Source organism: Gopherus evgoodei, chromosome 4 (assembly GCF_007399415.2).
Source record: "Gopherus evgoodei ecotype Sinaloan lineage chromosome 4, rGopEvg1_v1.p, whole genome shotgun sequence".
Taxonomy (NCBI): Eukaryota; Metazoa; Chordata; order Testudines; family Testudinidae; genus Gopherus; species Gopherus evgoodei.
This window is the reverse complement of record NC_044325.1, coordinates 103,284,340-103,395,810: the sequence shown is the minus strand read 5'-3', so window position 1 is coordinate 103,395,810 and position 111,471 is coordinate 103,284,340. Positions and strand designations below refer to the sequence as shown.

Below are 111,471 nucleotides of genomic sequence, written 5' to 3'. Positions count from 1 at the left end.
TTGGCATTACTTTGAATAGTCTTATTCATGGGGAGGGCCACCTTGGAAGGTCCTTCATGGCCTAAAATGTCCACCATAGGGTTCTCCTCCTCAACTTGGAGGTTCACATTAAGTGCCATACGCTGAAGCAGTTCTTGGAGGACCCTAAAGTCCATTGGTGATGGACAGACATAGATGTGCCAGCCACCGCCTCATTAGGGGAGGACGAAGACGACTCCACCAGGAGAGCCCGGGTGGCGATACCTGCGGCTGACCAAGAGGCTATCTCTTCTTGGGCCCCTGGGATAGTCCCTAACACGGGTGCTGACTCTGCGGGTTGGTCCTGGTCTGGAGGAGGGCGGCTGAGGGTCACCTAGGTAGGATGGGTGTCCGAGCGTGACAATGGTCGGGCCCCTGAGGGAGCGCCTTGGGCCTGATGATATGCCCAGGGGCTCTAGAATTGCCACTGAGGCTGTCAATTGGGCACTGGAGCGTCTTGTTCAACGATTCCCGGGCCTGACCGAGGAATGTCCGAAGCCCCTGAAGCTCTCCCCGACCTGCCAGAGAGGGATTAGGTCCGCGATGGCCAAGGAGGGGCGGTGCATGAGTGGAGTAAAGGGGGCACCGAGCCCCTTGGTAGCTGAGGGTCATGTGGTGATCAGCGCCGTGAGGCTAATCACAATTGAGAGCGGTGCAGCGATGAAGAGCGGTGCCGAGTTGTATAGTGGTGTCATGTTGGGGAATGGTGCTGCTCAGTTTACTGGTGCCACAATGGGGAGTGGTAGCGGGCTGCGGACTGGTGCCACAGTGGGGAGTGGTAGCAGGCTGCGGACTGGTGCCACAGTGGGGAGTGGTAGCAGGCTGCGGACTGGTGCCACGGCGACAGTCGACTCTGGGATCGGTGTTCCGTGCCGCGGCGGTCCTAACGATGCTGCGAGGTCGCTGAGCAAGACCTGGACCTCGAGTGGGACCATGTTCCAGCAGACGACCGCAACCTCAAGCAGGAACGGCTCCAAGGGTCAGGGCTGCAAGACCAGGGCTGCGAGTCTAACTGGTGCTGTGAGTCAGACCGGTACCTGGGACAGTGCCAGGACTCGGAACAACGCCGGGACTACAAGCGGCATGGAGATGCTGGTCTAGGGGCTGACAGTCTGAACATCGCCAGCTTGCCCTTGGATGGTACCAGAACTCAGGCCGGGGCCAGTGCTGGGGCTGGGGGTACCAGGGCTGTTATTTCAATAAGATCTCTAGTGGCCTGGAAGGTAGCCGGAGTGGAAGGCAATGTAATCTCCTCCACTTGAACGGTACCCTGTGCTGGGCTGGCGTGTTGCTCGGTCGGGGCCAGAACAACTGCTTCGACTTAATGAGGGGCCCTCCCAAGGCTTGCTTCTAGGAAATGGGAACAGTGCCAAGGCGAGCATTTTGGGGGCCCAGGAGATTGTTGGTGCTGGCGTGCGTGTGTGATCTTCTGTAGTGCCAGAATCGGCACCACTGGGGGAGCACTGCGCACTGAGGTGCTCAGCCCATGTCTTGAGAGGGCTGCAATGCAGACTCTGAGGAGTTGCTTGAGTCGAATTTCCCTCTTTTCTTGTCTGTGGCTTAAAAAGCCTTACAGATTTTACACTTGTCAGCCTGATGGCCCTCCCCAAGACACCTAAGGCAGGAGTCGTGGGGATCACCCATAGGCATGGGCTTGTTGCAAGACTTGCAAGTCTTGAAGCCCCACAGGGCAGCTGATGCATGAAAAACTGCCCTTAACTATTAAACTAGCTTAACACTACAGTGAAAAACACTTAACACTAACTATTAACTAACAACGATTAAGATAAGCTAGGGATTAGTGGAGCACTAGAACCACTGTTCCAACAACCGTCACGGGCGGTAAGAAGAAACTGAAGGGGGGGTCGGGTCAGCAGTGTCTTATATAGATTGTCATATCTGCACCACTCTGGGGGGCTCTAGAGGCGACCCAACAAGTAGCTGCTAGGGAAAAGTTTCCAACTTCCATGCACGCAGCGTGCTCACACACCTACCTTGAATTGATATGAGCAATCACTCGAAGAACTTCCTTTCTGCTAGCAGATTCTACCCATCCCAGATGGCTCATAAATCAAGGGTCAGATATTAAGTGCAATTGTTATCATGTGACCATCTTCTAAATGTAATGAATGTAATTATTTTATCTCTGGAATATTTGTTAATGCTATTATACAAGTGTGACTAGGGAATGACTACACTGAGAATGCAACACTCAGGGCAGACTGCAAGAAATAGGGCAAACGCTTCCCAGAACTGGTGGTTTATTCTATAATTAGATTCACCAAGGCAGTAACAAAAGAGCTTCTGTAGTACTACACTGATTAACAAGAAGCCAAACACAGTTCCCTTTAGGTATTCCAGCTCTTGGCTTCCATCTGGACAACCAAGTCTAATATAGTTAGGGGTTATTGAAAACCCTATACACCATACATAAAGTTCTACCACTCCCAGAGGATCAGACACTTATCCTTAAGGTAATATGAATCTCAGATCTTATCTAAATACATGTTTACAGCCAATGCTTAATAACTAAATTTAGGGTTTATTAATAAAAGGAAAAAGATTTTATAAATGGTTTAAAGATCAATATACATACAACTGAGTGTAAAGGTCAGTTTCATAAAAGAGATGGCAAGGCTACTGATTTGTAAAAGTCTCTGGAATCAAAAAAAAGTCTGAATCCAAATGCAGCTTAGATATACAGTCATTCCATGCATTTTCCAGGGTATTCCAAATAACAATTTGGAAGATCTTAGTGGTACGGCTTACACTTTCCCTGTTCAAAGTTTAAGCATCATAAAGATGACAGGATCAGGCCTAAGGCTTCTTATTTACAGCTCTCTAGCAGGCTGACAAGCCTCCTCATAGCAATTGTCAGAGCAGGGCTTTCCTCCAAGGAAGAATAGGCAATGGACCAGTGCTTTGAATTAATCTTCTATTTCCTATGCATACACAGGTAATCTAGTTACACTATAAGACAACAGCCAGTCATTCATTACAACAGATTGTCTTTGTCTTAACTATGTAGATAATACTATTAGTTTTCTGCAGTATCTCACATCTTTGATCTTAAGGTTAACTGGACACCGTCACATATATATTGTAAAGCAATTAAGATATGAAAGGGAATTAACATCTACAAGCTAATTTACATAAGGTTGCATTGTTAAACTTCTAACAGGATATAGGTAAACAGACAAAACCATTTAGCATCTGCCCTTGATTTCTATTACTATACATGAATTAGTTGCTAATTACGCTAGCAATCCCCATTTCTTTGATTCATAAATAAGTGAATTGTTTTGATTACAGTTGTAATGCCTCTTGTCAAGTTCTTATGGGTCATACACAGGTTGGCTGGTCTGCCAGTATAACAGCAAGTTTTACAAAACTTGGGGGAAAATGCGCCTGGTAGCCAGCAGGAACAGAAGTGATATGGCCAAACCATGTGGCTCCAAAATACTGATCTACCTCTGGGAGCTAGAGGGAGAAGAGCAGCCCAGATGTCCTAAATGATGGGAAACGCTATCAGAAAGGAAATTAGCAGTAACAAATTTTCTGATCCTCACTAGTCAAGGCCTTTTCAGGGGCTAACGCAGTGGTTCTCAGACTTTTGTACTGGTGACCCCTTTCAGACAGCAAGCCTCTGAGTGCAACCACCCCCTTATAGATAAAAAGGTGTTTTTAATATATTTAACACCATTATAAATGTTGGAGATGAAGTGGGGTTTGGGGTGGAGGCTAACAGCTCGTGACCCCCCAGGTAATAACCTCGAGACCCCCTGAAGGTCCCAACCCCCAGTTTGAGAATCCCTGGGCTAAGGGCTAGATGCACAAAGTGACACAGTGGCAGGGCTGGCTTTATGAAGGGTAGGGCCCAATCTGAATACCCAGCAGTGGTCCGGGGTTTTGGCAGCACTGTGGCGGCAGGGGGTCCGCTCTGGGTCTTCCATGTCACCAAAGGACCTTCCCACCGCAGAAATGCCGCCGAAGACCCCCGGAGTGTACCCCACACCGCTGAAATGCGGCTGGACCCCCTGCTGCCGAAATACTGCCAAAGCCTTGGACCGCCACCGGGTAAGTTTAAAAAATATATATATATATATATATATTAAAAAGGTGCCTAAGGCACAGGGCCCGATTCCAGGGAATTGGGAGAATTGGCCTAAAGCTGGTCCTGCATAGGGGCCTGCCACTCTAGATGCCAATATTTAGGTGCCACTTAACTCCTTCAAACCTCCAGTTAGCTGACACCTAACCTGTACATGCTTACGTTTCTGCTAGTGGGCATACATAAAACCACTTAAATCCCAATGCTGATGAACTGCCTGGTGCCTTAGCTCACATCTAAGCCCTGGCAGGAGTCTCATACTAGGTGCTCCCTGACCTGTCTTTCTTGTGGTGTCTCATCTGGTAGCTATGCTCAGGGCATACCGAACCTGCCCAAAACCTATCTGGGGGCAGCCAGATCAGGAATCTGGATGGATGGCTGTGTCCCAGAATACCCCGAAGCTTAGGCTACCCACCCTCTCCTTGGTATTTCCTACTGGCTAGTTTAAGTGGTTTTCCTCTCAGTTTGGTGGTTTCTGTGAATCTGTTTCTTAGATGCCTACTCCCCCCTATGCATGTATAGAGGGACCTAGAGCACTGAGGATTTCGTTAGGCAGCAGGACACTTAAAAGCTCAACATTGTCACCCTAAGTGCAAAACTCCCCAGTACTCTAAAGGGAAAACTGCAGCATCCCACATGCCAGATTCTTGGTTAGGTAAATGATGACAGGAAAATCTGCATCTTTTCTGATGCATCTTCCCCATAAAATGCTTTGGACTCTCAATGTTCCCTTACACTTCTTCTCTAATTGTATGTTAGACCATAAAAGCTGGGGCTCAAGACCCCCAAAGGGAACAACTGATAAGATCCAATTTCTAAATCAAGATAAGACAGTTACAAATTGATTTGAGTACCGCATGCAGGATTTACACCAACTAAAACCAATTTTAGACTGGTGCAACTATTGTGTGTAGTTGAAGCCTTCCTATAAAATGCCACCATGCATGTCTTCCATTACAAATTAGATCTTGACATTCACAAATTATTCATGTTTTTATTTATCACCACACTGTCTTGATGGAATTACTTATGGACAACTATTTAGGGAGGATGTATTCATTTTCTATTGCTTTATCAAAATGCAAATAGCATGCTATTTGTGTGGTATTAAATTTCATACTCTTGTTCTTCCCATCTCATAGAATCTCAGATATGCAGGACCTCAATAGCTTGTCTTGTCCAGTCCCCTGCATTCAAGCAGGGTTAAGTTGCTGATAGGTGTGTCTAACCTGTTCTTAAAAATTTCCATGATAGAGATTCCACAACCTAGGTAATTTGTTCCAGTGTTTAACTACTCTTAGAGTTAGGAAGGTTTTACTAATATCTAACCTAAATCTCCCTTGCTGCAATTTAAGCCCATTAATATTATATGGAGATATACCCATCTTATAGAACTGGAAGGGACCCTGAAAGGTCATTGAGTCCAGCCCCCTGCCTTCACTAGTGCAGGACCAAGTACTGATTTTGCCCCAGATCCCTAAGTAGACCCCTTGAGGAATGAACTCTCAACCCTGGTTTTAGCAGGCCAATACTCAAACCACTGAGCTCTCCCTCCCCCCCTTTCTTGTCCTGTCCTCAGTGGGTAAGAACAATTTATCACCCTCTTTGTAACAACCTTTTACATACTTGAAGACTGCTACCATGTCCTCTCATCCTTCTCTTCTCCATACTAAGTGAATCCAATTTATCAATCTTTCCTCATAGGTCATGTTGTCTAGACCTTTAATAATTTTTGTTGCTCTCCTCTGGACTTTCTGCAATTTGTCCACATCTTTCCCAAAGTGTGGTGCTCAGATCTGGACACAATACTCCAGTTGAGGCCTTACCAGTGCTGAATCGTAGATAATTACTTCATGTGTCTTGCTTTAAATGCTCCTGCTAATATGTCCCAGAATTATGTTCACTTTTTTGCAACAGTATTACATTGTTGACTCATATTTAGTCCCCAAGTTCTTGTCTCCAGTACTCCTTCCTATGCAATCATGTCCCGTTTTGTATTTTTGCAACTGATCATTTTCCTTCCTAAGTGTAGTACTTTGCATTTGTCCTTACTGAATTTCATCCAATTTACTTAAGACCATTTCTCCAGTTTGTCAAGATAATTTTGAATTCTCATCCTGTCCTTAAAAGTGCTTACAACCTCTCAGAAATTGGTATCATCCACAAAGCTTATATGTGTATTCTCTATGCCTTTATCTAAATCATTTATTAAAATAGAGAAGAGGACCCAGGATAGATCTCTGCAGGATCCCACTCAATATGCTCTTCCCACTTGACTGTGAACTATTGATAACTACTCTGTGAGTACAGCTTTCCAATCAGTTGTGCACTCACTTTATAGTAGATTTAATCTAGACTGTATTTCTCTAGTTTGCTTATGAGGGGGTCACAAAAGACAGTTTAAAAAACCGTAAGTTACTAAAGTCAACATATATCACATCTACTACTTCTCCCTTATCCACAAGGCATGTTACCCCGTCAAGGGTAGAAGGTTGATTTGAAATTTGTTCTTAACAAATTATGTTGACTATGTTATCACCTTATTATCTACTAGGTGCTTACAAATTGTTTATTTGCTCCATTATCTTTCCGGGTACTAAAGGTAAGGTGACTTGTCTACAGTTCCCTGGGTTCTTTATTGGCCTTTTTATATATAGGTCCAGTATTTGCCCTTTTCCAGTCCTCTGGGATCTCTCCTGTCTCTACGAGTTCTCAAAAACAATTGCTAATGGCTCAGAGGTCTCTTCAGCCAGTTCCTTAAGTATTCTAGGATGTATTTCATCAGGCCCTACTGACCAAAGACATCTAACTTGTCTAAGTAATTCTCAACCCAGTTAATTATGTTTGTTTGACACAGTCTGGAAGTACTTTAAAAAAGGATTTGATACTGCAATTTGGATAAAATTTGTTTTGGATGAGGTCTTAATCAGGGTCTGCCAGTTCTGTGTGGATGTTAAGGGTCACAAAGTACAGAGATGAGGCTTTTGGTTTGGCCTTAGGCATTTGGTTGATCTAAGGCAAAATTTCCCCCCTTCCTCTTGTTGTGATACGTGTCAGCTAGATATCAATTTTCACTTCCCCCCTTCCTCTTGTTGTGATACGTGTCAGCTAGATATCAATTTTCACTCCAAAGTGGATGATCTTCTCTACTTCTGTGCACATATATCAATTGTTGATACTCTGGGATTTTTCAAGATGAATGCTTTATGTAACTTAACATTATATAAAAGCATTAAACCAAACTATAAAAAGGGTGGTGTAGAATGGGAAAATTAAAAAAAACAAAACAAAACAAAACCACCCGGAACCAAAAAACCTTGGTCTGGATTTTGACTTGCAGAGTGCAGCAACTAGCAGGTTTAGCTTAACTCAGGTTGAAAATGAAGGTGGGTTTTTGGTCTTTTTTTTAACACAACTACATGTGGTGGGGAAGGAGAGGAAAATTAATGTTTGCAGTGTTTTTACCTATGTTGGTCCCAGGATCTGAGATCAAGTGGGTAAGGCAATATCAAGACCCAATGAAGAGCTGTGTACCCCAAAAGCTTATCTCTTTCACAAACAGAAGTTGGTCCTATAAAAGGCATTACCTCACCCACCTTGGCTCTAGAAAAATTAATGAAAGAAGAGTGAGGAGAGACTGGAACAACTATCCCAAACAAATGCAAAGATGACCAGGCTATAGGCTTTGATAGAGCTCTAGGTGAACGACCCCTATCTGACTTATTTTTTGGCCACATGAATTTGTGAGAGACACAAAGTTGCCCAGGAATAAGACTCTACATTTACTACTAATTAATGTCTGTGTATAACAAAACACAGAAGTTTATTAATCTAGAATCAAGTGTCATTTTTCCAACTAAGAAACGAAAAAGGACAAATCTCTTCCTAATGGAAAAGTAAACATGTAGATCCATTTTATTCAATTGTCATATACACAGTCAGGACTTTTCTGAGAGTGCAGTTATTCAGGAACAACTGTGCCAGAATATCACTATGTGTAGAAAACCCCTGAGGATTTTTAAGCAGCTTATTTTAGCTATAGCTTTTCAGCATGGGGTTATGGAAAGCAGTCCAAATGTTTAATATTCATGATGTATTACAGATTTTATAATCTCTTTGATAGCAAAGGTTTATTAGTAGGGGAAAATTTTCTATCTCACAATCTTAGTGGTGTGTTAACATGGCTATTTTCCCTAATCAAGTAACTTATAAATGGCTTTGAAACTATAACTATTTAAAAATTAGTTCCTTTCTCTCATTTGTTTGAAAAATCTCATTTTTGGATCCTTCAATCTTTTCAAATTTGAAAAGCTTATTTAAAATAGCTGTACATACATAACTGAAGACAACACAGTGCGTGCCTAAAAGAGTTGGTAAAAACCTAATAAACTAATAATTGCTAGCATATTTATTACCACCTCAAGTTAAAGTTAAGAGCTATAGGTTGACAGTGAAAATGGGATCCTATTCTCTGAATTTCTAAAACCTGTGACAAGAAAAGGTAAAGAAAATACAGTTAAGGTAGGAGACATTGTGAAGAAACAGAGTAGGTGGGAAGGACTTTCCTTTTCTTCTTTCCCTTTCATTAAGTTAGTCAGTTTTCACCTGAAAACCTGTCCTAGTCGAACACTACAACTGAACCCACAAGTGCCAGCACCCAAAATGGGGACAGAACAGACAAGGTCCCTTTGCAGAGCAGCTCTTGCTATAGAGCTCATCTCCCCTATCTGGACCTGGCTTCTATCAGCGGGTACAGGAGGACCAGCCAAGCTGGAGTCCCTGAGCAGCTAGGGGCTATATCACAATAACGGGGTGGTCAGGACCCCTTACTGGGCTGGTATGAAAAGGCCGTGGCCCAAAGAATTGCAGCTGAGAGAAGCCAGGCTGGGGGTTCCCCCATGTGGAAGTCGGGGGCTGAGCCCAGTGGATGGGGAGCTAGCCTGGGGACTCTCCCCTGTGGGTGAGGCTGCTGCGACCATGCGTAGGAGGGGCCAAGCTAGGGTTCTCCAAAATCTCCAGGTGCGTGGGGGAGGGGAAGCTAAAGTGGGGCTCTCCCCGGAGGTGCGCGGCCCGGGGGCCAGGGTGCTGTGGCTGTGAGTGGAGCTAGGCTGAGGCGGTGTGTGCGTGTGGTCGCCTAGGGCTCTCCCCGGTGTGTCTGGAGCAACAGGCTGATACTCTACGGTGCACGCGGCAGGGATCGGCTCCTGGACAGAGAGCAGCCTTGTGCCCCCCCGTAGTACCGGGTTGCCCATGGGGATGGCAGGAAAACTACTAGCCTCCTCTCTGCGAGCGCGTCGGCCCCGGCTGGATGACTAAGAGAAGCCGCAGGCTTCCGGCTGCCATAGCGCCCCGGAGGGAGCCAAGCGCTGGAAGCCCCTGAAGCGGTGCTAACTACCATCTGCCTCTCCGGACTGTGCGGGGAAATGGCGCCCAACTCCCTCTCTGACGCACAGGCGCCTAGCTGGCCGTGATACAAAATGGCGTCGGTGGCGGCCCCGAACCCAGCATAGCTGAGAGTCCGTGGCACGGAGAACAGGGCCCGCGGAGCGTAGCCAATCGGGGTTGGCGCTGGGCCTCCGGCGACCAATGGAGTGTGTGGGCGGCGATTTGTGGTGCCGGCTGTCCAATGGCGGCTCGGCGAATGCTGGTTGCGGGGCCCGCCCGCAAGGCTCTGGGCGGTGCTGGAGCGGGCGGGCGCTGAGGCGGCCGTTTCCTGTCCTGGTGCATGGTGGTCGGACGGAGGAATTGTTGGAAAATTTCTCGGCGAGGTTAGTATATAAATGTGTTTTTACCCAGTGTGCCTTATTCTACCCACCGCCATCTCCGGCTGGGGCCGCCTCGCAGATCTGCCGGGCCCGGCCTCTCTGCGCCGCGCGCGGGGAAGCGGAGCGGGGTAGCCAGCGAGCGGGGGCAGCGAGGCAGCGCCGAGTGACATTAATAAAGCCGCGGTTCTGCCGCCCGCCCGCCTTGTACGTTTTCCTCCCCTCCCCCATCCTGTTTTCCACAGCCGCCGCCTCAGCTGCGCCAGCTTCCTCCCCGCTGGCGCCGCCGCCGCCGCCGAGTTCCATGACAAACACGCGGCGGGGGCACGCCAGTGGCTGGGACGGGCTGAGCGCCGCCACTCCCCGGGGGTTGCCCTGGCCCCCGCCTCGGGGGGAAGGCGCCTCTGGCGTGCTGCGTCCCTCAGGGATCGGGGTCGCTCCCCAGTCCGGCGCTGGGTCCTGGCTGGTGTCGGCTCCCCCGCGCACGCTGCAGCAGCTGCCTTGCCTTGCCCCCTGCTCTGCCTCGCGGGCAGGCGTCCTGCCAGCGCCGTCTCTAGCCGCAGATGTGGGGGCAGAGGAGGCGCCCATCGCACACGCCGCAGAGTTTGTTTGTATTGCGTCGCAGGCCTGGTAGTGATGGTCATGCAAAAAGGGCTTGTTGCAAACACCTTGTTTGCTTGTTTCTGTTTTAGTGTTGCCGTGTCTAAGGGACGGAGTCTCCCTAGTCCCCGGGACTTTTAATTGCCTTTTGCAAAAGTTATCCTCTGGAAATAAAATTTTGCAGGTATTTGGTGTGTGTGTGTGTGGGGGGGGGGTGTATGTTAATTGCTACCACAGGTAAAGGAGAGTTATCTAGCTTGCTTCAGTTGCCCTTTCTTAAAAATGACTTGCATCTGGAGCCAATTTAGAAGCTTTAAGTCGCTTTTAGGAAGTTTGCTGCAGTGACAGTGAAGAAGGGAGTTATTAAATCTGTCAATGACACAAACAGTACTACATGCTTAAGAGGGAAAGATTTACAAAAGAGCATTAAACGGAATCTCCCCCATGAAGGGGTCTCACGCATTGGAGAGAGTTGGGAAGCAGCTCCTTGGTGGGGAAAATTGCTTTTCTAGCAGTAGTATTTATAGTGTCATAAGCACACGTTCTGCTTCACTAACACAAAATGAGGTCCCTGCATTGTGTCAGATAAAGCAAAATAGACTTTCTCTGCTCATAAAAATACCATAAAGCTATGTTTTTAAAATAGCATTACTTCTCTCTTCTTAGCACTTTCTTCTGTCTAGAATTTGTAGTATCATATACAGTTAGAAGATCCAACTATAGAAAAAACATTACTTATACAATAGATTACAATATATTTTCACAATTAAGCTATTTTAGGATTTTGTTAAAATGAGTCATCTTGTAAAAATTAAGGCTTTTTTAGAAAACCTGGCAGTTACCGATGTTATACAAAATCTATTGTGGCTTAAATTTTAAGATATTGCAAATTTTAAATCTTTAGTAACTTGTGAAGTGTGACATAATTCTCAAATGATTCCTTTTATAGAAATTTGGTTTCGTTTTAAAAATTGTAAATAAAATTCTTTTTCTAGGATATTTCTCAAAATTTTGGTTCCAGTGTTATAAATCTCCCATTGAATCAGAGGAGTTTTTTCTGTACTAGAAATAACATGTCATGTTGTTTCAGGTACATAATAGAAAGTTAAATTTATTTATCTTAAATAGTTTGTCTTCCTGGAGTACAGGAATATGCATTTGGTGTATCTGCATAAAATGAGCCTCTGGTTATCAAGATATATTTTTAGCATTTCTAAGGTACAATAAAACAAGCATGCTTTAAAGGCTTAGCTTTTTAGATTTCATTTTAATCATTTAATTCTGTGAGGGCTTAATCCTCCAAGACTTTCACATTTTCTAGAGCAATAAGAATGAGTATTATTTTCACAGCAGAGTTTTTCAACTTAATTAGTAAAGAAAATAAAACTATTTGCTTAAGATGATACAGTGAAATACTATAAATTCATGTTAATTAAAGGATACCATGTAGATAATTTGAATGTTTTACTTAGTTTATTTTATTGATGAGCACTATCCCCAGAGTTTTATTGCAGTCCACATAAGTTGCCTTTCTGATAGTTGTGGAATAACATTTTACTCTTAATGTACTAGCTAAAGAATTATTATTCTGGTTTAGTTTATAAACTAATACACATGCTTAAGTGTTCACTGAATTGAGGCTTTATCACATGAATAATCATGTATGTTTCATTGGGTCTACTCACGTTCGATTTAGTGTGCATGTGTATATCTGTAGAATCTGAATACTTCATAAACATTAATTTGTTTTCATAATACCCTGGTGAGGTAAAGCGGTAATATATCTGTTTTATAGATGAACTGAGGCTCAGAGAGATTAAGGTCAAAAGCATTCACTAATTTTGGGTGTCCAAATTGAGATGTCTCAGACCTGATTTTTGAAAGTACTCAGCATTACATAGCTCTTTCTTTGGACAAAGTACTGCTCTCTGGGTATGTCTATGCTCCTGCCCAAGTCCAAACATCGACATTGCACTTAAGCAGACCCTTAGTGTGAGCCCCGTAAGTCTAAGTCAGCTGCTATGTGCCAACCACACATGTTTAATTGCACTCTAGACATTCCCTTATTGACTTATAGTTGTGGGTGTTCATCACTTCTGCACATCAGACTCAAAGGTTTCAGACTGGACACCCAAACAAAGAGGAACATATAATTAGTGACCACTTGTGAAAAGTTTGGTTTTGGGTGGCTTGCTCAGTGTTATCATTGGCTCCCAGTTTCTCTTGTCCAGCCAGTCCCAGCCTCTCTCTTCAGCTGCTCATAGTCCCTTCCCCTCCCTGCTGGCATGTGGTCTCAGTCTACCTCTTGCTCCCAGTCTCTCCCCTTCCAGTCTAATCTCTCTGTCTAGCTACTTTCAGTCTTTTCTCCCTAGCTGCCAGTTCCATTCTTTCTACCAAGCTAGTACCAGTCTTCTTATTCAGTTTCTCTCATTTCTTCCTTCAGCTCAGCTTCTCCGTATTCCCAGACCTAGGGAAAACCGTTTCATTCTGGCATGCTTCAGCATGAGCAGGTAGGGGCTGACAAAGAACCCTCAAATTCACAACTTTCGTGCCCAGCAAATAATGCCATAGCCAATTACTACCGGAGCTGCAACCCATTCACCCTTATTTCTGGTCTTCATAAAAGATTTACAACGGCCTTTCTCCCAATATTTTCTCTACTGACTTATTAATTATGTTTAAAAAAAATCTGTGAATTTATTGGCCAGCTGACAGCTCCGGAAACAATCCTCGTCCCAGGACAGGTGCACCATGCTATGGCAATGTAAGTTTCCCATCCCATCCCATCCCACTAATCTCTCTCTGCCTTTTAACTCTAGAGGTGGTCCCTCTGAGTCAAGGAATGATTCACTGTGCTTGTTGGCCTTGTCAATGCTGGAGAAATTCATCGTACTATTCTCCGCTAATATGCCTGTAACATATCTTGTATTTGCAAATGCATTCCCAGTAGTGCACAGATGCTTGCTCCACCTTTTGAATTAGACTAGCTTTGAGGTGGGTTGACCAAGAAGTGGTTCTCATGCCAAATCCACCAGTGTAATGCAGTTTGTATAGGATCTCTGGCATAATTATCTTAACCATGAAAATGGTCTTCCTATTATCCCACAGTCCAGTACTTAAGTGCCTACTATACCTTCTTAACTCTACAGCACAGGGGTCAAGGATGCTTGAAGCCACACCCTCCAGGGACCTCAACATGTTTCCCCAGGAAGTTTTTGAAATCTGACTTTAGAAAGCCTTTCAAAATCTTCCAGAAGCCACTGCTTCAGGAAGCTATTTTGGGATCAGTTATCCAGAAACCGTGCATCTGTAATGGTGGAGTATCAGCACAAATATGGTTGTTGTGCTAACTGACTGAACGGCACTGCTCCTGTGAACGTGCTGCATTTTTGATTCTTCAGTGCTGTCCTACTCATTCAGTTACCAACAGTATAATTTTCTGCTAACAAGGTTGCCAGTTGATGCCAGTTAAGATGTTTTTTTTGTGATGTACAGCTTAATCATTTTGAACTGTGTCAAGACCACCAAAATAATTTCACTTAGGTCGTTAACCATCCTTTGCTAAGTTAAGTGCACATATTCAGGAATAGTGCTGAGTAGGCTAACTTAACCTGGATCATCCTGAATCTTATGCACTTTATCAGCATTATTTTCTAACCTTCCCGCAATCTATTTTAAATGTCACACACTCTAAAGTGCACCATCACAGTGCAAAATTTTACTAGGATGTATTATTATTTGTACTGCTGTAGCACCCTGGATCAGAACCACACGGTGCTAGATGTACAAACCCAGGACAGAAAGATAGTTTGTGCTTATACAGTTTACAATCTATAACAATAATATCAGGGAAAATAAAACTTTTAAAATGTCAATTGTTGTGTAACCAAACTGGTTAATAAGATTCTTTTGTGTAGAATGCAAGGATTGACTGCTCATATGTTCATTATTAAAGATGATTTAAACATTAAACTGAACATGTAAAATGGCCATGTTTTTCTCCACTTGTGTTTGAGAGAAAAAGTACGACTGCTAGCATGGTAAGAAAGCACAAAGGGTTATGAGTCATTATCACTGCTCTCATAAGCAGGTCTAACTACACTGAAGTTAAAGGTGCAACCGCCTATGGCAATGATAACTTTGGTCTTGTACTTATATCTTATTTGCAGGGGAATCTCAAAACTAGCAGCATTGTATTACCCCAGAGAAGAACTTTGTTATAACTAACAAGCCTCAGCTTCTTGTGCAAAAAAGCTGAAGTACAGTACAAAGACCAAAATGTGATCTAGAATTTGGCCAGAGTCTCTGACATGGGAGAGCCAACTCTCATCCACTTAGCTACATTGACTTTCTGAATGAATGTACCATACCTGTATGCATGGCAGTATTGTCTGAAATCATAGTGACCTCCAGAGCCAGAAGTAGATACCCATGATTCTTGATTCCCAACATTCCTTTGCTGTCTAGCAAATAGTTGTGTAAGATACTTTTCAAAATGCATGTCTCCCCTCCCTCTGACTGCTGGTCTACATAGAGGTTAACAGCCAGGTACTGCTACCAGTTTCTCCTTTAGCTCAACTGGTGGAGGTTTGTGCTGTGGATTTGAAAATTATGCATTACAATCCTATTAATGATCCATGCAAAGGATCAGTCTGATTCCATGTGATAACTTCTGTTTGCAAATTCAAGGACTCAGAAATGTGGAACTACCAGAATTAAGGATGTGTGTGCAAACTTATTTTGTCTTCACTGTGCATATGCACTATATAGTCTTTACATAATCATATTCTGTCTGTTTCACAGGACCCATGCCACATTTAGTGCACAGGTTAGACATCTAATGAAGCAAAGAGTTGCAAGAAGAGAAGGAATATTTCCTTGTGTTCAGAGCACTAGATTGGGACCTGTGAGAGCTGGATTCTGTTTCTTGCTCCTCCAGACTTTCTATGCAGTGTTAGCCAAGGCTATCATAATATATACATAGACCAGGGAACTGAAATAAAATCGCACAGACAACCTTAATACTAGCATTTCTTAATTTTTCAATGGCTAACTATAATACTGTTTTGACATATTATATATAATTTATAACTTGTGTTCAGGCAGCTTCTATTCTAGACTCTTAGCTGTCATTGAATTCTCCAAGCAATTGTCAGTCCTGACCTTCTGCATTAAGGTCTGGAGTTTTATGATCTGTATGACCCCATCTGGAATATTTTGTGCAGTTCTGGTGTCCCATGTTCAAGAAGGATGAATTCAAACTGGAACAGGTCCAGAGACGGGCTACTAGGATGATCCGAGGAATGGAAAACCTGCCTTATGAAAGGAGACTCAAAGAGCTTGGCTTGTTTAGCCTGGCCAAAAGAAGGCTGTGGGGGGATATGCTTGCTCTATATAAATATATCAGGGGGGTTAACGTTAGGGAGGGAGAGGAATTATTTAAGTTTAGTACTAATCTAGGGACGAGGACGAATGGGTACAAACTGGATATTAGGAAGTTTAGACTTGAAATTAGACGAAGGTTTTTAACCATTAGGGGAGTGAAGTTCTGGAACAGCCTTCCGAGGGAAGTAGTGGGGGCAAAAGACTTATCTGGCTTTAAGACTAAGCTTGATAAGTATATGGAGGGGATGTTATGATAGGATAGTTTAATTTGGGCAAATGATCTTGGATTATCACCAGATAAGTCTGCTCAGTGGTCTGCGGGGAGATGTTGGATGGGATGGGAACTGAGTTACTGCAGAGAATTCCTTCTTGGGTGCTGGCTGGTGAGTCTTGCCCACATGCTCAGGGTTTAGCTGATCGCCATATTTGGGGTCGGGAAGGAATTTTCCTCCAGGGCAGATTGGCAGGGGCCCTGGAGGTTTTTCGCCTTCCCCCTTGCTGGTGGGTTCTCTGCAGCTTGAGGTCTTCAAACCAATTTTGAGGATTTCAATAACTCAGTCCTGGGTTAGGGGTTGTTATAAAAGTGGATGGGTAGGGTTCTGTGGCCTGCCTTGTGCAGGAGGTCAGACTAGATGATCATATTGGTCCCTTCTGACCTATGAGTATAGTACGATTTCAGGATTAGCACTTTTGTGTGTCACTCTAAAGCCTATTTTATGTCTGTAGAGTCAGTGTGAAGCAATGGAAACTGCTGCAAGCCTGTTTGAGGGCTCCTTTTATTCAGAATATCACCAAATTAAAACATAACTGGGTTTTGCTGTCTGTGTGACATTACTAAGGGTACAGTCTAGACTGTTGAACAGCTATATCCCCTCAATTCTTCAGCCTGGGGTGCCTTTTACATTGGTTCATTGTGAGAGCAACTGCTCCTGGTCTGCTCATGCACAGCCTCCACCATGTAAATTACTTCCAGTTATACTGTATAAGTGCTATGGCCAGCCATTCTTGAATTACACTACAGAGAAACACCAGCAAATTCCCAGTCCCAAACTTTTCCCCCGGAAATGTGAATCTTGTACTGCCTAGCCCTCTCCTGGATAACACAAGCTCATATAAAGTCTGTTATTTTATTAATAGAAAATGTGTACAAATACTGTTATCTCAAATAGAGTTTCCTAAACACTTCAGTCCAATCACATTGTTTAGATAAAATGATAAAACAAGTTTTATTAACAATCAGAATTTGGTTACAAAGAAATAAAAGGTAAAACACAACTAATACCTAATTTAACAAGCTTAAGTGAATTCAAAGCAAAAGGTCTCTCTCACTACATGCTTCAGCAGCCTCACTGGCTGACTTCCTTTCAGACAGGATCCGTTCCTCAGGTGTTGTGACTGCCACGGGTAGAGAGAAAGGGTGGAATAACTTGAGGTCTTGGTAAGGGTATGGCTACATTTGGAATTTCAAAGCGCTGCCCCGGCAGCGCTGCGGGAGCGCTGCCGCGGCAACGCTTTGAAGTGTGAGTGTAGTCAGAGCGGCAGCGCTGGGAGAGAGCTTTCCCAGCGCTGCATGTAAACCACATCCCTTCCGGGTGTAGCGTGCGGCGCTGGGAGCCACGCTCCCTGCGCTGCTGCCCTGATTACACGGACGCTTTACAGCGCTGTATCTTGCAGCGCTCAGGGGGGTGTTTTTTCACACCCCAGTTGCAGCGCTGTAAAGTGTGAGTGTAGCCAAGGCCTTATACTTACCTCCTCTTTGAAAATCATCTCCAGCTGGAGTTCAGGAGACAGAAAGTCTGGGGGGATGAGAACCTCCTGCTGTTTCCTTGCCAAGATATAAAGTTCTCATTCACCCCTTTCCCTGCCAAAGAATGGCCACTTAACAAGATGATGGATTTTGTTGACACCTGGCTGAGGATTTTTTTGTCTTTGAGGAACTGGTTTGTGGTTGCTTCCACAGATTTGAAATATGTCTTAGGGCACATCTTCACGAGCCATGGTGGCAGTGCTTTAACGTGGCTGTGAGGTAATGTCACTGAAAAAACCACCTGTGTGAGGGGAGTAGCTACCAGTGCTGGGAGTGTGGCTGCCAGCGCTATAGTACTGTCTACAGCGCCACGTAGGGTGACTAGACAGCAAATGTGAAAAATCGTGACGGGGTGGCGGGTAATAGGAGCCTATATAAGAAAAAGACCCCAAAATCAGGACTGTCCCTATAAAATTGGGCCATCTGGTCACCCTACTGCCACAGTACAGTGCTGAAACTTGTAGCGCTCAGGTGGGTGTTTTTTCACACCCCTGAGTGAGAAAGTTACAGCACAGTAAAGTGCTAGTGTAGACAAATCCTTAGTAACATCATACAGTAGAATCTTGTAACTTTACATACTGTGTTGCCACACATTTTGCCTGGACAATCATGATTAGCAAATTCAGAGTTTTCAAGTGATACCTTACAAGGCAGAGATTGTATAAAATTTATCATAGTCTTGAAAAAGAGGTGAACATAGAGTTAAAGACTGACAGTCTGTCACCATCCAATTTTTAAATTCTTAGTCATTTTAATTTTACGCGTTACACCTGTGTGGTTTGCAGCTACATATGTCATGCCAAGAGTTCTAGACCATTGTAATAATAGCAGAAGTAATTCAGCCCATCACTATCCTTACTCTGCAGCTAATTTGCACCCACCAGGTTGCATGAGGGAGACTGCGCCTGTGGTGGATTCCTTGGTCAAACTGCCATTCCACATGCTGCCAGCACAAACCTCAAAGCACAACACAAACAGCTTACACAATAATCCCCAAAACACCCAGCCCCTCACTGCAGCATGTATCACTCATTCTCCACCCACACAAATCAACACACAATCCCCCAGCACTACTACCCAGACACAAATCAGTGCAACCACCACACGCAGCCCCTCGCTGCAGCCTACACATATTACTTGCTATCTGCACAAATCAACAACATGCAAACTTGCCACCCTCGCTCATACTTATCATAAAACCATAAATGAGTGGCAAAAGGCCATCACTAATGCATGTTAATTGCCAATTAACTTGTAACCAACATGTTAACCATATGTGTCTATTTTAGCATTTACTTCACAAAATGAGTTGTGCCCTGGAATAAACATTTGTTAAGTGTCTGCTTTACTGTTTGCAATTGAGTGAGAAGCTGTATAGAAGTGTTACAACATGACTGAACATGCTAGTCTAGACAAAGCCAAAATATTTTTGACAGGGACAGCTCCTCAAAGGTATTTAGGCAAGTTAGGAAACTGAATACTTTAGAGGATCTATGTCTCAGTGTTCTAAAATACATGAAGTGACCCTTTACAGTGATCTGCAATTTTGTCAATCATAGGCTCTCAGTTTCACAAGCCTCATCAATGAAAGCCGGTATTGTTTCTTTAGTTCTGTTCTGTGTTATAGGGCTATGTGTCTTTTATCATTCTGGTTGTAGTTTTATAGTCCTGTTTTCATAAGATTTTTTAAAATATATTAAATTATTGTACGGCACCACAGGTGTGTTATAAATAAAATTAATAATTATTATTCTAGACCCTTCACAATACTGTTTACAAGGACAGAGAATATAGCAGCTCACCTACCTTTCCAAGTTGATTTTATCAGGCTTTTTACCCCTTCTGCCCTCAGTTTTTCTTTAGTCTTTTAGTTTCCTCTTGCTCTCATCAGCTCACTTTTCCTTCCCCGACATTGCTGTTATTACAAATTTTACTTGTTAGCTTCTCTTCAGAGACTGCCTTGTTTCCCCTCTCTCTGTGGGGCTCCTGCTATTGTCATTACCCTTTTTTTCAATTATCTTTGTCTAACCTCCCTATGGCAACTGTAGATGCCAAATTCCAGTTTCCCATTTCTCAACTGACCTTCCCATTCCCAACTGCCTCTTTGCCAGCTGTCATTCCCATTTGTCCAGTTCTCAACTGCCTACCTCCCTCCAGCCACGTTTCTAGCTGCTGATTTCCTAGGTGCTTATAACCCAATTGCCACTCCCATTCCCTAATGTCCATTTCCTAACTAACACGGTTGCCCCCAACCAGCAGCTGCTCCAGGCACCAGCGCTCCAAGCGCGTGTCTGGGGCGGCAAGCCATGAGGGGCGCCCTGCTGGTCCCTGCGAGGGCAGCAGTCAGGCAGCCTTCGGCGGCTTGCCTGCGGGAGGTCTGCCAGTCCCGTGGATTTGGTGGCAATTTAACGGTGGGTACGCCAAAGCCGTGGGACCAGCGGACCTCCCTCAGGCAAACCGCCGAAGGCAGCCTGCCTGCCGTGCTTGAGGTGGCAAAAAAGCTAGATCCGCCCCTGCTCCCAACTGCCTAAATTCCAGCTGCTACTCTTGATCTCTGCTGCCCAGTGCCACTCCTAATGCCAGCTGCTGCTTCCAGCTCCCATAGAACCATCTGATTTAAACATTTCATCCCTTCTCCAACTAAAGGAAAAGAACCCAAAATATTCTGCTGCTTATTTGAGTATATAAGCATGTTACATAGGCATCTTATTTGACTGCTGCTGCACTCTGCATTATTCATGATAAATCCAATAATTCTTTCCTCCAACTTAATGCAAGTTCAAAGTTCATTTTGTTTTTTTTTTAATTGCTCTACATTTATGGAAGGTAAATTTTGTCTGCCATCAGTTGCCACTTGGATTTTAAAGTCCACTTGGATTTTACATTTCTCTGTAGGTTTGCTACAGTGAACCCCCCACAGTGCCAGCAGCGGACTTTACTCATTCATTGGCCAGTTCTGCCTCCAAATCATTATAGGCTGGTTTTACTGCCTGTTGTTAAGGTTTCCAGACACATTGTATTATAAGATCGTGTTTTCAGTTGCTTAGCCAAACTTTAACCAGCATTTTCCATGTAAGGTGTCTCGCGCTGAATTTTTTGGGAAAATTTCAGACAAAATGAGTCAGCTGTTTCCAAGAATAAAAGAAGGGAAAAATACATTGTTTTGCCCCTATTAAAAATTTTGTAAGGACTTTTCTTTAAAATGATCAAGTAGCATGCAGTATAGCAGGGGCTTGAAATTTGGAAGGGGCTGCCTTTCTGTGAGGAACATGTCTTTTGCTGTAAAAACAAGCTCAAATTTGGCTAAGTTATAAGCCTTTGGAAAATTTAGCTCAAACACTCAGTAGAGACTCGCTAGAGTTTAACAGAAAAAATCTCTGAAGGTTTTGTTCTCATTGCGCATGTTCAAGCTGCTTAGCTTCTAGAACTGACCAGACTGCCTATGCATCACCCTCATAGTGCATCTGAGCATGCTCCATTCCCTCACGGCTACGTGTGACTGGACTGCACATTCATAGCAACGACAGCAACTAAGTGTGCTTTAGCCCAAAGCTATAGAGTCGGAGAGAGACTTTCTCTGTAATGGCTTCTCTCACAGGGTCTGGGCTGGAGTTGAGCAGGGAAGACTAGGACTGGGTGCCAGTAAGACTAAATGGATGGGGGGAAATGGATATCTGATGGCATGATGGGGATAGCACTGAGATTGGATGAGGAGCTGGGGTGAGGGGAGGAGATTGGGACTGGCTGGAGGAGGAACCAGTGAGGGGGAGCAGGAGTAGGGGGAGAAAAGAGACAGATCTGACAAGGACCTGGGGGGTGTGGTGTGGTGGGGAGAACTGGCATTGGCCAGGCAAAGAGACTGATACAAGGAGGGGATGAGGTGAATGAGGTTGGATGAGGAACCCAGTGAGGGAGACTAGTTAGGAGCCATTGGGGTGGGGAAGAGGTGGTTCAGGCAAAGAGCTGGTAGCTGGTGATTGGGACTGAGAGTTGTGAGGGAAGACGAGGACTCAGACAGAGAACCCAGAGGAGGAGACTAGGATTGGCTTGGGGAGGAGACTGGGATGAGAAGCCTGAAGAGTGGAAGTGGGTAGTGTCAAAGTTAGAATCAGGACTCACAATTTGTCAGACCACTCTGTTTTATTAGCGCAGCACTCCGCCAATAACACCCAGATAATGTGAGTGGCCATGCAAGACCCAAACAGTCTTATTTATACAGATAAAAGAGCGGGAATTAGACAAAGGGACAAAGAAAGCAAAACAGTAAAATTCACCAGGGGCATAGCATGCATTTCCTATTTCCTTACTAACTCTTATCGATTTAAGGCTAATACTTCACCAATTGCCCTTAAATGGTGCAATTGTTCTATGTGAATGTCTGTATTCCTGACACCTGGATTGCAGCATTCCAACAGTTTTGCTTAAAGGTACAGACAGCATTTCTTTAATCCTTTCTATTTTCACAATATAATTCATTCTACTTTCATAGGGTATGGCTACACTTGACATTTCAAAGCACTGCCGCGGCAGTGCTGCGGGAGCACTGCCACAGCAGCGCTTTGAAGTGTGAGTGTGGTCGGAGCGCCAGCGCTGGGAGAGAGCTCTCCCAGCGCTGCACGTAAACCACATCCCTTACGGGTGTAGCTTGCAGTGCTGGGAACCGCGCTCCCAGCGCTGCGACACTGATTACACTGAGGCTTTACAGCGCTGTATCTTGCAGCGCTCGGGGTGTTTTTTCACACCCCTGAGCGCGAAATTTGCAGCGCTGTAAAGCGCCAGTGTAGCCATGGCCACAATCCCTCCTTTTGGTCAAGCGCATGCCAATACCAACAATTACTGGGTTCCACAAATTAACCGTTCCTTATCTCTTTGTTCATCAGTGATATTCAAAATCATCACATTAGCACTCTGTTTTGGGGCAGTCATCTAGGTGACACAATTCTGGATACAACAGGAGATTAACTGAAAGCATACAAAAATCACTAAGATTCCAAACAGGATAGTTAGGGCTCCCTGAAACAACCAATTTCCTATGCCAGAGAAATTGAACAGGTTACTTAGCCACTTCCATAAAGAACTCAACTCTTCATGGGGAAGATATGTGATTTGTTCTAAGTGGCTAGCGCGATCTATTACCTCATTGGTATTGTCAGGTATAAACACACAGCATTCTTTTCCAATGAGAGTACAGGTCCCTCCTTTGGCCGTCAGCACTGTGTCTAACGCCTGACGGTTTTGGAAGGCCACCTGTCGGATCGCCCCTGTTTCTTTGGCCAGGGTTTTTAAACTTTCTCTGGTTTCATTTGCCATTATTTCAACTACTGCTTGTAACCTCAGGAGCCTTTTTGCCTGGTGTATTACTTCTCCAAGTGGGATAAAGGAACTGCCAATAACCTCTGCCTAGGTGTCATTACTGTTCCATATTGTGTTAAACGGACAAGGTCCTCCAGTGAGCCAGGACAGGAACACCAGTTTGAAAGTGGGCTGGGATGTGGCTACAGACCTAGCATTTAGAAATAATACGGGTCTGAGCTATCCACACTTGCTGCTGGATAAAAGAATTGTCATTGTGGACTCCCCAGACCTTAAGACACCAACAGCCAAGGAACAGGCACCACCAGAGGTGCATGTTGGAGGCAGGGTCCTTCTGGTTCTGACAACCTCAACTGAGGGAACTGCAGTCACAGTTTTATGTCCAGCAGGCGCTAGGCTCACTACTGCTTCTTGGGCCTTGCTTTATGTAGTCATCTGCTTCCGGCAACCCTTACGAGAGCGTAGATTGTGAGGTATTGCAGGCTGTTCCTCTACGTCTTCTTCTGGAGTCAAAATTGACTCTGCGTGGTCCTGAGGTGATGATTGGTTCACTGGGGGTGGTGCATTCTTACACTGCGAAGCATGTATCCACTCTGAGATGCCAGACAGTTTAACAGCCATTGGGGTAGTAAGCAGTGCCTGGTGATTCTTTGTTGTTCTTTAAGTCTCTTTACTACTTCTTCCTTGACTCTGGCTATAACAATGGCCTTCACACCTTATCTTTTCCTGATGCATACATTCCTCATTCACACAAATAGATTGAGAATACAAACAGTAGTATTTTATATCGAGCAAAAAAAAAGGCATTGCAAACTAAACCTTGCTAAGCTTTACAATTGATAACCAAGACAATTTACATTGAGACCCAGGCCTTTAATGTTTCTCTAATTTACTTAACATAGACACAATAGAGAATCCTGTCTCTTACTAACTAAATCTTAAAGAGTTAAGAGAGGGCCCAATTTGTAATGCATATGGGAAAACAGAATCTTATAGTCCCAGGGGGTCATTTCTTTCTGCTATTTAAAAAAGTGGCTAGCAGGATGAAATCAAATCATACTTTAATTCTTATGGGACATTATAAAATCCTGCTCCTACATATCCCCCTTTTGACACTAAGATTATTAATCGCCAATGTCACTTTTTATTTAGTTCACGTAATAGAAAATACTGGGAGGTGATTTGGGCCTGTGACTTTAGCTTTGCACACATTTGTTTTATCCATGAGCACATTTTAAACATTTTCATTAAACACATACAATTTAAAACCAAAAACACAATTAGGAGTAGTAACATTAGTATGCCAGTAGTTGTGGGAGACCATCCAGAAAATATGTTATACCAATGGTAAGCTGTTATGTTTTTCTGTAGTGGCAATTCTTAACATGTCCCCATTTGTGTGTATAATATGAATGGTCCAGTTTTCCACATTACCTTTTTACCTTTTAACAGATGATTGGTAACTGTCTGCCATTCAATGCCAAGCTTGATAGAGAACTGAGTGAAATCAGTGCTTACAGTAAGCTGAGACTCTTTTGTTGTTGTTGTTGTGGCAAATAGTAAATGTGATTATTGGTAAACACAGTACTTATATTACATTTACATTTGTCTTCTGGTGGGTTGCTAACACTTTTTAAACACTTTTCTCCAAGAATTAACACATACACGTAGCCCATTATACAGTACTTCGGATTATCTGAAAGACAAAAATAACATTTTTCTACCCTTTTTGAGGTTGCATTGATTATTACTTAAAAGATTCCTTTCTTTTACAAATACCCCGGGCTGATTGCAGGCAAAACAGAGGAATTACCCCCATATTTTTGTTTGTTTGTTTGTTTTATAGGCAGGCCAGGTTTTAATGGCTTCTACTTTTTAAGGGTTATGCGGAAATTATTCCACTGTTTAGTTATTAAATTAATGAGGTGGTGTACCTCAAGTTTTTCCTCTTATATAGCAGACCAAGTTTGTAATGTTTGTCCTGCTGTGTTAAGCTTTAAGTTTATTCACAGGTAATTGCTGAGAAGCATCATTACCATATTACTTTAAAGGATTTTTCCAAAAATCATACACACTATAAGTTGTTACAGGGGTACTTACTAACATCACATTTATTTTAATGTTTAATATTAACAATAACATTAGCATCAAATCTATTAAAGGTATCGTGTTATACCATGCCTTTTATGTAGGCAATTTGTTTGCTGACCAGGTATGTTCTTTATTTGCAGCTTCTTTTGTGCTGGCAGTTCTCACCTTTCTTTATCAGTTAGGTAATTTGCATCAACACAGGCTTGGCTTTTGGATTCAAAGCCATCAGCAGAGCTCAGAGACTCTGGCCATGGCTACACTTACAGTTCTGCAGCGCTGTTAGTTACAGCTGTGTTCGTACAGCTGTGTAGGACCAGCGCTGCAGTGTGGCCACACTGACAGCTGCCAGCGCTGCAGTGTGGCCACATTTGCAGCATTTGCAGCGCTGTTGGGAGTGGTGTATTGTGAGCAGCTATCCCAGCATTCAAGTGGCTGCAATGTTCTTTTCAAAAGAGGGGGGTGGGGTGGAATGTGACAGGGAGCATGGAGGAGACAGAGAGAATGAATTTTTGGAGTTGACACTGTTCTCAGCTCCCTGCCTTGCAAATTCTAAGGACTGGAAGACACACAGTGCCTACCTTCAATCATTTTAAAAGTTCTGACCCCCTTCCCCCACCCCCTCTCATTCAGTAAATGCAAATTATGTACTCCTAAATAGCCGTCAGACCAGATAAGCATCTGCTCAACACGGACTTCCCCCTCCCCCTCTGCCCTGTGAGCGCGCTGTTTCTCTCTTCAAGCAAACAGCTGTGAACATTCCAAAGTAATTCCCCTGCCTGCCTCCGCTCGCTCAGCAAACAGGAGCTGTGTTTGTTTTTTAAATAAGCAGTTTGGCTGAACTCCGAGCTCTCCCTTTCTTCCGGTTTGTTGTGGACAGGAATTCTGGGATACCTCCTTATACCCCGGAGGTCAATAAAAGCGCTGGTGGGGTCCACTCTTGCTGACAGCGCTGGAATCGCTACACCCGAGGCTCGACCGGGTGTACAGCCAGCGCTGCAACCAGGGAGTTGCAGCGCTGGCCGTGCTTTGCAAGTGTGGCCACATTCTAAGTTGCAGCGATGTAACCCCCTCACCAGCGCTGCAACTCTCTAGTTTAGCCATGGCTCTGTCTTAACACACAGGGATCTGAAAAAGAAAACACAGCCTATTGCAGCTCTTTTTGGAGCCCTAATAGGATTTTAATTCAGCAGCACATTTCATTTCCTTTTTTTTTTTACCCCTTTCTACAATATACACTGCACATGTCCTAGGGAAAATGCACATTATTTCTATACTATAACTTTTTAAAACATTAGCCATATTAATTTTTACATAAGGTGTAACTGTTTGTTTTGTTCTTATAGAGTTTTCATGTACCCTTATCAAAGTGACAGTCTGATTACACAGAGCTATTTTAAGGCTCAGTGTTTTTAACATTGCTTCTTTTTGTTTTGTGCACCTGGCCTCTGCTGTTGCTTCAGAGGGTCACTGTTAATTTCTTATTCTTTCATTAACAGCTTTTATCTGCTATTCTTACCAAAAAAAACACCACCCAAACAAAAAGACTTCAGAATCTTTCCCTATTCTCCTGATTTTGACTGCCCTATTGCAGCCATGACTTGGTCTTTATTTAAAAACATTTAAATTTTTGTAAAGAATCAAGATACCCCTTAAGGGTTAAATGCTAAATCCCAAAGCCAAACAGCACTAATTACCTGGGTCTTGCAAAAAGGTCTGTCAGTTTTGCAACTTCGAATTAGAGTCAAATGAATTTTTAGTGGCATTAAAAACAAAAACAAAACCAATTTATCTCACACCTAGAAAACAGGAGTTTTACAAACCAGATGTGTTGGTTTAGATTCTTAGAATATTACATATTTTCACAGACAAATAGATACATACACATTTTCTTTTCCTTAACATTTCTTTACACTGCTTTGTTTTTACATAGCTGTATATATATGGATTATTTACAGGCATTCTTCTGGAAAAAGGGCCCATTTTCCCTTCAGAATGGCTGCAAAGAAACCAAGAATTCTTTCTCTTTAACATGGTCCTTTTTAACATTTTCCACAAAGTTTAACTGCTTAATTCTCTTCAGCCTCTGTAGAGTTAACTTATCACTCTCTTTTCTTAAATCACTTGTTTATGTCCCAAAATGACACCTTTATCACCTCAGATTTCACCATTTTAAGTATTGTTCCAGGGGTTCATGCCTGCACTTACTGTTTTTCTTACTCCTGACAATATTCCCTTAGGGCGTTCAGCCTGTTTTTCAGTTTATCTGTTGCTTGCCTGCTTGTCTGGGCCCGATCCTGCTTTTTTTTTCTTCAATGAACTGTTTGTGAGTGATATTGTGGTCATTTCACAATTTTGAAAGAAATGTTCAAGGAAAGGGACCAGGAAGGGTGGGGGCTAGTTGAGGAGCCCACCCTCCTTGCTGAATTGGTAGTGGAACACTAAAGAATCAGTTTTTGAGGCAGACAACAAAGGGGAACAGAATAAGGGGCTTTTTGTCCTTTTTACAGTGAGATGGGAGTATGAAGGGGGTTGGATCGATCCGGGGTTTGGAGAACGGGGTAAAGGGGAGTGCTCAGTCTGGTGGTGGGACAGGAGGCTTTTAATAAAGCTTTTAACTTATTATTTGAATATTTGAGAGAGGCGAGTTTTGATTTTGTCCACCTATGATTTGCCTCTTGCCACCACTGCATGAAACAATTAACCTCTCCTTTAGCCAGTTTAGTTTTAGGTTGGCTGAGTTTGTCCTTTAAGACGTCCACTCAGTCTTTGTTTCAAGATTTTAACAGTGGCCACTGAGTTTTGGGATCCCCCTGAGTTAGCCTAGACCATTTTTCCAGAAATTTACAGGAGTCCGGACCCATCCTAAATACATAAAATGAGCCGGCGTTCATTTAGGGCACGGTCTCGACGTAGACGTCTGGTTACTAATACAGGAGGACTTCACACACCAATCACACAAGAAGGAAATTCGGGTTCGTCAGAGCAATGCCCAGTGCAACACACAAAACGAGCCCACAGGCTACTGCCTCAATCGCCCTTGCTTTCACACCAGGGGTTTTACCCAAAGTGCGGTGCGGTTGCGATTGTGCAGATTCCACTCACTCAGACCGCGGGGACAGGAACCCCTTGGTCGGCCTATCCCCGGACGGAGACGGCACCCAGACTCAAACACTCCACAAGAGGACGGATAGACACAGAGACAGGACAGTCCTCAGTCTGAACAAAACACAGAAATAATTACCCGACCAGGTTCCTGATGTCAGATCCCGGGATCCCAACCAGAACAGAGTGGGAACCAACAGGTTCGATGGCGTAGACCTCACTGTGGCTGTGCGCCTTTCCGCTGTAGTGGAGGACCGCTCGGGCCAAATGCCCAGGTGCCAGCTACCACGGTCATCCTACAAAAACGGTCAGGAATCACACAGCCCTAGTGAAGACGGTTGCCATCTCGGTGGAACCTCCAAATTGTCAAAGTTAGAATCAGGACTCACAATTTGTCAGACCACTCTGTTTTATGAGCGCAGCTCTCCGCCAGTAACACCCAGATAATGTGAGTGGCCATGCAAGACAGTTTTATTTATACAGACAAAAGAGAGGGAATTAGACAAAGGGACAAAGAAAGCAAAACAGTAAAATTCACCAGGGGCATAACATGCATTTCCTATTTCCTTACTAACTCTTATCGATTTAAGGCTAATACTTCACCAATTGCCCTTAAATGGTGCAATTGTTCTATGTGAATGTCTGTATTCCTGACACCTGGATTGCAGCATTCCAACAGTTTTGGCTAAAGGTACAGACAGCATTTCTTTAATCCTTTGTATTTTCACAATATAATTCATTCTACTTTCACAGTAGACAGGGAGTTTGTGACCGTGACAGAGAGCCAGGAGTGGGGAAAAAACAGGACTAGAGGGAACTGGGCAGAAAGTCTGAAGATTGGGGGAAATGAGCCTGAGTCCACTAGAACCCACTTTCCTCCTGAGTGTAGAATGGTACCTAAGATTCCTCAGTCTCCCCATTTCTCTGCTGTCAGCAAATATCTGTGAAACCCACTGGGAAAGTGTACATTTCATCTGTCTCTAGTGTTGGTCCACACAGAGAATGATAATCTACTATTGTTATCAGCTGGCTCGAGTAGCAGAAGTCTGTGTGGAGAATCTAAAGATTCCAGCCCTGCTCATGAATCGTGGGTGTCAGTATGATGCCACATGATGAAATTTCTGGGGTTTTTGTCGTTTTTTCCAACTTGCTTTTTAGAAACCTAGCACATTACACACACAGAGCTATGGTAAAAGAACGTTATTAAGATTACAAAGTCCAGCAAACAAACGAAATGCCAGATTTAAGGTTGCCTTTGCTATCTTAATTTGGCCTATTTGTGCATATGTATTATGATACAGTCTTTAATTACATGATCACATACAGTAGAACATTAGAATTTATGAACTGACTGGTCAACCGCATGCCTCATTTGAACCAGAAGTATGCAATCAGACAGCAGCAGAGACAAAACAAGGCTAATACACTACTGTGTTACACATAAACTAGTAAAAAAAGATTTGACAAGGTAAGGAAACTTCTTCGAGTGCTTGCTCATATCGATTCCAATTAGGTGTGCGCGCGCTGCATGCACGTTCGTCAGCAGATTTTTACCCTAGTAACACTCGGTGGGTCGGCAGGGTCGCCCCCTGGAGTGGTGCCATTATAGCACCGGATATATACCCCTGCCGACCCAGTGGCCCTTCAGTTCCTTCTTGCTGCCCGTGTCGGTCGCTGGAACAGTGAAGCGTGGCTTAGCTGATCTCCGCTTCCCTAGCCTACTTGGAGTTTCTTACTAATAGTTGTGTATATAGTTATAATTTCTACAGTTGTAGTTAAGTTTAGTCATTTTCTAATATAGTTAGTGTATATAGTTGTGAGGGGTTCGGATATTAGCCCCTTCACCGCTCCCGGTACCGGGGCTCATGCCCGGATCACCGGGCTTCAAACCGTGCTCGGCCTGCCACAAGCTGTTGCCAACGGGAGGTCCCCATGAATCCTGTCTTAAGTGCCTCGGGGAATCTCATCTCTCGGATAAGTGCTGGATCTGTAAGGCCTTCCAGCCCAGGACGAAGAATGAGCAGGACTTTCGTCTCAAACAGCTCCTGATGGAGGCAATTCTTACTCCTCCGTCCTTGGCACCGAGCGCCGGACAGTCCGCATTAGGCAGAAGCATCTCTTCGGCACCGGATCACGCCGGTACCACTAAGGCCTCTCAGCACCAACCGTCGCCGGCACATATGTCTGCTCGGCACTGTTCCCTCTTCCCGCGTGTTAAGAAATATAAGACTCCTGCTGCTTCCATGCTGCCTGCACCACAGTCGGAGCACCCGCCTAAGTCGGACCACCTGGCATCGACACCTGCCATGGCACCGCCAGCCTCGGCATCATCGATTCCGGTGCCTGAAAGCTCCCTGGCGCATGCCATGGTTGAGCTCACTGTTCCCTCCACGCCGGAGACTTTTTCTATGGCGAGGGAGCTGATCGTGCTGACGGAGTCTGCGCTGCCTCAACCCCTGATACCCCCGGTGCGGGTTATACAATCGATCGGCAAGCCTGCCCTGCTGAGACCATCATCTGTTGGCACCGATCATGGTCGCGGTCCCACTGGCGCTCTCGGTCCTGACACCACCGCGGTCCCGGCACCACTCTCCATCTTGGTACCGGTCGCACTCGCGGCACTGTTCAGCGTCCCATTCGCCGGCCCAGTATTCTCGGCACCGATCTAGCTCCTGGCACCGTTCCCGGCACCGCACCTCTCGCAGCCGCTCTAGATGTCGATCTTCAAGATCCCAGTCGACCTCCTGGCACCGCTCTGATCGCAGGTCCCAGTCTCGTTCCCGGTACCGGTATGGTGCCCAGTATCGCTCTCCAGTACCGCACAGAGAGAGATCCTCTAGAGATGGAGACCCTTCCCAGGGCTTTTCAGCTCCTTCGTGCCGTCTCAACACAAATCTGTGTTATCTCATGCGGACAGTGCTTCCTATGCACAGGACCATGACTCAGATGTGCCCAGCCGAGTCTTCCAAGAGACCCAGGCCCAAGGACAAGGACCTCATCAGTGGTCATTCTGGACACCTTGGGCATATCACCAAACCCAAGGTGTGCCTCCAGTGCCATCATGCTCCTTATCATCGGAACACCGGGTGCCGGAGGCGACTGTCAGCCGCCCGCTGCCTGCAGGTACGGAGGAAGCTCCCATGCACTGAACAGACCCTCAGGTTCCACCTGAGCCTGACATCACCCAAGAACAAGAGCCCACGCAGGACCATCTTGTCCCTGGCCTTTCCTCTTCCTCCTCTTCAGATGAAGCAGTGGCGGGGACATCCTCCTTGGGGCCCTCCAATTGACCTGAGGGCACATCAGGACCTCCTGAGACGTGTAGCCCTGAATATGAATGTTCAGGTGGAGGAGGTCCCGGAGATAGAGGACCCTGTGCTGGATATTTTGTCAGCTGACACCCCCACAAGAGTGGCCTTGCCATTCCTTCGCACGATACAGACAAATGCCGATACCATCTGGCAGTCTCCAGCCTCTATTCCGCCCACGGCCAGGGGAGTTGAGCGGAAGTACATGGTACCCTCTAAGGAGTATGAGTACCTGTACGTGCACCCTCCTCCCTGCTCCCTTGTCGTGCAATCAGTCAATGAAAGGGAGCGCCCTGGCCAGCAAGCTCCTGCTCCAAAGTCAAAGGAGGCTAGGCGCATGGACTTATTGGGCCGTAAAGTATATTCTGCGGGGGCCTCCAACTCAGGGTGGCAAACCAGCAAGCCCTGCTTAGTCGTTCCGACTATAACACCTGGGTGGCGTTTGGAAAATTAATGGAGATAGTTCCCCAAGACTCCCGCCAGGAGTTTGCTGCCCTTTTGGAGGAAGGAAAGAAGGTGGCAAGAACCTATCGCCAAGCCTCACTGGATGCAGCTGACTCCACAGCCAGGACTCTGGCTTCAGGAGTTGCCATGCGGAGAATATCATGGCTTCAGGTGTCAGGCCTTCCACCAGAATTACAACAAACTATACAGGACTTGCCCTTCGAAGCCAAGTCCTATTTTCTTAAAAGACTGATCCTAGGCTGCAAAGTCTAAAGGACAACAGGGTGATCATGCGCTCGCTCGGAATGCACACACCGATGACTCAGTGCAGGTCCTTCCGTTCCCAGCCTCACCGCCCTTACCCCCTGCCTAGACCGCGACAGGACTTCAGCAGAAGGCACGGCTGAGGCAATCGCAGAAGGCAGTCTGGACCCCAAGGGGGTGAAAATCAGGGTCCCCCCACGGGACCCAAACCAAACTTTTGAAGGGACGCCTGAGGACGGCGTACCAGTTGTTTCCCAGGATCCTCTTCCTCCTTTTTGCAACCACCTCTCCTATTTCCTCCCTGTGTGGACCCAACTAACTTTGGATTGTTGGGTACTTCGCATGGTCGAATTGAGATACCACCTCCAGTTTATTCCCACCCCCATCCCCATCTCTCTTCAGGGATCCCTCTCACGAGCAATTCCTCTTGCAAGAGGTACGGACGCTCCTTGCCATGGACACTATAGAGGAGGTACCGAAAGACTCGAGGGGCAGGGGATTTTATTCCCGCTATTTCCTAATCCCCAAGGCAAAGGGAGGTCTAAGACCTATCCTAGACCTGCGAGGACTCAACAAATTCATGATAAAGTTGAAATTCCACATGGTATCCCTGGGGACCATCATCCTGTCCTTAGATCCCGGAGACTGATATGCTGCCCTCGATATGAAGGACTCGTATTTTCACATCGCTATTTACCCCTCTCACAGGTGGTATCTCCGTTTTGTGGTCAACCATCAACATTTTCAATTTATGGTCCTTCCGTCTGGCCTTTCTACAGCCCCACGAGTATTCACAAAATTCATGGCTGTAGTCGCTGCCTCCCTCCGTTGTCATCGGATACACATCTTCCCATATCTCGATGACTGGCTCATTCGAGGGACCTCCAAGGCCCAAGTCACGTGTCATGTGAGCATCATCAAGAACCTATTCAGGTGATTAGGCCTGATGATCAATATACAGAAGTCCACTGTGGTTCCCACACAGAGAATAGACTTCATTGGTGCCATCCTGGACTCCAATCTCATCAGAGCCTGCTTACCACAGCCTCGGTTTCAGGCAATGGGTTCAATTATCCAAAGCCTACTAACCTTCCCAATGACTTTGGTTTGCACTTGTCTCAGACTGCTGGGTCACATGGCTGCATGCACATTCGTGACCAAATACGCCAGACTACGTCTCCGTCCCCTTCAGACTTGGCTCACCTTGGTATACCAGCCGGGCAGACACAGCATAGACATGATCCTCACAATCCCGCCGAGCATCCTAGGCTCCCTGGCCTGGTGGCTGACGCCCAACCTGGTCTGTGCAAGGATGCCTTTCCACCCCCCTCAACCTTCAATGGCCCTGGCAACGGATGCATCATCCCTGGGTTGGGGAGCCCACCTAGGGAATCTCCGCACTCAAGGCCTTTGGTCAGCTCAGGAACTGACCTTGCACATCAATGTTTGGGAGCTGAGAGCAGTCCGCCTTGCGTGCCAGGCATTTCGACAGCATATACCAGGCCGTTGTGTCTCAGTGCTCACAGACAATACAACGGTCATGTTTTAGATAAACAAGCAGAGAGGAGCATGTTCACCCCTCCTTTGTCAGAAAGCTATTCAACTCTGGGACTTTTGCATAGCGCACTCGATCGACCTGGTAGTGTCTTTTCTCCCAGGGGTTCAGAACACTCTGGCGGATCACCTCAGCAGATCCTTCCTGTCTCACGAGTGGTTGATTCGTCCGGATGTTATCCATTCTGTTTTCCAGAAGTGGGGTTCTTCCCGCATAGACCTCTTCGCCTCCCGCGAGAACAGGAAATGCCAGGAGTTCTGCTCCTTCCAAGGTCTCTCCCTGGGCTCTATCTCAGATGCATTTCTGATGCAGTGGATGAGCCATCTACTTTATGCCTTTCCACTGTTCCCGCTGGTTCACTGGGTCCTGCTCAAGCTCCGCAGAGACGGAGCCCACCTGATCATGATCGCTCCAGCGTGGCCGAGGCCACACTGGTACACCATGTTGCTCGACCTGTCGGTGACCAACCCAATCCCCCTACCTCTTTGTCCGGATCTCATAACTCAGGACCACGGCAGACTTCACCACCCAGACCTGCAGTCTCTTCACCTCACAGCATGGTTGCTGCGTGGTTAAGCCAGTCCGAGTTACGTTCCTCTGCCTCGGTACAACAAGTACTCTTGGGTAGTGGGAAGCCTTCCACTAGGTTAACATATCTGGCCAAGTGGAAGTGTTTCTCCTGCTGGTGCGGCCAATGTAATGCTGTTCCCACTGAGGTACTAGTTCATACCATCCTGGACTACCTCTGGTCCCTAAAACAACACAAACTAGCGGTTTCATCACTAAAGGTGCACTTGGCGTCTGTCTCTGCCTTCCACCCAGGAGAGAACGGCCGCTCGGTCTTCTCTCATCCCGTGGTTTCGAGGTTCCTCAAGGGCTTGGAATGTTTATACCTACAGGTGCAGCGCCCCACCCCAACCTGGGACCTCAACCTAGTTCTAGCCAAACTTATGGCTGCTCCCTTTGAGCCGCTGGCAACCTGCTCGCTGCTGTACCTGTCCTGGAAGACAGCGTTCCTCATAGCCATTACATTGGCAAGACGAGTCTCCAAGCTTTGGGCTCTTATGGTGGACCCTCCGTATACAGTGTTTCACAAGGACAAGGTACAGATGCGACCACATCCGGCCTTCCTCCCTAAAGTGGTATCGGCCTTCCATATCAATCAAGATATCTTCCTTCTGGTCTTCTTCCCGAAGCCACACTTATCACACCAAGAGCAGCAACTGCATTCCCTAGACGTCCGTAGGGCTCTCGCGTTTTATATCGAGCGAACAAAGCCCTTTCGTAAAACACCCCAACTCTTCATCGCAGTGGCAGATTGTATGAAAGGCATACCTGTTTCCTCCCAGACGATTTCATCTTGGGTGACGGCGTACATCCGCACCTGCTAGGACTTGGCTCATGTTCTGATGAGCCACCTCACCGCACATTCTACTAGGGCTCACGTTTCATCTGCCGCCTTCCTGGCCCATGTTCCCATCCAGGAAATATGTCGGGCAGCTACCTGGTCATCGATTCACACCTTTGCCTCACATTACGCATTGGTTCAACAGTCCAGAGATGATGCAGCCTTTGGCTCAGCAGTTTTGCATTCTGCAACATCTCACTCCGACTCCACCGCCTAGATAGGGCTTGGGCGTTACCTAATTGGAATTGATATGAGCAAGCACTCGAAGAAGAAAAGACGGTAACTCACCTTTGTAACTGTTGTTCTTCGAGATGTGTTGCTCATATCCATTCCAAACCCGGCCTCCTTTCCCAGTGTCAGAGTAGCCAGCAAGAAGGAACTGAAAGGCCGTTGGGTTGGCAGGGGTATATGTCCAGCGCCATAATGACGGCACACCAGGGGCCGACCCTGTCGACCCACCAAGTGTTGCTAGGGTAAAAATCTTCTGACGAACGTGCATGCGGCACGCGCACACCTAATTGGAATGGATATGAGCAACACATTTCAAAGAACAACAGTTACAAAGGTGAGTAACCATCTTTTTCTGTGCTTATTTCATTTAAATTAAGATGGTTAAAAGCCACATTTTTCTTCTGCATAGTAAAGTTTCAAACTGTATTAAGTCAATGTTCAGTTGTAAACTTTTGAAAGAACAACCATAATGTTTTGTTCAGACTTACAGACATGTCAGGAATGGAGATTGTTCGTAACGCTGAGGTTCTAGTGTACTATTTTTTGACTCATTCAATGCCGAGGACAGATCGTGCTCTAGGGATGAGTCCTAGAGTACCATAGAATATCAGGGTTGGAAGGGACCTTAGGAGGTCATCTAGTCCAACCCCCTGCACAAAGCTGGACTAATCTCCAGACAGATTTTTACCCCAGTTCCCTAAAAGACCCCTTCAAGGATTGAACTCTCAACCCTGGGTTTAGCAGGCTAATGCTCGAACCACTGAGCTATCCCTCAGTGAAGGAGAGTGTTGATTTTAGGCCTTCTGCCTTATTTGTTTCAGAAATTCGAAGGTATGTAGTGAACGAGGCAAGGAGTTGCAGGAAGAGAAAAGATGGTCTCATGGTTAAGGCCCTGGCAAGTCAATGCTGCCCCTAATAATTGGATTTTATCCCTGCCTCTGCCTCAGAGTTCTTGGTGCAATGCTAGTCAGATGACTTAAACTAAACTTTTCACATGTGGTCACTAACTGTGTCATCCTCATTTTCTGGGTTCCCAGCTTGAGACCTGGGGTCTGATTTTCAGAAATGCTGAGCACTCACAGCTGTAGCTGAAAGCATAGCTCCCACTGATTTGGCCAAATAAGGTACTATCTAATGCTAAGTACTCTGAAAAATCAGGTCCTAGAAGTCTGTTTGGACGCCAACAATTACTGGATGCTTTCGGCCTGAGACAGTTCCCCATCTATAATACACTCCTGACGGGCGTGTTGTGAATACATCTACACAGCAAAATAAAAAACCCAAATAAATCCACAGTAGTGAGTCTCAGAGCCTGGTTCTACTGTCTCAGGCCTCACACCTTGGAGCTAAAAAAAAAAAAAAAGCAGTGTAGTTTTTTTGGGCCCAGGCTGGAGGCGGGGCTCTGAAACTCAGTGGGGAAGGAGCATCTTGGAGCTTAGACTCCAAATTGAGCCCAAATATGTATATTGCTATTTTAAGCCCCGCAGCATGAGCCCAGGGAGCTTGAGTCAGCTGACCAGGGCTCTGAGACTGACTGCTGTCGCAGGGTTTTATTAAAACAACAAGGACTTAAAGATTAACAGATTTAATTGGGCATAAGCTTTTGTGGGTAAAAAACCTCACTTCTTCAGATGCATGGAATCAGGGTTTTATTGTTTTCTCTATAGAGGTACCCTGTTACTAAGTGAAGAATGCCATAAAAAAGCTCATGAGGAAGTTAATTCTGTCTTCTGAGCGTAGTATGTAGTAAATAAGATTTAAAGGCCACACATGAAAAATTAGGATAAACCAAAATATTGAATAGCTACTCTTCAATTGAATACTGCCCATCCTGTGCAATGCATGAGGCAGGGGATCTATGGAAAAATAATACATGATTATTAATTAGAACATTATAATAATACATAGGCACAAGGAACCTGAATTAAGGATGAAGAGATGACCCTAACTCTGGCATTTTCTAACTTTTGAGTGCTTGACTTCACAACCCTAATAGTGTTCTTTTCACTTAGGGTTGTTTGTGTCTAATTGAGTATATTAAACAGTGGTGGCTTCTGTAACAACCATTAGGTTACCCTTGCTCTTAACCTCAGTCTGCACTGAGTAGTCAGAAGTTCATTGAGTCTTTGTTTTTAATTTTTTTTAATCCACTGTAGTTTTTCCCTTTGTCTTCTTATGGAGGGACTTTATAAAATATTTTGAATATTTTGAAAATTCAAGTAAATAGTTGTGACTAGATCACTGAAATTTTTTTTTTCCCACAGATAAAAGCAGGCGTTTTATCATACAACAGGGATGATGATTTGACCCTGTCAGGCTATACTACTTATTTAAGTGTTCCATTCTTCTGTCTGTAATCCAACGGTATTCTCATGATCTCCCTTGCCTTTTTTTAAAAGACAGATACCATATTAGCAACTTTCCAGTTTTCAGCTACAGCAGGCCTTTTAAAGGATGTATTGTATGAATATAAGAGAGGCAACACAATCCAGTGGACTGAGCACTGGGCTGATGGCCAGGACCTCCTTCATTCTAATCCTTGCCAGATTCAGAATGTAGTCATGAGCAAGATAAGTAACTTCCTTGCTTCTGTTCTCCCATCTGTAGAATGGTGATAGTTACTTAGCAACCTATTTGAGAGAGGTGCCTTGAAAATTAATTAGTTACTCAGAGTGTTCTCCAGTCATTATGTAAAGCACTATGCAAGTGCTAAGAATTTAGATCATCATCATTAATAATAATTAATTTAATTAACTTTTAGATGGCGCTTTTCATCTTTAAATCTCAAAGCTCTTTACAAAGGAGGTCAGTATCACTATCTCTATTTTACGAAAGGGGAAATTGAAGTGAGGGGGAGGGGAAAGTGACTTCTCCATGGTCACTCAGCAGGCCAGTCGATTGTGTGTGTCCCTACTAAACACATTAAGTCGGTGGTGTGCGTCCACAGTACCGAGGCTAGCGTCGACTTCCGAAGTGTTGCATGGTGGGTACCTATCCCACAGTTCCCGTAGTCTCCGCTGCACATTGGAATTCTGGGTTGAGCTTGCAATGCCGATGGGGCAAAAATATTGTCGCAGGTGGTTTTGGGTGCATGTTGTCAGCCTGCCCTCTTCCCCCCCCATTAAAGCAATGGCAGACAATCATTTTGCACCTTTTTTCTGTGCGTGCGCTATATTACTTTCAGCAGATGGTGTAGTAGGATGCTAACCGTCATCATCGAACAACCACTTCTGCTGCCGCTCTGCTCTCCTGCTCTGGCCGCAGATGGTGCAGTAGGTCAGAAAAACTGGCATTCCAGCCACTGCTGCTGCTGCCACTCTGCTCTCCAGCTCTGGCTACAAACGGTGCAATAGTTCAGAAAAACTGGCATTCGAACCACCACTGCCACTCTGCTCTCCTGCTCTGGCCGCAGATGGTGCAATAGGTCGAAAAAACTGGCATTCCAACCACTGCTTCTGCTGCTACTCTGCTTTCCTGTATCGATCGATAGCGAATTTGTCCATGTTGGCTGTCATGTGCTCCCGCTTCTGCTGCAACTCTGCTCTCCTGCTCTCATGAATCCATCTCGCAGGTACGCTCGTTGTTCTCTATAAATACCTATTCTTGTGGCATCTCTCTATAAATATTTATTCTTCTTCGAGTGCTTGCTCATATCAATTCCAATAGGTGTGCGCGCGCTGCGTGCACGTTCGTTGGAAGATTTTTACCCTAGCAACACTCGGTGGGTTGGCTGGGTCGCCCCCTGGAGTGGTGCCATTATGGCACTGGATATATACCCCTGCCGACCCAACGGCCCTTCAGTTCCTTCTTACCGCCCATGTCGGTCGTTGGAACAGTGGAGCACGACTTAGCTGATTTCCACCTCCCTAGCTACTCATAGTTATCTCGTTATTATTGTGTATATAGTTCAAATTTCTATACTTGTAGTTAGTTTATTATTTTCTTTAACATAGTTAGCGTATATAGTAAAGAGGGGTTCGGGGATTAGCCCCTTCCCCTCACCCGGTGCCGAGGCCCATGCCGGGTTCACTGGGTTTCAAACCGTGCTCGGCCTGTCACAAGCCGATCCCAGTCCCGACGCCGCTCGCAGTCCTGGTACTGTTCTCCATCTCGGTACCAGTCGCACTCGCGGCACCGTTCAAGACTCCGTTCGCCGGCCCTGTACTCTCTGTACCAATCAAGCTCCCGGCACTGCACCTCTTGCAGCCGCTCCCGGTGTCGAGCTTCAAGGTCCCGGTCTACCTCCCAGCACCGGTTCCGGTCGCAGGTCCTGGTCTCGCGCCCGGTACCGCTCTCTGGTGCAGTGTACAGACAGACTACCCAGGAATGGAGACCATTCTCAGGGATTTTCAGCTCCTCCTTGGCTGTCTTGACATGCATCTATGTCATCCCATGCAGACAGTGCTTCCTATGCACAGGACCGTGACTTAGATGTACCCAGCTGTGTCTTCCAAAAGACCCAGGCTCAAGACCAAGGACCTCATCAGTGGTCCTTCTGGATGCCTTGGGCATATCACCAAGCCCAAGGTGGACCTCCAGTGCCATCACACTCCATACCGTCGAAGCACCGGGTGCCGGAGGCTACTGTTAGCCGCCCCCTTCCTGCGGGTACAGAGGACGCTCCCATTCAGGCACCAGACCCTCAGGACCCATCGGGGCCGGACGTCACCCAAGTCCACGAGACAATGGAGGACCCGATGATCCCTGGCCTTTCCTCTTGCTCTTCCTCTTCTCCAGATGAAGCGGTGGCAGAGACATCCTCCTCAGGCCCTCCACCAATTGACCTAAGGTCACATCAAGACTTCCTGAGACGTGTGGCTCTGAATATGAAAGGTGGAGGAGGTTCCAGAGATAGAGGACCCAGTGGTAGATATTTTGTCGGCTGACACTCCCACAAGGGTGGCCTTACCGTTCATTCGGATGATCCAAGCGAAAGCTGATACCATCTGGCAGTCTCCAGCATCTATTCCGCCCACTGCTAGGGAAGTTGAGAGGAAGTACATGGTGCCATCTAAGGGGTACGAGTACCTGTACGTACACCCTCTTCCCTGCTCCCTCGTCGTCCAATCGGTTAACGAAAGGAAGCGCCATGGCCAGCAAGCCCATGCCCCAAAAGCAAAGGAGGCTAGGCGCATGTATTTATTGGGCCGTAAAATCTACTCTGCGGGGGGCCTCCAACTCAGGGTGGCAAACCGACAAGCCCTGCTTAGCCGCTATAACTATAACACCTGGGCAGCGGTTGAGAAATTCACAGAGCTAGTCCTCCAAGACTCACGTCAAGAATTTGTGGCCCTTTTGGAGGAAGGAAAGAAGGTGGCGAGAACTTCTCTCCAAGTCTCGTTAGACGCAGCTGACTCTGCAGCCAGAACTCTGGCTTCAGGAATTGCCGTGAGGTGAATATCATGGCTTCAGGTGTCAGGGCTTCCACCTGAATTGCAGCATACGATACAGGACTTGCCCTTTGAAGGTCAGGGCCTATTTTCGGAAAAGACTGACGCCAGGCTGCAGAGTCTGAAGGACAATAGGGTGATCATGCGCTCGCTTGGGATATACACACACACACACACCAGAGACTCAGCGCAGACCCTTCCAGCTCCAGCCTCAGCGCCCTTACCCCCCGCCTAGACAGCGGTAGGACTTCGGCAGGAGGCGTGGCTGAGGCAATCATAGATGGCAGTCCGGACCCCAACGGGGTCAGAATCACGGCCCCGCCAAACCTCCTGTGGGACCTAAATCAAACTTTTGAAGGTGTGCCCGAGGACGACATACCAGTTGTTCAACAGGATCATTTCCCTCCCTTTTGCAACCGCCTCTCCTCTTTCCTCCCTGCGTGGACCCAACTAACTTCAGATCGTTGGGTCCTACGCACGGTAGAATTTGGATACCGCCTTCAGTTTATTTCGCTCCCATCCCCCATCCTCATCCCTCTTCAGGGACCCCTCTCACGAGCAAATCCTCTTGCAGGAGGTACGGTCCCTCCTTCCCATGGGATCTATAGAGGAGGTACCGGAGGAATTGAGGGGTAAGGGGTTCTACTCCCATTATTTCCTAATCCCCAAGGCGAAGGGAGGTCTCAGACCAATTCGAAACCTGCAGGGACTCAACAAGTTCTTGATAAAGTTGAAGTTCCGCATGATATCCCTGGGGACCATCATCCCATCCTTGGATCTTGGAGGCTGATATGCCGCCCTCGATATGAAGGACTCGTATTTTCACATTGCCATTTATCCTCCGCACAGACGGTACCTCAGGTTTGTGATCAACCGTCAACATTTCCAATTTATGGTCCTTCCGTTTGGCCTCTCCACAGCCCCAAGAGTGTTCACAAAGTGTATGGCCGTAGTCGCTGCCTCCCTCTGTTGTCGACGCATACACGTCTTCCTGTATCTCGATGATTGGCTCATACGCGGGGCTTCCGAGACCCAAGTAACGCGGCACGTGGGCATCGTCAAGGACCTATTCATCCAGCTAGGCCTGATGATCAACCTAGAGAACTCTTGTGTGGTTCCCACGCAAAGAATAGAGTTCATTGGGGCCATTCTGGACTCCAATCTCACCAGGAGATGCTTACCACAGCCGCGGTTTCACGCAATAATATCTATTATACAAGACCTACAAAAATTCCCAACCACTTTGGCTCGAACTTGTCTCGGCCTCTGGGTCACATGGCTGCCTGCACGTTCGTGACCAAGCATGCCAGGCTATGCCTACGTCCCCTTCAAACTTGGCTCTCCTCAGTATACCACCTGGGGAGACACAATATAGACAGGATCCTCACGGTTCCCCCGAGACTCCTAGGCTCCTTCGACTGGTGGTTGACGCCCTCCCTGGTGTGTGCAGGGATGCCGTTCCATCCGCCCCAGCCTTCTATGGCCCTGATGACGGATGCGTCATCTCTCGGCTGGGGTGTTCACCTTGGACATCTTCACACTCAAGGCCTTTGGTCATCTCAGAAGCTGACCTTGCACATCGATGTCCGAGAGTTGAGAGCAGTCCGTCTTGCGTGCCAGGCATTTCAACAGCATCTGCAAGGCCGTTGTGTCTCAGTGTTCACAGACAACACAATGGCCATGTATTACATAAACAAACAGGGAGGGGCACGGTCCTCCCCCCTTTGTCAGGAAGCCATTCAACTCTGGGACTTTTGTATAGCCCACTCAATCGACCTGGTAGCGTCCATTCTCCCAGGGGTTCGGAACACTCTGGCGGATCAACTCAGCAGATCCTTCTGCTCTAACGAGTGGTCGATCCGTCTGGACATTATTCATTCTGTTTTCCGGAAGTGGGGATTTTCCCGCATAGACCTCTTTGCTTCCCGCGAGAACAGGAAATGCCAGATGTTCTTCTCCTTCCAAGGTCTCTCCCTGGGCTCCATCTCGGATGCTTTTCTGATACCGTGGGCGAGCCAACTGCTTTACGCCTTTCCACCGTTCCCGCTGGTTCACAGCGTCCTGCTAAAGCTCCACAGGGACGGAGCTCGCTTGATCATGATCACCCCAGCGTGGCCCAGGCAGCACTGGTACACCATGTTGCTCGACCTGTCGATAGCCAGCCCAATTACCCTGCCTCTTCACCCAGACCTCATAACTCAGGACCACGACAGACTTACGACCCAAACCTGCAGTCCCTTCACCTCATGGCATGGCTGCTGCGTGGTTGAGCCAGTCAGAGTTACGCTGCTCTGCCTCAGTACAACAAATACTCCTGGATAGCAGGAAACCTTCCACTCGGTCTACGTATCTGGCCAAGTGGAAGCGTTTCTCCTGCTGGTGCGAAACGCAAAATGTTACTCCCCACTGAGATCTCGATCCCCACCATCCTGGACTACCTTTGGTCTCTCAAACAGCAGGGTCTAGCGGTATCATCGAGGGTGCACTTTGCGGCCATTTCTACCTTTCACCTAGGGGAGAGTGGCCGCTCCATGTTTTCACATCCTATTGTTTCCAGGTTCCTCAAGGGGTTGGAGCGCCTATACCCCCAAGTACGCCGCCTTGCCCCTACCTGGGACCTCAACCTGGTCTTAACCAGACTTATATCTCCACCATTCGAGCCGTTAGCAACTTACTCGCTGCTATACTTGTCCTGGAAGACAGTTTTCCTCATAGCCATTACATTGGCCAGACGAGTCTCCAAGCTTCGGGCGCCCCCGATGGACCCTCCATATACTGTGTTTCACAAGGACAAGGTGCAGTTGCGACCACACCCAGCGTTCCTCCCTAAAGTGGTATCCGCCTTCCATATCAATGAGGACATCTTCCTTCCGGTCTTCTTCCCGAAGCCACACACATTGCGACAGGAGCAACAATTGCACTCCCTAGATGTCTGTAGGACGCTCGCATTTTATATCGAATGGACAAAGCCCTTTCGTAAATCGCCCCAACTCTTCGTCGCAGTGGCAGACCAAATGAAGGGCCTACCTGTCTCCTCCCAGAGGATCTCCTCTTGGGTGATGGCGTGCATCCGCACTAGTTATGACTTGGCTCATATTCTACCAGTGCTCAAGCCATCTCACCGCACATTCTACCAGTGCTCAGGCTTATCTGCTGCCTTCCTGGCTCATGTACCAATCCAGGAAATATGTCGCGCAGCTACCTGGTCCTCGGTCCACACCTTTGCCTCCCATTATGCTCTGGTTCAACAGTCAAGAGATGATGCAGGCTTTGGCTCAGCAGTTTTGCATTCTGCAGCATCTCACTCCGACCCCACCACCTAGGTAAGGCTTGGGAATCACCTATTGGAATCGATATGAGAAGTGCTTGAAGAAGAAAAGACGGTTACTCACCTTTGTAACTGTTGTTCTTTGAGATGTGTTGCTTATATCCATTCGAAACCCACCCTCCTTTCCCTCTGTCAGAGTAGCCGGCAAGAAGGAACTGAAGGGCCGTTGGGTCGGCAGGGGTATATATCTGGCGCCATAATGGCGCCACTCCCGGCGGCGACCCAGCCCACCGAGTGTTTCTGGGGTAAAAATCTTTCGACAAATGTGCACGCGGCGCACACACACCTATTGGAATGGGTATGAGCAACACATTTCGAAGAACAACAGTTACAAAGGTGAGTAACCATCTTTTCCGTCATCCTCTGCTTCCGCTGCTATTCTGCTCTCCTGTCTCGATCGATAGCAAATTTCTCCATGTTGGCTGCCATGGGCTCCCGTTTCCACTGCAATTCTTTACAAATATCTATTCTTGTGGCATCTCTCTATAAATATCTATTCCGTCATCCGCCGCTTCCGCTGGAACTCTGCTCTGCTGCAGACACCATACCACGGCAAGCATGGAGCCTGCTCAGATCACCACGGCGGTTATCACTGTTGTAAACATCTCGTGCATTATCCTGCAGCATATGCAGAACCAGAACCTGCAGAAGCAGGCGAGGAGGCGACAGCAGCGCAGTGATGAGAGTGATGAGGACATGGACACAGACTTCTCTCAAAGCACAGGTCCTGGCAATGTGGACATCATGATGCTAATGGGGCAGGTTCATGCTGTGGAACGCCAATTCTGGGCCCAGGAAACAAGCACAGACTGGTGGGACCACGCTCAGTGGCAGCGAAACTTTTGCATGCGTAAGGGCACTCTCATGGAACTTTGTGACTTGCTTTCCCCTGCCCTGAAGAGCAAGAATACCAAGATGAAAGTAGCCCTCACAGTTGAGAAGCGAGCGGTGATAGCTCTGTGGAAGCTTTTCCGACTGACCGGTAGCTGTCTGGAGTTGCATCAGTTTGGAGCGGGCATATCTACTGTGGGGGCTGCTGTGATCCAAGTAGCCAACACAATCACTGAGCTGCTGCTATCAAGGGTAGTGACTCTGGGAAATGTGCAGGTTATAGTGGATAGCTTTGCTGCAATGGGATTCCCTAACTGTGGAGGGGCGATAGACGGAACACATATCCCTATCTTGGGACCGGAGCACCAAGACAGCCAGTACATAAACCGCAAGGGATACTTTTCAATGCTGCTGCAAGCACTCGTGGATCAGAAGGGACAACATCAATGTGGGATGGCCAGGAAAGGTACATGACGCTCACATCTTCAGGAACTCTGGTCTGTCTGAATGGCTGCAGGAAGGGACTTACTTTCCAGACCAGAAAATAACCATTGGAGATGTTGAAATGCAATAGTTATCCTTGGGGACCCAGCCTGCCCCTTAATGTCATGGCTCATGAAGCAATACACAGGCAGCCTGGACAGTAGTCAGGAGCTGTTCAACTATAGGCTGAGCAAGCGCAGAATGGTGGTAGAATGTGCATTTGGACATTTAAAAGTGCACTGGCGCAGTTTACTGACTTGGTTAGACCTCAGCAAAACCAATATTCCCATTGTTATTACTGCTTGCTGTGTGCTCCACAATTTCTGTGAGACTGAGGGAGAGAAGTTTATAGCAGGGTGGGAGGTTGAGGCAAATTGCCTGGCCGCTAATTACGAGCAGCCAGACACCAGGGTGGTTAGAAGAGCGCAGCAGGGCGTGCTGCGCATCAGAGAAGCTTTGAAAACCAGTTTCATGACTGGCCAGGCTACGGTGTGACAGTTCTGTTTGTTTCTCCTTGATGAAAACCCACCCCCATGGTTCGCTCTACTTCCCTGTAAAACAACTGCCCCCCCCTTTGATCACCGCTTGCAGAGGCAATAAAGTCATTGTTGTTTCAAATTCATGCATTCTTTATTAATTAGATACACAAATAAAGAGAGAACTGCCAAGGTAGCCCAGGTGGGGTGGGGGAGGAGGGAAGGCCAAACTGCACTTCACAACTTATTGAATGCCAGCCTTCTGTTGCTTGGGCAATCTTCTGGGGTGGAGTGGTTGAGTGCCCAGAGCCCCTCCTCCCCACGTTCTTGGGCGTATGGGTGAGGAGGCTCTGGTACTTGGGGAGGAGGGTGGTCGGTTACACAGGGGCTGAAGCAGCGGTCTATGTTCCTGCTGCCTTTCCTGCAGCTCAACCATATGCCAGAGTATATCAGTTTGATCCTCCAGTAGCCTCAGCATTGCCACCTGCCTCCTCTCATCATGCTGCCGCCACCTCTCCTCTTGCCCCAGCCATCTCTCCTCTCATGCGTCCCTCCTGTCCTCATGTTCATTTTGTGCTTTCCTGGAGTCTGACATTGTCTGCCTCCACGCATTTTGCTGGGCTCTTTCAGTGTGGGAGGACTGCATGAGCTTGAGAACATTTCATCGCGAGTGTGGTTTTTTTTCACCTTTTTATCTGTGCTAGCCTTTGGGACAGAGATGATAGGGGGAGTGTTGAAACATTTGTGCTGTGGTAGGGGAAAAAAAGGGAGAGTAGTGTTTAAAAAGACACATTTTAGAGTACAAGGTTGCATTTTGCCTCTTATATTGAGGGCCTGCCGGTTTGGTGTGTGAGATTACACATGCAGGGCCGGGCAACAGAATTCGGCTTGCAGGTAGCCATCGTAAGCCACAGTCTTTTGATTTCTTTAAGTCTTCAGGGCAAATTTATCATTAAACACGCTTGCTTTTAAATCATGTATTATATTTACAAAAGTACACTCACAGAAGTCCCTTCTCCACATTCAAGGTCCAGGAGCCCGCCTTGGGAGGGTTGGGAGTGTATTGGCTCCAGGGTGATAAACAGTTCCTGGCCGTCAGGGAGAACGATTTCTCCGCTTGCTTGCTGTGTGCTATCTTCAACCTTCTCCTCCTTATATCATCCTCGTCCCCAAAATCCTCATCCCAGAGACTCCCCCGTTGCAGGAGTCCAGGAACAGGAGTGGGGTAGTGGTGGGGACACCCCTTAGAATTGCATGGAGGTCATCATAGAAGCGGCAGGCTGGGGGTCTGACCCAGAGCAGCCATTTGCCTCTCTAGTTTTTTGGTTGGCTTGCCTCAGCTCCTTAAGTTTCATGCAGCACTGCTGCACGTCCCTGTTATAGCCTCTGTCCTTCATGCCCTAGGAGATTTTTTCAAATATTTTGGCATTTTGTCTTTTGGAATGGAGTTCGGATAGCACAGATTCATCTCCCCATACAGCGATCAGATCCAGTACCTCGCATTCGGTCCAGGGTGGAGCTCTTTTGCGATTCTGGGACTCCATGGTCACCTCTGCTGATGAGATCTGCATGGTCACCTGTGCTGCTGAGTTTGCCACGCTGACCAAACAGGAAATTAAATTCAAAAGTTCCTGGGGCTTTTCCTGTGTACCTGGCCAGTGCATCTGAATTGAAAGTGCTGTCCAGAGCAGTCACAATGGAGCACTCTGGGATAGCTCCCGAAGGCCAATACCGTCGAATTGTGTCTACACTATCCAAAATTTGACCCAGCAATGCCGATTTCAGCGCTAATCTCATTGTCGGGGAGGAGTACAGAAATAGATTTTAAGCGCCCTTTAAGTGGACAAAAATGGCTTCGTCATGTGGATGGATGCAGGGTTAAGGCTGCTAAATTTGACCTAAGCTCGTAGTGTAGACCAGGGCTTAGTCTTACTGTTGAGCAGTTACTTGCATAGGTAGTCCGACTGACTTTTTAATAGGACTTACAAGGGGTTCTCCATGTGGCCATGTGTGATTTGTTAAAGTTGTTGTTTTTAAGTCTGAAAAGAAATTATAGTACAGTGTAAACTGGCCCAAATACTTTTTATAGCTTAGTAAGCCTTAATTTGTGGTGTAATTCCTAAAGTTTAATTGAAGTATAAATAGAGTCAGACCCACCTAAAATCTAGCAATTACTCTGTGATAAAGTTCATGAAAATAATAGTTGGCCATTTCATGTAGCACTTTTTTCATCTTTTAAGCACTTTCCTGAAACTAATAAATATTTGTACCATCTCTGTGAGGTAGGTAAAACAAAATATCTGTACACGCTAAGTGAAATTCTGGTTAAAGTAGGATTGTTTTTAACCTCTAGGATTTGTGCGTCATCCAAAAAATGGAATAAAATTTTACATAATTTCTTGATGTTACTCCTTATGGTTCTGAGTCTTTGTTTTGTAAACTTGCTGTTTGTTTCCAGATAAGCCATGTTATTAGCCCAGATAAATCGAGACTCTCAGGGAATGACTGAGTTTTCTGGAGGAGGGATGGAGGCTCAGCATGTAACTCTCTGTTTGACAGAAGCAGTAGCTGTGCAAGGTGAGCATTCAGGTTAAATTATCTCCACATCATCATGCGGTTTGCAATTTTACATTCAGAAAAAGCAGATTATGTACCCTGTTGAACTTTTAAACTTTGGAGTGATGTTATGTATTGCAAATGGAGAAAATAAGAAAAAAAAACACAAATTGGTTTTCGATAGTGTATTTGATTAATCTGAAATTTAATTTAATTCTGAAATGAAATTATTGCTTAATTAAAATAATAACTGCATTTGTGATATAAAATTTGATTCCAATCAAATTAAAATATAGCATTACAATTTTAGATTATTTTGTACATCATTTACATACAATTTGGAATTACCATTCTTTCTGTAAAACTGAGTCTATGTGTTTTAGGACTGATATTAACATGTTGATGCTTTTGGGCCATGCTTAATATTTATGAAAGTATAAAACTTTTTGCTTAATTACTATATTTTATTCAAAATGATGCACAGAACAATGATTAACATTACGTACATGTAATACTGCCTTTTCTCATTATTTTATTGTGTCTTCGATGTTAGATGTTCTTCTTAAAGCCCCAGTTTTCAAGCCATTTTATTTCATGAGAATTTCAGCTTTTATTTAAAATAAAACATTTTGGTTCTCATGCTTATGGATAAAAACTTAATGTGACTTCAGTGTATCCCAAAGGTTCAAAATCAAAAGGCTAATAAAAAGCTTTTAAGTAAATCTTATGATTTTTTGGGCCTTGACTCACAATTTTAGAGCATATGAAGTTGGCAATACTGTAAATAAACTTCTTTCCCCAATAGATGGTGACAATTTAGAAAACATGGAAGGTGTAAGTTTGCAGGCAGTTACGCTTGCTGATGGCTCCACTGCTTATATACAGCACAATTCTAAAGGTATGTGTCTGACTAAAAATCAATAATTCTTCACTGTACATAAGAATGGCCATACTGGGTCAGCCCAGTATCCTGTCTTCCGACAGTGGCTAATGCCAGGTGCTTCAGAGTATTCATTTGCTTGTTTGTATAGCACCCAGTACAATGGGGATCTGATCCCAACTGGGGTCTTTGAGCCCTACTATAAGTTAAATATTTACTACTTATGCTAGTACCAGTACAAAAACCAGTACTAACTATAGAACAGGGAAGTCAACTGAAAAAGAGATGGCCTTTCTTTAAAGTTTCATACTAAATAGTAACGTCCTACATATTGAAAAGCCTGAAAAGTTTAGTTTTCTAAACTTGGTCTGTTTGTAATAACAACATTTTGCCCTTTATTTAGTGTTTTTATCCTGGGATCTCAAAGCACTTTACATGTCCTAATACTGTGGTTAATACTTGTTAAACTGTATTTTTGTTCTGTGAAATACTTTATTCCAGAGTGTTTCAGTGGTATGGTTTAAAATGTGACGTGTCATATAGGATCCTTTACATAAATATAATGTGTTTCAGATGGTAAATTAATGGATGGCCAGGTGATTCAACTAGAAGATGGCTCTGCTGCCTATGTTCAACATGTATCCATGCCAAAAAGTAGTAAGTGTATTACATCCATGAATATGTTTTAAAATATTGACTGCATTGATATAACATGGTATTGTTAGAATCAATAAAACATTGTTACAATCATTTCAGATGTCTAATATTTCTTTGAAGGTTAATATTTTTAGTGCATGCTGTTACTAATCTGTTTAGAACATTAAATCAAATACATTTATGATTGGTGATGCCTAAAGTTATGCTTCTCCTCCTTTTCCCTCCCCCCAACAGGGGACAGTCTGCGCTTGGAAGATGGACAGGCAGTTCAGCTGGAAGATGGAACTACTGCATTTATTCATCACGCCTCAAAAGGTAAACTGCATTTTGAAGTGTGATTCATTATATTATGAAACATTTTAATTGTAATTTATCTTCTAGAGTACCACTTCTGACAGTATGTTTAGATTATGACCATATTTACAAGTATTCTTATTGTAAATGACTTGGTGCATTTAAATAGGAACATCTAGATTTCCCCATTCAGAATGTAGTAGTAAATGACTGGATCAGAAGATTGCTGGACATCTCTGTGTGCTATCCTGGAATCTTAACAAAGAAACAGGCATGCTACTTCTAGAGAATTTAAACCTTTGTATTAATTTCAGGAAAGACTGGATCTGGAAATGAAAAAAGGAAACCAGAAAAAAGCAGGCATCACTTGAATTAGATTCTTGAGCTCTAGGGATATTTTAAATACCCTGTGGGTGAGATTTGGTACTTTTTGGAAGACCTATCAATGTAACACACAAAGAACTCCATAGTTGACAGTCAAGTATGCACATATATTTTATTTTAAATTCAACTTTAGATTGGCCTTCACAAGAAGGGAAAAATAATGTCGTACCAGTACTGGTGTACTTCACCAAAGGACTTGGACAATGTAAAATTTTCCCTCTCCTTCATTATCACATTAGAAGTCGTTCCTTCCTGTATCAGAATACTTTCCAAATCTGACACAGGAGAGTGACTATTTCTAGATCTTATGGTTCTGAAGAAAAAAATATGGACTAAGCATAAACTGATGTTTTGCTGGCTTCTTGAGTGTGCACATAAAAAGATAGCTGTGCCTCTGCTATTGCTTATGGCTTTCCCAAGATACACCAGAGTGAAAATTTACCAGTCTTGCTAGTTTCACTTTGCTACTAAAAATCCTGAATCTGTGAAAGTTAGTTATCTGTGTGATTTACATATCGTACATAGTATACCGTTCTTTTATACCTTTACATTGCAGTGTGGGTGTGACATTTTAACTCAGACCAATGAGGGGTTGTGACACAACCTGCCCTGCAACTCTATGCTTTCAGTGCTATGCTCCTGTGGCTCACAGCCCTGATGCCAATCGACAGCCTTACAAGCATCCAGGTCACACCCTGGCTTCCACCATCCAGTTATTTTTGCAGTGACCCAAACACCCTCCCAGTCCTTAATTTACCCAAAACAGTCTCCCTGTGTGATAATCTGCAGGGGCTCCCAGACTTGCGAGTCACTGAGTTACCTTCTAAGCCTCAGCAAGTGAGAGTTTTGCTACTGCTAAGCTGTGTGACAATTCCCCTGCCACACCAGCTTGTCTGTTTTGCCAGCAAACTCCTCAGGACTCTACCAATCCAAACTTTGCCTTACGAGTAACCGTGAACCCCAACTCCTGAATTTCCCTGAGACATCTCCCTGCAGTGTCCAGCTGTCTTCTGGAACACTCACAGAAGTTAAGTTTGTTGCTGCTGCAAAGAGAGAATAAACTGCAGTTCATTAATTTCACTGCAGTTTGACAAATTCTCTTATTTCAGTCACAGCATAGAATGGATTTAAAGTAAAAGTCAAACAAGCTTATTAATCAAAAAAGTCATAGGTTTAAGTGATATCAAGTATAAGGAATAAAGACCGAAATGGTTACAAACAAACAAAAGTAAAAATACACTTCAGAGACCGGTACTTGCTGAAGTTAACTTTTAATCCTTGCCTAAGCAAGTCCTGCTTGGCGGACTCTGGAACCACTATGGGGTTCTTTTCCCCCTTTCCTTTTACAGTCCAGTAAACCTTTGAAATGTATTATTTGGAAAGTAAGTCCTGCTGGGATTTAGACACCATGCTATCTTCCCAAATTTCATTGGCCCTGCTTCACAAAGCAGGGAGGCTTTCCAGGGGTGCAGTCTCCCTCCCCCTGCTGATTTATATGGAAATTGGGCTTCCATTGTTTTTATTCCACACTGCTTAATTTACATTGGAGACAAGTAGGTAGTTGCCTTCCTTCCTGTCTGGGAGAAAACCTGTTTCTCCCTGTGTGTGGTCACAGACTTTAAATCATAAGAACAGAGATTATCTTGTGACAGGTTGGGTCACAGAAACCCCTTTGGGACTGCCACGTGATGTGCTGTGGCTACATCTGAGCCCTTTTTCCCTGGGAGCCTAATACAGTAAAAAACTAAATGCAGGTAAATCTCACCCTCAGAGATGTTCCAATAAGCCTCTTTTACAGACTAGCTTCCTTCTAGTCTTGGTCCAGCAAACACTCACATCCCTGTAGTTACTGTCCTTTGTTCCAGTTTCTTTCAGGTATCCTTTGGGGTGGAGAGGCTATCTCTTGAGTCAGTTAAAGACAAAATGGAGGGGTTTTCAGGGGCTTAAATAGACTTTTTCTTGTGGGTGGAAACCCCTTCTCCTCTCCTATGCAGAATCCAGCTGCAAGATGGAGTTTAGGAGTCACATGGGCAAGTCACATGTCCGTGCATTACTCAGAATTTTACAGGCCAATGTCACATTCCCAGGAAAGCTCAGATGTGGATTGACATCTCTCAAAGTTCATTGTTAGCTTAAGTGTTTCTTGATTGGGCACTTACTGAGAAAAGTCTTTTCTCAAGAAGCTGACCAACTGCTTCACTGAGGGCTTGTCTACATCACAAAGTTGCAGCGCTGGTGAGGGGGTTACAGCGCTGCAACTTAGGAGGTGTACACATCTGCAGGGCATCACCAGCGCTGCAACTCCCTGTTTGCAGCGCTGGCCGTACTCCCGTTTTGTCTCGGGTGTAGAGGATCCAGCGCTGGTGATCCAGCGCTGGTAATCAAGTGTAGACACTTACCAGCGCTTTTCTTGACCTCCGTGGAATAAGCAGGTATCCCAGCATACCTGAGGAAGCCTCTGGTAATCAAGCAGGTCTCCTTCCCCGGTTTGCTCTCGCGTTCCCCGAACCCCCGAGCAAGCAGGTCTCCTTCCCTGCGGTTTGCTCTCGCGTTCCCCGAATCCCCGAGCAAGCAGGTCTCCTTCCCTGCGGTTTGCAGGGGGGTTCGGGGAACGCGAGAGCAAACCGCGGCGAAACTGGTCTCCTTCCCCGGTTTGCTCTCGTGTTCCCCGAACCCCCGTGCAAGCAGGTCTCCTTCCCTGCGGTTTGCAGGGGGGTTCGGGGAACGCAAGAGCAAATCGTGGCGAAGCTGGTCTTCTTCCCCGGTTTGCTCTCACGTTCCCCGAACCCCCCTTGAAGCCGCCCAACAGCGCTGCAGTGTGGCCACATCTAACACCACTTGCAGCGCTGGTTGCTGTAAGTGTGGCCACTCTGCAGCGCTGGCCCTATACAGCTGTACTAATACAGCTATAACAACCAGCGCTGCAAAATTGTAGATGTAGACATACCCTGAGGCTACTTAAAATCAAACATGAATATTGGCTATATACTTGACTTTGAATAAAAAAATGATACGTGCATATAAATAGGATGAATATATCCAGTAGATCATAACCTTTGCAGAGATATGTTACATAGCATATCCAACATAAAACATATTCCAGTTATGTCATATTTACACTCATATACGTATTTCTATTAAGTATTATGGGGTGCAATGTCACATATCTGTAGTTCATTATATAGTGTTAGTGCATACATTTTACATTGATATTAATCACTAGTGTATCATAGGCTTTCATAAAACCTCTTACTCAATACATTTTTATAATACAGTAATATTGTAGACAATCAGCTGATTCAACTGCTTATATTTGAGGTTCAGACCCTGCTATCTTTATAGTTAAGAGGCTTTCTCCCACGCTCGTTAGTTTAATGGCTTTTTTTTTTTATCTTTTATATAAATGTGCCTTCATTGTCTCTGCCTGGTGACCAGGCTGGTCAGACAAGCAAATACACATTCCTTTGTCTAAGGTAGATAGTGATTATTCATTGGTTGCCGAATGCCTTTTAAGAACATAATTCTAGCACATATTTATAACTCTTTACATCACACAAGAATATTAATAATCAGTGAGTTATTAGTTTTCCAATGATGTATTACATGATGTTGTTCGGGTATATATCATCACAGCAATGTTAGGTGTAGTGAGTATATCAGGCCTAACAAGAGTTGCTGACTAAACAGTGTAGTGAATCCCCAGTGGGACTGTGTGTTACAATGGCTTTGAGGGGAGTGACAGCACAGGTATTTGCACCTGATTGGAAGACTTACTTCTCAGGCTAGTAGATGTTGGGTAAATATTTCAAGCCCTACATCTTTATATGAGCTTAATATTGAAATTATTGTTGTGGTTGCTTATTAGTTTCCCACAGAGTACTCGTTTCTGTAAACAATGCCATATGCAAAGTGTTTAAACCTTTATGTAATTTTAAAGTAATGGCAAAACATTGCTTTAGCCGTTGAAAGGATGCTTGCATTCTTAGTCTACAGGAAGCTGGTATACAAATCCTAAAACAGACAGTGTCAGCAATTGATTGATCACTAGAGGGTAGAAATTTCAAAGTATATGGTGTAACACTTCGTAAGTAAGAGCTAGGCTAATTGTAATGCTGTAATTTCTGTAATGCAGAAATAGAAGTGTTTTGGGGTAAGTAATCATTTACAACAAATTCAACCTGTGGTATTGATAGCAATTTTCTAAACTACTGTATTCATCAGTAGCATTTTAGTATGTATTGATAATTTCACATACGTGATGCCTTTATATTGGAGAAATGCAGACTCTTATAGTCATTCCCTGTCTTAACAGTGTTTTTAATATTATTTCTTAGACAGTTATGACCAGAGTGCATTACAGGCAGTCCAGCTGGAAGATGGAACCACTGCTTACATTCACCATACTGTTCAAATGCCACAGTCAGATACCATCTTAGCTATTCAAGCTGATGGCACAGTAGCAGGCCTGCATACGGGAGATGCTACAATTGATCCAGATACCATCAGTGCTTTGGAGCAATATGCAGCCAAGGTACATTATAGTACATTTTATCTGTACATAATTTCTTTAATATATAGCATCACAATACATTTTTACACAGAGATCTTGTAAACTAAGATATATGATGAGAATTAATTAGAGGAATTATTCAGAAGCTTGGAAGATGGAAAAGGATGAATTTCTAATAGACAAGGCCTCACAAATAAAAGATGTAACTTCAAACTGTGTCGAGTTGCAGTAGGGATCATAAAGTTAAATACTGAAGGTGCAGAGTGAGATAGCAAATGTGTAAGTGGATAGAAAATCACAGGGGTATAGTAGAAGCAAATATATGGAAAACCATAAGGGTGATTTTGAATAATTTAAAAGGTGGTTAGGAAACCAGTGAAGGTAATGGAGAGTAGGAACTCCCTGAAGTTTACAAAGCATTGGATGTAAGAGGACTATAGAAAAAGGAATTGCAGTGGTTGAGACAAAAGATAAAGTCATGAGCTTGCTGTTGGAAGGGTTAGGGTAAGGATGAAGTCTGCTAAAGTTCCAGAGATGATGTTGAGGCATCTTTACAGACAAGTGATTTATGGAATGGAAGAGACAGCATGAGATGAAGGACGATTCAGTTTTTCTGTCATTGAGGGTAAGTTAAGCAGAGTGATAACAGAGATATGGAAGAGAGCAAAGAAGTATATTTGGTACAAGAAATCAAGATGTAATCTGTATTGGTCAGAATCCAGGCTGGCGGTTTGATGGGAAATAGGACAATTGGAGAGTGAGCTGAAGGAGATGCAGAGCTGGCTGTTGTCATCATGAGAGTTTTGTCCAAAGTTGAAGGTTCCAGTGAAATGTCCCTGACTATGTCATTATATGGGGAAATGGACCATCAATTTAACTATCTGTTAAGGATGAGGGCAAGGCGAACAGCCTCCACCAGAAAGGAAGGACAAGTAGATAGAAAGGAGGATTCAAAGCAAAAAGAGGAGTATTGAGACACCACCTTTTTACTCAAAGCACTCAAGAAGGATAGAGTATTGATGATATTAAAAATGGTACTGATCTCAAACAGGATAAGAAGAATGAGGGATCCATTGTCAGTATCAGAAGTAGACATTGACTCCATGAAGTAGGGCACATTGTAGAATGAACTGGTTGAAAGCCAGGCTGACTTGAGAGGTGATCGAAAAGGTAAGAGAAGATTACTCTCCCTTCCCCCGCACCCCCAACCCCCCCCAAAAATTGACAGGACAATCATTTGAAAGTGGAGAGGAGTAAAATGGCTCTCTTCAGAAAAAATGATGATGAGGTTTGTAGTGTTGGTGATCCTTTTTTGAGGCAAAATGGAAAGATCCAGTGTATAGATTGGTGATGGTGGCATGATATGAGGCACTAAAGAAAGAGAGGTAACTAGACAGCTACTGAGTTTGGCAGGAGGTCCTTTGAAGAGATGCTTTTTAATCAGAAAAATGAAAAGCTGACGTTTTATGCACAGAAGCTGCAATGGAGCATAGCAGTTCAGAGATTCTGCTTAGATAAAACATCACATTATGCAGAAGACTAAAACATGAGGGACAAACTAATTGTAGGAGCAGCAGTTTTCTTAAGTTTTCAGTCTTCCAGTGTCCCAGCTCCTGGATGATAACCATTGGTACTTGTACTGCACTGGCAAAGAGACAGTAGAGCAAGCAAACCTTAATCCTGGCATTTCCTAACTTTGAGTACAACCTTAATGTTCTTTTAACATATTTTTGTGTGTGGGTGTGTAATATTAATTTATACTGGTAGTTTAACTGTTCTTAAAGTTTCTTTCTTAGAATGAAATCTATCTCAGACTGAGTTGTGTTTAGCACAGCTAAGCAAGGGCAAAGATCTGCACTGGTCCCCAAGGGTTGTAGCATTCTGGTCATGTACTGGTATGCTTCTGTGCCAGAAGCTTTGGGGATAGTGTAGAAATGGTTATGGTGAATTCTCCCACATTGGAGGAATCCTTTGCTGTCTGGTTTGTGCCATTGGAACAGATCAAAGGGGCCATTGTAAAGGCATGATCTGGTCTGTAGTTTTAAATTTGCCATCATGTCCCCTTTACTAATAGTTTCAGGAACTTCATGCACATAACAATGATGGAAATTGTTTGCTTATAAGAAAGATTTAGAACCAAATTCATCCCTGATTTAACTTCATTGAAGTCATTGGTGACAGAACTAGCTCTTGAAGTCACTGTAGTTAAATCAGGGACAAATATGGTCCTTGCTCTCCCTCCTTATTTTAATACAACCTTAAGAAGTTCAGCACTTTGGTAGTTATACAAGGCTTTTGTTATAACATGGATGACTTTAGTGGGATTTTACATTTTTTAAGAGCTAATATACCGTATGGTAGCCATGTTTCAAGATGATGGAGTAACAGAGCTATGAATGAGTGTGCACCCTCAGAAGCTGAGTCCTTTCCGTTTTGCATTATTCACTGAAGAAAAGTAATGGGTAAATAATTTTAATTTTTTTCTTTCATATTATTTTCAGGTGTCTATTGATGGAAATGACAGTGTTAGTAGCTCAGGAATGATAGGTGAAAATGAACAAGAGAAAAAAATGCAGGTATGTAACACTGTACAATATAATTGGATCTGCTGGATTTTTATTTTCTCTGTCTCTTCTGTGCCCAACAGTCTTTACAGTGCAAGTGTTCACCTTCCTCATAACAGCTGGAAGCATGCCAAATCATAGGGGTGGAACTAGGGGTGCAGGGGATACTGCAGCATTCCCTGGCTTGAAGTGGTTTCCACTATATACAGGGTCTATACTTTTTTTCAGTGGCTCTCAGCACCCACACTATACAAATTGTTCCAGCACTCATGTGCCAAATATTTAGCTCTGAGCCAGGTCCTTGGACTGCCTATCAGGAGTTCTCGGACTCCAGACCTGTGCAGATGGCAGGCTCCGTTTCTCCCTTTATAGAAGAATAGTTCACAGGATTCAAAAAACATTTACATTCAGTCACCATCACCAGCTGCTACTCCGCCAATGTATACAGTTTGGGGAGACAATGCCCCCCAACTCTGCCCATGGCAGGCCACCTAGGACTGTGTCACAGCTCAGCTTTGGGCTGTGGCCCACAGTTTGGGAACTCCTGGTCTATACTGAACTCCTGCACATTGCAGGCCATAGAACCTCTCCCATCCACTCCTGTAACAGACCCATAACCTTTGGCTGAGTTACTGAAGTCCTCAAATCATGATTTAAAGACTTTGTTACAGAGAATCCACTGTTTACACTAGTTCAAACCTGCAAGTGATCTGTGCCCCATGCTGCAGAGGAAGGCAGCCCTCCCCACCCCCACCTGATCTCTGCCAATCTGACCTGGGGGAAAATTCCTTCCTGACCCCAAACATGATGATCTGTTAGACTCTGAGCATGTGGGCAAGACCCACCAGCCAGACACCTGGGAAAGAATTCTCTATAGCTGGAGATATTTGCTACTAGCAGTTGCAGATCAGCTACATGCTATTGTAGGCAATCTCATCATACTATAACCTCCATACATTTATCAAGCTCAGTCTTGAAGCCAGTTAGATTTTTTTACCCCTTCTACTCACCTTGGAAGGCTTTTACTTCACTCCTCTGGTTAAAAACCTTCATCTAAATTCAAGCCTAAACTGACTGATGGCCAGTTTATATCTCTTGTTTTTTGCATCAGCATTGACACTGAACTTAAATAACTCCGATATTTATCCCTCTGCTTCAGTCTATCTACTCACCAGAAAAAATCAGTATCAGTCTCAATTAACAGTTCCATCCAAGGTTCTAGCCTGTCTTGTCCGGTGGACAAAGCAGAGAAAGTTCAAGTGGGGACTCCTTTCCTCACACCTACACCTGAGGTGAGTATCGTTACCGATACTTGCCTCTTAAATGAGGGAGGTCATATGAACAATCATACTGTACAAGGCAACTGGACCCCTCGGGAGTCCAGGTTGCATATCAGTTTATTGGAATTAACAGTAGTCTGTCAGGTCTGCAACACTTTCCTGCCACTCATTCAGTCATGACATATCCAGATAATGTCAGACAGTATGTTAACTGTCTTCTACATAAACAAGCAGAGAGGAACAATATCCCTTCCTCCATGTGTAGAGACAGTAAACCTCTGGAATTGATATACCAGATGTCAAGTAACCCTTTCTGTGGCATAGTTACCAGTTGTGCAGAATTCCTTAGCACTGCGATCCTTGCTATTCTAGACTATCTACTTATCCTATTAGCTCCTTATGGGGTCATTTAGCAGCAATCAGTGCTTTTCATTTTCCTGTCAACAACTGTATCATCTTCACTCATCCCACGACAAATAGATTCCTTAAGGGACTTCTTAGATTCTTCCCCTGATTGGTGAAGCCAAGACCTCAATGGGACCTCAGCCTCATTCTTTCATCTCTCACCAAATCTTCTCCTGAACCTTTAGCCACATGGACCATGACCCATCTTTCAATTAAAGTTGCCTTTATAGTCGCCATCACATCAGCCAGAAGAGCAGTGAGCTGGAAGGACTCATGGCAGACCTACCATATACTATCTTTCATAAAGAAAAGGCCTTTTTTTTTCCCCACCCCCACCTGAAATTCATCACTAAAGTAATTTCAGAATTTCACATGAGTCAAACCATCCCCTTACCAATTTTTTTTCCAAAACTGCATGTGTTTGATGAGGAGAGATGGCTTCATTCTCTAGCTGTCCAACGAGCACTGACCTTTTGTCTACAGAAGCACATAGAAAGACTTTTTGTTATCATAGCAGAGAGGTCAAGATATACATTCCCAGAGTCTTTCTAAATGGATCGCTGGCTGCATTATCCTTTGCTATGAAACTAGCTCACATACCTCCCCCAGAGAGGTGAGGGTCATTCCACCAGAGTGCAAGCAATCTCTTCTTTATCTGTAAGAGATGTATCTCTACTAGAGATATGTAGGGCAATTATCTGAAGCTCTTTCCACACCTTCACAAGACATTACACTTTGGCCAGTCTTCAACTACAGATTTAGCTGCGGAGACTGCAATATTACACTCAGCCATCACTTCTGTGACCTCGCACACACTTCCAGTTTGACTGCTGCTAGTCATCTCTCATGTGGAATACATACAGGGACCATCACTCAAAGAAGAAAAGAAGGTTACTTGAGGGTTTTTGAGTTGTATATAGTCCCTATTTGTATACCATTACCTCCCTTTCTTTCCCTCTGCTGCAGATGTTCCTGGAATTGTAGTAGGAGAGGGAACTGGAGAGGTGCCAGCCTTATGCCCTCAGTTCAGATCACAAAGAGAACAGCACGTGTGGAGACCAATGGACACTGCTTACTAAAAACCTCCAGAGTCAGGAGCATGGTGCCCCACCTTCCAAGGCTAAAGCTGAAGCCTGAGGACTTCAGCCCTGGGCTGTGGGGCTCAGGTTACAGGCCCCCTGCGTCGGGCTATAGCCCTTGGGCTTCAGCTTTGGTCCCCCCACCTGGGGTGGTGGGGCTTGGAGTTTGTCCCCCCCCCACCTGGGGCAGGCTAAGGCTTCGGTCCCCCCTCCTAGGGTTGTGTAATAAATTTTGTTGTCAGAAGGGGGTTGTGGTGCAATGAAGTTTGAGAACCTCTGGGTTAAGCAATTCTACATCTAGCTTTTCAGCTTCCAGTTATCTCACAAAAGGTGATGAAGTGGCTGTTCTTTTCCTTAGGGAGACATACTGGGTATATGCCTCCAGACACTCTTCCATCTTCTTGGTAACATTTCATTCTTCTACCAAGTGCCCCCCACTTGTCTCACAGATTTGGGCAAAGGAGGCCTTGATCCAAATCTGCCCTGTAAGGAGCAACATAATATTTCTATTCCTTTTGAAAATTAGACTGTTTCATTGAGTTCTTAGTGCCACTTAAAGTTTAAAAATCTTTCCAAAAGGGAAGTCTTCCCTCAGAGGTTCTAAAGGTAGTGGGAAAACTTGGGTGCAATTTCTGAAGCTAGGCCCAGAGAAAGATTCAGACTTCTGACCTCTTAAACATAAGTGGGGCTGATGGTCTTTCTTTTCACAGGGTCTTTTTGTAAAGAAACAGAATAAGACAAGAAAAGAACAGAGTTGCTTCTTTACTTTCAAAGGTCACAAACAAAAAAGTAATTAAAAAAAAAACCAATGAAGTATTTCTTCCTACATCAAAGAACATCCCTGTAATTTCTGCTCACCTGTCTAATAAAGACATGATTTAGATGGGAGAATTTCCTAACAAAGTGAAATTTGTGACTCCACCCATGAAAATTAATATTTGATGATGTCCTCCAAATATTCTGGTTATAAACTCCTTTAAAAGCCAAGTCAGACAAGATAAAGATTTAGAATTGGATGTTGTCTGCCTACCAAAGGAAGTGGAAGCCAACATCTCCTATGCAAAAATGGTGTCGGAGAGCTGGGACCAAAACTTGAATAATTTTATCCTCAAGGTATGAAAATTCCTTCACAGAAAGAAATTTGACTTCATAACTTAGTGGAGATAGCCTAGATTAAATCATGTTATCCATCACTCTAAACTCTACTGTTCAGGACTTCATGGGTGCTGGTATGGGGCCTCTGTTTCAACTGTCAAGGACAAATTAGTATGCTACAGTTCTAGTTGATCATTAGTAGCAGTGTACCTTCAGCTGAATGATACTCTCCCATTTCATCACCAGAATTTCTTCAGAGAGGAGGCCATACAGGGTGGCAGAGTAACTGGTTTCCAATAGCAAACTTGCTTGAGAGGCAAAATGTTGAAAACAATTTATTTTTCACTTTCTAAAGTCCCCTTATTAATTTTAGTTATACTTAGTAGTAGTAAACTTTTGTGAGTGCTAAGCCAGGTAATTTCTTGGCACCAAAATTTTCAGATAGTCTATGGGTGTAGTGTCTAACCTGTGGCCCCCAATGGCAACTATGTTAAGAAGAAAATTGATTCTGTGCCCCAGCCTCAACACAGAGCAACTTGGGGGCTGCTGTAACTTTGCACAGGTTGGCTTTGGTTCCCAAAAAAACATGTGGCAGCTGAGGAGAGCCAGGGCGCAGCATACTCCAACCCAGAATGAGACCTGATTTTCAGAAAGTGCTGAGTACCCATTCTAAAAATCAGGCCTCTTTGAGGTGTCTCTGGTTAAGGCACCCAAAAAATTTCTAGTCACTTGACCGTGATTTCATCTAAATTCAGATTGGTGTCTGCATGTTTATTAGAGAAATGATACATTGAAATCCTCAGCTAAACAATAAAAACATGACACATGAGAGAGAATCATGGGCATTAGTTGTCCAATGAGGCACCTTTTTGAGCCATTAGATTGGTTATTATATAGCTATTTTTCTGATGGCAGCAAGTTTAGTACGTAAAATTAGTGAGTTATTGGCTCAAAAGATTGGATTAATTTTGATGTCAGGTGTGTTCTGTTACTTATAACTGTGTTGCATATACAGAACCTTATTTTATATGGGTAAAGATAAAATAGCTCATTATCAGCAGCATTTTGAAAACAGAAACTTAAACCCAGCTGTGTATTTCAGTGATACTTTTCCCAAGGACACACTGATTTTAGACTTTAAAGGGACACTGTCAGAATAAAAATAATATTTAACAAAAATATTCCCTCGCATTTGTTAATATTAATACCATACATGATTAAAATGAAATAATTTTAACAATATAATTTACTTTTTCCAGTTAACCTGATTTGCTTACTTTTTGCATTTTCAGATTGGACAAGGAAAACAGATTAGTTAGTTTTGCTTTTGTTTATAATGGATTTCAAATCTATTTTATGTTCTAGTTCTTATTCACCAGTGCATTGTTCTTTTGGGTTGCAAATACTGCCGGGGAATATTTAGATCCAGTGTTTTCACTGAAATACTAATAATTTAACATCTGAACCCTAGCAGTTAATATTTGGTCATGTAAACCTTTTTTTTTTTTTTTAAATGTAAATCCTAATTGGACTGACTTGAACTGATATTTTAATATAGTATTTTAAAAATGTAAATTGGGAATTGCTTCTGTTACTGATTAATATTTAAAATAAAAGTTACTACTGTCTGCAATTGCATATACATTGTATTGTAATTTAGAAATAGAAGGCACTTTCAAGTAGAAAGTATGAAGCACAGCATCTGAATGTGTTCAGAGAAGCACTTCCTTTAGCAGCCTTCCCATGAGTTTGGACAAGTGTTATAGCCTAACCCATTCACTTCCACTAGATTATTCACATTATTTCTGGACTCGCTTTTCACGTTAACTTTCTTTTCACTGTTTTTTTTTTTATTATTATTCACTTATGTCATTATCATTTATTAGCTGAAAAGAAATTAATTTCACAGGCTTCTGTGTTATGTTTCCTCCTGTCACCACAAAATTATGTTGGCCAAAATTTTGCAGACTGAAGTGCAATGTTACTTTTAACTTTTGAATAATTGTTTATTTGTTGAGCCCTGGTTGTATTCTCAGCCCATATAAACCTAGAAAAAGACAGTTCTTGCCCTTAGGAATTGATAATCTAACTAGAACATAGATTGCACAGTCCAGATATGCAGGTGTAGAGGTTCAAGGTCTAAACTTCAAGCCAGAAATGCTTTTTTAAAAATTGTGTTTTTAATTATTTGAAGGGTTATTATTTAAAAGCTTCACAGAAGAAGTGTGTTTTAAGGAATGATTTGAATAAAGAGAAATAAAGTTGCTTGGTAGACCAGTCTGAGAGGAAATTCCAATTGCAGGAGCTGCATTGAAGAAGGCATGAAGACAAGAATGGGAGAAGGAAATGAATCTTACGGGACATTAGGGAGAGTAGATTGGAAGGAAGGCAAGCTTCAGGAGAAGAATCACCAAACACAATAAATGGCAGGGTGGACTGAGTCAAAAGACATCAACTAGAATTAACTCTTGTTATTTCTTATTTTGAAAATCTGATTTTTGTCTAATTGGTTATAAACGTATTAAATGACTTCCATGTTTTTGTCATATTTGTTTTATCCTAGATTGTCTTACAAGGACATGGAACAAGAGTGACAGCTAAATCTCAGCCAAGTGGAGAGAAGGCTTTTCGCTGTGAATATGATGGCTGTGGAAAATTGTACACAACAGCTCACCATCTTAAGGTAATAGCAGAATGAGGGTCAGTGGATTGCAGGAATTCTTTGGTTATACAATTACATGGACAAAAATAATGGAAACGTACAAGAAGTCAGAGATGAGCATTCTTTTATCCTACGTTGAGTATACTGAAATCTCCATCAGTAGGATGTTCTAGATGTCCCAGTTCCTCCAACTGTCATGCTTAGTGTTCTGAGATGAGACCCTTTTTAGAAAGTTGAACAGGTAATGGACTTCAGAGTGGTAGCTGTGTTAGTCTGTATCAGAAAAACAATGAAGAGTCCTTGTGGCACCTTAGAGACTAACAAATCTATTTGGGCATAAGCTTTTGTGGGCTAGAACCCACTTCATCAGATGCATGGAGTGGAAAATACAGGAACAGGTATAAATACATGAAAAGTTGGGAGTTGCCTTACCAAGTATGAGGTCAGTCTAATCAGACAGTTCAATTAACAGTAGGATACCAAGCCCACGAAAGCTTATGCCCAAATAAATTTGTTAGTCTCTAAGGTGCCACAGGTAATGGACTGTTATCAGTGGGCCAGCAAAATACATCCCACACTTTGGGAAATGCTGCCAGAAAACATGAATTAAACAAATGCATCACAGCTGAGAAATGGGAAGACCAGCAGGAAAAAAGGTTGAATGTAAAGGTTGTCCATCTTCTGATTGTCAAAGCAGGATGAATGCAGATGTGTAAGGTTCCTATATTGCAAGTATCAAAAAGTATGTCACTTTTTTCATCAAGATAGCAACCATCAGCAGTAGCCTAGAGATGCTACAATTAGAATTTAATTTCCATGTTTATATATGATGGGAAGCTCTTCTCTATCACTTGAATTCCCATATTGCTGTATTGTGATGTTTAATTCTTTAGAGTGATTAAATATTCAAAGTTGAAAAGTTGGAACAGCTCTTGTTTCTCTACTCACTCCCTGGTTCCCTTTCTCAATCCCGTGCTTAGCTCTGGTACATGGAACAGGTAGAGAAGTACAGATGACAACTGGGTTAGTCACTTGGAGATGGGGGAGGGTGCAACCTTGCCAATGATAGTGCAGTCTAGAATCAGTCTCTCACTCCATGTGAATCTAATCCTGTGATGGTGTCCTGGCTAGATGTCTCATGCAGCAGGGGGAGGATCACTGGGAGGCCTCATAGGGACTGAGGGAAGATTGGAGTGTAGGGTTGCCAACTTTTTTATCGCACAAAACCAAACACCATTGCCCCACCCCCTGCCCTGAAGCTCTGCCCCTACCTCTTCACTTAAGCCCTGCCCCCTGCTCACTCCATCCTCCCTTCCTCCGTCACTCGCTCTCCTGCATCCTCACTTACTTTCACTGGGCTGGGGCCTAAGATTGGAGTATGGGAGGGGGTGAGGGCTCCAGCTGGGGTGCGGGCTCTGGGGTGGGGCCAGAAATGAGGGTTTCAGGGTGCAGGAGGGGGCTCAGGGCTGGGGTAGGGTATTGGGGTGCAGGAGAGGGTGCGGGCTCTGCCTGGGGCTGTGGGCTCTGGGGTGGGGCTGGGGATGAGAGGTTTGGGGTACAGAAGAGGGTGTGGAGTGGGGGCTCTGGCAGGGGAGGAGGTTCTGACCTGGGGCAGAGGGTTGGGGTGTAGCCAGGTAGTGTGGCCAGTGGGAGCTGCAGAGCCGGTATTCAGGGCGAGGGCAGCGCACAGAGCCCCTGTGGCTGACCCTGCGCCTAGGAGCCAGACATGCCAGCTGCTTTCAGGAGACACGCAGAGTCTAGGCATGCAGGGAGCCTGCCTTAGTCCCACTGTGCCGTTGAACGGACTTTTAATGGCCTGGTCAGCGGTGCTGACCGGAGCCACCAGGATCCCTTTTCAACCAGGCATTCCAGTCAAAAAGCGACGCCTGACAACCCTATTGGGGTGGAGTGTAGCCCTTGAGACAGACATGGACACAGCCAGACTATTGTCAATATTGCCAGTTCAGCTGTTCAGTGACCCTTTCAGTTGGCTATTCTGCATGTTTACAAAAATAGGACAAATCACCTGTTTCAGTAAAACTGATCAGGGCGTCAAGTCAGATCATGAAAACAGAGACATTACTACTTTTCCAGAACACATCATTATCCTATTTTTAAAAAATCTTAATTACTGTTTAATAAAAGAACACTTATTAAGCATCAGAGGGGTAGCCGTGTTAGTCTGGATCTGTAAAAGCAGCAAAGAATCCTGTGGCACCTTATAGACTAACAGACGTTTTGGAGCATGAGCTTTCGTGGGTGAATACCTACTTCCTCAGATGCATGCATCTGAGGAAGTGGGTATTCACCCACGAAAGCTCATGCTCCAAAACGTCTGTTAGTCTAGTCTATAAGGTGCCACAGGATTCTTTGCTGCTTTTACTTATTAAGCAGTGACTTCTAAGAGGAGAGACTAAACATGTAATTTTTGCCAATGAAATAGTTTTTATATTCAAGAAAGCAAAATACTGTATTATATCAGTGTGGTGGATGTCTTTTAACAGGTGCATGAAAGGTCACACACAGGAGATCGACCATATCAGTGTGAACATCCTGGTTGTGGCAAAGCATTTGCAACAGGTAATGTTTTGTGGTAGTGTTTTCTCCTGTTTGCTAGTGCCTGTCTGTCTCCTTGTAAGACGTGTTTTTGTTAATGCAATTTTTAAACTGCTCTGCAAAAAGGCTAGATTTCAGTTCATTTATGAGAAGTGGGCATGTTTTCAGTTAATGTAGTTAGTAAAAATGGAATGAGGCTTATGGAAAAGAGTGTTTTGAATGTTATTGAAGCAAAAATGTAATGAAACAAAGAGAAAAAAGAAAAAAATGTGTAATCTTGCATCCTATTATCAGTTTCTACACTATAGACAGAAAAACTATTAATGTGGAATAAGTTTCATGAGTTAAATGAGGTGAAAATAAAAAGTCTCAACTTGCTGGCTGCAGACAAGAATATCTGAGCCTCTGATCCCCAGTTGAAAAGAATTTTGATAGGAGATACTCTGTTTCAAGTGGTGTGATTGATTTGGTTCTTTTTCACAGTCATATCAAGCAGTGACATTTCTCATAAAATAAGTGAACTTTACAGCTCATACAGACTAGTCTATTTATGCATGACATTTCATTTAGTCCTGTAAAATGAAGTGATAAGATGAGTAAGTAAAATATGGAGGATAGTAAAACGAGCAGTGGCTGTTTCAAAACAATCTTGTCTTGGTTTTTGAACATGATTGTAATACACAGAAACAAAGAGATGGGGTTTAAAAAACCTTGAAACTTGAAAGATTAAGAAGATTGCACAAAGAACTCCTTCCATTGTAATATAGAAAGCCTGGTTTCTTTGTAGGCATACTAATATAAGCAATACTGGGCTGAAAGGCCAACACAGAAACAAGAGCACTTCAGTAACTTCACATAAATTTAGTTGCACTGTGTTTGTAAAACAATTTTAAGATTATAGTACAATTTTAAGGGTGGCCAAATTTTCTGACCCTCTGACCCACAAATGACAGTCTTCAGAAGTTTGAGAGCTGGGGCATACCTGCCAGAACTCGGGGCTTCAGCCCCGTGAGAAGCACCTGTTGGCTCAGGGCTTTAGCCTTGTGGGGAAGGGGGTTTCAGGCCTTCAGCCCCATGGGAGATGCCTCCCATTGCTTGGGGCTGAAGTCCTGCTCCTGCTGAAGCCCTGGCAGGTGTGCCCCATGGAGCTGAAGCCCTGAGATCCCCCTCCCCGCTGGGCAGAAGCCAGAGGTGATGTGTGGGGAGGGCACATGGGGTCACGTGCCCCCCCATTTCCTTGCCCAATTTTTGCTAGGGTTTGCTGACCTCACTCAGTCTCATAGTGTTTCCGGGCCTCCTCCCTGCATGGCTGCTGCTGGAGCTGGCAAAATTGGGAGCTGTGACCATGGGGAGAGGCAGCAGCAAACAGCTAGGAACTGCAGGGAGTGCCACTGCTTTTGCTGCTGCCTGTCCCTGCAGCTGCCAGCTGTTTGCAGCTGCCTCTCCATGCGGAGCTAACACCTGGCAGCTGCAAGGAGGGGCCACTGAGGGTTAGAGGGTGGGATGTACCTGGGGGTTGTGACTCAAGCTGTTGGGGAGGCTGAACCTTTACATTTTGTCCCCCCACTTTCAGCAGCCACCTATCATCTGGCAGAAGCCCCTCACCCCACTGCAGGGCAGAAGCCCTGAACTCTCTCTGCCAGTCTGGTAGGTGAAGAATATTGGGGCTCCGCAAGCCACACTTTAACTATGCAAGAGCTGCATGTGGCTTGCGAGCCGCAGTTTGGCCACCCCTGCTGTATACCATTGCAACAGACAGAAGGACAAATATATTGCCTTTTTTCCTATTGATGTCTAAGCGTATTTTTGGTCAGTTATTGTAACAGTTGAGCCTGGCAAACCCTGCAAATGTTTAAATGCATCTTCAAGAATTAAATGACCTGGATTAAATAGTAGTAGCTTTTCTGAGTTGGATTCTGAGGCTGTGTTTGTGTTGTAGAAGTAATAAGGAAACAAGTTAGGGGATTGGCTAACTTGGTAGACTCACTTCCTGTTTTCAAATAGTGTTTTTTAATAAAAGCTTCAACTGTTATGGAGATATAGCAGCAGCACATTGTAAAGTTAAGTCAGGAAGCACATTCTGAGAATCCATGGCCTCTGCTTAGTAGAAATGTGTATATCACTATGGGACCGGGGAAGATGCATGTTAGTCTGTCTTCAGCAACTCTTTCTGAGTTCTTTGGTTCCACATTTTTCTAGGAGACTAGAGAGAGGATGCTCTCAGTGGAGTGTCCTCTGCTCAGAAACTAGCCCCCACCTTGTCACTTCACCAAACCCCCCATTTTGTTGTCCCTTCAAGGCACAGTGCAAGGCAGTCTATTTAGGGCCTAATCCAAAGCCCATTGAGTTCTGTGGCCTCTGGATCAGGCCCTTAAATTTCTCAGTGTTATTATTTATCACAGGATTATTGCTCTTGATATTTGCCTTTGAAGGGGAGATTGTCTGTGGTTATTGCATAATGTGTTTCTAAAAATGAAATAGCACCCGGAGGCTTGACTGGTGGGTGCAATTTTATAACTCAGAATAGTCGTTTGTAAAATAAGAAGCCAATAAATAAATGTGTGTGTCTGAATTCAGTAGGAGCAGGATTGGATTCTGTCTGAAACTATTATGATGGGAGTAGCTGCTAAGAGAGAGAAAACACAGATTGTTCTGGACTCTTTTTTTTTTTAAATACAAGTTTGAGCAAAGGTTTGACCACTTTGGTATAATCACCAGGATTTGTCCCATTGTAAGGAAAAGAAAATTTTGGAAAAAGTACTTTTTTTCTTAAATAAAGTGAAAGAGGATTTCTAAAATGCAAGCAGTGCTCTGTTGCTCTGGTTATGTGACTAATGATGTGTTTGGAGAGTGAGATGAATAGAAGAACTGATTTTTGTTACTGATTTATCAGAGGACTTCATAACTGGACTGGTTAGCACAGTTTTTGTGACCAGATGCATTCTGAGTATTAGATATTTTTCTACTGCAGTATTGTAACATGTAAGATTTTGTTTGCCACTCCCCCCTCCCCTTTCGACTTTTAAAATTGTCTTCAAGGTTATGGATTAAAAAGCCACGTCCGAACCCATACTGGAGAGAAGCCCTATCGGTGTACAGAGGAGAACTGCACCAAGTCATTCAAGACTTCTGGGGACCTGCAGAAACATATCAGAACCCACACAGGTACAAGGAGTCTTTACAACGGTCACACACTCTCTCTCTCTCTCTCTCTCTGCTTTCCTGGTTCTTTGTTTTAAATTAAAATCTATTTAGATAGACCCACTATAGAAGGAATTTAACCCTTCGCTTATTGAGTGACTTGTACTTGTGAAATCAGAGTAAGTATAGTGTTCCTTAGTGCACAATTGCTCTCAAAAAGTCCCCTTTGAAACCTACTTGACAAAACAGTGTTTTAGCATTGCAAACACCATTGCAAGTTTTTAGCACAATAATATGCCCCTCATCTCAACATACAATTGTTTTTGGAACAGTGCTTAGTGCAACTGCAATAGCAGTGCGAAGGCCTATCTTTGAACCAGGCGCATCACCATTGCATCTTACGCTGACTGAGTCAGTCTGCACCTTTGCAGTGCCACTGTGGATAAAAAGTACTAGAATTGCAGCTGTAGCAGAGCAATTACTCCTCCCAGTGCCAACTGTCAGTGCTGCTACTCATCTTCCAGCGACAGTTTTATCATTTCGGAGCTAGCTGTCAAATATCTTGCCTACCAGCTGTGTGCAGGACCAAGAACTGTGGTACTCAGCTTGTCTTGGCTCTTCCTGTTTTTCTAACAACATCAGAGCAGCAGGGAAGAACATGCAAAAAACCAGCAAAAATACTTTTTTATTAAAACTTTTCAGTTGTGTAAAAAATAAAATCTTTTGGTGTGTCCCATGCAGAGGCGGATCACTTGAAAAATAAAAAGAACAAAAATCCGTTATTAGCAGCAGCTATATCCATGGAAGTGCTATATGCACACAGCATCCACTTACTATAATAGTTGTTGTATTGACAGTCGTACATCTGTGGAATGTCACCTTCACTCCTGAGATCTGAAAAAGGGACATAAATTTAAAAATACACAACCAGGATTACAACCTAACCCCTACTCAGTCTCTAATGCCACTAAATACCTCAGGATAGTGCTCCAGCACCTCCTTGCTCCCCCCCCCCAACCAAATACCCTTGAAGAGAGATAGAAGAGTTAGCCCCCAGTTTAGTAGATGGGGTGGAATAGTGGGGAGCTTGTTGGACCACATGGAGGACGTCCTTCCTCCAGACCCTGGCCTTGGCCTCTCACATCTCTGGATTTTAGAGGTTAAAAAAGGGAGCAGGAAGGAAATCCTTAGTTGTATTTCAGATCCAGAAAAGAGAATCAAAACCACAGGCAAACAACAATTATAAAAACTACCAAAAGAATAAAATCATTCCGTCTTCCTGGACTGCCAGATCCAAAGTCAATCTGCCAGTGGGCCAAGGGACACTTGTGATTCTTCACAGTGGTATTTGTATGAGGGCATACCAATGTTCATCACCACCTCCTCCCAGCTCATATGCAAATCTTTGTTGAGAACTGAACCATATTAATGTAGTCATTACACAGTGCAGACAAATACACATTTAGATACCATAGATTAGGGCTCTCTAACTTTTTAATAGGATGGACCTCATCTTAATAGAAAAATTGTCCGGTGGACTGCCCCCCTCTCATTTTTGCAATCATATATATTTGACAATTACAGCATTTGCATACATAGAAAAGTCATATTAGTAAAGAATGTTATGTATTTTAATGCAATTTAACATCTGCAACTAAGGGGTTGAGCTAGCCCCATGTAACCAGCCAGCTCTTCACAGACCACCAGCAAGTCTTTCACAGTCTATCGATGGTCCATGGACCATAGTTTGGGAACCTCTGCCACAGACATTGGATGCTGCACCAGGAATTATGAATAGATGCAACAGTCCACAGGCTCAGCAGTAGCTGCAGTGAGTTCTGTTTGTGGATAAACAGAGTGATGCACACAAAACAGAATGACTGATGTGGATGCACTGAACCAGTGCAAGTTGCACAGTGTAGTTCTCTTCTGTAGACAATGCCAGAGTCCCTCAACCCTGATTGGCATAATGAACGAAAGCTGATATTGATCAGTGCAAGATCTGCTGCTAACAACAAAAAACACAGGCCCTCATCAGTGATGAGGCACCTGACATAGTCTACGTCACCAAAACTGAGAAGGATGACCCACACGCCCTGGGTCGGTGCACTTTATTCCTCAGGTTTCTCCATGTATCACAGACCTAGATAGCACAAGAAGGCAGATAGTACTGCATTCATCTTTTCTGCAAACCTGAAATGCAAGAGATGTGCCTCAGGTAAGGCCACTTCATTTGAAATCATTCATCTCACAGTAGAAACCAGAGCCAAAGCTAACATAGATTTTATGCCTACTTACAGACCACCGCAGACTAAAGGGTTCACAAGAGAGTTCACTGATACTTTGCCGGAGATGACAGAGAGATACTCCAGACTTGTCATCCTGGGAGATTTCAACAAGGCCACTGATAGAAAAGCCCAGAAACTCATCTCCTCACTTCCCTCCCGAAGATGTTCACAGGTCATTTCTGGTTCCATCGACAAATCCAGTCACATCCTGGACCTGACCTTCAGGCTGTGTCAGGTTAGAGAACATCACAACCTACCCACTATTTTGGACTGATTGTTGTATCATTAGGGCAGTGGTCTCAGACTTTCGATTGCCCACCCAACAAGAAAGACTAGTGATCTTGATTTAACCACGAAGACTCTTGGACTCCAACAAATTCCATAGCCTTCTAATGGACAACAGTACCCCACCTGCAGAATGAGGTGTTGAGGACCTGGTGAGGCATTGCTATTCCACAGTGGTCTCAGCCACTGCTGTGCTGGCCCCCAGTTGATCCCCTTCTCCCCATCACCCATACAGATCTTGGTTTTCTGACACTCTGTTCTGGATGAAGGGAGAAGGGGTGGAAACTTGAGTGCCGATAGTGGAAAACAGAGGCTGATTCAGATAGCATGAAAAAAAAAATTCCTCAAAGCCTATGCTGTGGCTTTTACAGGCCAAGACCTCTGTTGAAGCTGCTAAATCTCACGCCAAAGAGCTATCCATTGTGGTAAACCTCTTCATCAGTCCTGAATGCCAACCTGCAACAGAGCCACGCACCAAACACTGCAAAGATTGCCACTTTACTGAAAAGATTATGGATGAATCTGCTCCGCCTCCACTCACCAACCAACATCCCACCTGCATTTCCGGAGTTCAGTACATTCACTGAAGACGTTTTGTATACCCTAAAGGAGACTTGACGCAAGACTTGTGACTCTCAATCATGCCCTTTTTGCTTGTGAAAGAGAGTTGTGAACAATGGGTGCCACTCCTGACTGAAATAGCGAATGCCTCATTTGAAGAAGGAATCTTGCTCCTTCAAACACCCAATAGTTTGAGAAACACCTGAAGAAACCCACTCTGGGTACTTAAGTCTTAGTCAGTTACCCATCCTGCATCAAACCTCCCATTCTTAAGTTCAAACAAGAGCTAGCAAAAGGCTGACCATGGTCATTTAACTGTCTCTAACATTCTGACCCAGCACAGTCTATATTCAGGGCAGGACACAGAACCAAAACTGCTTTATTGGCACTGATGGATGATCTCCTCCTTTCAATGGATGGGCATCCATTCTGATCCTGCTGGACCTTTCTGCAGTATTTGATGCTGTTGACCATGAGATTCTGCTGTCTCACCTGAGAGGGGTAACATGGGTCCAGGATAAGGCACTAAAATGGCTTGAGTCCTTCCTGGAAGGATGTTCCCAGTGAGAAGTGTTGGGAAACTGCAGCTCAGTGACTAGACCCTCACTTGCTGAGTTCCTTCCACAAGGATCAATTTACTCTCTGGTACTTTTCAACATCTACGTGCAACTAATAGGTGAACTGGTTAGATGACATAGACTCAAGTGCCAACAATATGCAGATGATACACATTTCTACCTATCCTTTACCACATACAATCACACTACTTCTACCAAGATGGCCCAGTGGTTGGATGAGATCAGTTCTTGGATGAAGAACAGTTGGCTGAAGCTGAATCTGTGAAGACAGAGGTGATGCCAGCGGGCAGAGGGGAGTATTTTGAAGAGCTAATAGCCATGGTGTAGTCTCCATGGGTTGAAGATGCACATCCACAATTGGTCAGTTTAGTCTGTAGTGTAGGAGTACTCTTCGCTCCCTCACTGATGCTGAATTCTGACATAGCAGCATCCAAGAGTAATGCTTTCTACCATCTCTGTCTGGCTAGGAAACTTCATCCCATCCTGGCCGACTAAGACCTAGCCTCAGTTGTTCATGCTTTCCTCTTTTGTGTGGAGTACAGCAATCCAATATATCTAGGCAGGAACCCTTCAGCACTTAGAAAACTCCAGTTAGTACCGAATGCTATAACGCATCTCCTCAAAATCACAGGCTACCTGGAACATTTCAGACCTGTCCTTGACTCTCTATATTGGCTTCACATAGAATCTTGAATCAAGTTCAAGGTCTTCAAAGCATTCCATGGCTTGGGTCCAGGTTACCCAAAAGATCTCCTAAAGCTCTGGGATGAAGACTGTAATGGACAACTCTGCTCCTTTGGCCCAGTGGAGCTCTCAATAGTAAGAGTAAAGCTCGTCTGTGTGTGAGACAGAATTTTCTCCCGGGGTGATCCAGGACTGTGGAATGAACTCCCCCAAGAACTAAAGATGATCACAAATCTCACCAATCCACTCCCAAGTCCAAGGCACATTTTTTTGACTTTGCCTTCTCTAATATAAACACATAGCACCAGGTATATTTTTATTAAAAATAGATAAAGACACACATTATCTAAACAGGACACTTCACTGCAGGTGCTTCTCCCCTGAGGGGAGAAGAGAACAAACAACACGTGACAGATTTGTAGCCATGTGGCTTAATGCACTACTGAAAGGTGTTCTGATACTACGGTGATGAGCGCTGAATAAAAACCTATATAGAAAGGAACCCTCCCTATAAATATTTAACCTTTTCTTTTCCTTCTCCCTGATGAGACTCATAGACTTTACAGTCAAGAGGGACCATTATGATAATCTATTCTGACCTCTGCACATCACAGACCACAGAACCTTACCCCACCAACTGCTGTAATATACCCATAATCTCCGTCTGAGTTACTGAAGTCTTACTGCAACTCACTCCCCAAACTACCTCAACCTGATTCTCCCTCTTCCTCATTGTCAGTTCTCCCCTAGGCCCACTGATTGCTGCCAGACTGGTTTCTCCACTTACACAGGGGTCTTCCCTGACCTCCCTGGTCTGGTTGAAAACTAGTAGTTGTGAGATGGTCAGCTGGAAGGACATATCTCCAGGAATTAATAATGGTTTCTGATTGTGGGGAGGAGAGCAGGTCTTGCTCTAGAAAACAGTTCTGACCTGCTTTATGTTTCTGTTACTGTAGCCCTCTTTAAACTAGACTAACAGAGACTAGCTAACCTAGCAGACCCTGCGCTCTGCCTTTGAAATAGCCATTTCCAGCCACCTGGAAACGGGTCTGTTTTCTAACAGTTAAATTAGAAACACAAAGGGCTGGGTTCACAAACAGGTTGTCTGACATTCCTGTAGGCATTCTTTACATTTACACTGAAAAAACTGACTTTAAGAAAACACTGTTGCTGGGCTGGTCTGGCTCCAACTTCGCTCTTTTCTACCTGTAATGTGATGTGCAGTGTTCAAGGAAGAATTGTAGAAACCATAGCAACACTACATTGCGAAATGCACATTTAAAACACACACATACATCCTTTTGGCAGGGAACTGACAAACTTTTCTAGAACTGCTCCTTTAAAGAATTACTTACAGTTTCCTCTGCCAAAGAACTAACTGCTCTGAAGGTTCCTGGGGGTTAACGTCTGTGTCAGGGCTCTTTTTTTATTTCTGTCTTACAATAATGATCCCTTCCCCTCCCTCCCCCATCCCACCCTTCCTCAGCCTGTGGGGAGGCTACCAATATAAATAATTTATTACATGATTTAAAAAAAAAATCAACGTGGCCAATTCAATCAAGGTGGAAGTTGCCTATTCTGAACAGTTGACAAGAAAAGGTGAATTAGCACTGACCTCCCCACTTGGTCAGGCAACTCCCATCTTTTCATGTGCTGTAATATATATACTGCCTACTGTATTTTTCACTCCATGCCTCTGATGAAGTGGGTTTTAGCCCACGAAAACTTATGCCCAAATATATTTGTTAGTCTCTGAGGTGCCACAAGGACTCTTCGTTGTTTTTGCTGATACAGGCTAACACGGCTACCCCTCTGAAACCTATTCTAAGGTGCCATGTTTAAAGTTCTATTACACGAAATAGATTTGTTTAAAAAAAAAAAAATAAAGGCAGCCATGTCTGTAATGAATTTGCTTTGGTATTTTGAAGAAATAAACTAAAATGTCAGAGGTATTTATCTTTAGAAAGTTGTTTCTGCCCATGCAGAGAAATCATTTTTATTAAAGAGTTTTGACTATGAAAAAGCTTTAAATTAAAAAAAAATCCAATTATATGCTAAATCACTAAAACATTTTTTACACTTCATCAATTTCAGCTTATAAATGTACAAATTGTATAATATGCTTACATTTGATAATTTTTTTAATAGTTTAAATGCATATTTACATATTAAAGAGCATTGAATGGGTAGGAGTCCTTAAAAGCTATTGAATAAATGATACACATTTGTAACACCTTATAAATAGTTACAGTTTGAGAATTTTGCTGAAAGACTCTATAATTTCCCCAGTTTCAGCTAAGTATTTAGTAACAATGATTCAGCTAGTCTCAGCAAAAGATTTGCTAATTCAATATGTTCCTGATGTTTGTGTTCAAGCCACAGAATGTATTTGCATAAAATACTTTTTCCCAATATGATCATGAGCTGTGGAAGAGACTCCTTGTGTTGTAAGGGCCAAAGATTCTAAATATTTTTGTATTCTAAATCTATCACTTTGATGCTGGTTGCAAAATGGAGAAGGATTATAGGCAAAGCAATTTTAAGAAAATACTAATATTTTTTTTAAAATACCAGTAAGCAGTTGGCAGTATGTGTCTACTAAAAATATGTATATTCCAAATGAAAGACTGAACCCCATTCTCTATTGTGCAGGTACCTGCTAGAGTAATTGAATTCTGCATATCTAAACTGCCCCTGTTGTTCAGTAGAATATTGTTGACTTCCTGTTTTAAACTGATGTATAGTAGTGCTACGTGCTGTTATATAGCTACCATATTTACCCATAGAGGTGGCTACATATTAGTGATGGACTATCCATGCTTATGGTTTGTATACTTATTTTAAGGACCCAGATCTGCAATCCTTATCCGAGAAGTCCCTTTTTACACAAGTAGTCCCAGTGGTTGTCAGGATTTGGTGCTAAATTTATAAAGCATTTTTGGTTGTTTCAAGATGAAGATTTCCATAAAAATGTAGGATCATTTTCTTGGAACACCCACAATACTTAGTAGGATCAAGCCCTAAAATGTTAAAACATTTTGTTAAGGATTTATGTGGTTCAATTGGGCACACTTAGTTGAGCTCCATAATAACAAAAATAAATTAAAACAGTTAATTTCATGGTACCATATTGGTTAAAAAAATAATATAAAGCAGTTCTAAATCAATCTTGTAAAATGGACACAAAACATATCAATATTTAACTGTTGAGGGCATAGCTGCAGTTCTCTGCAAATCCTTCATACAGCAGGATATTGTGTTGTCAATATACTGTTTATCAAAAGAATGTTTTGAAAAATGTGTACAACCAAACCCTAACCCCTTCGCGTGATGTTTACTTTATTAGCAAAGGCCCTAATCCTGCAATTTTCATCCACGTGGGTAAAACCCCTGGGCCCATGTGACTCCTAGTGGTAATTTGGATCCACCCAGGCAGATGTGATTACAAGATCAGGACCAAAGATGGTAAAAACCAAAATAAAACTCTGTTCAAACCTTCTCCCAGACATGGCATCTTCTAGGGGTCAGCCCACGTTCTAAATCCTCTCTCTTTTTTTTTTTTTAATATAGGTGAGGTTACAAATCACCTCCCTCAGTAATTCAGCAGAACCAGCTTAACTATTTTCCCAGCAGGACCAATACCTGCTGACAGAGTGGAGTATTTCAGGCAAAGACTGCCAGCCTCTTACATATTTCAGTATAAATTTATTTCTTTCCTTCCTATAGTATTTAGGACACAGTTTTGGTTCTTAAATAGCAAATCATTATAAAAAAGAACACAATTTTTAAATGCTTTCATTATGATTGACTAAAGGAATGAATTGCTTTGTGCTACAACTCTTCAAAATCAACTTATGCTGCATGTAAAAGTTCACATATTAGAAGTTTAAATTAATGTTGTGAAATAAACTAATCAACATTGCTCACTTTATTTCTATAAAATGCTGGTCTTCTCTGTGTCTTCCACAATATTTGCACGTCATTGTGTCGTCATGCATTTATACAGTCCTTAATAGTAGAAAAATTATATTCTTCAAGTATATATCAGTGTGAATCCCACTGTACATATTCATGCACCAGGTGTGTGAGAAACCAGAATTTCTTTGAATAATAGTGTCTGTCGGGGGCCACCCATGCCCTCTGTGCTTCCTCATGCCCCCATATGAGGGCATAAAGGGCAGTGTGGCTGCAATCCTCCCTCAGTTCCTTCTTACCACCCATAGCAAAAAGATAGAACCTGGCAGTGTCTGACCTGCTAATTTTAGCTTTGGCTAAACCTTCTTGAAGATCCTCTAAATATAATATCTAATATTTCAGAAGTCTTCTGATTACTTTGATTTTTCAACTGCATTGATAATTTAGGTCTATCTTGACTTAACAGCTAAAATCCTCCCTCACCTCCCAGCACTCCCTGTATTATATTTCTTAACATGGCAGTCTCAAAAATAGCAGGCTTTAAGCCGTGTCCATCCTGCAGTTGACTAATTTCCTTAAAAGGAAGTGCCTCATCTGTCTAGGAGAGTCACACATAATGAATGATGCTCAGTGGGCCTGTCATTCTCTGCTGGGATGCATAAGTCACCGGATGGGAGGCTGAAACTTCTGGAATGATCCATGAAGGTCTCCTTGAACCTGGAGGAGATAAGCTCCAAGGTATCCTGCTAATGGACAAGCCATTGTTTATCCAGCACCCTATCTACCAGACAAGTTACACTGAATACCAGTGCAGAGAAAATGGAGCCGAGAATGGGCCAGGCACTAGCACTAAAGCTGATCCTAACATCCCTTGTGTTGAATTGGGCACTAACACCTCCATTGTCGATGTCTGATGCCAAAAGGGACTGCTCCAGGTAGAGCTTGGACGTAAGGACAGACGTTGCAAATCCTTTGGAGGGAAATCCACCAGGCCCTGCTCAGTTTCAAGGGCTAGAGAGGAGGAGTATCCTAAAGTGCAGAAGACTTTGTCAGCACTGATCTTGGCTCCAGTGGTGCTCCCTTTGGTGATGATGTCAAACACAGAATAAGCCTGGGGAGAACTAGAACAGTCATTGGTGCCAAAGCACCTGCTAGTGCCGGTACAGACTCTGGAACTGAGAGCACCACACACTTCAGCAGCATCCTGGAGGAAATCTAATCCTCACCATCGGCAGAGCAAACGTTCTCCCTATCTTCAAGTAGAAAATCTTATCCAGGGAGGTCACTGGCCAAAACCATGGAAAGGTCTGTCAGCTTTCCCTTCAGGCCTGCACCACCACTGATTCATAAGAAAGGGCACTGGACTAGCCAGCACCTGGTGAACAAACTGTACTTGTTATGCTGCCATGGCCTAAACAGGCCCACCAGCCAGTCTTTGAAACATGGGCTTTGAATTGTGAGGGAACTGATAGAGGCTGATGGCTCTCCTGCCCTTTATGCCCTTGTATGGGAACATGAGGCAGCACAGGATATATGCATTGTCCCGAAGGACACTGTTCAAAGAAATTCCAGCTCTGCGTGCATAGGCACATGTGAAACCAACAGTGGGATCCACACTGATTATAGTATCTTGAAAAACCGTAGTTACTGGAGGGGAAATAATCATTCTTTCCTTGCACCAGATGATCTGTCTTGAAATGTTTTCTGTGTGAGGTTTTCTTTCACAGTAAGACTGGGCTAAAATATGACCTATAAGAAATACATGAGAAATCATTAATCGGGCACTTTAGAATCCTAAATTTAATTTAAATCCAGTTACTTACTTTTGTAGTGGTTTATTACTTTACTTATATACATTTCTATATTTGTTCCAGGTGAAAGACCATTCAAATGTCCCTTTGAAGGCTGTGGAAGGTCATTCACAACATCCAATATTAGAAAAGTTCACATCAGGACACATACTGGTGAGAGACCCTATTACTGTACAGAACCAGGATGTGGGAGAGCATTTGCCAGTGCAACCAATTACAAGAACCATGTGAGAATACATACAGGTACGTGAGTGACATTTTGTTTGAAGAGCAATTTGCTTTTTAGCTGCTGTGATTTTCTCCTTGGTGGACCGATTATTGCTGCACATCAGAACTGGGATAGAAAGTTTCTTATAGTGATGTGTCATGGTTTTTGTTATTTTATTTAACTCTTTTCTCCCCTTTGACCAGCCACAAATGGTCACTGTAGGGTCTATCATGGAGCCATTATTCCATCAATGGGGGACCCCTGTGATTGACTGGTTTGCCCCAGAAGACAACACCAAATGACTAGACTTCTGCTTAAGTGGAGGTGTGATTTTTCTCATCCTGCTCTTAACACAGTTGTACCTAGGGCCTAATCCAAAGATTTCCATTGATTTCCATAGAATCCTAGAATATCAAGGTTGGAAGGGACCTCAGGAGGTCATCTAGTCCAACCCCCTGCTCAAAGCAGGACCAATCCCCAACTAAATCATCCCAGCCAGGGCTTCCAAAGGACTTTGGCTCAAACCCTTAGTCCCTGAGATTCGTCTTTATTGTTAAGTAATGTAAAGCACAAACCTCAGCCTGTTGTTGGCTGTTCCTGGAGTTTTTCTCTCTTGGACCACTCTCTCCCTGCCCTTATTTCCCACTCCCTGTGGAAAGAATCAACATCTTCTGCTGCTCTTAGAGAGATGTCTCTGGGGATGCTCCACTCTAGGTGTTGGTGCACCCCTGCACCTTCACTCGGAGGTTTTTACAGCAGTACTCGCACGCGACGTGCTTGCCTCACCCACCAACTGTGCCTCAATAGCGTGCACGCGGCCTGGGCTCCTCAGTTCCTTCTCTACCATCCTCAGCCTGAGACGGAGCTCCGCAGTCTCACTCAATTATTTTTCACTTGAGGTAGTTAGTTGTTTATGCAGTTTACCTAGTTTTTTTTCAGTCAGACAAGTTTCATTTCTCCCTTCATCTCCCCAAAAAAAAAAATTCCTTCCCAGTTTTTGCTGTCAGGTAGTTAGATAGTTTATACCGGGGTTGGCAAACTATGACCTGCGGGCTGGATCCAGCCCCTCAGGGCTTTGGATCCGACCCGCAGGATTTCCCCCTGTGGCGCCTTGGGCCCCACGCAGCTCTAAGAGGCGGCTGGGGTGGGGGGGCAAAGGGCTCCATGGGTTCCCTTTGCCTCCAGGGACCGCCCCCTGCAGCTGCCATTGGCCGGGAACGGGGAACAGCGGCTAATGGAGCTTTGGGGGAGGTTTCTGGAGGCGCGACAAGGGCAGCATACGTGGAGCCCTCTACCCCCTCTCCCCCAGGGGCCGCACGCTTCCTGGAGCAGCGCGGGGCTGGGGACAGGGCAGGCATGCAGGGAGCCTGCCCTGACCCTGGTGCGTGCCACTGCCACCCTGGCGCTGCTTTAGATAAGTGGCACTGGGGTGGAGCCAGAACCCCTCCTGCACCCCGTCCCCCAACTCCCTGCCCTAAGCCCCCTGCCTGCATCTCGCACCCCTCCTGCACCCCAACCCCCTGCCTGGGCCTCCTGCATTCTGCACCCCTCCTGTACCCCTGCCCTGAGCCCCCTCCTGCACTCTGCACCCCTCCTGTACCCCTACCCTGAGCCCCCTCCTGCACTCCGCACCCCTCCTTCACCCCAACCCCCTTCTCTGAGCCCCTTCATACACCCCACACCCTCCTCTGCCCAATCCCTTGCCCTGAACCCCTTCCTGCACACCGCACTCCCTCCCGCATCCCAACACCCTGTTCCGGCCCTGCATACAATTTCCCTACCCAGATGTGGCCCTCGGCTCAAAAAGTTTGCCCATCCCTGGTTTATACTATACCTGGCTCACCATGTTTTAAGAGAGGCACTACATGCAGAGAGGCTATCTCTGATAGCCATTCTCAATGTGTTCTCTGTTTTGGGGGAGACCCACATCCCCCCAAAATGTGCCCACTTAAGTAAACTGACTAGGGCACGAAAAGAAGAGCCCTGAGGCTCAAGTTAATTCTAATGAAGTCCCTCAGACCTGCCTCTGACCCAGATCAGGAGTCCTACTCGAGATAATGATCCAGAGGCAAATCCATCTCTACCCAGAGAATATCCAATTAGATAGCAGACTGCATCCGCCTGTGCTACCAGCTAAAGAATAATCCTCCATCTTCTGTTAGAGCACACTCCACCAGATCTGCGTCAACGTTTGTGGCATTCTTACGCAACAGTCCCCTCACAGATATTTGCAAAGCCGCCACCTGGGCTTCAGAGCATACCTTTGCTTAACATTATGCTCTTACTCAGGGTCCCCTGATCGACATTCGAATAGGCCAAGCTGTGCTGTCTACAGCTTTCTTACCAGATCCGAAGTCCCTTCCTCCTTAAGAGATACTGCTTTTCAGTCACCTGGAGTGGAGCACCCACAGGGAGATCTCTTGAAGAAGAGGAGGTTACTCACCTGTGCAGTAACTGATGTTGTTCAAAATGGGTGTCCCTGGGTGCTCCACTACCCACCCTCCTCCGCTCTACTTTGGAGTTTGGAGCGGTCTCCGTTGTAGAGAAGGAACTGAGGAGCCCAGGCCACACACGCTATTGAGAGACAGTCGGCGCATAAGGTAGGAACCGCGCATGTGCGGCCCGTGCGAGTACTGCTGTAAAAATCTCTGGGCACAGGGGCGCACCAACACCTGGAGTGTAGCACTCATCTCGAAGAACATCAGTTACTGCACGGGTGAGTAACCTCCTCTTCTGGACCTAACAGGATCCACCTGGTCTAGATGCTAGGATGAATCAGCAGCAGTAACACTGCATCCATGTGCAGAGTCCTACAGCTCTGTAGCCATGATTTTTTGTATCCTCCTGGTTTTCATTGTTAGTAGGGATGAAAAAATCTCCTGGAGTTGAAGATTTTGTATACCTCTTGAATTGGTTATTGGGTTTGAGTTTGTGTTATATTGATTTTAAGTGAAGAATGTTATTTCTATTTAGCCTTAATCATTTTTATATATATATAAATCCCATAAAATTCCTGTAGAGCTAAAGAGACTGAGATTTGGGACTCTAACTTACCCGACCAAATAACACATTTCATTTTTGAGGAAGGATAAATGCAGAACTTCCTATGAAGTCAGAGGGGCAGCTAATATAAAGTTAGGGCAGAATTGTGAGTACTGGGCCAAACTGAGGGCTATACTGGCATCTTGCCAGGAGCTTGGGGCGCCCAGGTGTTATTTTCAGATAGCGGAGCAGATTGCAGCTACCCTCATCTTTAGTATGAATATCTGGCACATAAAAATTAGGAGCCAGCATGCATGGTCCTTCTTGATCTGAGTGGCCTCCTCAGATAGCATGGTAGGGCCAGCCTATTCTGGCAGCACATCGGTATTAAAGAGGACAGCCATGCATTGCATTGTGGCCATTGCTGCGTTAGGAAAGGTAGCTGGCGAATGCATGACTGACCTGGGTGGTAGTAAAACTGTGTCATTAAATGTCTGTGTAAGTGGTAGGATATTTATTGTACGGGTTTTCCTGAATATGCTGGTTATAATTTCCTTCATCCCTTTTGTCTTTCCCTGTAGGCGAGAAGCCCTATGTCTGCACAGTTCCTGGCTGTGACAAACGTTTCACAGAATATTCCAGTTTATACAAACACCATGTTGTACATACTCATTCCAAACCATACAACTGCAATCACTGTGGGAAAACATACAAGCAGATTTCCACACTTGCTATGCACAAGCGGACAGCGCACAATGACACAGAGCCAATTGAAGAAGAACAGGAAGCTTTCTTTGAGCCGCCTCCAGGTTTGTGTTTGGTGTTCCCAGTCTCTGATCTTCCTCCCATAGTAGCAAATAAGATTGCGTCCAGCACACGCCTATGACTATCAGTATTCCACAGAGCCACGGGAATTAAAAGACAGGTGTGATATTTTCTTCAGTAATACTTTGCACTAACGAGCACCTTTTATCTGAGAGTACTAAAGTGCTATACAAACACTAAGTAAACATCAAAATACCCGTGTGAGGCACAGTAGGTAGATATTACTACATCCATCTTATAGATGAGCATTCAGGTACTAAGAAATAATTTACTTGGTCATAAAACAAGTCAGTGGCACAGCTGTGAATAAAACAGAGAAACACCCTTTCTGTGCTCTAACCACTAGATCACACCCGTCTATGAATATCATTTTGAAGCAGGCCCGAAAATGGATAAAATGTTTATTACATCCTAAAGGATTCTTCTAAGTATATAAAACACCATGTGTGACAGTCTGTGCTCTTATCTTAAAGGCGCAACCCTGGAGAAGGGAGGGAAAAAAGTGGCTTCACACTATCTTTGCACCCTCCTGATTTTGAGCTACTCCTGAGACCAAAGTGGGCGGCCCTAAAGTTACAACAGCCTTTCTGGGCTGCCCTATGGGTAGTGGGGCTGTTGAGAACACCCACAGTGCTATGCTCTATGGATCTGCCCCCAACACAGCCCATACAAGATGTCCATTTACTGTTGGCAAGCAGTTTTTGTGTATGGAGGAGCACTATGTAGAAAACGGTCTTTATGGTATTTTAGAGACTAAGGCCTGGTCTACACTACACGTTAAACTGATTTTAGCAGCGTTAAACCGATTTATCACCGCACCCGTCCACACGAGGCCCTTTATATTGATATAAAGGGCTCTTTAAATCGGTTTTTGTACTCCTCCCCAACGAGAGGAGTAGCGCTAAAATCAGTATTACCATATCAGATTAGGGTTAGTGTGGCCGCAAATCGACGGTATTGGCTTCTGGGTGGTATCCCACAGTGCACCACTGTGACCACTCTGGACAACAATCCGAAATCGGATGCACTGGCCACGTAAACAGGAAAAGCCCTGTGAACTTTTGAATTGCATTTTCTGTTTGCCCAACGTGGAGCGCTGATCAGCATGGGTGGCGATGCAGTCCCAAATCCAAAAAGAGCTCCAGCATGGACTGTACAGTAGATGCTGGATCTGATCACTGTATGGGGAGACGAATCCGTTTTATCAGAGCTCCATTACAGAAGACGAAATGCCAAAGCGTTTGAAAAAAATCTCTAGGCTACACAGTGCTGCGTGACAAGCATAACGGAAAGCCAAAGAATCAAATGGACGCTCATGGAGGGGGGGGGGTACTGAGGACTCCAGCTATCTGACAGTCTACAGCAGTCTCCGAAAAGTATTTGCATTCCTGGCTGAGCTCCCAATGCCTGTAGGTTCAAACACATTGTCCGGCGTGGTTCAGGGTATAGCTCGTCAATTTACTCCCTCCCCCCCCACGTGAAAGAAAAGGGAAAAAAATCGTTTCTTGACTTTTTTTAATGTTACCCTATGTGTACTGAATGCTGCTGGTAGACGCGATGCTGCGGCAGTAAACAGCAGTATCTGCTCCTCTTCCCTCCCCGGTGGCAGACGGTACAATATGCTTGATTGCTGCAATACTATCATCTGCCCATGAGTGCTCCTGGCTGGCCTCAGGTGAGGCCGGCCGGAGGGCAGGGGGAGCGCCTGGGTAAAAATAGGAATGACTCCCGGTCATTCCCAGTAGATGGTACAGAACGGCTGGTAACAGTCCTCATCATAGCAAGTGGGGGTTGAGCTTCAATCAGCCCCCTCCCTTTCATGTGTAAAGAAAAGATTCTGTACTGCCTGGACTATCATAGCAGCAGGAGGCTGGGCTCCTCTCCCCTGCCACCATTTAATGTCCTGCCTGGACTATCATAGCAACTGGAGGCTGCCTCCCTCATTTTATCTCACTAACAAGTCACTGTTTCTTATTCCTGCATTCTTTATGACACAAATCGGGGGGACACTGCCACAGTAGCTCAGGGAGGTTGGGGAGGAGGGAAGCAACGGGTGGGATTATTGCAGGGGGACCCCCCCATGAATGGCATGCAGCTCATCATTTCTGCGGGATCTGACACGGAGCGGCTGTGCTCTCTGGTACACTGGTTCTCTAGTACACTTGCCCCATATTCTAGGCAGGACTGACTCTATTTTTAGAAACCATAAAGGAGGGATTGACTCGGGGAGTCATTTCCATTTTTGCCTTTGTGCTCCCGGGCGACCTCAGCCAGGGGCACCCATGATAGCAGCAGACGGTACAGAACGACAGATAACCGTCATCTCATTGCCAATTTACAATGGCAGCAGATGGTACAGAACAACCGATAACCGTCTCTGGTATCATGCAAAAGCAAATGAATGCTGCTGTGTAGCGCTGCAGTATCACCTCTGTCAGCGGCATCCAGTACACATACGGTGACAGTAAAAAAAAGCTGAATGGGCTCCATGGTTGCCGTGGTATGACGTCTGCCAGACCAATCCAGGGAAAAAGGGCGCGAAATGATTGTCTGCCGTTGCTTTCCCGGAGGAAGGAATGAGTGATGACACTTACCCAGAACCATCCGCGACAATGATTTTTGCCCCATCAGGCCCTGGGCTCTCAACCCAGAATTCCAAAGGGCGGGGGAGACTGCAGGAACTATGGGATAGCTACGGAATAGCTACCCACAGTGCAACGCTCCGGAAATCGACGCTAGCCTCGGACTATGGACGCACACCACCGAATTAATGTGCTTAGTGTGGCCGCGTGCACTCGACTTTATACAATCTGTTTTACAAAACCAGTTTATGTAAAATCGGAATAATCCCGTAGTGTAGACGTACCCTAAATGCAGTCAGAGTAAAAAGTCAGACTGATTGGAGTATGAGAAAATGCATTTTCTTATTGCAAGAAAACAAACAATTTTTTACATTCTTATTTTAGCTGGTGTTGGGGTTGGATATAGAGTAGATGTAAATAAGTGATCTATCCAGACTGGAAAAGCAGTTTTACTATTTGAATATGGGAGACTGCAGTGAAACCCTTCTTAAGTAAATTGCCGCATTCTGATTGCTACTTACAAAGGATAGATTAGAATGGAAGGTTTCTATTTGCCAAGGTTAAACATTTATTAAGATAATATACTGTTATATCAGTCCTCACACAATGATGCCACTCTACTCCTCTGTGGTTCAGTGTGTTCGTTAATGAATAATTCTTTTAATGAGCTGCCGATTGTGTGTACATCAAACCTTAGTATGTAAAGGTTAATGTTTAATTAAATGAATCGCAGTATTGTTTGCCACCCTTTTTAATATTATCTTTGCTTATAAACTAAATAAATATGCCTTAAATACCAAAATGTCTGTTTTCTTTTCAATGCACAGGATTTATATGCATTATTCTCCATTTAAAAAGTATGCCCCACACCTAGTAAAATAGTCACTTGAAGCATTTATATTTGATTTCAATAGCAGTTTCCATTTCCTTCTCTCTTTCTCTCTCTCTCTCTTCCCCTCCCCTCTTTACAATCCAGAATTTAAAAATTTTTATCCAGAAAGTTGTTTTTTTTCTTTTTAGCTTTACTCTTATTACTATTAGCATTTGCAGTATGTAACATATCCTCCTGCCTTCCTTTTATGAAATAGGTCAAGGTGAAGATGTTCTAAAAGGCTCCCAGATAACCTATGTGACAGGTGTAGATGGGGAGGATGTCGTTTCCGCACAAGTTGCTACAGTTACTCAGTCAGGGCTTGGTCAACAAGTAGCATTAATTTCCCAGGATGGGACCCAGCATGTAAGTATTTACCATGGTAAAGAATTTGCTAACAAGAAGATAGTCAGAATTAAAGCTGCTTTTTGTCTTCAGATATTCCATTATGCCTGCTTACATTAGAGTTAAAATCCCTGAATAATGGATGTTTGTATGTATTAGGGCCAGGTTTCACAGCTGGGTCAGAATAAAAATAAGATTAAGAATGGACTTCCTCTGGAATACACAGGTTAAGCCTTTGTTTGTTTGTTCTGAGCAGAGTATGAATACAAAGCCTTTTTGGCCTTCACAACATCCCATAGCAACAAATTCCACAGGTTGAATGTGCATTGTGTGAAGAAGTGCTTCCTTACATCTGTTTTAAACCTGCTGTCTATTATTTGCACCAGGTGACCGCTAGTTTCTGTGTTATGTGAAGAGATAAAAAAATCATTTCCCTGTTCACTTTCTCCGTACCATCTAAGATTTTATAGACCTCTATCATATCCACTCTTAGTCATCTCTTTTCCTAAAATGAATAGTCCCAGTCTTTTTTATCTCTCCTCATATGGAAGCTGTTCCATACCCCAATCATTTTTGTTGTTCCTTTTCCAATTCTAATATATCCTTTTTGAGATGGGGTGACCAGAGTTGTACACAGTATTCAAGGTTTGGGTGTCTCATGGACTTATATAGTAGCCAGGGGAGAAAGTAAAATACAGCTCTTACTGGTACGGGACCCACTCTGGATTTAAGCCATGCAGCCAAATGCCTATTCTATTGTGCCCTGCCTTGGTCTCCTCTCGCCCCCCCACCCCCCCTACAACTGTGAGTGAAATTAACAAGGATGCCAGAAATGGCCCCTAATCCACGGTCTGAACTGTGGAGTGAACAGCTAAATTTAAACTGTTCTTACGCAGGCAGCAGGCGTCCTGGGCAGGCTTTTCCCTCAGCCAGTCCCCCTGCTCCCTGCTGCAAGCTAGAGGGGAGCTGCTGCAGCCCCTGCTGAGTGCGAGGGGTCGGGGGAATGCATTGGCAGCCTGGCTGGAGGAGGAGGCAGGAGAGAAACCAGTGTGACAGTGAGTTTTCCCTTTCCAAACTTTTATTAACTTTGAGTTTAAACTGTTTTTTATGCAGCCAAAAGAGGTGAAAGTAAGCCAGTACTGAATGCTCCACTTATTTGCCAGTACGCTGCTGCACCTTTTTTTACCGGTACTCTGTATTGGCTTACTTTCACCTCTAATAGTAGCATTATGATATTTTCTCTCTTCTTATCTATCTCCTTCCTAATGGTTCCTAACACTCTGTTCGCTTTTTTGACTGCCACTGCATGTTGAGCAGATGTCTTCGGAGAACTATCCACAGTGACCCCATGATCTCTTTCTTGCATGGTAACAGCTAATTTAGAACCCTCATTTTGTATGTATAGTTGGGATTATGTTTTCTAGTGTGCAGTACTTTGCATTTACCAACATTCTGTTTCATCTGCCATTTTGTTGCCCAGTCACCCTGTTTATTGAGATCCCTTTGCAATTCTTCTCAGTCAGCTTTGGACTTAACTACCTTAAGTAACTTTGTATCATCTGGAAATTTTGCCACCTCACTGTTCGTCCCTTTTTCCAGATCATTTATGAATCTGTTGAACAGCTCAGGTCCCGGTACAGATCTTTGGGGATCCCACTATTTACCTCTTTCTCTCCCTTTGTTTTTTGTCTTTTAACCAGTTACTGGGGATCTTCCCTCTTATACCATGACTGCTTCCTTTGTTTAAGAGCCTTTGGGGAGAGACCTTATCAAAGGCTTTCTGAAAGTCCAAGTATACTATATCGACTAGATCACTCTTATCCACATGCTTGTTGACTCCCTCAAACAATTCTAATAGATTTGTGAGGCACAGTTTCCCTTTACAAAAGCTGTATTGACTCTTCCCCAACATGTTATGTTTATCTGTATGTCTGATAATTCTGTTCTTTACTATAGTTTGAACCAATTTGCTTGGTACTGAAGTTAGGGTCACTGGCTTGTAATTGCCAGGATCGCCTCTGGAGCCTTTCTTAAAAATAAATGTTATGTTAGCTACTCTCCAGTTATCTGATACAGAGGCTGATTTAAGAGAGAGATTACATACCACAGTTAGCGGTTCTGCAATTTGATATTTGAGTTCTTTCAGGACTCTTGGGTTAATGCCATCTGGTCCTGGTGGCTTATTACTATTTGTTTGATCAGATCCCTCTCTCAGGGTTGGAAGGCCTTAGAAGCTTTGCAGGCTTATTTTGCTCACACTCACTACCACACCCCATAGCATGAATTTGTTTGCATAGGGCCTGGTTTCTGAGGCGTCTTTAAATTCCTTAATAAGCTGTTATGATCTCACAGGTCCAGACTTTACTCTTGTCCAGACTCCTGACCTTCTGAATGCAGGGGCTTGCCAGCTCTAGTGCTGCTGGACAGTTCCCATCACTACTAACTAGGACAGGCTTCAGTCACTGCCAAGAGAGGACCAAGAAGTGCACTGACACTACCACTACCTCAGCACAAAGATCTCTACAGAAAGTTTGTTTTCATTTAAGTGGTAAATAAGGAATTTAGTTGAGATAGGACATTGCCATAAGAGGTTCCTCTGTTTTATTTCTTGTTTGGCTCCTGCAACAGCAACAAGACGTATCTGGGAAAATCCTTGCTTTTTATATTTCAGCAAGGCAAGCAGTTGATATATGTATTTAGATCTGAAAAATACCTCCCAAATCTGAATCAAAGATGAAATATACAGTTCTGCTGTAAAACTACAGTAACACTGTTGTAGTGTTTTAGACCATTACTGTAGTGTATTTTTTATGCCCAAAGGTGAAGGAGTGTGGCAGCCTTAACACAGAAATTCTTTGCACTTGTTCTTACACCTCAGCTTGACTTTCATTTTTGGATTTCTTTTTTGTTTGGTAATGCATGTGAGACTGGAAATGTAAAATAAATACTTACGTCTTTGAATTCTTAAGAAAAATTACAATGATGTTTTATCAGGATCTTCTAAGCCAAATGAAAATACAGGTGTGTTTGACGCTTCTGTTAAGACAAAACAAATGTAAAATGGTATTATGTTGAGTTCACATCTCCAACACTTTTAGTGAAACTTTTAGTTATACTGTTCCTTATGCAAGACACTTCTATAATGTCTGAGGTTAATTTGGATGTGATCTAATTAAAACAGAACTACTAAGCAGTTCTCTGACTGCAAGAGGATACATGCTGCTGTTACCTATCCATTGCAGTTTAGTTTTATTTCTGTAAACATGCATTATGAATTAGGAGACATCTGAAAGATTGTGGGATAATAGATTCCAACTGGTAAAAGAGCTGGGATGGTGACACTTTTTGTCCAAGAAGGCTTGGGGAAGTAAAGTGCTTTGGAGGAAATGCAGGAACAAGCACAGCAGGAAGAGTGGTGATGGCTTTTAGAGTCTATAGCCAGTTTAGCTTAAATGTGATGGCTGGATAAAGTAAATTCTTCAGTGCTACTGAGAATTGACTGCCTTCTCAAGGATAGTTCTGGCTTGTTGTTCATTAACACAGAAATTGTGCTACCAAATGGCAGAAGTGTATTTTATAAACACTATTACATTTTAAGTTTGTATTTTATTTAAACTTCTATTTGGAAACATTTACAAATCTTGGATTGTAGTCTGAAAACACATTGCCATATGACCCAAAGTTAAAACTCATTTAAGACTCAATCAGCAATTAAAATAAACTTGTTTTAATTAAAAAATTACATTGTGTTTCAGGTCAACATATCTCAGGCTGACATGCAGGCCATTGGAAATACTATCACTATGGTAACACAAGATGGTACCACCATCACAGTCCCTGCCCATGATGCAGTCATTTCTTCTGCAGGAACACATTCTGTTGCAATGGTAACTGCAGAGGGCACTGAAGGACAGCAGGTAAAATGTTTTTCTGCATACCTGTGTCTTTTTTCCTAAGATATTTTTAAATATATACATAAAGAAACTTGAAGTATTATCTGCGTCACACAAACATATCTGATTAGAGCAAAGCTTTCCATACATGACTATATCATTCCTCTCATAATAACATGGTAATGCATTGTTCTGCACTGCCTTACATGGGAGGATCTCAGAGTTTTATATACATTAATTAGTTGAACCTCAAAACAACCTGTGAATAGTGATGAGAGAACCAATTTACAGATGGGTAAAATAAGGCACAGAAAGGTTGTGACATGCTTAAGTCATACTGCAAACCCATGACAAAGCTGGGAATAGAATCCAGAACTAGTCCTGGCTCTTAGTCTCCTGCAAATCCCATTAAGGGACAACATTACCTTAAGCAGAGTAAAAAAATACTTGTTTTTTGGCACATTTTGCTGCACTTTTTTGCCTTTATTCTGCAAAACATTAGATTTTTTTTCAGAAAGATGTATAGAAATTTAGTTATGAAATTCCCTAATTCCTGTTTTTCAGAATATATTCAAATGTTGTAAAACAATCCCCTATTACATGTTTTAAAGGTGTGCTTGCAAATGAGAATATTTATTAATTATTATAGAATTATGGATCTAATAATCACAAATTAAACAAATATATGAAACTATGTGCAAATAATGCAGTCTTTTCTATTTAAATTTTGAAAATATAAAAGCATTTGAGCTTTTTTGTGGTACCTTATTAGGCTGCCTAAGGAGAGATTTAAATTTAAATGTGAATTCAGTCTTCTACTTCTCAGGACTGAAAGAGGTAACTTCTGATGACTAGCATAGCATCTCCCTTAATTCTGAGTTTTGCTCCTTGTGGATATTCATTTTTTCAGAGGTCATGACAGATAAGATTGAAGAAGAGCATGAACATGATGATGATGGTGTTGGTTTATAAAAAAGGTTAATCATATTTGTCTGTCTCTTAGATTGCTTTGTTGAATCAAGTCACAATAGTAAATAGGTAGGCCCTGAAGTTAACATTCAACTGAGATTATTGAAACAGATTTTAAATTTCAGCTAGTTTTGATGTTTTCTTTTGCCTTAAAGGTTGCTATAGTGGCTCAAGACTTAGCATTCCATAGTGCCTCATCAGAAATGGGACATCAGCAACATGGGCATCACTTAGTGACTACAGAAACCAGGCCTGTTACATTGTTGGCTACATCCAATGGAACGCAAATTGCAGTGCAGGTAAGATGCTCGTTTTTATTTAGTGTGTGCCCTGTGTCTGGTGGTCTCTGGGCACCTAATGAAATAACTAACAAACTTCTCTTCCCCTTCCCTCTCCCCCCTGCACCCCCCCCAATAAAGGGCAGTCTGGCCCAATACTTAAATAAATAAATAAATACTAGCATGGATGCAGTAATAACAAACATTCTTATTTCCTTCTTTCAGACATAAAAGTAGCACCCATCAAATTGTAAAATTAATTAAAAATACTGAGGCATATGGAGCCATACCTGGAAAAGTGCCATATTTGTACATTTTCTTTTATATTGATGGAAAGAATATTCCAGAGGCACAGGCCTTCAGTGAGAAGCCCTGCCATCCATCCTTCAAGATTATATTTTGGGATGGTCAGAAATTCCAAACTCCTTAATTTACATTGCCAGGACTAGATAAAGGGATTGAAATGATTCTCCTGGCAGACTGATTCGATGTTATTTATGGCTTGAAATACCAGTAGTGACACCGCTAATTGAAATCGGTATCTAGATTTGTGCAGGATTGACATCCCCAGAAATTGCATCTTCTGTTTTATCCATGTAACAAGAAGTATAGTTTGGGTAGCAGCAGAGTCACAAGGAAATAAGGGTGTTTGTTATTTCAGCAATAGATATCACAAATAGATGAGGTAAATGGAAAAGAAAATATCTGGAAATCTCTAGATTAAGATTAATATTAGTAAAAAAATATTTTATAATTAGTAATGAATGGAAAGGAAATACTGAATAAGCCTGTCTTGATTGTTAAGTGGTCATCTTCCACCAGTTGCTCTCCGGATGACTTCGTTTACCTTACATGTAAATACCATTTTCATTGTCAGTTTCATGTTGATTGTGCAGAATATATTTTGTTATATTTACCTGAGTGTATCAGTGGGATGCTTTGGGGGATCACCCAGACCAGTAATGGGTTGTATCACCACCTGCCCTTAATACTGGCTGCTTCTGTGCTGCTCAGCTTTGGCTCAGAGCCCTGACATCAGTAGCCTGCTCACAGCACAATGGCCTCACCCTGGCTTCCACCAGCCTGGTTATTCCAACAGCCTTTCCAGTCCCGAGTCTCTCCAAAACCATCCTCCTTGTAGTGTCCAGGGCTTCACTGGTCCCTCACAGAAGTTATGGTCATTGCTTCCAAAGAGACTGAACACACACACCAGTCTGGTAGTTTGGCTGATGATTTTACCCTTCAGTTTAATATACAGCACTGAGATGGTTTCATAATAAACAAGAACAAGTTTATTAACAAAAAACAGATATTTAAGTGATAGTAAGTAAGAATAGAAGGCACAGAGATGGTTACAAGTAAAACAAAACAAAACACGCTTTGTAGTGACTAAAACGTCTTAATCTCTGTTTAAGCAGGGTCCTCATCTAGAGTCAGTTTCCAGACACTTCATCCCCCTTGGTTGAAGGATCCAACTTTCCCAGATTACAAGAGCTCTGGCCCTTTGTCTCCGTCCTGTGATGGATCACAAAATGGCTTTTTGCTTCTGCTTATATCTTCCCAAAGTTCACTGACCTTGTTTCAAGAGACAGGAAGGCATCCTGGTGGTGCAGCCACAATCCCCTGTCATGATTGTTAAGTGGTCATCTTTTGCCAGTTGCTCACCTGATGACTTCGTTTACCTTACACGTAAATGCCTTTTTCATTGTCTTTGATCTCACCTTGGTTAATTTACATTGGAGACATTGTCAAGCTGGGTGAAAAAACATTCCTTTGTCTAAGATGGTCTGGTCTCAGGCACTACCTACCTACCAAACACATTTTAGGAACAAATTTCTAGCACACATCTATAATTCTTTATACACTGCCAGTATGTACATCACACAATAATATTGAGGACCAGCATGAGACCAGTTTACATATGACATCATCTTACATGGTAACTTTTAGATACAGATTATGACAACAGTGAGTTGGGGGCAATGAGTGTGTCAGGCCTGATAAGAGCTATGGTCTGGTGTGCCCTCTGCCAGTTGGTTTTTAAGAGGCTCCTTGGGTCACAATCGGTAACTCTTCAGAAGTGTTTTGACCATTCAAAACTATACATATTTGATAAAGTTAACAGAGAGATTAAAAGCTTCCAAACTCAGAAGGTGACACACCTATGAGAACTATATTCTGTGTTCTCAGATGCATACATCTTAGAGCTCTTATTACAGGTTATTTCCGTTGGAGGTCTGAGTATGAGAGGATGTCATTGTCACTTTTGTTTATGAGGAAAGGAATACAGTTTGAATGGTAATGAATTACAGAGCCTTTCAGTTCTAAGACATTGGTTCTAATTTTGCCAAAATTGGGTTCTGTGTGAGGGCATTTCAGTAGTCCCTCTGAAATTAGTTATGCAAATAACAAAAAGTTATAGTGTAATTAGCCCATCTTGGCACGCTCAGCAGAGCATCCAGTGATTGAATGGGCAAGGAAAACAAATGGCCCTTTCACTCACAGAAGTTATCACTCTGGGTCAGAATTGAAGTACACTGGCAAATCAGTCTAGGAAAGCCTGTTTAATTAACACTAGACTGACATTTCCAGTAATACTAGTTAGACCGAACTAGTTTAAATTCAAGGTGTAATAACCCCCCCAAAAAGGAATATAAAATAGGATTTGTATGTTTAAATTCCCACATACTGGGCTGAAAATGTATCCCCATAAAATATGTCTCATATACTGTAAATTAGTTTTGAAAAATTACTCTTAAATATTTAATGGAGAATAATAATACTAATGATCTTCTAAATTTTGTTAATTTTCTTATTTCTAGAACTGGCAAGGCATATGGAAAGCAGGATTAACTGAATACTTTCGTACTTGAAAATGTATTACTTCTTTCTACACAGAAACTTGAAACAATGCCCAGGCTTACTGATTTCCTTAACTGCTTATCAAGAACATTAAAGTGCATAAGCAGCCTGCCAGTGTCTCTTAGCAACATAGTCTATCAGATATTCCAAACTGCCAGTATTTGGGATACAGTGAAAATCACTCTCAGTGCCATGTTTACTGGATGGAATAAATATTCTGAATCTGCAATATTCAAAAGTTAATTCGGATTCAGGAGTGTGTTCATTTTTCAGCTCACGCCAGATAACAAACTGACCATGTGCTGACAGAGAAAAAGAAAATGTATCACATTGTGAGGCAAAAGTGTCAGGTTTGCAGGCTTCTAATAGTATTTATTTACTGGCCTTTTTATAGGCAAATCCATTTATTTATTCTGTTGTATCATGTTCTTTCTGAACGTATTACTTTCACTAATTTCATAGCCTTTATCAGTACTACATAATTTCTGATAGTCTTTAGATGCAGAGGAAAATCTATATTAATAAAAGTTTCAAATATATATAAAAATACCAAAGAGAGAAAATTCTATAGTTACCACTTAAGAACAATTCCTCCACCATCCCCCTATACTAATAAATGTGTTCCATTGATTTCTAAATATTAATAAGGCCAGTAAAATGATACATGCCCAGAGTGAAATCCTGGTCCTGTTGGAGTCAACGGCAAAGCTCTCACTGACTGCAGTATGGCCAGAATTTCTCATCTGGTTATGATAAAAGCCACATTTACTTGGACTAGGGAACTATCCTCCGAGATCTAGTCATCTGTCATGTAGTCTGTTTTGACTCTTTACTTTGTCTTCACCCTCTCTGCTACTTGGTAATGGCTAATAGGCAGGTTAGTACAAGATTACTTTTACTTTTTCAGCCCTGAGTTCACTGATTTAGAACACTTGGAGAACCATTTCCAACAACAAAAAATCAGAGTTTGATGGAATGGTTTCTGACAGTGATATTGAAGGTCGTGTAGCTGCTGCCACAAGAGTCTTCTTTTTTTTAAACTGCTGCAGTGTTGAACGCTGTCATCACTATTTTCCAACTTTTCAATTTCATCAACTTGAATTTTGCCCCTTGTATAAAAAAAAAGATGCCATTTTTCTCAAAGTCTTGTTTATATGCTGAAAACTGAAAGAAAACTAGTATTATGCATTTTGGCTTGTGAGTATTAATAGGTCATTATTTAGCACCTGCCTTGCTTGCTGAAAACCTTATCTTAGCAGTTTCTTTTAATATCTGCCAAGTTGAAAGATTATCTCTAAAGCATGTGGTGAAATTTGTTTGCAGTGCACCAAGACTCTGAAGGCCATTCGGCAAACTGAGCTTAATTCCTCGGTTGTATTTTCAGTTTGATAACTGATTAGATAACTGTTAGTACATATTATTCAGAAAAATCTGACAATACTGGCTATCACAATTACTGCAGAAAGGAGGATTGACTGGTGTAGTTTTTGCTTTTCCCCTTTTCTCTCATAAGAAAACAGTGATCTATCTTATGCAACGATTTTGATCAGTTTATGTTTTTCACATACCATTGTTTCAGCTTGGAGAGCAGCAGTCTTTGGAAGAAGCCATCAGAATAGCCTCCAGAATACAACAGGGTGAAACACCAGGGATTGATGATTAACTTCTAATACTGCTACAAGAACAATAGAGCAAATTATATTTTATTTTCAGTCAACAAAGGTCCATGCCAGCTGCAATCCATAAAAACTTTGATGTTTTCCTGCTCATTCATTCAATGTACACATTTTATGCAAGAGCGAAGAACATTTTAAAACGCGCATAACGTTTGTGTACATGACCCATGGAATAGACCAGCACAATCTTCTCAACCCATTGTATATCAAGGAATATGAAATTAGGATTACATAGTAAATTTCCTCATTATCCTTTCATCGGATTTCAACCAGTCTACAAAAAAGCAAAAGCTGATGTAGAAATATTGGAATGATTTTTTAATATAATGTGCAGAATAATGAAGGCATTATTGAAGATTTCAAATGTTTAAAACATTATACCAAATCATTTCAGGAACTCTTACAGGTAATAAAGAAAGTAAAGCATTTTTAATTGTCTCCCATAAATAGAAGAATCTTGGAGTTGAGCCTACTATAAATCTTTGCATTTTGATTTGCATTTCATACAGATTTGAAGATTCTTCTTATTTAGATTCCCTGCCCAGCTCATTCATTGTAAATACAGACTGTTAATGCTGGAAGTGCTAATTATATTATCTTAAAAATGGATTATGTACAAAAGAGAAACTTTGGTTGTTCAATATTAAAGGAAGTAAATCTAATTATTCTGTTTCTTTACATATTTTACTTAATGTTATCTTCAAATTATGATGCAATAAAGGATAACAAGTTTATAATATCTAGATAGTATGATACTGTGGTGTGAAGTACTGTCTTACTTTTTAATGAGACTGAAGTGCAAATTATTTATTTACTGCTTTGTATAAATTATTCCAAAGTGAGTTTTTATCATGAATTTTATTCTGTGGTATACTAATTTTGATCAGCAGCTACCATAGTGTATTAAACATTTAGTATACATTTTTAATTTTAAAAAATTCTGAAACACTGCAAGAGAGATTATGATGGCAGGTTAGCTAACACATTCTACCAAAAATGTAAATTCTGACCATAACAAAACATATTTTTTTAATTTTAAAATGTTTGTTATAATATAGAGACAAGCATTTACAGACTGATTGTTCAAAGGTGCTGAGCACCTGCAGCTCCTCATGATTTACATGGGATTTATGGATGCTCAGAACTTCAGAAAATCAGGCCAAAAGTCACTAGAAATATAGGGTTAATTCCTGGTATTGTAAGTACACCGCTATTCATCATACATCATTCTATAAAGAGGATTCATTGTAGTTCCATATGGAAAGAGATAGTAAAAGGAACCTTTTATATACCAAAAAGTGCCTTTAATTTAGTCTGGTTACTAGACTTGCTGAAAAAGAACATTTGTCTTAAGATAAGAATTTATGCTTGTTTTAGATTAATATTCTCTTCAAAGAGCCAGTCATATGAGGTTCTAAGTGCCCTCAACTCTCATCTCATAGAAGGCAGTCCGCACTTGCAGGATAAAGCTGTAAAGGAATAGTCAGTCCCTAGTAAGTATTGTGACAAAAAAATTACATAAAAATCTTGTGCCTCATTATTCACTCTGGCATTTGACTTCAGAGAACCCAGGTGCAAATAGTCAAATCAGTGATTAATTAATGTTGTTCTGGGTTACTGCTTCAAAACTGGTTGTATCTCCATTAATTTATTTTATTTATTTATTATTTTTTTCAGGTTGCTCATACATATGACCAAAACCACTTGTAATGAACAAGTACTGTAATATGGAGTAGGTTTGGGAATACATGAATATTCTCATTGATCTAGCATATCCTTGAGATTAGGGCGAAATTCTTGAAAGTGCCTATTGACTTTTAATGGGATTTAGGCACTTAAATCACTGAGCTGCTTTTGAAAATTTTATTCCCAGTCTTCCCTCTGTGTAGCTCCTGTTATCACACAGAAGTAAATATTATCTGGCATGGAGGGATAAACTGCCTGCCAGCTAGGCTAGTTTCTCACAAGCATTTAAAAATTGTCCCTTTATACAAAAATTAAAGATATGGCATCTGGCATAAAATCCCAGAGTTGTTTGTTTTTTTTTCTTTTTTTTGGCAAAAAGAACAGGAGTACTTGTGGCACCATCTTTCTGAAGAAGTAAGAGGACTGGGATAGGAATAGCTTCATTTCTATTTTCTGTACATTATCTACAACCCAAATTTGATTACTATTTTCTTATTTCTACTATTCAGTCTGTTGCACAGCCTCTTAAACTATCGCTATTCAGAAGACTGTTTAAAGTATTATTCTTTAAGAAATCCCTCTTATACGTCATAGGAAGTATCTTCATAGCTTTTATGAACCTTGAAAGTTCCTAGGTGTGCTTTGTTTGTTACCAGTTATTTAAAAAAAAATCTCAGTTCAGTGTACAGAATAAACTGGAGATGGAAAGAGGTAGGCTACCTATACAAGTTAGAGAGGGAAGGAGAAATGGTGTTTACATACATTTTACATATGAGGCCTGCATGGGAATCAAATCTGCATGTGTAATGGAATGATGATCAGTTCATAGTCAAGAGATTAATGTTCTTTTAATCTCTGCTTTTACTCTAAAGGTACGTCTACACTACCCGCTGGGTAGCGATCGATCTATCGAGGATTGATTTATCACGTGTAGTGTAGACACAATAAATCGATCCCCGATCGCTCTCCTGTCGACTGCTGAACTCCAGCTCGGCGACAGGTGGAAGCAAAGTCGACGGGGGAGCCTCGGCCATCAATCCCGCCCCGTGAGGACGCGAAGTAAGTAATTCTAAGTCGATCTAAGATGCATCGACTTCAGCTACACTATTCTCGTAGCTGAAGTTGCGTATCTTAGATCGATTGCCCCCTAGTGTAGACCAGGCCTAAGAGCCAGAAGAATGTTTTTGGTGAACTGGAGAAGATATCAGATGTTGTTGGAATTGGAAGATTCTTTGGTATGAGACAGATCAGATATGGAATTGGGTTGCTGGAGGGAGGGATTGGCAAGAAGAAATTCAGTAAGAGAGTCTGAATTGCAGCTGGAGCAGTGAGAAGGAATGGGGCATGTGGGAATGAGGAAATCAGATGGGAGGTAGGAGTGGCATTTTAAAATTGGGCAGTTAGGAGTAGGAATATCTTGCCTGTCCCTTATGTCGTATACCCTTTCCTTGGAGGTCCCTTCCTCCTCATAGTGAAGTGAACTCTTTAGTACAAGCCAAGGACAGGGAGACAGTTTATGAATGGCTCCCCCACAAACAAAATAACTTACTGTACAATTCACTCCCCAACAGTCACTCCTATTATCTAAGTATTCCCTATACATTATTTCCTCTCACTTTCAGATTTGAATCCCCATCCCATACAATCAGTTCTGCCCCTACAAAACCAACTCCTGCCATAAAATATATTACCTTCCCTGTTCTTCAAAATCAATTTCCCCACCACCCAATACACAATCACATTTTCTCCTCTGAGATCCCAAGATCCTTTCCATCACATGAGCTAAGCTTCCCTTCACAGCAGTCTAGCATCTCTTTCCCTTAAGAGCCCTGCTTCCCCAAGATGGGGAAGGTGGTTACTATAGATCCTCCAGTCCTGCTGGCCCAATGGGGCTGGCACTGTACACATAACAAAGAGTCCCCCTGCCTTGAAGAGGGAACTCAGAAACATACGTGCATTGGCTGGGGCTGGGCTACCTTCTTTTTGCTCTTATGAGGCCAAGCTTCAGGCCTGGTTACACTCTTGTAAAAGGAGCAATAGTCCCTTCTTGCTGCATAGTTATTCTTGGCACCACTGATACTAGAGCTGTTCAGGCACAGTGTGAAGGAGAAGGGGCAGAGGCAAGGGGAAGAGCTGTTTGGGCATTTGGGAGCTGAGCAACCCTATGTGGCTCCTGGATCCTCTGAATCCCACTGGGGCCGCAGTGGCTGCTGCAGCTGTCTGTTGCTTCTCCTGTAAGGGTGTGGGGAAAGAAAGGGCTGGGGATATAGTCTATATATTACAAAAGGTTAAAATGGAAATGGTTCACCCTGGAAAGAAGTTTTCCCCATGCCTCACCCCCCAACTGTATTGGAGGGAGCGTTTCTTTGGCTTAATGGCCCTGTGTTCCTTACTAGCAGACACTCTGATTTGGAGACCTGTAAGGGATGTGAAACACCCTTTAAAGTTCTTTGGAGGCTGCTTGTCAGTCAACATGGAAGAATCCATATCTTCCCCTTTGAGTGCTTGTCCACAGGCACGTTCCACTAATGGTGCCCACGTGCCAGAGACGGATGTCTTTTGGCCAGTGAGTGTGGAGGCACTGAGCATGCTCAGTGCTTCCCCAACCACATCCTCAAGGACACAGGTGGGATGGATCACTATGTAGCCACTTATAAGGAAAGGATGAGATTCTTTCCTTCGCACCTGGCAGCTTCAACAGCCATGGAGCTCACTCACGCTGGCCTTGGGATTTGGCCTGTGGGTTACATAGGCTATCATAGCTCAGCCACATAGAACTAGCTCTGAAGCAACAGAGTTCTCTGATAGAATTGTACTCCAGTTCTATTGTTAGACATTGCCCCAAATGAGTGACAGGACTGAAATATTTTATAAAACTCTACAGCTATTTAAAGAAACTGCAACTCTGAAATATTTCATTGGTTGCTGGGGGAGAGGAGACTTGTTATTTACCTGGTATGGGGATGGGAATCATTACCAGAGAGAAGGTGAGTGGTGGGTTGTACATGACTAGTTTGTTTGGTTCAGATACTACTTTTCAATTGTTAGCATTTTAAAAATGTACTCAGTTTGCCCTTTCACTGTCTTGGAAAAATTTATAAAATAAGTGTATAAACAAAGTGCAGTTAGATAATTATTTGCATTGGGTCTGCGTAAAACCTGAGGTCCAAGTTAGTACAAATAATAATGAGGTATGGTAATTTTTTGTAACATGGTGATATAATCTCTAGAGGCAGATCTGCAGATGGTGTAAATTGCATAGCTCCATTGACTTCAAAGGAGATATGACAGTTTACACCAGCTGAGGATCTGACTTTAGATTTTAAGGGGAAACTCCCAATAGTACATATGTTTGTTTAGCAGAAGCTGTTCCCAGGTGGATTTATATAGTTGTTTAAAATTTAAAATAGAGTTGTCCTCAGGTTTAAAATCTGGTTGCCAGAAAATGATTTACAAAATGTTGACGAATTTTACATTTCCGGCAGTTCCACATAATGTTTAAAGATGGTAGTAAATGTAACAGTGGTCAATGGGTAATAACCCCTGCTATGTGATAAGGATATCATCTTTTTGTAACTCTGGCCCATGGCATATATCAGTAGCCAGTAAATAAAGAGCAGTCTCTTACTAGAACTCTGATGTGTCACACCTTTATTACAGTAAATTATACTGCACTTAAGCAATACAAACAATTATTTCCTCCTGTTGTGTCTGGATTTAAGAATTTATCTTAGATTTTGCCCCCAGTTGTGACATTGCTCCTTGTTCTTGATTTTGCAAGTAGAGTTCACTTTTTCAAGGGAAAGGAGCATCTGACATTAATGCAATTAGACCTTAAAAATGATAACTGCCTGACACATAAACCTTCAGGAATATGATATAAGACTTCTTCAACTGAAATGTATATTCAGGGAATACTTTTATTAACCCAATAAGGGTACAAGGATATATCAGCAACATACATTTCCATAAGCATGTAGTCCTAAATTCTCTGTGTATGTTCCTCTCTAATGAAAATTTGACTCTCTTAAATCCCATTTCAGGTTTTGAAGTGAAAACAGTTTTGTGTATTGATTTGTTTCTGTTCTGTTGAGATTATTTAGCTATTTTGCTCAAAGGAATGATAAAATATTTACAGCTCCACTGGCATAATTGAATACTTTTTACCCTGAGCAAAGGAGTCTTTTTCATCTCTGTCAAAACTATGAGGATTTCACTAATTCCTTTCTTTAAATTCCTCACTGACCTTTTGGCTGATAAGGAATGATTGAGATTTAAGAGTCCTTCTTTTCTTATTGGCTACCTAATCTTATTGGTCTGTCTAGGTAATTTTATGATCCTCACATCACCATAGTATTTCAGGCCTTGTCTACACTGGCAAGTTCCTGCGCAGTAAAGCAGCTTTCTGCTCTCTAACTCCCGAGATGTACGCACTGCCAAGCCACTTAGTGTGCAGAAACTGCTCAGTTGCAGCACTGTAAAAAAAAATCACCCCAAGAGGTATACAGCTTTCTGCACCAGGGGTATAGCGCCACAGTGCCAGTGTAGACACCCTGGTCGATTACAGTCCCTACAGTGATTGGCCTCTGGGAGGTGTCCCACAATGCCTGTTCTCGACACTCTGGTCATCAGTTTGAACTCTACTGCTCTGCCTTCAGGTGACCAACCATCATCCCCATCCTATAAATTCCTTTGGAATTTCAATTGTCCCCTTCCTGTTTGCTCAGTGATGCATGCAGTGGTCTCATGCCTGCTCAACGCACCAGGCAGTCCCCCACTTGGAGCAATGCTGTGCTGCTGGACCTCATCAGCATTTGGGGAGAGGAGGCTGTCCAGTCCCAGCTGCGCTCCAGCTGTAGGAATTATGATACCTGCAGACAGATTTCACAATACATGACAGAAAGGGGCCATGACCAGGACACACTGCAGTGCAGGGTCACAGTGAAGGAGCTGCGGAACACCTATCACAAGGCACAGGAAGCAAACCGCCACTCCAGTGCTGTGCCCACGAGCTGACGGTTCTACAAAGAGCTGGATGCAATACTTGGTGGCGACCCCACTGCCACTGTGAAGGCCACTGTGGATACTTTGGTGGCTCAAATGCGAGTTGAGAGTGGACCGAGCCAAGAGGAGGAAATCTTGGATGAAGATGTGCTGGGGGAGAGGAGCCCAGAGGCAGAGGATGACTTGAATGTCAGAAATGCATGCAGCCAAGAGCTCTTCTCTACCCTGGAGGAGGCTAGCTAGTAACAGCTGTCAGATCTTGGTGAAGCGCAAACAGGAGAGGAGGCCCCTGGTAAGTGGAATTGATTTGGGAATTGCTGAAGCGAGTTGTTGGGGGCAGAAAGCAGGCTTGTGTCTGTATGATGTGCATACCACCACATACCTACTCTGAGCGGTGGAACAGGGTGTTGATTGTCTTCCTTAGTTCACAGGAATCTGCCTCAGAGATCTCTAGGAAACTCTTATGGAGATACTGGGCAATCCACTCCTGTAGGTTCTTTGGCAGAGCTGCTTTGTTTCTTGCCCCATTAAGGGTAACTTTCCCGCACCACTCTGCCGTCACTGGGGAGATCATTGCTGCCCGCAGGCGAGCCTTGCTTGATTCCCTGCTCACCCTCAGCAGCGAGATATCTTCCATAATGAACACAGCCTGTGGAAAATGTGGGGACAGGAATGATTTTAAGCCCCTTCCCCCCTACAGTGCTGGCTGTCCCCAAAAGCCACATGCACAGTGTACAGTATGGTCCTGGAACACTGATTTCCCCTACTCCTGTGGTGGCTCACCATTTTGGGGGTCTTGTGGCTCATGTGTGCTTGCTTGGGGTCAGCCTGTTAGTGACAAGTGTGTGAATAGTGGCTGTGTTTTAAATCAGTGATCTGTGTATACTTAAATAGTGCTTCTGTAAAATGTTGCATTTTGGCTTCACAGAGATGATCTTGGGATCCCAGCCTCCCTTTTTGTTATCACTGGCTGAATGGCTGCGCAGAATAAGAAAGCGGTCACGAAGAACTAAGGAGGACTTTCTGCGTGATGTCAAGATGCACTCCGTGTCCAAAAAACAAGAATTGAAGGAGTGACAGGACAGCGAGAAGAGGGACTGAAAGGAGAATGCAGCTTGCTGGAACAAAGCCATGGAGCAGCTCTTAAACATTATGGAGAGCCAAGCGGACATGCTCCAGGCTATACTAACACTGCAAACCGAGCAGCTCTGTGCTCGCCCGCCCTCCCATGCAGCCACTGTTGCAAAACTCTTTCCCATGTTCCTCCCAGACACCGCCAACACAATCTTATCAATCTGCTGGCTCCAGTGTGTACCCGTTGCATTCCACTCCTGCCTCATCACAGTCCAGCCCTGTGGACCCCCATTACTCACTGTACTCAACACCTGTCCGTCTGCAGTTTAGTGCTGCTGAAGTACAGTATCTGCTGCACTGTACTCCAGAGGAGAAGATTGGACATAAACAAATATTTAACCATCCCGGGACCACACCTCCTTCTGGGACCATCCCTTCCCCCATGTCCCTCAATGCTGTTGTGTTTTTTTGTCTGTCTGTCTGTCTCTCTCCTCTGATTGATTGTTTTTTAATAAAAGAATTGTTTTCGTTTGAAAGCAATCTTTATTCCATTAATTGAAAGCAAACAGAGCCCTGCAAAGCAACAGGCGATTTTCTTATGCCTTCATAGTGCATCGTCTGCACCAATCACAATCACCTCCTAGCATTACAAGCACTGCACTCCCAAGCATAGCAACAAATGTTAGTGGCTTTCAGCCTCAAATTGCTGCCTCAAGGCATCCCTGATCCTTATGGCCCCACACTGCACCCCTCTAATAGCTCTGGTTTCTTGCTGTTCAAATTCAGCCTCCAGGTGCTGAGCCTCAGCAGTCGAGTCCTGTGTGAAGCTTTCACCCTTCACTTCACAAATATTACGGAGCGTACAGGACACGGCTATAAGCGTAGGAATATTGTCATTGGCCAGGTCCAGCCTCTCATATAAGCAGCGCCAGCAGGCCTTTAAATGCACACTCAACAGTCATTCTACACTTGCTCAGCCTGTTGTTGAACCGCTCCTTACTGCTGTGAAGGTGCCCCAGTTATGGCTTCATAAGCCACTGCATTAAGGGGTATGCGGGGTCTCCCAGGATCACAGTGGGCATTTTGACTTTCCCTACAGTGATCTTCTGGTCTGGGAAGGAAGTCCGTGCTTGCAGCTTCTTGAACAGGCCAGTGTTCCCAAAGATGCGTGCATCATGCACCTTTCCGGACCAGCCTGTGTTAATGTCCATGAAATGCCCACGGTGATCCACGAATGACTGGAGAACCATTGAGAAATACCCCTTCTGATTAATGTACTCGGTGGCTAGGTGGTCTGGTGCCAGAATTGGAATATGTGTGCCATCTATCTCCCCTCCGCAATTAGGGGAGCCCATTTGTGCAAAGCCATCCACAATGTCACACACATTGCCCAGAGTCACAGTCTTTTGGAGCAGGATGCAATTAATAGTCTTGCAAACTTCCATCAACACCAGTCCAACAGTCAACTTTCCCACTCCGAACTGGTTAGTTGGGGGAGGGATAGCTCAGTGGTTTGAGCATTGGCCTGCTAAACTCAGGGTTGTGAGTTCAATCCTTGAGGGGGCCATTTAGGGAACTGGGGTAAAAATCTGTCTGGGGATTGGTCCTGCTTTGAGCGGGGGGTTGGACTAGATGATCTCATAAGGTCCCTTCCAACCCTGATATTCTATGAATCAGTAGCAGTCTGGAGTAACCAGCTTCCACGGTGCAATCACCACCAACAAAGCAGCTCTCATTCTTGTGTCCTTGCGCCAGAAGGCTGGGGTGAGTTCATCACACAGTCCCATAAATGTGGCTTTCCTCATCCAAAAGTTCTGCAGCCACTGCTCGTCATCCTAGAAGTGCATGATGATCTGATCCCACCACTCAGTGTTTGTTTCCTGAGCCCAAAAGCTGCGTTCCACTGTGGTCAACTCCTTTGTGAATGTCACAAGCAATCTCGTGTCATAGCTACTATGCGTGGCGAGATCAATGTTGCACTCCTCTTGCCTTTGTAGTTTAAGGAATAACTCCACTGCCACTCGTGACATGTTGGTGATAGCAAGAAGCATATTGGTCAACAGTGTGGGATCCATTTCTGCAGCCTGAAGAGGCAGAGTGTGCAGTACACAAACTGTTAAAAGATGGCACCAAATGCAGACGGAAGAACAGGGATTGCTGGGATGTGACGCAATGCATGACTGGGCATTGGGACAGGACCCAGGATACCCTGCGACCCCCTCCACCTTCCCACAGTTCTTAGTGGGAGAAGAGGAATAGATGTTCTGTAGGATAGCTGCCCAGAGTGCACCGTTCAAGCGCCGCAAGTGTGAACACGCTAATGCATAGGCAGCTGACAGTGTGAACACACAACAGCGGTTTCCCTTCAGTGTTCTCTGAGCAGCACTGTAACTGCTGGCTCTGTAACTCTGCCAGTGTAGACATACCCTAAGTCCTAATGGTCTGTGATACTTGGCTGAGTGGGCTCTTAATATATAGCTGAGTAATTCAAGGCAAGGTCATTTGTCCTAGCCCCTGATGGCCAGAGGCCTATCTGTTCTCCTGTCGTGGCAGAATGCTAATATTAAGCTATTGGAAACTGCACCAGAAATAACGACATTATAAAATTATTTCTGTTAGATTTTTCTCCCTTTGCTGTAAAGGTAATTCAGCCAGACAGTTAGCTTAGTGGTCAGTATCATATGATTTGAATATATGCTGTGATGCCTCTGAGAAATCGGCCAGTTAAATATGGATTGAGGGGCAGATGGGATTAATTGGCATTTACTTCATGGATAATTATTTTTAAAATGTCAAAATGTATATATTTCATTGTATACCTCTTCCACTCCATTCTTCGTGTATTGCTTGCCTTCTTAGACCCCAATCATGCAAACTCTTATACACTTGAGCAATATGCATCCCAATGCTTATAAATTGTCCCACTAAATTCATTGGGACTACTCACACGTGTAAAGGTACTCACGTGCATAAGTGTTTGCAGGATTAGAAGGGCTAGCTAAGGCCTAGTCTACACACAGTTTTTGTACTAGTATAACTGTTGGTTCAGTGTGTGTAAGTCCTTCTAAGGAGCATCCTCATAAATAGAAATAAGCTATGCCAGTATAAGCACTTTAATACTGATGTAACTGCATCCACAACAGGGGAGTTGTACTGTGTTAACTATACTGGTATAGTTAAAGTAGTACAACTTTTGTGTGTAGACACTAAACCTAAGATTTTGAGTTCTTTGGAGCAGGGACCATGATCAGATTCTCAGTTTGTGTAAGTTGAAGTCAATGGAGCTATGGCAGTTTATACCAGCTGAGGATCTGGGCCCCATGTTTTCCTATGTGTTTTTACTACAATGGAACCATGAGCTCTGTTGCAGCCTCTGGGTACTACTATGAGATAAATAGAAAATATTCAATAATAAATTATATGATATGACCTTCTGTTGTATGTATTTTGGATTTCATCCCACTACAATTTAGAATTTAAAAACATAATTTGTACTTTCTTTACTATATAGGACATTGATTTTTGTTCCTTGTTTTGAATACTAATGCCCAGAACACAGGACTGGTGCTACCATTTAGCCAGCCTAGGCAATCGCCTAGGGCGCCAGAATAATTGGTGGGCGCCATTTTGCCGGAAGGGGCGGCAGGCGGCTCCGGTGGAGCTGCCGCAGTGGTGCCTGTGGAGGGTCCGGTGCTCCGCGGCTCCGGTGGAGCTGCCACAGTCGTGCCTGTGGATGGTCGGCTGCTCGCGTGGCTCCAGTGGACCGCCCGCAGGCACCACTGCGGCAGCTCCACCGGAGCCGCGGGACCAGCGCACGGGGTGGCGAAATTGCTGTCCGCCTAGGGCGTTCAAACCCCTAGCGCCAGTCCTGCCAGAACAGCATGACCCAGAATTCAAGATCTAGAACAGATGGTAAACAGCGTGCTAACAAAATTCACAAGATATTAAATGGAAAGAATTGCAAATGCCATTCAGGACAGGGACATAATAGAAAGGTACTTATGTTAGAAGCATACCCAGAAAATAAAATGAGATTCAGATTAGTACATCTAAGGAAAAATAATCTGAAGCACAGATATTCAATGGGAAGGAGAAACTTGGAACAGTAATTTTAAAAAGAAAATCTAGAAGTGATTACTAGGAAATGGGATGAGTTTGCATATGATATGGCAGCCTAAAAGGCTAATGCAGTTCTGAGCTGCATATGCAGAAGTGTTCTGTCATGAAGGAGGGAGGAAATAGGCCCCTTTTTGGTGTGACTAGACCTATCTGGACTATTGCATTCCTTTCTGGTCCCCTCCTTAACCAAAAGGTATTGACAAATTGGATGGAGTTCGGAGAATTACAACAAAGTTACTGGGAAAGGGACTGGCTTGTGAGCAAAGATTAGACCATCTAAGCGCCAAATTTGTAAAGGATTTAGGCATCTAAAGATGCAGATATGTGCTTGAGGGATTTTCAGCAGTACCCAGGTGTCTAATTCCTATTGATTTCAATGGGAGTTAGGTGCCTAGGCACTTTTGGAAATTCTACTAGACACCTATCTGTACCTATACCTTTAAAAATCTGGCCTTCAATCTGTATAGTTTGTATAAGAGATGGCTAAAGGGACAATAATAATATTGAAAACCCCAAGACGATAGTGGAATTATTTAGGGTTTTACATACACTAAGAAAAATTACTAACAGCTAGTGAAATAATTACTGTGATTGCTTAGATTTGTTTAGGTTGTGTTGGGAAATTGTTTAATAATTTTTAATGACCGATACAAAATGATTTCCATTTTATGTTAAACCATTATAACCACAATCACTTTAAAAAGGAATAGAACATCTTAACTCTATATTATAGTCACAGTATCTGTTGATGTTAGAGCAATAATTCTTTTCAATTATTCTGACTCATTAACTTTTATCTTGACTTCATCTTGACTCCTCGTATGTGTAAGAGTTACAGGATCAGATCTTAAGATGCATAAAAGTAAAAAAATAAAGGCTTTGTAAAACTACTAGAAAATCTCAACCATTATATAATTATTTTGTACTACAGTACTGAGTAATATTAAGGATTTCTGTGAAAGTTAGAAGCCTTCTCTATACTCAGCACATTCCAAATGGGTGGAATTCTGTCTGAAGCTCTTTAAGTTTCAATACCAAGAACTTGTGAGTCAGAAAGCCAGTTCCTCTGGTCCAAGTGAGCCGTGTTTGGTGCAAGACAGAGGGAGAGGTGAGGATTTCTTTAAGCTATCTTAATGGTCGTTTGATTGGGCCAGTACTTGGAATAAATTAGAGCAGTCTGTGATCAAGATCTGGAAAAATAAGAATTTTGCTGCTATTACACAGTGTGTGCTTTTCTGCACAGCTTGTAGGGTTCAGATTTTATCTGAAACATCAGTAATTCTAGCAGTAACAGTCTTAGTCAAGGCTGTGTGGTTATGACAGAATAGTCTATTGCTCAATGAAAACAGGGTCATCGCTTATAGCAATGTGCAAAATGTCAGGCAGCTGTTTAGATTATGCATCTTAACTTGCTTTTCAAGCATAACCACGAGAAAGCATAGCATTTTGTTTTATTTTCTTTCATTACATTAGTCATCAGGGCTGAGAGTTGTCCTGCTTTACTCTATTTGCTTCTGATTCTCACTTGTGCAATTTGGCTCTCCAGCTGTTCTTTTTTGGAAGCTGTTTATTTTTCTCACCAGTTTAACCAGTTTTAAGTCCATGTTAGCTGCTGTGGACTGGACACCATCCAAACCTTGGTTGAGCTCCTCTAATTTAGCCATAAGTGGTTTTAGGGACAGTGGCTGATCTTGTAAGTGCAGAAAACCTTGACAAGATGGCACCACATCCACTTCTGTGTCAGTTTCCCCCTACAGCACAAACCGTTTTTTCACATATTTCCCCTCCCTTTTGGCATTATTAGGGTTCCTCTTCTACACACAGAAGGAAGTAACAAAGTTTTCCCTTTGAGCTTCAAACCTATAATTAAAAGCACGCATTTGTCAGCAAGTCTGTGGAGGCTCAGAGATGCATGTCTGGTTATTAAGGCTTCCATGCTCCATATTGTGTACATTTATGTTTTATTTTTTTAAATTTATTTAAACTTTATATGCAAAAATATAGG

General features: G+C 43.6%; 1 protein-coding gene across 5 annotated transcripts; it reads left to right on the top strand.

The window, feature by feature from the left end:
• The first annotated feature begins 9,777 nt into the window (after positions 1-9,777).
• On the top strand, positions 9,778-98,322 carry ZNF143 (zinc finger protein 143). 5 transcript variants are annotated; one of them, XM_030560398.1, is made up of 18 exons: positions 9,778-9,897; positions 10,584-10,675; positions 38,161-38,204; positions 48,366-48,484; positions 49,269-49,361; positions 49,917-50,000; positions 50,235-50,315; positions 55,013-55,209; positions 57,690-57,764; positions 64,175-64,294; positions 66,778-66,853; positions 69,869-69,994; positions 80,156-80,335; positions 83,864-84,091; positions 87,778-87,926; positions 91,661-91,822; positions 92,923-93,066; positions 97,487-98,322. In XM_030560398.1, the coding sequence occupies exons 4-18, from the start codon at positions 48,373-48,375 to the stop codon at positions 97,568-97,570; spliced, it is 1,911 nt and encodes a 636-aa protein (XP_030416258.1). In that variant the 5' UTR covers positions 9,778-9,897; positions 10,584-10,675; positions 38,161-38,204; positions 48,366-48,372; the 3' UTR covers positions 97,571-98,322. The 5 variants fall into 5 exon arrangements, with proteins under 5 accessions (XP_030416258.1, XP_030416257.1, XP_030416259.1 ...); XM_030560397.1 differs by lacking the exon at positions 38,161-38,204 and adding an exon at positions 11,487-11,581; XM_030560399.1 differs by lacking the exon at positions 10,584-10,675.
• The last annotated feature ends 13,149 nt before the right edge of the window (positions 98,323-111,471 follow it).

Bases quoted from the DNA above. Each gene is read 5' to 3' on its own strand.
- ZNF143 (XM_030560399.1), top strand. From the start codon at position 48,373: ATGTTATTAGCCCAGATAAATCGAGACTCTCAGGGAATGACTGAGTTT. The intron at 49,362-49,916 runs GTATGTGTCTGA...AATGTGTTTCAG, and splicing joins TATACAGCACAATTCTAAAG to ATGGTAAATTAATGGATGGC. The intron at 57,765-64,174 runs GTATGTAACACT...GTTTTATCCTAG, and splicing joins AACAAGAGAAAAAAATGCAG to ATTGTCTTACAAGGACATGG.